Source organism: Callionymus lyra, chromosome 6 (assembly GCF_982586985.1).
Source record: "Callionymus lyra chromosome 6, fCalLyr1.hap1.1, whole genome shotgun sequence".
NCBI classification, from domain to species: Eukaryota; Metazoa; Chordata; class Actinopteri; order Syngnathiformes; family Callionymidae; genus Callionymus; species Callionymus lyra.
The window spans coordinates 21583411-21725865 of record NC_141823.1 but is presented as its reverse complement, the minus strand read 5'-3'; the positions used below and the strand labels follow the sequence as shown (position 1 = coordinate 21725865).

General features: G+C 39.1%; 11 protein-coding genes and 1 pseudogene across 24 annotated transcripts; 6 read left to right on the top strand and 6 right to left on the bottom strand.

Annotated features, from left to right (window-relative positions):
* Positions 1-783: 783 nt before the first annotated feature.
* Positions 784-4977, top strand: stub1 (STIP1 homology and U-Box containing protein 1). 2 transcript variants are annotated; one of them, XM_087794231.1, is made up of 8 exons: positions 784-902; positions 1431-1638; positions 1727-1925; positions 2579-2744; positions 2837-2912; positions 2984-3040; positions 3181-3297; positions 3873-4977. In XM_087794231.1, exons 2-8 carry the CDS (start codon positions 1525-1527, stop codon positions 3996-3998), a joined length of 855 nt encoding a protein of 284 aa, XP_087650357.1. In that variant the 5' UTR covers positions 784-902; positions 1431-1524; the 3' UTR covers positions 3999-4977. The 2 variants fall into 2 exon arrangements, with proteins under 2 accessions (XP_087650357.1, XP_087650356.1); XM_087794230.1 differs by having other exon boundaries at positions 1358-1638.
* Positions 4978-5930: 953 nt separating this feature from the next.
* Positions 5931-9626, top strand: LOC148077560 (C-reactive protein-like). The gene is made up of 3 exons (XM_087794232.1): positions 5931-5948; positions 6064-6121; positions 7731-9626. Exons 1-3 carry the CDS (start codon positions 5946-5948, stop codon positions 8339-8341), a joined length of 672 nt encoding a protein of 223 aa, XP_087650358.1. The 5' UTR covers positions 5931-5945; the 3' UTR covers positions 8342-9626.
* Positions 9627-30802: 21176 nt separating this feature from the next.
* On the top strand, positions 30803-32994 carry prr35 (proline rich 35). The gene is made up of 2 exons (XM_087793366.1): positions 30803-32151; positions 32226-32994. The coding sequence occupies exons 1-2, from the start codon at positions 30803-30805 to the stop codon at positions 32992-32994; spliced, it is 2118 nt and encodes a 705-aa protein (XP_087649492.1).
* A 2460-nt stretch (positions 32995-35454) lies between these two features.
* mpripa (myosin phosphatase Rho interacting protein a) lies at positions 35455-69447 on the bottom strand. Of its 11 annotated transcripts, none has more exons than XR_015711469.1 (26): positions 68737-69447; positions 66041-66118; positions 63215-63280; positions 54646-54797; positions 54168-54252; positions 52009-52306; positions 51392-51908; positions 50344-50485; positions 50152-50259; positions 49290-49346; positions 49151-49219; positions 48969-49058; positions 47161-47270; positions 46975-47013; positions 45627-46374; positions 45372-45488; positions 41208-44762; positions 40694-40841; positions 40518-40623; positions 39542-39701; positions 39359-39466; positions 39192-39278; positions 38258-38420; positions 37843-37928; positions 37570-37656; positions 35455-36630 (listed from the first exon to the last, which is right to left on the bottom strand). XR_015711469.1 is itself a non-coding variant. In XM_087794222.1 (25 exons), exons 1-25 carry the CDS (start codon positions 68854-68856, stop codon positions 36559-36561), a joined length of 7281 nt encoding a protein of 2426 aa, XP_087650348.1. In that variant the 5' UTR covers positions 68857-69447; the 3' UTR covers positions 35455-36558. The 11 variants fall into 11 exon arrangements, 7 of the variants coding, with proteins under 7 accessions (XP_087650348.1, XP_087650349.1, XP_087650353.1 ...); XR_015711468.1 differs by having other exon boundaries at positions 37574-37656; XR_015711470.1 differs by lacking the exon at positions 41208-44762 and having other exon boundaries at positions 37574-37656; positions 68737-69438.
* Positions 69448-71026: 1579 nt separating this feature from the next.
* LOC148077557 (actin-binding LIM protein 1-like) lies at positions 71027-87357 on the bottom strand. Its single transcript, XM_087794220.1, has 17 exons — positions 87028-87357; positions 82785-82928; positions 82236-82419; positions 80596-80705; positions 80093-80219; positions 78585-78678; positions 78430-78517; positions 78305-78363; positions 76987-77064; positions 76112-76282; positions 75310-75339; positions 75007-75136; positions 73527-73571; positions 73389-73447; positions 72979-73038; positions 72734-72814; positions 71027-71958 (listed from the first exon to the last, which is right to left on the bottom strand). Exons 1-17 carry the CDS (start codon positions 87332-87334, stop codon positions 71845-71847), a joined length of 1881 nt encoding a protein of 626 aa, XP_087650346.1. The 5' UTR covers positions 87335-87357; the 3' UTR covers positions 71027-71844.
* Positions 87358-89254: 1897 nt separating this feature from the next.
* mfsd1l (major facilitator superfamily domain containing 1-like) lies at positions 89255-93853 on the bottom strand. The gene is made up of 13 exons (XM_087793250.1): positions 93655-93853; positions 93176-93276; positions 92880-92989; positions 92766-92821; positions 92552-92695; positions 92325-92483; positions 91277-91392; positions 91106-91206; positions 90929-91040; positions 90713-90850; positions 90450-90589; positions 90271-90382; positions 89255-89951 (listed from the first exon to the last, which is right to left on the bottom strand). The coding sequence occupies exons 1-13, from the start codon at positions 93674-93676 to the stop codon at positions 89808-89810; spliced, it is 1455 nt and encodes a 484-aa protein (XP_087649376.1). The 5' UTR covers positions 93677-93853; the 3' UTR covers positions 89255-89807.
* Positions 93854-94962: 1109 nt separating this feature from the next.
* eme2 (essential meiotic structure-specific endonuclease subunit 2) lies at positions 94963-98235 on the top strand. Of its 2 annotated transcripts, none has more exons than XM_087794219.1 (8): positions 94963-95371; positions 95587-95708; positions 95768-95863; positions 95924-96048; positions 96113-96191; positions 96255-96370; positions 96450-96642; positions 97962-98235. In XM_087794219.1, the coding sequence occupies exons 1-8, from the start codon at positions 94987-94989 to the stop codon at positions 98115-98117; spliced, it is 1272 nt and encodes a 423-aa protein (XP_087650345.1). In that variant the 5' UTR covers positions 94963-94986; the 3' UTR covers positions 98118-98235. The 2 variants fall into 2 exon arrangements, with proteins under 2 accessions (XP_087650345.1, XP_087650344.1); XM_087794218.1 differs by having other exon boundaries at positions 95765-95863.
* An 88-nt stretch (positions 98236-98323) lies between these two features.
* On the bottom strand, positions 98324-103308 carry LOC148077554 (SPRY domain-containing SOCS box protein 3-like). Its single transcript, XM_087794217.1, has 7 exons — positions 103154-103308; positions 102047-102164; positions 101618-101777; positions 100264-100451; positions 100089-100191; positions 99901-100026; positions 98324-99159 (listed from the first exon to the last, which is right to left on the bottom strand). Exons 1-7 carry the CDS (start codon positions 103192-103194, stop codon positions 98666-98668), a joined length of 1230 nt encoding a protein of 409 aa, XP_087650343.1. The 5' UTR covers positions 103195-103308; the 3' UTR covers positions 98324-98665.
* A 1269-nt stretch (positions 103309-104577) lies between these two features.
* nubp2 (nucleotide binding protein 2 (MinD homolog, E. coli)) lies at positions 104578-107042 on the top strand. Its single transcript, XM_087794215.1, has 7 exons — positions 104578-104651; positions 105027-105142; positions 105494-105692; positions 106166-106320; positions 106392-106502; positions 106574-106643; positions 106857-107042. Exons 1-7 carry the CDS (start codon positions 104636-104638, stop codon positions 106991-106993), a joined length of 804 nt encoding a protein of 267 aa, XP_087650341.1. The 5' UTR covers positions 104578-104635; the 3' UTR covers positions 106994-107042.
* Positions 107043-107247: 205 nt separating this feature from the next.
* atp6v0cb (ATPase H+ transporting V0 subunit cb) lies at positions 107248-112871 on the bottom strand. The gene is made up of 3 exons (XM_087794216.1): positions 112636-112871; positions 109211-109394; positions 107248-108770 (listed from the first exon to the last, which is right to left on the bottom strand). Exons 1-3 carry the CDS (start codon positions 112706-112708, stop codon positions 108566-108568), a joined length of 462 nt encoding a protein of 153 aa, XP_087650342.1. The 5' UTR covers positions 112709-112871; the 3' UTR covers positions 107248-108565.
* Positions 112872-116811: 3940 nt separating this feature from the next.
* tbc1d24 (TBC1 domain family, member 24) lies at positions 116812-134349 on the bottom strand. 2 transcript variants are annotated; one of them, XM_087794214.1, is made up of 7 exons: positions 134333-134349; positions 120491-121568; positions 119044-119202; positions 118889-118952; positions 118701-118796; positions 117850-118096; positions 116812-117669 (listed from the first exon to the last, which is right to left on the bottom strand). In XM_087794214.1, exons 2-7 carry the CDS (start codon positions 121477-121479, stop codon positions 117512-117514), a joined length of 1713 nt encoding a protein of 570 aa, XP_087650340.1. In that variant the 5' UTR covers positions 121480-121568; positions 134333-134349; the 3' UTR covers positions 116812-117511. The 2 variants fall into 2 exon arrangements, with proteins under 2 accessions (XP_087650340.1, XP_087650338.1); XM_087794212.1 differs by lacking the exon at positions 134333-134349 and adding an exon at positions 123580-123666.
* Positions 125433-139930, top strand: LOC148077550 (alpha-1,6-mannosylglycoprotein 6-beta-N-acetylglucosaminyltransferase B-like; annotated as a pseudogene).
* The last annotated feature ends 2525 nt before the right edge of the window (positions 139931-142455 follow it).

Sequence of the window (142455 nt, the reverse complement as noted above, 5' to 3'; positions counted from 1 at the left end):
TTTATTTACAGTTATTCTGTCTTATGCACGTTTAAAAAGTCAAAATGTTTTTTCTTTGTCAGCAAAATGTGCAAATTAAAGTCAAGAATATATGAGCAAAAATATGTTCCTTATACCGTCCTTAACCTTTCCTAAATGTTTTTCATAAAAACGTCATGACTTGTCCAGGAAAAAATACTGAAAAAGAATCATAACCACCTTGGCAGAAATAATAAATCATGTTTGTGATATTTAAACATTGCTATTGTTGTAAGCCTTCTTTACTGTACTAAATTACTATTCATAAAAGTTATATACGAGATTGTAAATGTAAGACAGTCTGCACGATGACAGCTTTAAGTTTGGTCTCTTGTGGCCTGAACTGGATCCATCCTCGCTAAGAGAACCACACTCTGGGTCTAACTACAGAGACTATTGTAGGTAGATTGGACCGCAACGCCACCTGCTGACTAAAGTTGAAACTGCGTTTATCAAAATGTGGAATCTTTCCACTTCGACTTAAAACATGTTGTGTTGACAGATCAAATGTCAACATCAAACCTTTGAAATTTTAAATCACACATACAGTGTTTAATTAATTAATTAATTAATTAATTGTCATTTGAATAGCCATTACACGTCCTACACTCAAACACTATTTGTTTTAGTCAAACTAATAAAATATACACACTTCTTGATATTAACTGGAGGAGAAGCTACGTTTGCGAAACTCTTATAACGATAATAATACAAATATTTGACAGGAAATAGTAGCCCGGCTTCCGGTGACGTCCTAACCAGTGACGTCAGCATAACAACAACCTGTCATGATAGCTCCTGCTGGGAAAAATATCGCACAAGGCTTGACAGACAAAAAATCAAATGAAATCCCAGCAGCTTTAATGTAACATTTATTAAATAAGGTAAGTGTTTGTAACGTCATGAGTCGACACGGAGTCAAAGATGAATTCAAGGCTGATGGCAGAGGTTAGAATGCTAGCGGGGAAGCTAATAGTCGTTAGCATCCGCTGCGGGGTTGAGTCGTACAGATGTGGAGGATTTTAAAGGCCTGTAGCGAGATTTAATACAAATGTCTGACGAGTTTATATAAAGACGAGTCAGCGTGAAGACTGACATCTTCTTAGCTTAGCATCGGAGGCTCGTAAATATATGCTATGTAGCTAGGCAGCTACCGTAATTACCTGAATCTTGGCGCATCGTGTGTTATAGATGTGAGACGCGACAGATTTTCTAAAACAATCCATATTGTTAAATATCAAAGTGTAAATGTTGCCACGTAAATAGCGTGGATCGTTTATTACATATCGTAGCGTGACGTGTTCGTCAAAGTGTTTCAAATCCAAATGACATGTTTCAGTGCGCGCACCGCAGTTTCATCGCAGAGGCTCGACCACCACCACCACCTAAAAGGGCCTGGTCTCGTCTGACAGGACTTTAAACGCACAGTCGGGGTGTCCGGTCGAGGAAACGGGGAACACGATAGGGAAGCAAGGCGAGGCGGGCGCCGCGGAGCCGGTGGAAAAGATGTCCGGCAGCCCGGAGAAGAGTTGCACCGCGCAGGAGCTGAAGGAGCAGGGGAACAGACTGTTCCTCTGCCGCAAGTACCAAGAAGCTGCCACATGCTACAGCAAAGCGATCGTGAGTATAGACGAGCGATGACACCCAGTACTGAATGCACTCTTGCAAAAATGTTTTGTGAACCATTTCTCTCCGTTTATTCGCCCAGAACCGCAACCCTTCCGTGGCAGTTTACTACACCAACCGGGCTCTGTGTCACGTGAAGCTGCAGCAGCATGACAAGGCTCTGGCCGACTGTAAACACGCTCTGGAGCTGGACAGTCAGTCGGTCAAGGCCTACTTCTTTCTGGGTCAGTGTCATCTGGAGCTGGAGAACTACGACGAGGCGATTGGGAACCTGCAGAAAGGTCAGAGGTCATTCTTTATTAAACACCCAATGACAACATAGGAATGGGCCTTTTTGTTATTTTGATATCTCTAGAATCCCCTTAGTAAGTAAGTAAGTAAGTCATTTTTATTTATATAGTGCTTTTCCAGACCAGGGTCACAAAGCGCTTTAACAATCAAAACAATATAAAATAAAGTATATACTTTAAAGTGCAAGATAAAACTGATGACACAACAGGAGTTCCAGAGAATCAAGGAAAAGCCTGAACAAATAAAAGTGTCTTAAGATGTTTCTTAAAGGAGTCAGTAGACTCTATCAAGCGCAAAGAGAGAGGAAGATCGTTCCAAAGCTTAGGAGCAACAGCCTGAAAGGATTTCTCTCCTCTGGTCCTTTAGTTTAGTTAGTGTTGCTTTATGTTGTTATCCAGAGATTCAAGGATATTATATTATATTATTATATTATATTATTGTCATTCAAGAACCGAGCAGAGGCTTGATGATGACAGCAAGATGATGCATCAAGAAAACTGCAGATTATAAACATTAAACAAATGAGAAATATGTTGAATATCATTTTATAACCTGTCTAATAACTCTTTGGAGGATTAGTCAAATCACAAGAGATGTTTTTGGCAACATATACAACTCTATTAAATATTCTGTTGGTCCGCAGCTTATAACCTGGCCAAAGAGCAAAGGTTAAACTTCGGAGACGACATTCCCAGTGCTTTACGGATCGCTAAGAAGAAACGCTGGAACAGTATTGAGGAGAAGCGCATCAATCAGGAGAACGAGCTGCATGCTTATCTGACCAAACTCATCCTGGCCGAGAAGGAACGGTGAGACCTTGACACGTCCGTGTTGTGAACCATCAAGTGTAGAAAGCGATCATGCAGCTGGAATAACGTGTCCTTCCCTGTCCATGTGTCAGGGAGATGGAAGAATACAAGGAGAAGCAGGACGACAATCAGAATGGAGGAGACACTGCTAAGATTTCTTCCAAACATGTCGGTTGATCAATTATCTGAACAAATCCCAGATGTGCTACAATAATTAAGTGTTTGTCTCTCAAATGTAGGACAAGTATCTCATGGACATGGACGAGTTGTTTTCTCAAGTGGACGAGAAGAGAAAAGTGAGTTTGTCGAGTCATAATCAGATTAGAGACCTTTATTTGATTAATCTTTATCCTTCGCTTTATTTATGAGCCAAAATCATGTTCTCTTATCATCTCTTAATAAAACAAATCCTGTAAACTTTTTGTTTCCTTTTCAGAAACGCGAGATTCCCGATTATCTCTGCGGTAAGATCAGCTTTGAGCTGATGAGGGAGCCGTGCATCACGCCCAGCGGCATCACCTACGATCGTAAAGACATCGAGGAGCATCTGCAGGTATTCTTGTTTTCATAAGAACTTTTGGAAGATAATGTCGTTCCTGCTTGTCAGCTGCCAGTGAAACTGTGCTTCTTTATACACAAGGATGTTAGATGTCCTGTTTGTTCAAAGACATTCAACTGTCCACGGCTAGACAGCCATTCTCTACTCGTGTCCACAAATGGATTGGATTATTTGAGTAATCTGTTCCTTTTTGGAAGAAATGTTGGTCCATACGACGCTGGCGATGAAAACTACTTTTCTTTTTCCAAAAAGACACACTTAAAGACATCTAAATAGCTTAAAGTAAAGACTTAATTTTTATGAACAATTGCTCTTGTTGGGTTGTGATAAAAAGAGGGACATTTTAGACGACAAACATTTCTGCCTATAACTCTAAAAATGAATTCAAATTTTACTCATTTTTAAGAGTAATATGTTTATTTTATTATATTTTTTGCAAAAATAAATAATGATTGCCATACAAGTTAAACCTATTTAATACGTCAAAAATGTTTAAGCTGATTGACTTTCCCGATTCTTTGACGTCGAAGATATTTCCATCACACATTCTTACCATGTTTCCCCGGCAGCGAGTGGGTCACTTCGATCCGGTCACCAGGAGCCCGTTGACCCAGGACCAGCTGATCCCCAACCTGGCCATGAAAGAAGTGATCGATGCCTTTATCCAGGAGAACGGATGGGTGGAGGACTACTGAACCTCCGACGTGACTTTGTATGTGAACTCTCAATATGCAGGGACGTGATTTATAGAAGGACGGGAGCCGAGCACCGCGTCCTGCGTCTCCTCCTCACATCATTGCTGTGAGACTTAAGAAAAACTTTAGTGGAGCCACGTCTGTGGCCTGCTGCTCCCTTTAAAATGGCTGTCCACACTTCTCCTGTCTTTTCCCCCAAAACAAGAGGCCACACTCTCGGGTGTCCTCTTGTTCTTTTCTATTTCTGAGTGCCACAGAACCAACAACCATTTCTCATCAGTTGTCTTGCTAAAGGTCAGCAACACACACCCGTTAAGAATATTTTAAGTCACTTCTATATACTCCCACAAAAAGGCCTAACTTGCTCACTTGATGCCAAAACTGTCACAGAGTTCACTGACGCCTCCTCTTCACCTGAGGGGGGCGCTCTAGACACACCCAGACACAACTGTAAGATTTCCATAATCTCTGCATGTCAATCACTTTCTAAATAACTGATATAAACTGAATGTAAACACAAGGTTTAATCTGGAGTCGAACCTCTGGCTCTTATCTGGACGTGATGAGGTTCACACAAGAAAGCCTTGAACTTCAAGCGGAGTGAATGGAAGGAGAAGCTCCGGTCCCACTGCTGGAGGTCCGTTGAGCACATGTTTGGGACCAGGCGTCAGTGCTGCTGTGAGTCCCGCACTTGTGTTTGACCAGAAGTCGCCTCCTTGTTAGATATGCTGGATGATGCCTGACCATCTTCTCTCGTCTGTTCCTCGGCGTCTCTCAACGCACTCATTCAGTTCAGTGCTCGTAGTTTACATGTTGAGCCGCTGAATTTGTGTGTTTTTTGTGTGCGTGACCTGGTGGTTGTGAACCGGCAGTGTATATACTGTTGTCTGTGTATCTATTCCATGACAAGATGGGGTTCTTTGTTTCTGGAGAAATCCTAGAGCTTGAGAAACTGTATTAAATGTAGATATGTTGATAATGTGTGTCCAGCTTCTCTGCCTCGTGTTATCAAGGTCATGAACTTTATTGAGGAACATCAGCAAGATGAGATAAATACACATGTGGATATTTGGAGTAAATTCTAATAAGGGGAAGTTAAATACTTATCTTTAAAGTAATTGGAAATGCAGCAACTTAATAATGCAAAATATATAGAGTTTACTCCTAATAGAACAAGATTTTCAATTTATTATTAGTTATGTTAACGTGTGCAAGTTATACTAAGACATGACTTGAGAATGATTAAAAAAATACACAAAAGAGGTTTTATTTAGATAACACTATCATTAAAGACACAATTAATTACCCTTTGTTAAAGCAATACTATGGAACATTTTGGACATTCTTTTGTCATATTTTATGTAATGATTGATGTTTAATTATGAACATCTCTCACTCATTTACTATTTTAAATATTTACTACATGACCAACCAAACAAACAATTCCATTTTTATACAAAAGCACATGCAATACAGTTACACTTCTCAGACACTAGGGAGAGCCAAAAACAATGTTTTCAATCTAACATATTGCATCCTTAAGTAAGTAAGTAATTTGTATTTGTATAGCGCCTTTCCAGACCAGGGTCACAAAGCACTTAAACAATCAAAACAATATTCAATAAAATATATACTTAAGTGTAAAAACTGCTCATCCAAACATTATTATAACCTCTGGATCAAACTTTTTAGAGATGTAAGCAAAAACACTCAAAGCTTATGAAAAACATGAGAAGTAAATGATCCAATCAAAAGTGAAAACATCTGGTCGTGTCTCTGAGCACATCCTTGGTTCAAGTCTGCTGGTCCGGAGTCACATGGAAGACAGTTGTCATCTGAAGCACACAGAGTCTGTTGTCTGAGGCCACGTCACGGTCAGTACCAGGAGGCTGAAGCACCGGCTTCTCTTCATGAGTTTGCAGCGCAGCAGAGAGCAACAGCATCATCATGGTAAGAGAACAATAATCTACTTTTTTTTTATGACTTTCTTGCAGGACAAACACTTGACCTTCTGCAACATCCAGACTTTGTTCAGAAGTAAAGTTACTATTCTTTGTTATTTTAGGGTTTCTCCCTGATCGTGGGGCTCAGTCTGTGTCTGGCTCTGTCGTCTGCGACACAAGGTTAGTTTCTGTCACGACTATCTTCTCTGAGCAGCTTCAACACTGACAACACTTCCATATGTTCTCGTGCAGACACGGGCACAGTGCAGCCTGAGGGCCACATGGGGCCTCTGACTGTATTTTCATGGCCCTGATTAAGAGTTGAACATGTAGAACAGACCCGGGCAACGTGGTTCCAATTATGCAGCCCACAAGATGTTAAGATAATACTGGTTATCTAACAATCATATTAGTTGTAAGTAAGTAAGTAAGTAAGTAATATTTATTTATATAGCGCTTTTCGAGACCAGGGTCACAAAGCGCTTAAACAATCAAAACAATACTCAAAAAAAGTACATACTTTAAAGATCAAGATAATACTGAGAACAACACAGGAGTTCCAGAAATTCAAGGAAAAGCCTGAACAAATAGAAACGTCTTAAGATGTTTCTTAAAGGAGTCAGTAGATCCATCAAGCGCAAAGAGAGAGGAAGATCTTTACATACTCTATATATTACCTGATAAATGTATTTATTTAAACCTGTATTCCCCACTTCTTTTATTGTCATGTGTATTTTTCAAGGGCTTTTAATTCGTAAAATTAATAAATGTATATTGAATTAAATATTACACAAATTATTATTAGCATAATAATGCTTTTTTTGTAGTGATGGTCTGATGAAGCTTCATGAAACAGTGTCATGTTGTTTAGAGGACAGTAGTTGGCGCCATCAGTTTAAAAATGATGTGATGTTTTAGTTGTTCAAAACACAGGAAAATAGTGCAGATGACGCCATCTAGTGACTCTGAAAATAATGACACTGCTTCATGAAGCTTCATCAAAACTACTTTTTTTGGAATTTATTCTAAATTTTCCAATTTAATAAATATGATTTTTCCCCCTTTTATAATATTTACAAATAAAATTAATTAAAAAAATGTAATATTATAAAATAGAATTAACACTAAAGCTATATTTTTAAAGTATTCCCATCTTATTTCATTCTTTATTTGTCCCTTCCTTCTTTCCGGCCTCTTATAACAGTCCCAGGATATAATGTGCCTTGATGTTGATGTTTCTGTGACTAAAAATTGTAAAATGTATTATTGCATCACTCTAAATACAAATTAGTTTTTAAGACCTTCCCCCTTATTTTTGTTGTTTTTTTGTGAAAATGTCCTGCACCTCGAGTTAATATTGAGATCATACTTAGAAGAAAAGTTATTTTATATTTATTTATATTTTTTATTATTTTTTACAAAATGTTTATAACATTTTATTGTCATATTTAGGTTTATGTTATGTTGATCTTTTTTTTCTTACTTGCATTTATTTAAAAAAAGGTCATACATCATATTTTGGCTCCTCGCTCATCTATGTGCCTGACGGCTAGTGATGGTCTGATGAAGCGTCATGAAGCATCGTCATTATTTTCAGAGTCCACTAGATGGCGGTCTCTGCATTATTATCCTTTGTTTTGACTGTTCTAATGAAACAACACGTAATTTTTAAAGTGATGGCGCCACCTACTGACCTCTAAACAACATGACTCTGCTTCATGAAGCTTCACAACAGTCTATGCCAGTATAAGTTGTGGCCCCTAAATGATATTGAATTGTCCTGTTCTAGTGGGTCTCGGCAACAAAGTGCTGATCTTCCCGTACGAGACGGACTTCAGCTTCGTGGCCCTGATCCCTCAGAAGGAGATGTCCCTGAAGGCCTTCACCCTCTGCATGCGGGTGGCGACGGAGCTGCCGGAAGAGCGGCAGATCATCCTGTTCGCCTACCGCACCGCCGACTACGACGAGCTCAACGTGTGGCGCGAGAAGGACGGGCGCGTGTCCTTCTACATGAGCGGCGACGGGACCTTCTTCCACCTGCCGCCCCTCACCACCTTCCGCACCAGCCTCTGTCTCACCTGGGAGTCTCTTACCGGCCTCGCTGCATTCTGGGTGGAGGGGAAGCGCAGCACCTACCAAGTGTACAAGCCGGGCCACAGCATCCAACCCCAGGGCTCCGTCATCTTGGGTCAGGACCCGGACAAGCACCTGGGAGGCTTGGAGGCCGTGCAGAGCTTCGTTGGCGAGGTCACCGACCTGAACATGTGGGACTACGTTCTGAGCAGGAGTCAGATCCAGGCCTGGCACTACGGCCACAAGGTCTCCAAAGGGAACATCTTCGACTGGGCCACCGTCCAGTACGAGCTGAACGGGAACGTGATGGTGGTGGACGAGGACTGACTGGAGGAGCAGCCTCAGCCGGCGGACACAGCTCTGGAGATCTGCGCTGGACTGATGCTCATGTGTGTCATGGTCCTTCTCAAATGTGGCATTTGTTAACACATACTTTGAGACGACAAACCTTAAAGTAATAGTTCACCCAAAACTTCACTCATTTTCTATTCACCCTCAAATGTTTGTTCATTTTAATGTAGCCACTGGAGCTCAGTTGTTGTCATCTTCGTTTTCATCTTCGTCCAAAAAGACACAATTAAGTAATTCCAAACTACTACCGTTTAAAAGTTTTTGTAGAGGTAGTTACAAGTCTGTCCTTTTTAAACACATTTCAAGTATCGCATGTGCAAGACTTGCACTGATGACCGAGCAGCTTCGATAAAAAACAAGCTAATACATAGACTTATTAGTCGCTACGTTAAAATGAACATACATTTTTGCCTTTAACTGTAAAAAGGAACAGATTAATCTAGAAATAATCTTAACCCTTAGTCGACATGAGGTTGAGTAGAAAACGAGTGAAGTTTGAATTTAGGTTGAACTAACAGAATTCACTTTAATATTGAAAACTAACTTTTCTGATGTTTGAATAGTTCTATGCTGATGTGTAAACTTTTTTCTATTTACTTTGAAGAATGACTGACTTGAACTGCTCTAATCTCACAGAGTGTAGAACTGCAAGTGAATCAAATTCAGTTTAAGAAGGTGAAAGAGAGTGAGACCTGCCACCATGTCTTCTCAGACACTGAGCTTCAACTAGAAGAGCAGTGGAGCTGACATAGAGCCTTGAGGGATCCCGGTGTAGTTGAGACACGGTCTATAGACAAACCTTCTCAACTTTACAGTGTCGGAATGATTTTTGAGGTACAATGTGATCGAGAAAGGTGAGTCGATCTTAAGTAAAATCTGGTTCAACACGTCAGAGTGTAGAAGTGAGCAGAAGATAAAGAAAGTAAAGATGTTTCATCAGTGCTCCTGGAGTAGAAACTCTAGAAGATGGTTTTAGGGCTTCATTGTACAGATGCAAACAAACCCACTGCACCGTTCACGCAGAATCTTTTTCACCAGCTGCCGGTTGGATTCTATAAAAGGATACTGATCCAACAACTTAACTTTGGGATAAATGTTCCACCAGCTTCTCAACGATCATATTTACATTGTGTTGCCTCAGGTTTAGCTGCTCGCTCATGAATCTTAATGTTTCCTCTGATGCAAAAACGCTTTCAGCTCTGAAATCTCTTCTTGCCTCAGTGTTTAAATAAAAAAATCTTTGAACTTTTGCAGCTTTACACTCAGACGATCTTGGTTCTTCTGTCAAGGTGTGTGTGTGACAATTCTAAGAGTGTAATTCTCGCTCAGAGGGGGACAACAGAGACACCCTGTGGTCAAGTTACAAACTGCAGTCAAAGGGAATCGGGGTCTAATCGAGCAAGTAGAAACAAATATTACGTTTAAAATATCAATTGAAGTCAGATATTTAAAAGTCTTGCGGTTTTGTTATCTGAATAATAGAAATATATTATACCTAATACATCATGTGTTAAATATAAACTAAAAATGGTGAATTAATAATTGAACTTCTGCCTTTGAGTTAATCATTTGATAAGAAAAACATTTTAAAATCTATAGCAGAACATTTTCATGCATTTATCAGTTGTTTTTTAAATTCATTTGACACAATCTCTTTTTCTTCTATATTATGATTTTACTTTCTACCAATGTATCTAAGTTTTTATTTTCTAACCATTACACATATTTCCTTACTTTGCTGCAAATAAATTATGGTCAACATTAACGTATTTAAAATGTTTGTTTGCATGGCTGTTTTTACATAGTTATAAAATGGACTAGACCTGTTATAAAATCTCATGACTCAAGTTGAGTTGTGTCTCCGGGTAAAGTTTGTAAAGTTTTCTTCCTACACCTGTGTCTGTCATTCTTCATGATATCAATGAAACACGCAATCACACAAGTTGTCTTCAAAACTAGGCTCTGAACTCTAGTTAATAATGTTATATATTATCCGCTTTAAAAATAAAATGATTGTTTATTTAATATTTGTGGGAATACAAACTGCAAACTGGTCAGTATCCTTAAAAAGGGATTCCAGTTTAATCATGATTCTTTTGAGGAAATAATTTCAAAATATTGCTTCTATAGGGGCTAAAACGTTCCTGCTCCTACAACACAATGGTGTCGACCGACTGGCTCTGTGTGGAGTGACCTCGACAACACAAACAGGGGGGTCTCGGTGCTCTTCAATGGTTGTGATACATTTGGAGATACGATGAGCAGGATGTGTCAGATGTTACTCGCAGAAATCCAGTCATATGGACTCACTTCTCTAACAAAGGCCTTTGGACGGAGCTCCGGGTCAGATGTTCTCCATCCAAGTGGAACACAGTAACCCCAAGTTGCAGTTGCGGGTCTGAGTCCGTGTCCATGGCTGCGTGCACTCATTATCTCTGCCTGCACCAGCATCCTCATGACCTCCTTCGCAGACGAGGGAGAAGTTTCCAGCGCGTGGCTCAGGCTTCCTTCAGGGTGGGAAAGTGCGTTCCGAGTGTCTGTTTATTTCCACCAAATCAGCCGTCGGCTCTGGCAGCAGCTAAATAAGGAGAAGACCCGGCCGATGAGTTCTGACTGCGGGTCAGCAGCCAAATGTTCCACCTTCTTGGATGTTGCAATGCATCAATCGTGGTGCCCACTCACTGTGTGGTAACACCTTTGTGGACCATCTGCCCCGGCCTCCTACGCCTTGTGGCAAACACACACACGTACACACACACGCATAAACCTTCTTTCTTTTTGTTTGCTTATTTGCCCAAAAGGCTTGCTAATGCTAATACACACACAATACCATCAGTTTCAGGCTCCTGAGAGACAAACATCCTTATATAAACACATCACTTCAGAGACCCATCGATGAACGTATGAACGACAGGATTGAAGGCAGCAGTTTTTTAACCATAGCTGAGTGATTTAGGCATTTATCATATGAAATCAATGCAATTTTTCAGAAAATTAATTTAATTTCTTTTTACTTAAAATAGAGATACTCAATTCAACTTCACTTGTCCCTTTAGTTTGTGTCTGTATAAAAGATACATCTGTGGGTTTTAAAAAAAGAAAATGTCACTTTTTCTACAACATAAAGTAAATTCAGTCGTCAGCACATAAAGTAAAGTGTAATTTATACATACACAGTTAAAAACTCAATAAGATATATTTATAGATATATTAGAATAAAGTTAAAGATTTATAAACACTTTTATTAATTTATTTTGATGTACTTTCTTTATGGAAGTATATCAATGCCATTAAAATATGTAATGTTTTACTTTAACATTTCAATTTTTTAAACTTTTGATTTTTCATTTTTTTTTAATGTTTTTTTTTATTTGTTTGTTTAAATTCGATCTAACTAATTCAATTTGACAAAATCGAATATTTTCATAGCAAATGCATTTTCTTTACACATTGAGTTCTAATTAATATTTTAATGAAAGTTATAATAATTTAAATTCAATTTAAAATTCTTTGCCCTATTATAGTAACATTTTTATATCACAAATGTAATTTGAAAAAAGGTTTAAACATTTGAAATGTTAAATTAAACCATTAAATATTGTGATGGCATTGATATACTTGTTCTTTATCATTTAAAACACATTTGCACAGTTAAAAATAAACATTTTAACAATAATTTATTTTTCATTTCATTTTATAGTGACATCATACTATAAAGTAAATTATGAACTAATGTACCTCCTTTGTTTAACAGAAAATACTCACATTAAGAGGATCAAACCGTTCTAAAATAAACACTTAATAGGAACAACAATAGACTAAAATACAATTATTAACTCTCAGAAAAGAATGTGTTTGTGATCAGTAGTTTAACTCAATCCTCAAGGCCCGGCTTAATGTAACTAAAGGGTCACATGAACATTGGAAAAGTGATAAGCATCCTTTGAAGGGAAGAGGATCAGCACCTCCGATTCCAGTCTGAGGTATTTTTCCTCTCACATGGATGAAAAGAGTATTTTCCGTGACATGGTTCTGCTGACACATATTTTGGGAGCACACACACACACACACACACACACACACACACACACACACACACACACACACACACACACACGCGTGCACAGCAGGACATCAGGACTGGCCAGGCTCCTCCACAGGCTGAGTAATTATTCCTTCTGTGCCGCTCACATTTTCTAACTGAGCAAACAGTCTGAGGGCTCGTGGTCCCGCTGGAGGACTTGGGCCGACAGGGCAGGGCCTGTGATATCTGCATATTGGCCCATGGTGGTCTAAGCTGTTTGAGTCAAGGTGGTGCCGCTGACTCCGTGTCCATGCGTGTGGAGCTGGTGAAATGTCTTCCACGCCAGAGCACAGGCGAGGCGAGAGGGCGGCGAGCGTGAGGGGAGACAGAAGGAGCGCCGTTCTGGATTCCTTCGAGCAACTTCAAATAGATTTCCAGGCAAAACATATTTGCATACGGGAGACGCTGCTACGAGCTATCGGAGTGAGCCATCGCATGTGTGCGCTGAACAGATGGATCTTTTTTTTTTTTTTTGCAGAAATTTTAGCCCATTAAATTAGGATCTCGGGTTTAATTCTGTCGGTTGTTCATCCGCAGCCTCGTCAGGACTCATCACTCTCGCATGGTTCAGACGTGGTAACCAGGTTAGTGGACGCCAGGTCGACTCATCCTTGGTTAACAACACAAACTCACTGAGTTTTCATGTGAACTTTTTCACAGACAAAATAAATATGCACTAGTATCACGATACAGAGCAACGATATTATATATTCTGATACTGTAGGAACAAGGATATATTCATGATATTGTCCAATTACTCTGGCATTGTATCATTTACAGACTACATAAGTTTTGCTGAAGTCGTTACTGCTTTTATTGAATTTGAAACCAAAATCAGCTTTAAAAACTGCTGTAGTTGACTGTATCCTCTCGCCCCCAGTCATCGCCAGGATCTCGCGGGATTTCATTGTTCCCTTAGCTCGGAAGGAATAATGTAATGACTGAAATAAGTTTATTTGTAACAAAAAAATGAACAAACGCTGTAAATATATGCATGTTCATTTAATGTATTGTTACTTTTCATCAAAATATTTTCATTGATACATACTTTATTGAAATGTAAATGGTTAAATAAACGTTTCTGATTCTGATAGAAGTCTTGTCAAAAAGTCTTGCACACATTAGCAATTACAAGAGTTTGTGTATGAAGCATGTACTTTTAGTTTTCTACTTTGAGTAGAGACGTACTTCTGTCACGTCCACATTTTTTTCACTTCTTATTTAGAGGCTTATTTTTAGTCAGAAACCTTTTCTGTTTATCGCCTAAATACATTTCAATAATCTGTTTATTTTTTATGATGATCTGCTGCTGCGGTTACACCACAATGTGAATTATTTATGGTTTTTCATTTTCTAAAAAGTTCCAGCCCTCAAGGAAATCTGCGATAAAGTTCACCAAAATCGGAAAGATGGCCTGGATGTTGCACCTTCCACTTTCCTCCCCCGTCATGGAGGACTAGGGGGTGAGTGCCTCCCCCCTCTGGGCTGAATGAAAAATTCAGCAGCACTTCCCATTACAGTCATCCTGAATCAGGCAGCGGCCGTGGCAAAGGGGCGCTCACACACTTTTATCACTACACACTTAGCAACGCAAATGTTGTGTTTATGCAACACAAAAATCACAGCTGTCGCAAAGACTCTCCCTGCAGGTCGGGTCAAAACTACACACACTTAGAAACGGAAAGACTTTTTACCCTTTTCAGAGCAGACTTTCACACTGATGGTGCCAGACCTGACCTTTCCCGTCGACGCACGGAGTGTGTGTGTGTTTGTGTGTGTGTGTGTGTGTTGGTACCTCGAGGCTTCACCAGAAAACACCTCCACCACCTTTGGTCACCACCATGGGCCCACTGTCAAGACAAGGACAGTAGTAGGTAAATTAAAGTAGTACTGTATATAAAACTTCAAAACAAATCGTTGGATTATTTCAGATATATTTACGTGAATTATGTTCAAATAAAGTGAAGCACAGACACACACAAAAGGAAGTTGTTTGAATCAGTTGTCATATATTTCATGTAATTTAAACCTTGTATTTTCAAATAATACTTTATATATGTTGTTTGTAATTCATATTCTATATAATGAGGAGGTTGGTGGAAAACCAATATTTGTCAATAAACCAACTTTCATAGCAACATGTGATGCTGAACCTTCCATTGTTTTTTTTAGATGTGAGATATTAATATTCCCGGGAAGACAGTTGTTAAAATAGAGGGTAAAAGGACAAAGTATTCTAAGAGGAAACAAGGAAGGAAGCACCTACACATACAGCATGGATGGAAACAGATTAATCACCCAGGGATTCAAAACTACGGACAAGAAAACATGCCAAAATGAATCGATAAAACAAAAAAGGAGAATAAGAAAATCCTAAAGTCTGTGATCTAAAGGCAGAATCCCTTAAATCATGCCAATATCAATTCAAGACATGCTGTAGACAAGTTTAAAATTATATATAAATAAAATTAGCCGCGCAACCATGAGGTAAAAAATCACAAAAGTCATTTTACTCAAATTGTCCTCTTAAATTAAGTATCTTCTTCTATGCACTTGAGCAGAACTCAATATTACCTAAACATTCTGTTTCAAACACAAAAAGTCATGTATGAACAAACAGAAATATACGTTATATCTAGTTTCATCCTGTGGATCTTAGACATCCGATCAGACAAAGATGACCAACTATCAGACCCAAGATTAAATGTAATTAAAAAACTATGAAAATGACTAAATAAGTTGCACACTTGCAAGTGAAAAAAACAACCTTTAGTTTCACCTTCATCACACATCAACAATATTTTAGGAAAAGTGTTTTTGTCGTACATTGTTGAAAAAGAGATATACAAAAAAACAAATAAATAAATAAACGTTCAATTTAAGCCATCTTAGACTTTTGAGATAAAAAGCAATTTAATTCTGACTCTTTATCTCGAAATATAACTAAACTCCTCATTGATTATTTATTAGTAATGTGGCAGTGAATAATTTATCAATTTAAATTGACTCATTTGATTTTCCATGTTTTTGTCTGTATAGTATGGACAGAATCTTTCTCTTTTTAAGTCACATAAAAAACAATGAAATAAACATCAAAACATTGTTATCTGTTGCAGCATCTCATTCAAATGTAGACAAATACATATTGGGGGCTGCTGTTGAGACGCTGATCTGAGGTCAGAGTGAGAGCTCTGTGGTAACAGTGAATCCCCGTCCGTCCCCTCTGGGCTGCCTCTCCTGCAACATATGAGCCGCGCCACAGCGTCTGAGCCGGAGACGCTCCACGGCGTCCTGATTAAATATTACAGCCCCCTAAATGGATGGAGATTAGCCTCTGTGGGAATGTTAGGGCTTAATTCAGCCTGCGGCCATGGATGTGTGTGTGTACGTGTGTGTCTGTGTGTGTTTAAAAGCAGGGGAATGGTGGGCTGTTGTACACGAGTGTGAGTGCATGGATTGAGTGAAGGTCACTGATGGATGTTCTGTGGTTTCTTCAGACACATGTTTGACAGAGACTTCTGGAATCGTTCTCTGTGAAGCTCAACCTTCCTGATAAAAAATGTAGAAACCTACCATCCATCCATGTATACATCCATCTATCATCTATGAATCCATCCATCCATCCATGTATACATCCATCTATCATCTATGAATCCATCCATCCATCCATGTATACATTCATCTATCATCTATGAATCCATCCATCCATCCATGTATACATCCATCTATCATCTATGAATCCATCCATCCATCCATGTATACATCCATCTATCATCTATGAATCCATCCATCCATCCATGTTTACATCCATCTATCATCTATGAATCCATCCATCCATCCAACAACGTAATCATCATCCATCCATCCATCATTGTATCCATCTATGAATCCATAAATCGATCAATGTAATCATCATCCATCCATCATTGTATCCATCTATGAATCCATAATTCTATCAATGTGATCACCATCCATCCATCCATCTATAAATCTATCAATGTAATCATCATCCATCCACCATTGTATCCATCTATTAATCCATAAATCTATCAATGTGATCATCCATCCATCCATCAATCTATAAATCTATCAATGTAATCATCATCCATCCATCCATCAATCCATATATCTATCAATGTAATCATCATCCATGTATCCATCCATGAATCCATCCATCATCCATGTAAACATCCATCCATGTATACATCCATCTATCTTCTATGAATCCATCCATCCATCCAACAACGTAATCATTTACATTGTAATCATAATCCATCTATCCATCCTCGTATCCATCCATCAGTCCATCAATCTATCAATGTAATCATCATCCATCCATCAATCCAGAAAAATATAAATGTAATCATCATCCATATATCCTCTTCTCAGTTAGATTTGCCTGGAGAGCCTTGTCACAGAGGCGTTCTAAAAGGTTTCTCCTGAATGACCAAGCTCTTCACCTTATTTACACAGGAAGGTCCAGACACCCTGCTGAGAAAACCTTTGACTTTCACTTTGAGCAAATCTTGTCCTTTCGGTTCAAAAAATGAGAGCTTTGCCTTTTGGTTCAGGTCTTCTTTTTCACCACAGCAGATGTGGAGACAGAAACAGCCTCCATATCAATTCTCCTGTTAAACCCATCTCTCTGTCACTCGTGAAACAAACACAACACCTTTACTTGTGGAAGGATCTTTTCCTGAGCTACTCTGAGAGTCTGAGTGCCATATGACCAGCAAACAGCTTTACAGCAGTGGGTCAGAGACAGAGTTTTAGATGAAGACCGGGCCTATTTAATTTGACCAGTAAGATAAAACCAAAAACTGACAAAACAAGAGTTAATAAATGTTTACAAATGAGCTAAGTATCCACAACATTGCAGTTGTAAAAGTTCAATCTTACGTGGATTGCCTTATCAAGATTATTCATGAAAGTTTACACTTACCTTCCAATAAATAGAGAATTAAAAGCCTAAACTTTTAATTACTTGTATTTCATCATCTCATTTTATATTCATCACTTTCTCTCCTAATTTTAAAGTGCCAGCAATAGTATTAAATTAGAAGAAAGGTTGTTAAAAGATAATCCTTCTTTTCAAGGCTCTGACTTGTGCGGCTGGTGTCGGTCACAGCGAGGTAATAACTCCTACACCCTGAACAAATTGCTGTCATTTTTAATTGCAGCCTGTTCCCTGTGTTCTGTTATGCCATCTTGACATTTTCCCTGAATTATTGACTAGTTGGTTTTGTAGTTCACCCCTTAAAAGTGCTTTTAAAGACGTAAGTGCGTGTTCTGAGGTCTTTGCATGAAAACCCTGGATCTTCATTATTTATAAACACACACGTGCGTCACGGGCGGGCAGATCTGTCGAATCATCTGTTCTACGACGTCGTTCCTAATGTGGATAAACATATGTTCTTCTCAGATGTATCACTGCTGGGCCTTGATTCTCTCCTTATTTTCCCCTCGTATCGGACAAACACATCCATCAAGTGCACGCCGCATGTGTGTCGGGCGTCCTCAGACAATAAGAGCTGAACAGCGACGCAGCGTCGCGCACACACACCAGCACCCTGTGCCACTGGGCAGGGACTAGCCTGAAAGATTGAAAGCAATTAAAACTATCATCTGCAGTGGCTCTGGGCAGGCCCGTGGCTGCGAGGGGGGAGCTGCCACTGTGCATCAGCCTCTCTGTCTCGGCAACGCACCGCAACATTAGAGGCTGAGTCGCAGCAAACACACGGATCCTTTGTCATACCTGATCATCTGCTTTCGTCGAACCGCAGAATAACCTTTTCATTTGAACTTGTGACGAGTTATTTGCTGTCTCCCGGTAAACTTAAAATAGTTAATGATGAAAATATTTCACAATCCTCCAACAGCAGGACAAACTTTTTTTCTTCTGCTGTTTAAATAAGTGTCTCCAGCCTTGGGTGTGCGGTGGGTCATTCTCCTTAAATGCTGTTTTGGGAGACTACAAAGAAGACTCATCATTCCGATTTCTGTCAGTCGTGTTTCCTCTGAGCAGTTTGGAACAACTTGGGAGCAGTTTACCTGCGTCCAGGTCCACAGGACCGGTGGCGGTCTGCCGCGTCTGGACTGGCCCTTAACAAGTCTCCCCAGGACAACCCTGATCAATTACTGTGTCTCTCCAACTTTCCCTCTCTCTCGTCCTTCCCTCCGATCGGCGCTCCACCTGTCACTCTCACTTAGCGTCGACATTAGCACCGGTGGATTCCTCATCCTGGTCCTCCCCCCCCCACAACCCTTCCCCGCCTCCATCTCCCCTTGGTGCGTTTGAATACATATCTCCGATATTCTGCCCCTTCTTAATTTGACAGGGCCCTGTTTTGTCAGTCTGACAGGCCCGTACTAGGACACTAATAGGCCACGGAGACCACCAGCAAAAGCACCAGCCGAGGAGGCCCCCGCGGTGCCAGTCCCCATCACACTGGATGTCTCTCAGGGCCATGGAGGCAGGCGAGAGAGGGTCAAGGGTGAGCTGGTCGGGCAGCAGTGCTGTCACAGTCGACCACAGTAGTCTGGATCAGGTCTCTGTACTGACAGCCGTCAGTTCCTCTACCGTCCTACATCACAGCACACACACACACACACACACTGAGGGACGTGAAAAGAGCAGCCACCGGGGACGTGTTGGTGTCTAATGACTTGCTGGAGCTGAAGTCTTCACCGAGAGAGGATTAACTCCCCCCCCCCACACCCACCGCCGTTGATGGACGTCCGCTAAAGCAGCTGTGATGGAGTCAAGTGTTTGTCCAAACGCATTTGCGTGTTTCCTCCGGGCCGTCCGTCTGACCTGCTCTGATTAAGATTAAATGTTTGCTGGTGGGGGTCAAACGGGGTCCTGGAAGGTTTCCGACGACTGACCTTATTTTAACCTGCAGGGTCAGAAAAATGATGGTGACAGAGAGAGGCAGGGCCAGAGGAGACAGGCTCGGTCTAGGTCCACTATTTTATCAAAAATAGGATTATTGTCTTTTGTTTTTTAAGATTTTAGCGAGGCAGAAACATTGAGCAGAGCCAGAATCAGATAAGTTAAAGCTTGTATACAAAGCATTAAGTTAATGTAAGCTTGACCTTTTCATTGATCTAAATAACACCTTTAATCTCTACAGGATTTAGTCCCTCTACATTGTTACAGTTGTAATGAAAACATTTGAAGCAGAATCCTCGACCAGAAGTGCTTTAAATATAGAGTAGATAAGAAACAAAAAAAAGGAAAGCAAGTGAAAGTAAAATGCTCTTAACTCTTGTTTGCGATGTATACTTGTGTGTGCAAATATACTTTATTATTAAACCTACTGTATATAATCATTCTTACTTCCAACAAAGAAATGGCTAAAAGACTGTTGGATCAGCAGCAGACCATATGTTAAATGAAAGACTTTAGTGAACTTGTTTTTAAACAGAATAAGTGTTTTTTTGTGACAGAAGCTACAATTGTTCGTACATTAACACACAAATTGAAGCGGAAAACATGCAGCTTCCCGGTTCTTCCAAAGGTTTTCTCAGGTAAATATTTGCTTGTCTCAGTTAATACAAAATATTTGGGTTCATTTGAGATTCATTGTGGACATGGTGACTACTTCATTTTTAGATTGTTCCAGATGAACAGTTACACAACCAAAACACAAACCACATGCAAGAGTTACAAGGGCTTCTTGGTACAATATTTCCTGAACAGAAGATAACAAATCTGAAATGTCAAAATGAGGATTGGTTAAGATTTTCCTCAATAAATAATCTGAAGGGTTGAAACATGTTGTTTATTTTCAGTCAAGTACCAGCATTAATAAGAGTGGTGTGCAGTAAATAGCGAATGAACAGACAGATGTGAGGTAGAGACAGGGGGTCTTCCGGGGGACTCCCGGGGTCTTTCATATTGTGAATTATTAAGGTTTACTAATACTTGATAAATCCCCTCTTTGTCCTGTCCATTACCGGCCTGTCACATCCTCTCGCCACTGCCAGACTGACTCACTTGCTTCATCTAAATGACAGAAGTTAAACTGTGTTCCAGAGGAGATGGGAGGTGGGGGTGAGGAGGGGGCCGCAGAGCACTGCAACCAGGCCCCAGGGCTGGAAAGGCTGGTGAGGGGTGCGTGTCATGGTGTGTTTTTCTTGTGTATCTTTGCGTTCAAAGTTTCAAATGTAGATGTTGACGGACAAACGGATCAAAAGAAAGTCAGAGCGGATCAGGTCTCGGATTCTTGCTTCCTCATTAGCTCCCCACGCATCGACACCACCAGCTCGCTCCCCGTGACCCTCCTCCCCTCCTCCATCCCCGTCCTCCTCCCAAAACAGCAAACCTTGCCTCAGTGCGTGCCTGGCGGACTCGCTCCGCGGTCTCGACAGCCGAGCTGGTCGTTGCCCCGAGCGCAGAGGAGCCGTCGCCTCGTATTAGTGTCACACAGGCGACCCGGAGTCCTGCGTGCTCCTTGATTAGAGAGTGAGGTGGATACCGAGGGAGGGAGAGTGTGCATGTTTATCAGAGGAAGGGGTGTCACTACTCACTCTCCCCCCTTCTCCTGCCCGCAGAGCTGCTTTTAAAGATCAGTGATTTGGTCAATTGGCCTGGCAACTCGGATCCCACGGAAGGTCACTGATGACTCAATGGACCAGTCACTGAAGACGGCTGTCATGCCGCGTCTGTGAGGGAAGTGTGTGTTTAAAAGGTTTACTTGAGTGTGTGTGTGTGTGTGTGTGAGTGTGTGAGCCAAACCAAACGTTTGTCGAGATCAATGAGCAGAGTTTGCAAGTGTGTGGAAGATCTTAAGACCTGCTGCTCCAGGAGTCAAACGTCCAGGATACATGAAGAAGACTCAAGTCCACACAGTAGACATGACACTTACACATTTGTCGACTTGCAGTGGTGGAAACCCAGACACAAATGTACCCCAAATATGATTCATCTGCTTGCTTTCATCAGCCTCTCGACAGTTTTAAGGTGCAAAGGTAAAACCAAATCAATTGCAGGACTTCCTCTGAGTTGTTCATCCATGAAGGTATAACAGTGCCATCTGTTTATTGAATATTTTTCAATTTATTTCAAATGTTGAAAATTTGATTTGATTTGTTTTTTATTCATTACATTTTATAATTTCTCTATCTCTATTTATTTTCTCAACTAAGGTTGAATTAGTTTTTATCGAATAATTGAATGGCTAGAGGTTGTTTTTTTTGTTTGTTTTTTATAATATATATAATTGAATTAAAACGTTTTCTAAATAATATATCTTTCGATTTGTTGTCTCTTCAATATCAATATGTTGGCAGGGTAGTGCAATCATTTTGAATTATAATTTTTATTTTTCATTAAAATTCAATTATCAAAAATAAATTCTAACAAATGCAACTTTTCAATATATTAACTATTGAATTACATTGAATTAATTGAATAAAAAAAAAAATCTTTGTGCTCAAATATTGCGGCAGAGCTGACTGTGGGACGTTGGTTGGTTGCGTGACCTTGTTCCAAACTTTGAAGCGCCGCTCTGGTCAGTGCATCTCTGCTCCCTCAGGGGGTCATAAATACTGTGTGTGATTTTACTTCCTCAACGCGCTGCCTTAGGCACCGCTGTCCATTTCTGGACAATTTCTCTGCCCAAAGGACTGACTGGCTCCCTGGACCTTGAACACTGTCCATCTGTCTGAGATCGAGATTTGCTCACCCTCAGGAAAAAATATATTTTGGGAAATTTAAATGGTAGATCACACAACTTTTTTAAAGATATTTTTTTTTATAAATGATCAGTATTTATTTTCGTTACAAACATTGTGCTATATTTTCAATAAATGCTGAACTATGTCCTTCAGGATCCTTGTTCAGAAGTACTGAAACTAACATAAATTAAAAACAAATCAACAGCATCCTGCACTTAAATTATGCTAAGATAAAGTTGTTTATTTTAAGGTGAAGCAGACCCAGGACCAGCTAAAAGGGTCGAGCAAGGGTGTCAAATTCAGTCACACAACATTTTTTGTTAGTCGGGGTCACAGGGCCAAACAAATGTATATTTACTAAAACAGGAAGTGTAAGTCATACGGACATTTTCATTCTTACAGGTTAATTCATCTTAACTATCTCGGCTTTTACCCTCCTTCATCAAACCTGACTTCCTTCCACGTCAGTTTCAAATGGGAAGTCTCTGTATTGTTGACATCAATAAACTTAGTTACCTATATTAACTTAAACACAACATTACTTTATAGGTCACCACTACAAGGAGTAGGGTGTAATCTCATCCATATTGGTTCATTTTAATTAAACAATAATTCAGGTGATGAAATGTTCAGATCTTTCTCGTTTGTACGAACTTTACTGAAACAATCTATACGATCTTGTCATCTTCAGGACGGTCTAGAAAAAGACACTTAAATGACTATTAAAAGGGGGTGATGAAAAATCACTTTTTCAAATATCTTGAAAAAAGTCTTAACCGCGATGATTCAAAAGAAAGCGTAGCATGTATGTAATGTAAATGCTCAAGAGTCCCTCAAGATTCCATACACACCAGCTCTGAATCCAGGGATGGCAGCAGTAGAGAGCCAGTGATCATACTTCAGGCTGACAGCCAGCGAGAAGGAAACAAGATTTCCCTCTAGCTATAGCTTCCTGACTTGTTTATTTGCTAACTGGGTAAGGGGGTTGCGAGGAAGGGGGGTGGGTTGGGGGGCGAACATATGGTTTGCTAAAACATGGACTTGTAGTTGCGAGGCCAAGGCACCCTAAGGGATGGTGCTGACGGGCTTTGGTCCCTGTCTCCCTCAATTCTTCCCGCTTGGACAGCCAGAGTGAAGCAGCCGTCCTCTAGTAGGAGTAGTGGGCGCAGGCGCCCCCCCCTACACCCATTTAGACCAAGACAGTCAATAGGGGGGGAGGCGAGAGGCCACTGGCTGTGGGGTGTAGATGGGGGGGGCCCTTGTTGCAGCTGGGAGATGGACCGACACCATGCTCTGGTGCTTCGTTCCCAAGAGTGTGTCCATGTGAGAAGTCATGTTGCTGAGGGACCCCCGGTGCTGGTGCGGCGGCGGCGGCTCCGACGCATATGGACGCGAGCCGCGGCCGAGGCTGTCGGGGAGTCGGTCGCATTTGTCGCGACATGGATCTCCCGCTCACTGGGAATTTGATATTGAACGTGTTTCCCGGGATCTTATACAGATCGATGCACTCCACATGGATACTCACGCTGAGATTAAGACTTGATCTTACATCTTGTGAGTGACACACACACACACACACACACACACACACACTCCCCATGGCTTAAATTACACACACAGTTTGTGTAGCGATAGATTCACCACACATACACCCTGAAGGTCAGCAGAGTGATTGACAGCCATCCTGATGCGCTCTGACGGAATCATCTGCTTCCTTTCAATCTCACTTGCATTTTACCCTATCAGGTGTCACCCAAAGGTGCCTGAGCGAAAAGACCCCGCCTCCCGCAGGGTGTTGGAGGGGCCGACACCGCGTCCAGGAGATAACCGGCAGCACCGGCAGCCATCAGTATAGCACATGTGCATCAGCGTGAAGCTCACCGCTCCTCACATACATCCAGAGTCTGGCATCGGCTGCTCTTCCGTCCAAGTGAGTCACGGATCTCGCGACGCTGCGCCTCCGATCATACGCTGGTGGTACGGCAGAGAAGGCCACTGATATCTGGAGAGCAAAACCAGTCACGACTGAACCTTGACATCTGTCCTTTTCAGACATCAACCCAGTGCACTTTGGAAAAGGCTGTGGTTTCAGCCTGGACCTCCGCCAGCTGTCGTCTCACCCTTATCCGTGTAATCGTGGATGTTCACTTGAGTCTGAAAATGTCTCATTGTCGCCTTCAGCGCTGTCCGCTGACATACTGAGGGGGCGAGTCACGTCGCAAGAAGGACACATGTCCGGCTTTTGGATGAGAAGCGGTGATTGATGAGGATACCTTCAGGTGCAAGATGTATTCCTAATTGCTGTCACACGAGTTGAAACCACGAAAATAGACTATATATTGTCAATAGATGCATGATTCCCACCATGATGTTTGGGTGTTACATCCGACTTCTATTGTCGTTCACAACTTCATTGAGGCTTATATTCAGTGAGTCAAACATCTGGCCTAAAAATTCAACTTCAGGCTAGTCCACTTTAAGAGCTGCAAATATGTTTTAAAACGTAATGAGAGAATCAAAACTGTAAGTGTAATTGTTGTGAATTACATAAAGCAAGTTTCAATGTCACCGTGAATATAAATCCTAGAATTTTGAGTCAAGTCTTTGACTCGTGGCCACAGATTCCAAACAAATAATAAACTGCCAACAAACAAAAACATTACATTTCCATTAATAAGATTAAGTCAATTTAAAAATATGTATTATTTGAATAATTTGATATTCAAAATCCATATTTAAGTCTTTCCTGAAGTTTTAAATACCAGTCCTTAACACTTAATAAAGTGATTATAGACCATCAAACCTTTGCAGGAGCCAAGGTCTCTATCACACAACAACAACATTTTATACGTTTGCTTTTTTGGGAGTTTGGTTCTGTCAAGCTCAACCTTACCACTCAGACAATACACAAGAGAAAGATGAAAAATAAATAAACTGTAATTTAAAAGGAATATGAATGACACACTTGCTAGCTTAGCTCATTCTGCTAACTTCGGTCCCTCTATATAACAATTTATATTGATGTGTATTTTGACGATTTGAATCAAAATTCTGTATATCTCCAATTACACAACAAACTATATTTTTTATATCAGATTTAGGAAATTACAACAGAAAAATGTTGATTGTTTTGAAATAAATGTGTACATTAAATCTCAAGTGAATGGAATATCTTTAAGTACGTGATGGTAAATGAATCTTCTTTATGGAAAATTATAGTTTTTATTATTATACCTATTATATTTTATTCTCTGTTACCTTGTTTAATCACCAAATGCACTTTGTTGTAAAGATTCAAAATGCCATACGTATAAACACTAGAGCTTTTGCAGTCCATACGTTTTTTTGATCTAATCTTTAGTTCATGGGCCTCTAGTTTGACTCGATGAATTAGGACAAAACTATTTTTTCTGCACACAGAACAGGATCGTCTGTTCATGGTCAGAGTACATTGAAAGTAGTTAACATCGGTTCTCTCTCTTCCTGGATCTACATTGAAATCTGACTTTTGCACAAAAATATTGACAAGAAACTCACATTGCAGGCGCGGAAGGAGGCCGACTGTAAGTAAAAGCTGGAAAATGGCTTTTGGAGTTTTTCCCTCTTGAAAGAGAAAGGGGTGAGGAGGCGAGGCTGAATAATTGATAGTGGCTGAGAGCGATATGAGTTTAGTTAATGTGCCCAGCAGCACAGGCTAAGAGAGGAGCTGTTAGCTATTCCACCTCAGGCCTCAAACTCAGCCAGTGGAAAGACTCTTCCTGTGATAGATGTAGAAACTCACTGATCTATTTTTCCATCTTTCTCTTCCAAACAAACAGACCGTCTTGTCAGATGGCCGCTGCTCCGCATGTGCACGGAGAATCTTTTTTTTAATTTAAATAGATTTACTGTATGTGTGTGTGTGTGTGTGTGTGTGTGTGTGTGAGAGAGAGAGGCAAGGAAGGCACAGCTGGATCTGCCTGGTAGCTCTGTTGTTCTCACCCTCAGGTTGCTTTCTCTGAGTCGTAATGGAGTGCTCCTGTCAGCCTCCCCAGATGCTGCTCCATAAGGACCCTCACCACACTCCACTCGCCAGAAGACTTCCTTCTTTTATCAGATTTTTGAATCCTTATAAACGCTAAAGCAGCAAGAGAGGAAACTTTTTAAATAACAATCCATGTAATGCACGGATCGAACACTTCACTTAAGACAGCAGAGAAATAAAATGTCAGATATTCAACTTCAACACGGATCAACGAAGCATCGATGAAAATGAATGAATACGTTAAACTAAATAACATTTTCTAAAGAGTAGCTGTCCAGAGATTAAAATCACTAACCCTAACCCTAACCCTAACGGTTGCAGTAGGTCTCACTTTCACATCTGTCATTTTTGGTCAATTGAAAATGAAAAATGTAATACATATATAACTTATATTCTGATAAAAAAGAAAAATCCAAAACGTTTATACTGACTTCTTCAAGAAACATCTAAAGACTTTCTCATTCGTGCAGACTTTTCCCTGATTTTCTGGGACACGTGTTTTTCTCTGTGTTATCTTAATCTTTTCTGTATATATTTTTTTGATTGTTTAAGCACTTTGTGACCCTGGTATAGAAAAGCGCTGTATAAATATATATCACTTACTTACTTACCTATATATTGCTTTTTTGGTTCAAATGCTGATGTAATAATGTACTTAAATTTAACCATTTATAAGGAAAATATAAAGAAATATTGTCTGTAAAATTTGAAGATCATATTTGACATTTAAATAAAGAACTTAACATTTTAATTGTCTGTATATAAAAGCACAAGAGAGGTGATAAAGAGAAGTTTGAGACAAAAACTTCACATTACCTGGACTATGATCAGATGGACTTCAGCACAAGAAACCTACGCTCAGAAGACTGATCTGATTGATAGAAGATATGCTGTCATCTGTTATACATTCATTGGTCAGTATATTGAAAGTGTCATGGAAAACAATAGACTTGTTATTATAGGACGTCATGTTGACATGACTTCCACTCTCCAACTGTCTGTGTAGTTTAGAGAAAGGAGTGTGTAACACACAGAAACATGTAGACCCATCATCCCCCGCATGTGAGGAGTCTCTCTCTTTCTCTCTCCCTCGGTTAGTCTCGTCCCCCTCGTAGTCCATGTCACAGTGGTCCTGTCATTCCTCCTGATTTACCAGACGTCCTCTTTCCCCTGCTGTCACGTTTGCTACAGATGGTTAGGCTCGATGGAGAGGCCTGTCACTCTCCATCTGACCGCGTCCGTCTGACAGCGGACCTGATGGCTCGCGACCGGCCCAGCACACGGCGGCTTGACATTTCTCCAAGGGGTCTCACTGGTACGCTCCCCACCGAGCAGGGGGGCGGGGGGGCAGAAACCAGGGTGCTGTAGTTGACCTGCAGGCCGCCATGGGCGAAGAGAGCGGACGGAAGGAAGCAATAAGTGGAAGGTGGTAAACAGAAGAGGTGGAGGAGAAAAGTAGTCTGAAGTCAAAAGTCTCACTACGCTAAGTAATTGTATTCATGCAGAAAAAGCTAATAACAAAAAAATGACTGTATAATGTAAAGATACCTTAAACGAAAGGTTAATAAATATGTGTTTTTGTTGTTGAAAATAGATACAGAACAAGTCAACAAGCCGATCTTTAAATCACCGAGAAAAAAGCGTGATTTTCTGATGATGTTAAAATAGAAAATTAAATGTATAATTTTGATTTATATTCTCTCAACATTTAAAAAATAAATACTTTCAATTTATAATTTACAAATTTAATATGCCCCAAAAAGACAAAAAATATCTGAATATTGAATTTTTACATGCTGTAACAATTATTCAGTTTGCTCAGTGTTCAGGTTAAAGATGGGCCATATAGTCCGATTGATATCAATCACAATGTTTTCAATTGTCTTGTTTAGGGGATTTTTTTATTGTTCTTTTGATTTTTTCCCTGATATATTTAACGTGAAAAGCACATGTTTTATTATGAGCATGATTCTTATTGTAATTATCATCATAAGTACGTGTTCATTTGTTTAAATCTTCTTAAATATGATAAATAGTAAATAATGAATTTATTAGGAACAGTTTAATTTTTTCAATTTTACATTCAATGTTCCTGCAAAAATGTTTTATAAGGGATTTTAAATCTGCTTTTTTTTTTTTAACTCATTCAAGGTTAAATTTTAGGAAGGAATCATAATTCAGACAATTATTTTACAAATAGGCAAAACAACATTTGATTTGTCTCTAACATTTCTCAATGCTCAAGATGATTATTCACATATTGAGGAGCTACAGGAGATTCTCCGTCACATATATTTTATATCATTTATAGGTTTTAAAATAAGGGAATTGGGATCAAATTTTGCCTGTAAAAAAAATTACCTTTTATTTTATAATTTTGCAAAAACAGGAAAAAATAAAAGATCTAATCTTATCAGTACTGAATCAACCACACTGAGTTCTTGTTTAGCTAAAAACTAAAATGTGTCTTGCAGTGGCATCGTCAAACTATTCATAATTCAACCTAAATGTCACTTTTCCTCTCGGCTGCCATCATCAGTAACCTTTTGCCAAAATGTTGTAAGTTGTTTCATTGCATCTTCGGTAGAGTGGGGGCAAAGGGGAAAGAAGAGGGTGGGGGGGGCTGTATTGTAGTGCCTCTGGGCAATGCTCCTAGTCAATATATATCTGCACACTCGCTCCTGCGCTCTCATTTGAGCGGGACGCCAGCCCTCAGTGCTGCTGCAGAGGAGTGACAGCCGGGACACTCACGAGGTACGAATCATTACATTTTTAGTTTTATTTTTATTCATCGGCGGCAGATTATTATTGTTGACCGTACAATTTCAACAGCCAAAAATAGGCCTTTAAAATGTGATGCTTGTGAAGTGCTTACCTAAACTTCACGTATAATTTATATATATATATATTATAATACATTTTAAACCACAAGAATATTTGTTGTTTATTTAGTGATAATATTTACAGGAAGAGACAAACTGCATGGATGCAGATTTAGAATGTGTTTTTAATGTTGTTTACATTAGCCAAATAAACAACAAATGCAGTAAATTAAATTAACTTACATTTAAATTACATATTTACTAAATGATGTAGTTACAAAATTCTCAATTTCAAAATGTAACAGCAATAGTATTTAAATGATTTAGATGATGTCATATTTAACAAATTGTTTTGTTCCTCAGGTTTTACGCTTCAGCACCAAGACAAAACAAATCTCAGCGCATTTCAGGTAACTTTTGTTTTTTTAACAGGTTCATATACTTTAAAATGAAATAGTGGGAACTATTTAACATCTAAGGCATGTCAGTTGATGTGTTTACAGGGAACCAATCAAAGCTTTTATTGTGTCGGTAGCTGCAAACGTACAGGTTCAAGTGGTTGACCAATGTTTGATCATCTGCCCTGAAAGCTTAAAACAAGACCGCAGGGTTGGGATATATCGGTGGGGCGGGGGGGCAAAGTGGTTTGGCGCCGCGACCGGGGGATCGCAATGGCAGCTATAGAGAAGGAAAACGTTCAGTTAAAAAATGTTTTTTATTGATTGGCTCGTAACGGCGGCTGTTAGGCTCCATTATGAGCTTGTGCTCTGGTCAGCGCCTCGGGGCGGACAAGTCTGTCGATGAAATGGTCGGTCACTAACGGGACTGTTCTAGAAGTCCACTTGCAGCGCCACGTTTACGGGTCGCTTAAGGTTGCTCCGGCTCGACTCCAACATCTATTGTATGTGGCTGGTACCGACTAGAATGTTTCGAGGGCCCGAGAAAAGCGAGAAAATCAAATGCCTGTCAGCTGAGTGTTTTATAGAGAACACAATCCTCTCATCTTCTAGGACCGTAGGCGTCAGCCTGTGGCGCGTCTTTGAGTAGAAATAAAGAAAGAATTTAAAAAAAAATTGGAGGAACATTTAGTGAATGTATTAAAATGGAAAGTTAAGTTTCAAATATTCAGGACACTCTTCAGTCAATTATTGAAATATTGAGTAATAGTTCCACTCATTATTTCTCAGACAGGATTCATCTGGTCATAGGATTCAAAACCTTGACCATTGCATGGTCCGTCAAAAATAAGATTAGACTTTTGTTATTCATATTTATCAACCCGTTTCATCTTAAGGAATATCTCGTCCTAATGAAAACATATTGATATAAGAGCAATTAAGCTAAGCACAGAGTCCTGACCCAGATCCCAGTCCTGGCTCCTAATGACGCCCCATAGGCATGACGCCAGGCTCTCATTAGGAACCAGGCATCCAAACCCCCACCTTTTCCTCCCTGCGGTCCCCTCTCGTCGCCCTCTCTAGCCCGATCGCACTGTGCCCTAAGCCCGCCTTCGAGGTGGTGGCCCCCCAAACCGAAGCACTGCGATGACTTCGCACAGGTGCTGGGGTCCCCTGCGACATCGGGCCCCGAGCCTGAGCTCGTGCCTGAAACTAACGAGCAGTGGCAGGTGGAGTGGATGCACGGTGACGTGGGCGGCCCGTGGAACCATATTTAATTTAAGCGTCATTTGAAACGAAAATGTAAAGAATAAAAACTGAATGTTTTCACTTTCTTTTTTTTTTTAGGTCTTGTGGCTTCGTCTCGCCGTCGAAATGAGAAAAATCTAAACGTTTTTCGGCTTGTTTTCTCATCGCTCTTTTAAAACCATGTCCAAGGACGACGCCTGCAAAGTCATGTCGGTCAGCAAACACAAGGAGCGCAAGCCCAAAAAGCCGCACTACATCCCGCGACCCTGGGGGAAACCCTACAACTACAAGTGCTTCCAGTGCCCGTTCACCTGCATGGAGAAGTCGCACCTGTACAATCACATGAAATACAGCCTGTGTAAAAACTCCCTGTCGCTGCTGATCGAGTCGGACTGGCCTTATAAGAAGGGGAACCTCCTGCATCCGGAGCAGCTGCGGCCCTTCCAGCAAGGAGGGGCCCTCCATCCGACCAGGAAGGACGAGCAGGTGACACAGAGCGAACAGAGAAGGAGTGAAGAGGGGGAAAGAGAGGACCAAGATGAGCAGGGAGCGGAGGACGAGGCCCTGGGAAAACAGGGGGATCAAGCGGAGAAGACCAGGGTGAGATCCGGGGGCGGCAGAGAGGAAGGGGCCGAGGGCGGCAAGAAGAAGTCTAAACAGCAGTCCGAGCTGCTGATGGCTGACATGCTCTCGCTGGAGGACCAGCTCCTGCGAGCTCGTAGCGTGGAGGTGGAGGCCCAGCTCAAGCAGTATAAATTCTCAAAGACTTGTCTCACAGCGCCGGGGCTTCTGTCGGAGCAGTGGAGGTTACTGGCCTCCAGTCACACCAAGACCAGAGCCGACAGTGCTCCGTCCAGAGTCAACAGTTCCATACCCTGCTACCCTCCGCCAGCTAGTGTGGTGGACTACCAGGACCCCACTAGTCTCAACCTGTCACTGCTCGGGGTGGGTTATCCCATCAGCCCCGGCATATTTTCCTACATGAATTCAGGCATTCCCGGAGCGGCTTCTGGTGTCGGCGCTCAGACCAACGCGCAGCTCGCGCAGTTTCCCTTCCTGGCATCTGCTGCGCAGCTGATGCACCCGACCTCCCACAGCCACTCCGATAGAACCCTCATGCCTCCGAGGTTCTATTACCCGTTTCTGTGCGAGCACACGTTCGGACCGGCCGCCAATCTGAACGACGCTAAAACAAGCAAGGCACCCGCGAGCAATATGGAAAGTCATCCCATGTCTGGATTCCAACCCAAAGTGAATCTGTGGAAGGTGCCCGCTCTCAGACCCGGTGGTTCCCAGGCAGGGTGGGCGTCACCTCAGGCCGATCCTCCAGAACAAATCTTCAGGCTGGAGGAGAAACCACCCAAGGACAGTAAATCAAGCTCAGGTCTCAAAAGAACAGGTGCCCCGATGGGAAAACAAGATGTGCCTTCAGAGAAGATCCCAAATATTGGATTCACTTTGGACATCCTTAAGAACATCCAGGGAGCCTCTAGTGTGAACTACCTACCTGAGAAACGCAATCCCAACAGGTAAGAATATATGTTTCGTTTCATAACTATAGAGGGACAAATATATGAATTCTCTAAAGTTATTTCTTCTTCAGTTTACAGGATTCTCAGTTGAAGACGCTCGGAATCTTGCAGGCCAGTCCTAAAAGTGAACCCTCCACTCCAAGTACGGCAGGGCAGAGCAACCAGGACTCGGCTGCAGTCCGGTCCGTGGGAGAAGGAGCCTCGGAATCAGTAGTCGCTCTTCTCAGTGATCTCTCCAAGGCTTTGCAGGAGTACCAGGAGGCCGAGTGCAAGATCTCTCACTTGGAGAAGGAAGATCTGCCCGCTCAGCACCACCTTTGGGAACACCTGAGTAAAATACGCAACGAACTTTCGCATATCCACCAAGCTCTAGAGCAGACGACCCGCCAAAGCGACGGCCCTCTCGATCTTTCGTTTAAGAGAGAGCCGTCGGTCACGGAGGAGAGCAGCCTGAGAGATAACATGACGGAGACGGAGGACGAGGAGGAGACCGAGGAGGACAAAAACGAGCAAGAAGATGAAAGGGAGAGAGAGGCCATGAGGGCATCGCTGGAAACTCGTAAGCAGTCTCTGGACATGCTGATAAAGATGAGTCAGGCTTCAGCGGTGAATGCAGAGATTGTCTCCCCCGCCGGTCTTGGCATAAGACCCAGCCCCTCTGAGGCTCTTTGGCCAAACAGAACCACCAAGTGTGAAGCAGACTCCAGCGTCCTGCTATGTCCTGACGGCAGATCCGTGGTCTTTACAGAGATCCCCAAAGTGCCCAAGAGACCCCCGTCTGTCCAGCGAGCAGAAGGACAGCAGAGCCCCGGCAGTCCGCTGACAGCTACAGAGAGCTGAACCTTCATTTCTGACATCCCACTAGAGCCAACACTGTGGCCTGGACAGACTTCTTAAAATGAAAGGTTTTTTGCACATCTTGAATAAGAGTAGTGAGAGCAAAATGCAATAGACGTTGATTGTTACTGGAATAATCGGCACTGATGGAGAACAACTTAAAAAGAGACAATCATTTGAATGCATTTGTGTATATAATGTATAAAGAAACGTTTTATATAGTTGATATTTGCTGTGGTTCACTGAGAGTAATATGTATCATACACAAAATATTTCTTGAAATAAACTCATTCATTCTATTGTGTCTTTTAACGACTGCATTTATGGACCACTGTAGTTAAGAAGTTTGCAATTACTTTACATTAAAATGTATTTATTTGGTTATTCAAGTCGTTTAGTAGTAGTTTTATTCTCATTAATGTATTACCATTTTTTTCTACGCAATATCGTCATTTAATTTTGTAGGAAGGACGCAAGAAAACATTGTAAAAGAAAATTGTTGGTATCAGAAATCCTGTGGTCAACACAAAACAAACTTGTTAAGTGAGGCCTCAAGGCCAAATGCTTTCATTCATTACCCTCATAAAGATGTTGTTTTCTTCAAGTGACAGTACAAAGACCAAACCTGGCAGCATGTCCAGCTCCTCAGTATCAGTCCTGACGTAGTTGGGGCGACTGTGTAAAAGGTGAAACAGTTCCTAAAGCTAGGACCCTATTGACGGGTTCACCCGCGTTTTACTCTTGAGTTTAGGAAGCGGCGTCCCACTGCAAAGGTCAAGGCCCCGCAGACAAACCCATCACAAAACGGACAGACGAGTACCTGTTTGCCTTGAGGACAGACAGCCAGCGTAGACTGGGTTTGCAGCTCCTTCGCGACCCTCACACTCGGCACACAGCAGCAAAGGTCATCTGCCACGAAAGAAGATCCTCAACAGTTGTCTGAAGAGGTCAAAATGTCTTAATATTTATTTATTTATGTTATATCGCGTATTATATGGCTGTATTCTACAACGCTGATGTACAAGATTTTAAAAAGCTTTAGATAGTTTTAAAAAGTATGAATGAATGAATTGCATTAATCATCTTAGAAGTTTTTCGTTAAGATGACAAACAAACAGTTTATAGTTTATACAAAAGGTTATCCATGACTCAGTTAAAAGATAAACTTGCAGCAAGTGGTGGAAAAGTCAACATTTTTTTCAGTATGATGATGCCGTTTCAGTTTCCCCATCATGATAGAGGAAAGGATCAAATAAATGCAGTGGATTCACTCATTCCAATAATGGTATTTTACATATATTCATATTCAGTCTTAAAATTATCTTCTAAAGATCACATGCTCTGGTTTTTTTTTTAAAGCTAGGAAACTGTTCATGCATGTATTTTTCTCCTAATAAATATGAGAGTATTGTACAATACCTCTACTTCACAGGAACACACACTGAAATGTAATCATTTTTGACAAAAGGTATAGTTATTAATGCATATATATATAACCATTAAATTGTCACAGATCGATATTTAATATGTATTTCGATTTATAGAACTAAACTGCAATTTGTTTCCATTTAAGTGTACACTCAGCTTAAACAAATGACATAACTACTGAGCGGAGATGTCGTTGTTTACCAACAAGAAAGATCACCAGATCACTGACATTTGACCAGGTTTGATAAAAGAAGTTGAGAGTTTAAAAAAACAACTACTACAAATATTTTCTAGACTAGTGGCAGTCGTTGAGTTAACACAAAGTTGGAACGACAGTTTGGCTCCAAAGAGAGTTCCGAGCCAATAGCGAGAAATAGGAAATGTAATAAAAGTGATGAAATGTTTCTCAATGAAATATTTCATCGTGATGTAGCAGCTAAAAAGAACGAAAACTCTCCATGCTCAGCTTACACGTGCGTAGAGCGCCCTCAAGTGGACGAACTTTTTATACCGTACAACATGAAGGTTTTACTCAAAAATGGATTCGATAAAGAGTAAGAACAAAGTCATATGGATACATTAAAAGTAAAACATATCAAGTACTACAACAAATTAGTTAAACAAATGTTTTAATAGATAACCTTTTTAAGTTTATAAAATTATGTATGTATATATATATATATATATATATATATATATATTTAAGAGCCAATTGAATTACTTTTAAGTATGTATAATAATGTTTAATACATGTACTATTAAGTTATTGTTTCAACTACCGGAGATATTATTGTTAAAACCTACCTGGCGTCGCTAGCTCGGTAAAGCTAGTAGCTCATTTAGCTGCTAGTCACATGACAAGTCACAATTACTTGACCTTTCAACTTCCGGACTTTTTTTAGTTTATTTATAAAAACTTTTTTTTTATTTTTTTAAATGCTACGCTGTTCAATAATGTTGAATTATAATCAATAATCTATTCTATCATTTGAATGTAGTGTGTGTCTAATAGTGTTAACACGGTGAAATGAACCCACAAACTTCCAAACATTTATTTGATGTTATACATTCAACCAAAATAAAAAATATTCAAATATATAGATTTTGTAATATTGAACCAATAAGCAAATACAGGTGTAAAACAAGCACATAATTCTTCCACGTGGCGTATTTATAAATGTCTATATACACAGTATGGTTTGAATACTATACAGTGTGTTTCCATAGCTGCACATGTTTCATGGGTGTATTCTTCGATCAAAGAGGCACAACTAGACTGCAAAAGGTCAAAGTTCAGGCCAAGTGCTCTGAGGCTGCCGGTAACAGTAAAACAACTCAAAACACCGAAACAGCAGGACTTGCAAAGCGAAAGCTCACGAGTGAGGAGAGTTGCACACTGAAGCATCGGAGGAGGCATATGAGGCGACAGGATCGCCGTGTAACAAAACTGTGGGTCACAACCATGCAGAGGCATAAACAACTTCTTTTTTTCTTCTTTTTTTTTAAAATTCTCTCACACAAACGTCAACACAAGAGCAGGAATAAAAACAACTTTAAAAAGTCTGTTCAACAAATGAGTCTGTGCCGTTTGGTTGCACAGCAAATCAACTATCTTACACTCCGCCGAGCCGTGACAAATAAACAAACTTAAATCTTCCGCAAGTAGTCAAGTGATCATAGACCTCCTTCTGTAGTGACCAGTACTCACTCTATCAATCACTCCACAGCTCTCACACACGTATCCAGTAGTTATGTACAAAATAAAAACACATTCTCATTCAGATATAGATGTTCTGACAAAATAAAATACAGCAGATACTTAATTCATAGTGGGAAATATATATATATATTATCTGTATATACCGTTTTTCTCATACATTTTGGCGTTCTGGAGGAAAATAAACATGCTGCACTAGTTCATTCCACAGCTTATCAAAAAAATTAACTGTATATACTTAGTTTCTTATATTCAACAAATGTAGTAACGCCATGTAATATTTGGAAAAATAAACATGATAATGTTGAGTGAGATGGAAGCAGCACGTCCAGGTAATTGACCATGAAGACTCGAACCATTTCTGAGCAAGTTGGCCCAACAAAAAAAAAAGAAAAAAGGGTCAGGAAGAGGTCAGTTTTTCCCTAAATCTTTTTGGAATCTTTTGCTTCAAAAAGCTTCATGCGTTCTTGTACGGTCAGTCCCTCTTTTAGGCTCTGTGGGAGACACGAGGGAAACATGATTAAAATACAACAAAGCTCCTCTGAAGAGCAGCGCTGGGAAACATGCGATTACGTCATCAGCAACTCTTGATCAGTCAGGTGTGTGTGGACATGCAGCCTTCGGCAGGTTCAGACGTTTGCCCGATTAAAGCTACAGGGCTGATCATCACAATAATTTGTTTGATTAGTAAAGACGATTCCATCAGGAACTTCAAACCAAGACACATCCCCCTGCGGGTCCAGAGTCTCCTTCCTCCTTCTCTGAATCATTATCAAAGGAAAATCTTACCATTGACACTAGTGCTAATTTAAACTAGTTAAATCACACATTATTATAATATATACATATATATATATATTTTATATTTGCCATATTATTTTTCACTTAAAAGGACAGTTAAGTTTCGTTAAGAATAGGTGAATAAATTCTACAATTTGAGCCACTTTAAAGGCAATTTATATTTTCTATTTCTAATGTAAAGTTCTATCATTTAAAAATGTTGTGTTTCTTTGTATTTTCTGTTCTTAAAGTAAAACCTTTTGAAGCAGCTCATGCTTATATCACATCATGACTACAACTTTACTAATATTATAAGATACAATTCAACTTTCAGAATGTAAGTATTGCACGACATCAGTGTTCTTGTCACAACAAACACCTCAACAACAGCTAAATGCTCACGTTAGACGACACAGGGAAGAGCTTGTTTGACAGAAAGTAGCTGGATGATGAGGTTAGTGGATTCTCGTCTGTGATTTTATTGTATTAGATGAAAGAAGTTTATTAAATGTGAGGTACAAACGAAAGGTGATGGGCAATCATCTTCAAGTCACAAATTAACTGGCAGCACTGCAATCAGGCGGTGAGGGAGAAAAAGGGGCTGATGAAGGTCAGAGGTCATGCGAGGAGGAACATGTGACACCATGCTATACCTACAGCACTTGGTGGGGCAGGATAGGGGGAGGGGTCACTCCACAATGGGAGTGTCAGCTATCCCATTCCACCTGTTCAATGATGGACTGATGGATAGAACAGACAGACGACAAACTTACAGGACTGACAGAGAGAGAACTTACTGAGCGACTCAACACATGTGTATGTGGTGGCGGCGCTGCAACAGTTAACGACACAAACCTTCAACGTCACACTTTATTTAAGAGAAGCCAGCATGTGAATTCGTGTGTGTGTGTGTATGCAACGCTCACCTTTGACCTCACGCCCCTCAACTGCCTTGAAGTCGACGACTGCTCCTTTTTCAGGAAGTCTGGGTTACTTTTTGATTTCATGATGTCTGTGGAATAAAAATATATGTATTCTGGTGATTTCTTGTCTGTTTTGATGTGTGAAACAAATGCTCATTTAACCTAAATTATCTCATTGCAAAAAAAATATCTTAAAATAATAAAACATTGCAATAAACTTTGTTTAAAATCATTTGAACTGGGAAGAAAAACCTCCAGGAAGCTTCTCAAACCAAGATTAGTTTGCATTTTTTATTACATTTTGGATACATTATAATTTTTTTTTAATAAATAGTAAGCAAATTGTAGGTAAAAGACATTGTGTTGTTATACAATTGTTGCTCATAGAACTGGATGTGTTTAGATTGCTGGTTGTTACCGTATCCAGATGAAGCGGATCCATCCACACTTCTTTCACCGAGTGCCTCTGTAGCGATGAGCAGCTTCTCCTTCAGTTTGCTGATGTCACAGTCAGCCTTGGCCTTCACAATACTTAGCTCTGTATAAATATCCTTGTATTTGTCCGCAGCATATTTCTTGTCCTGTCGAGGTGAGAACATTGTAATGAATTAAAAAGAGGCTCTAAATCCAAGAGCACATCAACAGACTTGCTGGTGTCTTCATACTGTCATGTCTGTTGTTTTACCTTCATCAAGGGAGACCAGATCTTATACTCCTGTCTAAGATTCCTGTCAGCTGTAGTTTCCTCCTCTATCCTCTTGACTTGTTCATCTTCCATCTTCCAACAGTCTTCCTACCTTTTACAAGGTGTTTTTGATGATGATCTCTACTTAACACTTTCACCATTTTCACTAAAAATGTAGTACTACTGTCTTGTGTTTCATGTACTAATCATACAATAACTCTCATACATGTAGTCGAGCCAGATGTATTCAGTGTAATTTAATCAAGTGCTTGGTGCTATGAAAAATTAAACAAGTGACTTTTTTTATTTAAGATAATTTATAAAATGTTTTAACAGCTGGAGTCGGCTTTGATCTGTTGAACAATCACCAGCTGAAACACTTTCACTGGAATTGCGACTCTTTATTTTTTGTTTTCAACAATAAATAGCAAAGCATGATCTAGTAAGACCGACTTTTAAACTTCTTAAACATGGCTTGATTCTTCTGTCTTGTTCAAATCTTCTCATCCCTCAATCTCTTGCTTGATCAATCAGTTCCATTTTTACTTTCCTGTCTGACTGGTCCTTTTTCTCAAGGCTGCAACTCCGACAGCATCTCCTCTAATTGCTAACTGACTGTGTTTCCTTCAGTCGAGCATTTCTGCTCTGAAGGCGGCACCTTGCTTACCCGCAGAGCAGACTGGATCTCATCTTTCAGGGAGTGAATTTCTTGTTTGAGACACTGGACTTCCGACTCTTTAATGAGGAGGAGGACCTAAAACAGACATTAATAATTGTGACGCACATTTAAAAAGCTCATGAAACTGTAATTTTCTATTTCAGTGAAACTCATACCTGCAGTTCATACACATCCTTTCCCTGCGTAGGTGGCAACATGGACGTTTCCCCGCTGAAGCAGGAGCGCATTCGGGTGATCTCGGTGGTGAGCCGGTTATTCAGTTCCTGTTGGAAAGTGATAGTTTGGTCATGAACTTGGCAGCGGTGTGTGTCCACGCGAATGCTTGAGTTGAGTCTGACCTGGTTGTGCGTGTTGAGCTCCTGGTTCTCTCTCTGACACTGCCTGAGGGCTTGCCTCTCCGCTTCCAGCGCTTGAGCCAGGTGAGCATTCTCCAGACATTTCTGAGAATACTGCTCCGACAAAACTTCCAGTTCCCTCTGGATGGACTGCAGCTCTTCCCTGGACAATTGAGCAACACACATTTCAGCATAATCACTTCCTGCTTCTTCCTAGCTTGAGGTATCACAACCTATTCAGTCATTTTCTGTAACATCACATTTTTCATCATGCAGTAGCAACTTCTTAAATGATTATCTACAGCTTTTGCATTTAACTTGAGGTGCAGGAGTCAAATTTGGCCTGCCAGGTACATCAATGTCTTGACCCATAAAGATCTCAGTGTTCATGCAAACAAGGCTAAGAAAAATAGATTGATGTCAACAATTGTAGAGGAATTTGATGGGAGTTCAAATAAATCAGAGACAAAAAAGATAATATCACATTTATATTTTCCTTTTGATGACACTTATGTAAATATGCATTTGGCCAGTGGCATTAACTACTCAAAGACTTTTTCCATTTTAAAGTTTTACTTCAAACTCATCATTTATTGCTATTATCCATCTTATCTTTAGTCCCTGAGCTAAGTTTTTTTGTCTGTGGTTTCAAACTCAACTCACACAAGGGGCCAACATATTTGTTATTTGAAGCTCAATTTATCTTGATTATCTCTGTATTTGTCCAAGTCATATTGTTGAAATCCATAATCTATTATCCTTATCTTATCTTAAACCCTGACATCTTTATATTTCTTCATATCAACATGAACATTAATCAACTTTGATTTTGAACCAAACTCATGAGCTTCTAGCTAAAATGATGAGCTCATTTTACTTAAATTATATTTTCCTTCTTGCCACTTTTACACAAAATGTTCACAGTAAACCAACATCTTATTTCAAGTGTGTCTGATGAAGGAAGAAAAAAAGAACATACTCGTATTGTAATCGAAGTTCATTGATGTCAGAGTTCACACCACTGAACTGAGACCGTTGGTTCTTCTCGAGCTCCTCCTTGTGGGCGTTCTTCATAGCCTCAATAGCTACACAAGAATAATTATATTAGAACGTCAAGTACATCAAACACTGCTGGCGTTGACTGACACGACATACCTGCGACGGTGGCGGCGGTCTCCTCTGCCAACAGTCGTTCTCGCTCTTCCAAAAGTTTGGAAATCTCTCTCTGATGCTGCTTTTTAAGATCTTCAATGAACTTCTGGTGAGTTTCTTCCATTGCAACAAAACCACGTTCATATGTGGCCTGAGAATATAACAATTATTACAATTACTTATTTTTACGACTAGTCTGTCTAATGCTAATGGCTTATCTAGTTAAAATCATGCAAAATCAATGACAGAAGTGTTGGATGTCCAGCAGCTTGTTAGTTAGCCAGGAAGAGAAGAAGGAACAACGTTTCAAACCATATATAAAAATAAGACATAACAGGCCGTTAGAGCAAACACGGAGGCAACTGATGATTAGGATTACAAGGAGGTTATCAATAATGGTTATTTTAAATATAAAGAACTGTACATGTCGTAAGTGAAGTTAACTAACCATGTGATGTCTAGCAAGATTCCATATAGGATACCAAGTGAAATTTAAAATCAAATAAATTGCAAAAACCTTTAGACTCTCAATGTCTCTCTGGTACTTCTCTCCCAGGCTGGCCATGGCTGTGCCGAGACGTTTGTTCTCCAGGCCGTCCCTAATGATGTCCATTGGACTCTCCAGCTCTTGGTTCTTGTCTTGTGCCATGTTTTCATCTCCCTCCACTGATGCGCTCTCTTCACGTGAGGACAGCTGGTGCTCTTTGATGAGTCTAATGGTTTCCAAATAATCCACCTGCAGTTTTTCAATCTCGTCCTTGTGCGTTTGGTGAATGTCACAGACCTTCACTTCGAACTGCTCCTCTAGGTTTCTCACGTGGCTGTGGTGCTGTTCCTCCATAGAACCCATGCTCACCAACAGATCTTGAAACTTTTGTTTTCCGTCGGCTGTGGTTTCCATCAGGGCCATCTCTGTTGAAGAGCAGCGCTGCGCTGCTTGACTCATCTCGTGGTCGTGTCGATGTTTCAGTTCTTCCATCTCCCTCTGGAACTTCTCTTCCAGTAAAGACAGCTGTTGCTGCTGCTGGAAAAGTAGATTTTCATGAGCGGATATCTCCGTCTTTAGAGATTTGTTCTCAGTCTGCATGGCTTCCAAGGTTTGAGCAAAGTTCTGGTGCTGTTCTTGCAGCGATGCTTCATATTTTTCTTGGATCGCAATTAAACTGCAGGCATGCTGCTGGACTAGTATGTCCATTTTCTGGCCTGTGTCTTTGCACCATTGGAGGTCTTGTTCGTGCTTAGACCGCAACCTACATGCCACGTAGGCCACTTGAGCCTGGATGAGAGCCTCTCGCAAGCAAAGAGACGTAGGAGTCATGCTGCTGCACGTCTGGTTGGTAAAGAGAGTGTGGATCATTTTGGTCGTTTCAGGTTGAGTTTTGCTCGATTCAAGCTCCTGGGCATACGTGTGAAGGATCTCCGCTTGTCTTTGAAGTTCACAGGCTAAGATGTTATGAGTTTTCTGAAAGGTCACGATTGAGTCAATGTCACAGGTTTCTTCCAACAAGTGTTTGTCAACCATTTCCTCCGCCATGTTGCGGGCTTCGTCCGATTGAATCTGCTCCATGAAAAGAGCCAGTTCTGGTGGATGACCAGATAAAGCATTGGTTCCAAAGTCACAACTGCTCCTGATTTCTTTAACTACATCCTTCAAATCACACCCTGTGGGGGCTTCAAAGATGGCCTTCAAAGCCATTTCCCTCTGGTGTAGGTTGTGATGCGCTTCTGCCAACTCCCTTCTTATGGTCTTGAACTTCTCGTCGTAGCTGATCCGAAGATTTTGGAAAGAATACGCCAATTCAGCTTTAATGAAATTGTTGAAGATGACTGAAGCATCGATATCTAAATCATCTGTTGTACTACCGTCAGTTTGTTTACACTGTCCTTTTATTATATCCAACTCCTTCCAGAATCGACTCTCCAACATCAACTTTCTAGTCAAGACGCCAGCATAAACTACTGCTAAGCAGTCTTTGTCGTCCTTCCTGATGGTCTCCATATCTTCCCAAATGTCCACCAAGGCTTGCAGGAGGTCAGAATTACAAGTCTGGATTAATAAAGCCATTTTGTTTAATACCATGGCTTCAAAAGATAGAGTTTTGGCAAACAAATGTACAGAGTTTGTATCGACCACATCCGTAGCTTGTGTATTGAAAACAGCTGGTAAGTCATCATTGGCCTTTTGCCCTTGTTGGATTAACACTGATGCATTGACTAAATTGCTTTCTATCGCGGACAAACAATTAAGCTGTGAATCCGCATCTTGTGGATTGGTCAGAATAGCTCTTACTCTCTCTCTGCTCTGTTCTACACACACCAAAGCCCTAGCAAAGATATTACTGCTACTGCCCGGTGTAACCTCTGGCGTTGAGTCTATAACCAAGGAAAGGTTTGGATTTTCTTGAGTGGATTGCTGCTCCTCCAGAGTCTGTGTCAGCTTTTTTAACTTCTCCTCAGTGCTTAACAGTTTTGTTTCCAAGTCATGTATAATGGAGACAAATTTTTCAGGGTCACTGGTGTGTTGTGATAAAGCGAAGGATTCATCACGTTCTGAAAGATCGTTTGTCTCGACCTTCTTATTTTCTGCACACAAGACATGGATTCGGTCAATGTCCTCTAAATTGTTGTATTTTTGGCACTGAATACTGGAAAACCGGATTCTTGGTCTCCTATCTTTGGGCTCATTATAGGAGGAATTGTCTGAACTTGATGTATTGTCAGATAAATCTTCTGTCTCAATCAATTCTTTCTTCGATTTTCCTTTCGTCTGTTGCCTCTTGGATTGAAGATCCGTGTATCCCAACTGAAAGTCACTAAGGTGCTGCTCTAATTCTGCAATGCGATCTTCTGCCATTGTTAGTTTAGCTTTCAGGTCTTTCTCGGCGTTGCAAGTTGCAACCTTTTCCGAGAGACTCTGACTCATCTGACACAAGAGGTCCTCTTTAACCAACAACTTCTGCTCAGTTTCCTCCAAGCTGTTGCCAAGTGCGCTCATTTTAATAAGTGCTTCTTTCAAGTCATCTTCTTTGCGTTCCATTAGCCTTTCATACATTTCCTTAGTTTGTCTGATTTCTTCCTCTTTCTCTCTGAGGAACTGACTCATCTTCTGAAATTCCTGGGTGGCCCTTTCATACGACTGTTCCAAGGTGTAATAATCATCCTCTTCCATTTCCAAGCGCTTCTGAAGCTTGCTCACCTCGCGGTCCGCCTCTGAGATTTGGTTGATCAGCTCCTGACAGCGACAGGTAAGATGACTTTTCTCTGCTTCCAAGCGTTGTACGCTCTCTCTTAGCGAGTCAACAACACAGTTCTTCTGAGCTAACTCTTCTTGGAGCTTCAGTATTTCATCACTGTGTTCCTTTTCTCCGCCCGCCATTTGTCCACGCAACAGTGCCGTCACCTGTTTTTCTGTTTCCAGTAGTCTCTCTTCCATTTCTTTTTGTGCATCCGCAGCCTCCGCCAACTTCCTGCAAAGACTTTGTCGCTCCTTCTCATGGCTCTCTTTAATGAAGTGCTGCTCTTTTCTGAGACACTCTTCCCTCACTGCCTGACTTTCTTCTGTAGAAGCTAGTCTTGAGGTCACCTCGTGCAGCCTTTCCTGTAACCTCTGGACCTCTTTAAGGTGATCCCGTTGTAGGGCCTGCTGATGCTCTAAGTGCCGAAGTGCCTGGTTCCTCTCCAGCAAGTTGGCCTCTACTTCACGGAGTCTATCTTCACTGTCTTTGAGCTGTGCACGCAAAGTAGCTTCGCTTTTTGCATTATCCTCTTCTTGCTCCTTTGAACGCTCTTGCTCCATCTTAAGCTCGTTGCGCATACGGGCCAGAGTGTGCTCACTGGCTAGAATCTCAGCCATTGCCGACGCAAGCTTAGCCTGCAGGGCCTGGATATCAGTTTCATGGCGTTCAACAGCTTCCTGTGCTTCAGTGTAGCTTCGTTTTAGTGTTCGGATCTGTTCGTGAGTTCGATCCTGCTTGTGCTTTTGGGATTCCAATTCTCCTTGCAGATCTTGGTTGAGCTTGTGCAAGTTTTTCCACGGCCCTCGGTTAGGTGAAGAGGGCGGAGATGTTGTACTCTTTAAAGAGATTAATGGAATAGGTTTGATTAATTTTAACATTTGAAAGTCATTTTATATGGAGAACCACATCTCCGGGGGAAACCGTTCTCTTTTGGGTCATTTCGATCCCATAAGATATGGCCTGACCCTAACTTTTCTTCCACTGTGCTTTTTCAGAGGTGACTTGAAAATTGTGAAGTTTTAAAACAAAGACGATGATTTGTGAATAGAATATGACGAAGAGATGTTCTAGGTGAACATGATCAAATCATTTGAACAATGGAATGTTTTAAACAAACAGGTGGAAATGTGGAAAGTCTAAAATGCAAGAACATGCAGACAAAAAACAAAAGGAAAAAGACAGGAAGAAGAACACAGAAAAAGCACAGCACAAGGCTTATATAGTAATAGCCTCACCTTATTTTAATTGGTGCAAATAACCGTTAATTGTTTTCCCAAGAGATGTGAGACTCCACAACAAAAGTTAGTAACGACTCATGCCAAGACCATCACCATGCATATCAGTCAAGAAGAGAAGTTCCCACAATATTCAGTCATTTTTAATGCAAAGTTTGATTTTGTTTAAAAAAGCATCGTTTCCACTTTAAAAATGAATGTAGTTCCTACCTGCAGTACATAGCCTTCTCTGGCATTTTGTTCTCTTCCCAGGGCGTCCTCCAGCTGCTCTTTTAGAATATTGTTCTGTTTCTGCAGCAGATCCAGTTCCCGTTGCTTCTGTCCCAACTGCAAAAAAAATTAATTCAGATCATTTTAACTTTCTTAACAGTTAATCAATTGTTTGACACCTGCACTTGCCAAATGGCACTTGCTATCAAACAATAAACCATTTTTGTTAGCATATGATCTTCCTGCATGACATACCTCTTTGTCAAGAATTGCAGCGAACTCATGTGCAGGTAGTCTGGTTTCAGACTCCCCAGAGTTTCCAGTCGAGATGGGCACCTGCTTCTCTTCTCTCATGGGTGTGGTCTCCACCTGATGCCATCGCTGTTCAATCTCTTTCCTGACACCTGAGGTTCTGTTGACATTAGTGTCACTGGCGGTGTGCAGGGCCGTAGGGTGGTCCACTTCCATCCTTCCTTGCTCTTGGCAACCCGGCGCTGATGGCTGCACTGGTGTTGTTGTGTTCAGAGTGGAAGTCATGGTGACTGAAACTGTATTTGGCGTATGGGTGGGACCATCACCATGATCAGAGAGGATCCCTCTCCTCACACCTTCCTTTTCTGTGATAGAGGCCTTCAGGGAACAGGTAGAGGCAGGAGAGGATGCTAGGGAAGAGGTTGATGAAGAAGAGGGAGAACAGTAGGATGTAGATGTTGAAAGTGATGAACTGAGGTCAATCGTGTCTGCCCGCTGCTTGGAAGACTTTTCTAGATTATGGATCTTGAACTCAGTCCAGTCAAAGGTCTTTGATCGTCCCTCTCTTCGACGCTCTAGAGCTCGGCTTTTTCTGGGCTCTGGATGGGAGACGGACACACTGTTGCTAATCGGATGCCGCTGGATGCCACCGTTGGGTGATGGAACACCGGGGCTTGTTCTGTCAGGGGTTGACGCTTGACATGGTTCCAACATCACCGGAGAGATTATCTTCTCTTCTGGGTGGGATCTGCTGGAAATGAACACGAATATTTTAGTCTGGTATTCACAGCACATGACATGAACGACAAACTATCCAAAGCAGAACATGTAAAAATGTAACAACAGGACAACAGGATTTCTGGCCAAAACAAGGTGTCAATATTCTGTGCCAGTGACCAACAAAACAATTCTTATCACAATACGGTGTCCATAAATGCAAACATTTGACTAAACAGTGGTCTAGATTGAGAAGCATGTGTCTGATAGCTGCAGCATTTCTACATGCAGGCTTATAACATCAATCATTCTCCGGAGTAATCCGCCACCTTGGCAAAGCTCAGGATGAAAGCAGGTCAAGAGGATATGTGCAATATTACAACACACCTTCTGCACCTCTAACGTGCACATTAAGTGAATAATTATAACCTCCGTATTTATAGAGCAGCATAGCAGTTCATTATAGCTTGTTTATGTGATTGCCTCATGTGTCTTCTTTGGCATGACCGACGAGGAAACATTACTCAACAATCACATGACATGGGGTAGGAAGACAAACACGCCGGCTGACATTGCAGAGCAATGACATCACTGTACAAGGAGGGGGGATTAGTTAACACACAAGCGTTCCAACCTGGGCTTCAGAACGGATAGTTTCAGAGACAGGTTTTTCCTGGAAGCAGGTTGAAAAACACCAGAGAGGAGGAGGAGCGAGAGGGAATAAAGGGTGCAGAGGGAAGAGGGATTACGATCAAATAAGTGAGAAAAGCAGCAGTTGCATCCCGCCTGCAGTCAAATGTTGATCCTCTTTGGGTATTACCGAGTGACATCAGGGGCGATAATGGGTCGAGTGTTCTTCATGATGGCCTGAATCCAGTTGCGGCGGATTCCGGAGGTCATGGCTGAGAGGGTGCAGGCTCCATCTTTACACTGACCCAAGAGAGACATTAAATTAACACAATTGTGGAAAACGAAAGATGAAAGTGTGTTATGTTATCACTGTCACTATGATGGTTTTGATTATCGTTTTTTTTACATGATTACCCCGGAATTCTATTGCATCCTTAGAATTGACCTGCTTATTTTAAAATCTTTTTCATAATAACACAGTAACTGATGGGCTTTTCTTCCAACAAGGAACAATACAGACAATCCAAACACAAGTGTATACTATGATTAACTGTATACTATTGTTTTCACTTCATTTAAAAAAAAAAGTATACAGCAAAATAACCCTAATTCAGGATTTAACCAAGAATAAATCATCACAAAAAGAATACTGTTAAAGCAAAAACAGGCAACATTAAAATATATATATATATTTACGGAATGATGGTTTCATTCTGAAAAGTCATGGCTCATGTAATAAACTGTTATCTTAACAATGTTCTTCACTACTGAGAGAGACCGTGTGTGAGTGACCATCAAACTGCTTTACAGCAGTGGGTCAAAGATAGTGTTTTATATGAAGTACTGAGATACTTTTTCAAAGTACGGGGAAACCATTAACGGACACAACAAGAGACTTTCTCTCGTTTTGTAAACGGCAGCAATGGCAGAAATCTTACACATGAAGGCTTTAAAATAAAATGTTATATTTAAACAATTATAAAATGCTGGCCAAATGACACAACTCAAATATATAGGCACCCATATGATTAAATATATAAACCTTAATGGTGCCTGCCTTAATATGCAAAAGGTTAAACGGTAATTACATGGTGGTTTAAGAAGTGTTTACAGGGTTAACAGTCACTCACATTATCGATAATTCCACAAATTAGTCAATTTAAATATATACTATATGCAATACCTAGTAAATCACAATATATGTATATTATAAAGAATTCCAAACATGTGACACAAGTACTGCTGCAACAAGCTATGAATGGATATTTAGTGTAATTACATTTTGACTAACTTACCACGATCGTAATTTGTTAAAAGTTCACTTGTTTTATTTTGTGTTAAATGTAGATAGAATGCTCTTGTGTAATTGAAAAAAATCTATAAATCGGCTTGAGGCATAGTGTCTGTGGACAGAGTAATGAGTGTTAAGGGATCAGGTACTTCAGTCTGTTATCAGGATTAAGGATTGTGTTCACAGTAGTAGTTACAGTCCGACTGTAGATGTAAATCAGGACGTTTTTGACACCAGTATTGCTTTCTTGACCACCAGATCACATATCTTCTACTGATAATTAAATTATCACCACTAAAGATCATCCAAGAAGTACAACAAAATAAAATAATTAAAAAATAAATCTTAACAAATCTATTTGCAACACAGGTCAAAATGTGTGGATGTACAACGGTTGAACCATTGTTGACAAGGGCAGGTCAATGGGATGCAGAGGGGTCAGGTAAACAGATCATTCAACTTAGGGGGTATATCACATAAATAGCTGGTGGTAACAGATTTAGACCAAGATGATGTCAACACTTCCCAGAGAGATGACAAGGCCTTCCTGACACACAAAGAATGAACAGAGAAATGTCAAAACTGGACACCTAAAGTCAAAGCACATGTTTCGAAAGCCGTTTATAGACTGTGAGCAGACGTCTCGAAAAAAAGATCAAATTCTAACTTGTGGACAACAAAACGTCTTGACAACTGATGACACTGACCAGGATTTGGAATCCATAATTACGCTGGACTGGGAACTCTTTGACATCATAACATGTCGACAGATCAATCTCCCCATCAACTTGTGAGGCCTGGGAAGCAGAGGAATGGTCGATGTCACAGGGCTCAACATTGGGATGGATTACAAGATAGAAGATCAATCAGAGAACAGGTTGTAACTCACTTCCTCCGCTATTGAGTCCTTGTAGTACCTCAGACTCTGATCTGTGAGGACAAACCAATGTTTCTTCCACTGAAGTAAACAAAGGACAACAGGACAGTTTAAGTTACAAGTCAAAATAAGTCTGAACCATGTTATTTACCACTCCATCTTCATAGAGCTTGGTCATCCATCCTTTTTTGAAGTTCAGCAGGTCGGGCTGCAACGACAGAGAAAATCAATTAATACACATTATATAAATAAACATTTACTTAAGCCATTTTAACTGCACTTGTTAACAGCTCAGCACCTAATTGTAATGATGCCAGGACATGAGTCAACGCGAGAGACGGTCTGGCGGGAGAAGGGCTCTCCCAGTGAAACATTGCTCCGCACTCAAAGTGCTTTAACAGCGTTAAATTATTTGTGCAAAACTAAGTCTCCGATAGTTAACAATACCTTTTTTCTGCTGAACTTCACCAGGTTTGGAGTCACTGCCTGGCAGAGAGTCATCCTGACTAACTTGAGTTGACAAGCTGCTTTCCTATAGTCTCTGGGACATGAACACAGCTACGACTGCGTCGGTGCTATTTATATTGACCACTAGCAGTCGTGGCAGTAGAGTGTCTGCCTGTGGGTGTGTGGCTGTGTGGGTGGGGTTTCTGGCAGCTGCCGGACAGACCAACCACACTCTGACTGAGTAATCTCTAAGCAGACATATCAATAGCAGACAGGCAGGAGACAGTCACCATGAGAACCCTCAGCAACATCCGTAAATTAGATTTTGACATCAGTGAAAAACTGTAGGTTGACATTAGAACATGATCACAGGGTGACGCAACTTGAAAACATGGTAAAAAAAACAACAACTTTTGAATCAAATCATTTCAATTAAAAAGACCTACATCAGATCGGAAAGGGATTTATTTTCTGATAGAAGTTAGGACAGAGGAAGTGGAATGTACCATGTCACTAACACAAAAATACAGTGACAGCCCAAAGGAAGTCCAAATGTTGGTACGTACCGTCAATGACACATCTGTGCTCTTGCGATCTAGCGATTTGGCTCGTCTCATGTTGGCATAAGAAGAATAGGAGCCATCTTGACCTCTCCCAGCATCCAATGAGATCTCCTACAATAGCAGAGTCATGTTATGCTAATAATTCGGCCCTTCAAAATGTATTTGTCGATAAAAAAGTTGTTGTAAGTGACATACATGCTTGTTGGCAAGGTAGCGCCTCTCACTGCGTCCTTGTCTCTGGATGTTGTGGTTAGTTGAGGTCAGCTCATTGGGAGAGGTTATATCCATGCCTTCTGCAGGTGGACCTTCCTCGAACTGACCCATCACTTGAGGTCGTCTAGAAAACACAGTATTAATGACAAAGTCACTCAGAGATCATTTATAAAACTCAATATTTCTCTCATTGAAATACAGATCAGGGTTGAATCAGCAGACTTCTTTTTCATAAAGTCAAAACTTGTGCATTATTGAATGACAAATCTGGATAGATTTGACTTTTGAGCATGTACACATTTTTAATGAGAATCAGCAAAGTGGTTGATTATCAAAGGGATGATTTTAAACTATATGAATGACCAGCAATATACAGTCAAAAATGATTAGACCACCCTTGTTTGTAAAAATATATAGAATATAAAAAAAACTCTTATGATCATTTTTTTTATTATTTCCATCAAAACAAATACACCTTTAATCGTATCAGCCACTAAAGTGATATTCAAGAAAACAAGGGTGGTGTCATTTTGTCTTGCAGTTGCCGTACCCACTCAGGAGCAAATGATGCAGATATAGAATGAAAAAGTGAAGGATTGAGAAGTGACCACAAGGGCTCAGCAGTGGAACGGGTCGATCGGTGATACATGTTCAGAAGCCCATAGTACGTTAAAACCCAACTACCAGAAAGAATTATAAAGAGAAATGAAGACTAAAGGCATGCATGAAAATCAGCCTAATGGACAGACATAAGCAGCGAGGTGTAGTATGATTAGTTACCACCGGGTGGCACACTATAACCTTGAAAACCTCATCTCTAGTATGAAGATGATTTAAGTAAGCAAGGTAGTGTGGCTTAGACGACCAACTCCACTTGAATCGTCTTTGTTAATACAGCCAGACATTACTAAGCAGCAATGACTTTCATTGTCAAGTTAATTCGTATAAAGAGGAGAGCTAATGAATCAGGTGTAAAATTACATGGGAAAGCAGGCTTAAGCTCTATAAGCCGATCTCTATGGATTCTCACCTGCGCTCTTCTCCAAAGAGTCGAGCCACTTCCTCTCTACCAGGACTGCGTGTTCGTGCTCTGAGCATGTGATCCTTTCTTTCTGAACGAAAAGCTTCAGTGTGGGTCAGCCTTCGAGCCAGTGGCACGTTTGACAACAATGCATATTGCCGGTCTGACCGACCTGCCCTCTCACCAAAACCACTGACAGAACCAGGACTGCCCTCACGAGGGGGTGTACCACAGTGGTCCGAGTCCAGTGAGCTCTGCGAAGAGCTGATGGTGGATTGACTTGCGGATAGTGCACGTGGTGAGGGGTGGTGATATTGGGAAGCCCGACCGGGGGTCATGTGGGGTTCGGACTCAGAGAAGTACCTGGGACTAGCTGCTCCTATGAGGGACGAGGATGCTGAAGATGACAATGGGAGAGACTGGGGCGTCTGTGGAAGCTGCGACTGCGGCTCAGACTTCGTCTTCTCCAGGGAAAAATATCCACTTTCCACTCGTACCTTTCGTCCAGAACTCACACTGCCAGCATCTGAATATGGAAAGGAAACATCAACAGTTAGAGTGCCAAATAAATTCAGAATAAACACTGAGATCCATATTGTTGTTTTTTATGAATCCTGGTTACAAACCATCCTTCGTAGTGATGCTAGAAGAAGACTGGCTCTGGCTCAGCTGGCTGAGGCAGGAGGCGCTGCGACTGCACGGGATGGCGGTCTGGCTCCAGTGGCTCTCGTCCTGCCACAGTGTGGCACCACTCGTCGGGACATGCTCGACGCTGCCAATGCTGCTGGGGAGCGACGGACTGCTGCCTCCACTGCTTCTGGTGACCGTCACCTTGGCAGGACCGGGCTCCTGAGCGGGGATTCGAGTGGGAAGGAGTGGAAGGGAGGAGGAAAGGTCACAAATGGAGGCAAGGTCACAAAGGGTCTACACAAAATACATAAAAGTTACTTTCAAGTTATTAATGCACACAGATATATTTACAAGTTTGCTAGCGTGTAAACAGTGCTTCAAAGAATGATTTGGCACAGTTGTCAACAAATAGTTTACGATAATTTCCTTCAATCCTGTCGACACCATCTCATGTAACACTGCCTTAATCACATTTTAATTTAATCTTTTAATTACTGTGTAGTGCCTTCACTGGGTGAGTGAATAAATATCAAACCTTGTTTTTCTTTTTAATCAGCCACTTAAGGGGCCCCCGAACATTTACAACTACCAAAATGTAAGTGCTTGAGGCCAGCGAACCACACTAACCCCCCTCAGGTGAGTGCCTAGGAGACAAGCATTAAACAGCTCCTTCATAGTCATGTATAGAAACAGCTCTATATGTCACATCACTGTTGTTTACAGTGACTCTGTTAAGTGAGCTCAATATGCAAACGCCATAGTTACCCTCACCAGTACACCGTAAACTTAAGGACAATACAACAAATCTTCAGATATTGAGCTAGCTTTGAATTGGTCAACTAATTTAATGAATGATAAAATAAACCAATTTTATATTAAAAATAATCAACCTAATCTATACTTTGGAATATTTCCCTGAGACCGACAAATGGTTGTTGCTCAAGAGTTGGCAACGATCCATAGAGGTAAGACCTTGCATCATATTCTTCGTGCGCAAATGTTTGTCATAGTTTCTTGTCAAACATTTCTTCCTTTGTATTGAAGTCAGGTTCTGTGGCTCTACCCAGAAGATAAACAAATGTGGGAAGATATTATTAACCAGGGTTTCTGCAAGATCTTGGTGGTTGTAAAAATAAAACCAGCTGTAAAACAGAAGAGACTCAGTAACATTCAAGTGCCAATCTGTCATAAAAAAAACGCCCACATCTTTGATTTTAGTTTCCTCATGATATGAGCAAAAGCAGCTACCAGAAACTTGATTTTCTTGTTTGTTTGTTTTTAATGCATTTTAAGGTTTGACACAATTTGCTGCAAAACAGCACGACAACCAACTTGTGTCCAAACAATCAACTAAATAAAGACATTTGCCGGAAAACGTCAACCATCTGCCGTGTTTTTAATTGACATTTGCTAGATAGAAAGTGTCCTACTGAAGGTCATGGAAGTGTCACCACTGCCTCTCTGCAAATGAGTGGTTCAAACCCAACAAGGTCAGCGTGGTTGAGGTCGATGTTGTTAGAGAAGTCAGACAATGAACCTCAGAGGAAGTTTTGAGCACAAACTACCACAGCACTTGGCCACACATCAAAAATGAGGCATGGGTAGAGGGGATAACTATCCCTTTGTAGGTGGTCCCAACAATAACACATGACATGGCTATTATTAATCTTGTCACTGAAACTATTATCACAGTGATGCAATATTACACATTCTTGTTGTTTGACTTCAATTCTACCCACCAGGAGGAACCCAGACCGCCGCATGCAAACATTAATCTTGTAGAGACATGACAGGTTTTGGCCCCAACAGACATTTGATGCCAAATGGAAGCCACATGAATAGCTTGAGAGACATAGCCTCTTTCAATTACTCTTGAATGGAGCGGTGTTTTGGTTTCCTAATTGCTCTATTAGTGCAAATATACTTGTGTCCGTTTGTTAATATCCAGACACTCTTCTGTTTTTGAAACAGAGGATCCTTTTGAGAGCTCACGACGGGGGGCCAAACAGTACAATCAGCATTTACAGTATTTCTGTCATTCCCACGTCTTAGCAAATAATTGAGTGGCTTACAATAAAGATCATAGAATCCTAGAAATGGCTTGAAAAAGATAAAAATAGAATACTATATACATATTTTTCTATAGGTGTTTTACCTGCTGAGTAGGTGTGTCAACCTTGCGTTTCTTCTTTTGGATCTGTTTGTTGGTTCTGGGGTAAACGATAAGAGCCTCATGCCAACTGAAAAAAAAGATGAAAATATATAAAGAAATGTTGCATTAATGACTCACAGCTTCAGTAAAAACATGTAGCCTTAAGAGAGATAACTTGGGTAACTGTTGCCACTTTAAATGAGGCCTGGTGACGTCCAACAAAGCGCCACATGGGAGCCCGATAGGAGAGTAGGAGGTGTGCAATACCAGAAAATAACAAGAAGTGGGTGTAATGAGTCATCGTTTCCCTGCTCATGGAGATGACATGGTCGAGGCAACAGTGAATCCTGAATGTTTTACCAAAGAACGTTTCACATAATAACATTATTTAAAGAAAAGAAACATATTTTTAGCAGTTTAAATTTGCATATGTCAGAGGCAGGGGAACAAAACATTCAGATTAATCCTAAAAAATACCCACCCATTGATAATTTCTCTGCATTCAGCCCGAACATAGTGCTCCTTCTCAGGGGTCAGGATGCAGAGAGAGTTCTTTAGACCGGTTCTGGACTCTCCATCCATGATGTCGGAACACTGGTTCATGTTGATGATACCTTGTGGTAGAGTACTGGACTGCAAGAAACAAGCACGGAGAGAAAGGGTTAAATGTGGTACTCAGACTTCCAGATGGTCCTTGCTCACAATCTGCCTCGACATAGATTTCATGCCAGCAGTTGCAAACCAAACACTCCATTGCAATCAATGTTTTTTTTCATCCATTATCAATCATTTATTTGATAAAGAAAATGTAAGGTTTTAATGCAAAGATATGAACTAAACCATTTTTGTTGAATTTCTTCTTTTTTTTTTTTTACAACTGCCTTCTTAACAGAAAAAAATGGGGAAATTATGTGCAAGGTTAACAAGTGACATGTCCAGTGTCAGCTGATAGACTTCCATAGTAAATACAAATGAAAAAAATTGTGAATCTGAGTGATATTTCAGTATGCATGTGTTAAGGATGTTGGAACTGTATACAAGAATGATCAGAGAGTTTTACAGCTGTACTGCTATGAACCCTACAGTATCAAGATAAGAATCTGGATGAGAAACGTCCGACAACAGCTACCAAACATGTTTGACAAAGGAGTCAAACTGCTTATTCAGTTCCTCGAACTACACTATGCCCTGAGGCAACATAAAAACCTGATTGAAACGGTTATTCCCAGGATATATGAATTTGCGAAATATGGCATTTTAATTAAAATGCAGTCCATTGAGAGAGTTGCTTTAACCTGTGACGCACGATATTCGCTTTTTCTAAACAAGAATCTCACCAATTCTTTTTACAATAAAATATATTATGCTACAATTAAGAGTTTATTGATTTATTTTTAACATAAACCCAACACTTATGGTTATATTCGTAACCATGGTTCTATGAATGAGTGCTCTGCAGTTGCTATGGGTTTCCTTTGGAGGTTACCCATAGCGTGATGTAATACAGTTGAACCGTTTTCATTATTGAAGGGCAGATTCTGATTCAATTAAAATAGATTTTGTAAACTGGCGATGACACCCAGCCCTATAAAAGAGCAGTATGGAATAGTAAGCACATACTTGAAAGACACAGTTAGATCTCTTTAAATACAGAGTGAAGTTTAGTGTACTTTTCAAACTGCTGAGTCTTACTTTTATTTGCTCTTGGTCTGTATTTTTTATACACCATTGATATTATTAACATGCAGAATACTATTATACATGCTGATAACAAATGTAAGACATTCCCTGAAAAGAAAGATGAACATTAATTTAAAACAGTGGAATAGTAATCAAACCAGAAATAATCATCCCTGGTGTTTCACACACTTAACGAAGTATATATATATAATATGAAGACAGTGAATAGATGAATATCTGACTTGTACATTTTGAATAAAATTAATTTTTGCAGAGTTAATTGTTATACATCCGTCATCTGTCATGTCGTTAGCAAATATAGAACAAAACAGCAAAAAAACAAACCAACACACCTAGGTATGTGTAAAAGCTTAACTAAAGCTGTATCACAGGTAAATGACTGCGTCTCCCGCATCCTTCTGTATCCTTCAAGATAAACTACATGAAACATGAAACAGCTGAGATGAGGCACAATGTTTCTGACTTATGTCAGTGTGAAAAATACGGAGCAGTGGTGGTTTTTAGCCAGAGGGATTCTCGATACCTTCATACGTCGATAGTCCCATTCAAATAAAGGTCTCAACCAAATAAATGTTGATGGCATTAAACAGATAGGAGTCCCAGCAGCGTGAAACCCTACGTCTGCTTAACTGGTGAAGGTTTTTTAGGACATCTAAAGAGCAATGTTTCAAGTACATTTTATGATAACTGTCTCATTTGCCTGACGCCTGGAGGCCCGGTTAAGAATGAGGGACCTCTTCAACTCATGCGTCGTCTGTGCCCAATTAGAGCCCTTTTGCCTCAGTAAGTTACTTTATTTTGGTTTGAGATTTTTGTGTCCATGGTTTTTAATTCCACAAAGGGCTCTTCACACTAAGATGAGGGGTCAAGGCAACAGCCGGGAATGACAGAGATGGACCTTGGGACAGCTGGGCGAGGGCCTGGGCCTGCTTCAAACTGGACAGAGAGACAGGTGTCAGCTTGACCTGAGAGCTCTGTCATTCTCAGACTGGGTGCAAGGATGGAGTTATGGTGATTGAAAAGAAGAGCTTCTGAGGGTTGTACGGGGGATTAAGGGTCTCAAGTAGAATACCAGCAAGAAAAATACGTTTTTCGCAGACTATGACTTCGGATTGCTCAACCATCTGTCTGTGTAAACAGATCCAGAGTGCACTGCCCATGTGGGCTTGTCCTTGAGCTGCAGTCAGAATAGGATAAACATCAAACAATTTCAGATTCAGGGAGCAGTTGTGCAAGCAGATTAAGACTCCAGTTTCATAAGCGCACAAGATCTCCTTTGAATTGAAAATCTGATTCACACAGTCTGGAAACTGAAGCAAAATGACTTCACACACAGGACGCCGTGTCTTTACAGTTTAAAAGCAAGACGACAGATCGATTAAGATCAATCAATGTGTGAATGAAACTCTTAGATGTTCAACTAACCATAAAGACAGTAGTCAAGAGACAGGACCATATTATGGTACCTACATGCATATATAATTATAGTACATACATGTAGATGACATTGAAGTTCTACACCAAAAACATTCACCATTGCAAGAGTGGAAAGTTAAATCCTGTAGAAAAACCTCATGAGAACCAGATTTACCATCAAGAGGTGGAGTTAAGGAATGCAGTGTAAATATTTAGTACGAGTCGATGTGATGTTCACACAGTCATATCAGGTAAAAAGAGCTTGCCAATTCAACAGCATTTTCAAATCAGCACCTGTCCACATACCTACATTGGTCATGCAACTATTGTTATTGCCCCCAGACCAAGGCCCCATGAACCTGCAACCCTCCTGTCACCTAGCCTAGACAGAATCCTTCTCCATGGGCCACCATTCCTCACAATAGCCTCTTTGTGATACACCACCAGTTCACACAATGTAGGATTGTCAGCCAGCACAGTCTATCGAGACACTACTCTCCCAGCCCTGTTTAACCCGCTACAAGAAAATGTCCAGGAGACGAGAGACCAAAACAAGTGCCTTATTGTGATCACTACAGTTGGGATTATAGAGCTAGCATAATCGTATTCTATTCTGAAGTTGTTGACAAAATGACACGTACTTTTCTCAATGAAAGCAATTGCACTACAGGAGCGGGCAATTAATAATCATAAAAGCCATGTGACTGAAGTCTGACAAGTACTGGCCATCACCTTGATCATTGTTTTTAAGTCATTTCAAACCTCTAATCTCCACATAATGAGACAATATATTCATAACATGATGTTTTAATTTATCTTTCAGATCATCAAAGGCATTCTACATCAGTTGGGTTAGCCAGGTATAGTATTACTTAATTTAAATGAATAATTAATAAATAGAAGAACAAGTAACTTAAACTTAGCTTTTGGAAAAACACTACAATATAAAGCCTCTTGATGTGATTCTATTATGGATGTGCACAGAGTCAGGTAAACATTCAGAATAAACAGTCATTTATGTGTCTATTTTAGTAGAAAGTTTAAGGAATATTGACTAGTCTAAAAAATCCCAAATAGTCTGTGTTTTGCACTTTGCAAACACACAGGGAGTTCACGACCTGAAAAACTGGCACTAGGTCATATACGCTCACAAAAATGGAAAGCACGCTCTAGCCTTTCAAGTCAAACATCTTCTCCTCATTACTGATAACAGCTATTACACAATAAATCTGCCCAACAACGCGGGAAAACAGACATAAACATATGAATTCCGATGAAATGCCAACAACCAGCTGTGGGTAAAGGACCTTTGGCGCCAGTTGGATTGTTATCACCTGCAAGTAGTTCATTCAAAATCACGCATGCCATCTCATTCTCCGACTCAAAATAACACATGTATTTTGAGATTCTAACCTTCCACACAAAGCATAAAAACAATTGCAACCCTCTGTACAAAAATGTCAACTACTATGTTAAGCAAATCCAGCTACAACTTCAAAACTATATTCAAATAACATCATTAGAGTCTATATTATGTCTCTGTTTGAGTTCTATTCTACAGTCAGCTGACCATGAATTCACTGGCGGCCATGACAATAGTCTCATAGCAACAGGAGTAAAATCACTTCAAACGGTAGATGACCGCATTTCAGGAAAATTGACGTTGATTTTAGGAGGCCACCTTTCTGACACCTTTTTTTGAACAGATACTTAAGAGAAGATAGTGGGCGGTGAGAGAACTGCCTCTCTTATGGAGAGGTGAGAAGATGTGGGTGGTTTGAGCTGCATAATGAGACCAACACTCCACAAAGCATGGAATGCAGAGGAGGAGGAAGAGGAGGACGAGTCGGAGGATGAAGAGTATTTTGTGAGTCTACTATTACAGTATTGCTAACTTGGTGGACATAATATTACTTCCAGAAATGGTTGTAGATGTAGATCATAAAGTAGTTAGGAGAGGAAATGCCCATCACTCTAAAACTGTATATCCTAGATCCAATAATCAGTCAGAAAAAACCCTCAATGAACCAAATGTGAGATTAGTCTTGAAGTTGACTCACATGCTACAATGTCAGGTTGCAGATATGAGATGTGATACTTAAATAAAATTGGCTATATGAACCCTTTCTCATTGCATCAACATATAATTACCAAATTTAAAACACAGGCAGATGCAAAAGAGTTTGCACAGCATCGTGAATGAACGAGAATCAATTCAGTTGAAATGCAGGAACAGTTTGTGTCAATTGCACCTTCCCCACGAGGATCAATGGACATATCTGGGCCAACTGCATTTACGTAATGGGTCCTGTACACCAACACACGTTCAGAAATACATCACAAAGACAAGTAAAATGCCCCGAGCTGTGCTGAATTCAGACCCGGCAGTGAACACAATTATTCTAATTGACCAGGAAGATTATGTAGACTAATCGCCTATTGCATGTATGTAGGGGTTTGTGGAAAAACACAACTGTGGAGTAGCTGACATTCTGTGATCAAACACAGAGGAGAAAATTAAGACTGTGTTCAAATGTGTGTTTAGACGAGCACAACCTACAGTTCACAGCAACATCCGGGACTGTGTTTGAAACAAACAGCAGAGAAAACTATTGCATTACAAAGATCTGAACTGAGTTGTGTCAAGGCTGAAAACATACCATCACTTGCATCACTGAAAAATTTGTTTTAGGTCCCAAACGGGAATTGTCTTGTATACTGATGAATAAAAGCTGTATGAATTCTTCCCATGGTTGTGTGGCATTGTGTAATGGGAACAGTGACCCCACTGTAAATCTATTGCCGTTTACATTCCAGCAGATCAGTTCCGACTGAATCATTGGGAAAGGAAGGGCAAGGGTTAAACGAGAGAATCACATACCATATCTCTGCAGCACATGGCTCACCCACGACACACACTTGGTAAACAAGCAATATTTCAAGGCTTGCTTTGTCTTGACATGTGACCGCCATCACATAAAATGAAATATAAAACATAAATAGAAATCAGTCAACTGACCAAACTCGTGCAAGCATTAAAAATAAATCTGTGTATAGTAGTAGTAAAAAGGCCAATACAGGTTATCCAATATGTTATTACATAGAAGGACTTTGGTGGAGCATTGCCATCAAGAAATGATGTATTGTTTGTATCCCACATGAGAACACCACTGCCACAAACCTGGGGTTTCTGTACTGCCACCAAAAACAAATCCTATGTTGTGTTATAAAAGTGTCTGATTCTGATTCTGGCAGGGGTAGCCTAAACTTGATGGGGGAGCAAAGAAGCTGCTCTGGAGATCCAACACAGCTGCTGGGAGTCAGCAAAAAAAGGACCACTCACAGCTGTTAAAAGAGAAGTTCCAGAGAGCAAGGACTCTAAAAGGCCAACAATTAAAGAAAAGCTGACTCAGTAAGCAAGAGTGTAACAACAAAAGGTGAGCGCCATGGAGAAGCAGTTATTAGAGTGTGGGTGTTGATGGCGGGATCTAACACTGATGTCATGAATGTGTTGCTGTGAGTAACGGGGTCATTTACACCTACGTGACTGACCCGTGGGCTTTGGAAATTGTTGGTTTAGACACTTTTGATCAAAACATCTTGTACATGTACCATAAAAAGTATTAAAGATGAATTTACGAATAATCACTCCTAAATTAGAGTTTGTTTTAACAGTGTTTTGCAACTGCAGATACTTTTTAAATGACATCAGCATCCAAGTGCCATTTGTCATCGGCCCAAACACAGAAACATGAGTGCATATCCGCGCAAGCTTAGACAATCGTGCTGCACTTAAAAATAAGCTTCAGTACCAAACAAACGTAAAAGAGGGAAACGGACAGCTGAGTCTCAACCCATGCACCCCATGTCGTTTTATAGACAGTATACTGTCCGATTCTGGACTTGCTATTGCGAACTGTTGCTGAACAAAGGGACAAAACATGTTGCCTTAGCAACGCTGATTTAACTGTGTTAGGTCATTCAGGAAGAATCTAGCCCGTAGAACCAACTGCAAGAGAAGACTGGCAGTTTTCTAAGTAAATAGACAAAAACGCTGTCAATCCAGCTGTGAAACTATCTTGTATTTGAATTTTTAGTAATTGGAATACAAGCCTCTAAACCTCTTACACAGTATAAAATGTAATGAATAATGCAGATTAAATAATTCAGTGATTGTATTTAAAAAAAACATTCAGGAGAAAATAGCTTTGAAAACATACAATTCCTATTTAATATAGCTATTCAACTGTTAATAAAATGTTAAATTATGTAAACTGACTCGGTTGCCCACAACTCCTTGATAAACAAAATAGGAAGTCAATAAAACATGCTAGAATCATCAGTTATCTTTTGTCAAACAATGTGTTAAACAACAACTGATAGTTGTGTCTGCACTTTAAGGAATCGTATCACAGCAGATGCCAAATTTGAAAGATTTCAACTTGTCATGTTGGTGATTCCAGTCCAAAAACGTATTTTTCCTTCATCAAATATATATATATTTTTTTACAAGTGCAGATGAAAGACCACGCGCTGACTACATATGCACTGCTTCTTGGTAACAACTAGTATACCTAGCACAGTTAAACCGGCCAGCAATCTGGTCTCACAATTCACTTTTTTAAGACGGTGGGAAAAAAAGTTTCTGATTTGAATACACACATTCTGGACCAATTGTGCCTGGTTGACTAAAAATAACATTCTCAAACTACCTTGAGAGCAGCAGGAAAACACAAAGAATTATCTATCTAGTAACTCTATATCATAACTAACAAAAGGATTTAAACCCAATCTTATTGTAAAATGTTTTTTTTTGCACACAGCTCTCCAAACCACCCTTTCTTTGACCATAAAAGACATTTCACACAAATGTGGTGTCATGATTGTGATAACTCACATGAGGTGGGCAATTCCAACTTAATACCCTAGACATTCGGGATAACCGAGGCAATAGCCAAACTAAATAATTTTCCCCAAGCGCCAGTCCACATCCTGCTGGTTTGGACCGCAGCCCATCTGTGTTTGGTTTAAGTAAAGACACAAAAACCATAAAAATAGACACAGAGAAAAACAAAGGAGAACCACATCTCCTACGACCAGCATCCTAAGACCGAAACTATGATGTGGTTTGGAGCAACATTATAGTGACTCTACTGACGTTTCTGTGAGATACAACCGACTCTAATAGATATAGATTCAGCAGGGGAAAAACAGGCAAGTGAGTGAAGAGCTATATTTAGTGTTACTTGATATTTCCAGACACACAATTCACCCTGCCTGTTCGTTTTGATGCTTCACCTAAGGAGTAAGATGAAACAATAATGATGGACAGAGAAGAGGATATAATTAGGCTCTTTGTAACCGTTTCTTCTCACACTCAAAACACTGCAAAATCATATTTCCACATTTTATAAAAAAAAGTGTGTTTGAAATGGTCCAAGCAGGCCGATCAATAGTCGCCAAGCACATGAACTAGGCCACATTCAGAGCGGCCCATCAATTCACACAAGTGACCTAATATCTGATGTCAACAACAGAACAGATGCCTGGATTTCACAGGACAAGAAGTAGCTCTGGGTCCGCTCCACAACATGCGTCAAACCTTAAGCACAAAGTCAGCACATGACTCATAGTATCAACATCATGTGATGATTCCTTTTCACACCACCGTGATGGATTAACTTAAGGCACCTTAACTAGGCTGTGCCTAAGGCGGTCGTCCTGAAATAACAATCAAGACAATCATTTGAATTATTACTATAAAAAACATGGATATATTTAGATTGATACTTCTTGTTATATAATTAACAGTCTCTTATTTAGAATATTATAATGAAAAAATAAAAAGTTTTGTGAAATATACAATGGAGGATCAAGCAGAAGTGATGCATAAAGAGTGAACCACAAAATTATAAACATGCACATTGACTCACCATATCGTCCAGAGCGTAGCGAAGTAAGCCATGTTCGTATAATATGAAGAATCGTCTTTGCCATTTCTATATGAAAAATAAAATTGTGACTCATTAGAGTAGGTGACAAATAAAAAGAAAACATTTTTTCTCAAATTTCCAAGCCTTAAACAGCAAGTCTTAAGCGGCTCCCCTTAGATTAACCAGTCCCTTGATTACATTTGGATTACAGCCTGCTTGGCTTACAGTAGACAAACAGTTAATTCACATGTCGATGCTTACACCATAATATAAAAATGAACTCATGCATAAATGAGTGATGGTGCACTTTATTTGAGCTTTCAGCCAAGTGTTAAACAGAAGAAGTAGTTTGATCCTCTAAGGATCCAGTATGACTAGTTCTGTGAGGGGATAATAAAATAATACCTGGAGCTGAATGACAAGTTACATCATGCGTTTGATTATTTTGTGTAGAAAAGATTGCTAAGGTCCATGCAACACACCAGTGTTGTCACCAGTCATCAGTTCTACTACTACTACTTATTATATTCCATTTTCATTAGAGTAGAACTCAAAGAACATATTCCATTACAGTTTCAACCATTTAGTAAGACTACCTTTGCCTTAGTATATTATTGTTCGAAATCTGATTAAAAATAATCAAAATACAAAATAAAATAAGGTGGTAGTTGGTCTGGAAACAATTTAAATTATACTTTAAAACATAAAACTCCTTGCCTACCATAAAATTGCTGGGTTTTTAAGAGAAGATGCGACATGTTTTAAAGTGACTAGTGAAGTGCCCCAGTTAGTTTAATGCACTGTTGTTGTCAGTGTCAAACTGCTGCGATCTAATTCATAAAATATTACGATCACGTAATGTTTCCTAAAAACCATAAGGTGTGAACAGGGAAGAAAATGCTTTGGCTTTCATAAGCAACTATTCATTTTATGTTTTAACTAAAATGGCAAAACAAGCTTTCTAAGTAACCAAACCAAAAATATATCTCATTAAACAATGAATTACAGCTCTCTAGTGAAAACGAAATATCCATTTAAGAAAAATACCCTCAAATTCTAATGTGTTTTCCTGTTATTTGCGTGTTGGCCTGTGCGAGTCTGAGCAACCTGCACACCTCAGCACCATGTGCAGACCAACAATTACGCCCTCGCTGTGAAAAGCTAAAATGCCAGAATAGACGAATGATTGTGTCAAAGCAGCAGCAGACTGTCAACAACAGTTGAGGTGAAGAATCCAGAGGTGCTTTTCCCTAAAACCCATATGGAAACCATCAGTGCTGCTGTGAGAACTGGACTTTTCCTTCTCCTCCCCCACATTCTCCTGACTCCTCTTTGGGATGCACCGCCACAGTGTAATCTCAGCGCTGATAAAGGAAGTGGTGCAACAGAGCATGGCTCGCATTACATGATGCTAAGTGAGCAGGATTTTCGGAATAAAGTCAATATTGGGCTCATTATTGCCCGAGAACAAGGCTCCTACTGATAGACGTCAAAGACTCCCACAGGAAACTGCCGATTCCATGAAAAATCTACAGGAGCCAGATTACCCAGACCTCCTTTTGTCAGATGTCAAAAGTTGTTGTTTTAAGTGGTAAGACGACCTTGGCCTTCTCTCCCCATAACACAGCAGTCAAAGATGGGAATTATAACAAAACTCATCCGAACAAATTGTTAGATTTATTATTTTCAATTAGATGTTTAAACATGTGAATAAGTGGATTAGAATAGATATTTATTTTCAAAAGGAAAGGAGAAATCTGTAGTGTACATTAGTAGGGGTGAGAGTTACAAGAACAATATATCATACAAACAACAATACATTTGTATTATTGCCAAGTACTCTGGCGTTGGATAATTTACAGACAGGATTTTAATGGTTTTTAAGCCAAAATATGTCCAAAGATCAGCCGATGTATCCGCTCATCCTCAGTCATCGCCGAGATATTTCATAATTTCATTACTACTTTAGCTGGATTTGGATAATTTGGAGATTAAGTTAGATTGCAACACAAATATAAACAGGTTAATGTTTGCATGATTATTGTAAATGAAAAAATATATTAAATCATTTATTTTAAAGACACTTTCTATAAATATAAACCAAGGAAGAATTATGACAAAAACATCATAATCAAATAAAAAATCAATACAGTGCTGTTGATATCGATATTTTATCGATACATCATTACACAGATCAAATGGAGCATTATAGGGTTTTTCTATGTAATAAAATTAATTGTTTCTCTGGGGACAGCCTGTTTCAAATCACTAATAATGATATAAAATTCAATAATATCAGGACACAAAATATTAAATAGGAGGTATGCTGCAAGATATGTTTATTAACTTAGAGATCTATTCTCCTGCAAGTATTGTGTAGAAATATTGTGTAAAAATAAGAGGGTAAGTTGAAATTACGCTGCTTCAATAATTACCAATTAATTACCAATTTATAGTAAATTGCAGTAACTGTCAACATCTCTGAAAACAAATACTTTAGTTATCACTATTTCAACTTCAAAGATGTCGAATGAAAGCACTAGATAGATAGATAGATAAAACTTTATTGATCCCTCTGTATGTTATCTAGAGAATAACAGTGGTTAACCAAAAGTCGGACATTTTGTTTTTGTACATTTATCTGAACCCATTACATATGCAACAATGTATTGGAACTCATGTTCAACTACATAGACATAAAAAGTAACAATTAAAACAGATCATCAGTGTTTTATATAATTGAATTAATGCAGGAGGGGAAAAACCTAAAACCAAGCATATTTTTTTTTTTTTAATTTTTAACCTGGACCTTAAGAAACCACTTACCCGGGATTTGTGTAAAGGATTATCAAAATTCATTCCCTCGGGAGAAAGAAGCAGCCATCCTCCATAAACAGGCTTTGCCTGGTAAGAAGAAAATACAATTAGGATGTTTATAGAAGAGACCAAACAGAGATGTCAACATGTCAACACACAGTCCTATGCATATATTCAGTGGAGTTATGACCGCAGGATAGATCGCAACCTTTGCCAAAGACTGTGACGCAAAAACAAAAAAAAAAAAAACAAGAGGGGGAAAAAGCCACAACACACACTAAACCCATACAAACAGTTAAGATTAACTTCAGAGGTGTGTCACAATCACAAGCTGCCTCGAGTTGACTGCAGGCTACAATCTCCAGCTGGCCTCGTTCCACAAAACCATGCTGCCCTGGAAAAAAAAGTCCAACACTCTTGATTTTCACTGTGATCCAGTGAGTGGGTGGACTGTTGTGTGGACGGAGCAGCTTCAAGCAGAAATAAGCAGGAACACTGAGAGATAAGCGAATGAAAAGAGGTTATAAAAAGTCTGGCTGCCTCTGTAGCAAAAGAATAATCAAGTTACTGGGGGGAAAAAAAGTTGATAAATTGGGCTGTCATTTAGTCCTCAAAACTAAGCCCCTCTGACATACCTGATCTAGGGTCACGCTCACGGTCAGCTGTTATTATGTCACATTATATTCACGTGTTTGACCTTTAAATTCTCATTTTCTGAATCATTATGTACCTCCCTTTCAATGCAAGAAACTCATACAAAACGATGTCCCAGCCTAATCTAAAATGTATTTTAATTCACTTTTAGCACCAAGGAACATTACAGTGTTAAGAGGTTTGAAGATTAAATGTCTTGTCAGCTCCCTGACATCATTCGTTTTCATGGCAGTAGCACCACAGTGCATGAAATCTTGTGTGTGAGGTTAAAAATAAAGAACGTCTAATCAATACTAGCCACTGCGGTTTTAAAATAGCTTCATCATGGTTTTGTTCTCAGTCATGACTTCATCGCATGTGAAACCATCAATCTTAACATTTTATAAAGACAACTATAGGACCGAGTATTTCTTGGCCAAATTAATCCACCTCTAAAATAACACCTTCACCTCTCCATTAAGTCGTGGAGCTCTGAGGGACTATTTAGTCTAAAAGCCATTTAAAAAGCAAGCATTTAACTTTTAAATGGGACTTAAGTAACTATTTGACAGCGAGATAGCCAAAGGGGAAAGTGTCCGTTGAGGCAAAATCTTACTGACAGAGTCGAGACAAGTGCAAGAAAAACAAGGACAGGGACTTGAGATCTATCATTGTTAAGAAGAAAATCACCTCATCTCCCCTCACATGACCTGACAGGGGCATGAGCAGCAAGTTCATCTGATAGAGACCTGGACCATATGAAAGTAGGTCAATGTTCACCCTTCAGTTGTTCACTGGTTAGACAGAGTCTAAGTGTGAGATAAATGATAAGGTCACATCCTTACATGACTGGATATTCACTTCGATAGATATCGAATACATTAGATATTGTAATTTAATATAAAGATATAAATTTGTTTATTGTTTAGATTTTGTTTATACTCAATAATATCTTGCTAGCACTTAAATAAAATGTACTAATTTTTCTGACCATTGGTACCGACTCACTTAAGTCGATAATGTTGACTCACACACAGTCAGACCCTTAACTTTCATTACTCGATAACCTAGGTAAGTTAGGTTACAGATTTTAGAGCTAATTAAGATTGGAGTTTAAAACGTGGGTGACTTTAAAGTACTGTTGTGTCTCTCCTTATGAAACTACTAACAACAAGGGAATTCAAGTAACCTAGTTTCCATTAGAATGGAGGTATAAAACAATTCTAGGAATATATACATTGAATCTGGTGACGGATTATACAAAATGTTCATTCTTTAAATAAATCTTAAATGTTGTTAAGTGGTATTAACCTAAACTAAAAGTGGTCTCAACCTAAACTTGCCATCAGTTTGATAAGCATATCATTGGAAGTGTAGCTTCAATATTACGAAAGGTCAGCGGTGGTAGTATCGCACTCTGCATTATCGCCAACTTTTACTGCTTATAATCCGAGTACATAAAGATAACCTCAAGATGGAGATTGCTCCTGTGATGTTGCAAACACCTCCACATAAACAAAACAGTTACAAATGAACTAGAATGCATGTTTGGAAACAGTGAAGGATCTAACCTACATATGAGCCACTTCAAATAGGGGGTTCAGAACTGGAGTCTATTGCTGCAGCGTGGTCAATACAAATCTCTAAAATATCATACGATATAATAATCATTTAATAAACTAAATAAATTGGATATGAAAACACTGGTAACTAAACTAAAACTGAACAAAAAGGAAAGTCGCTTTCTGAAGACAACCTAAAGCAAAAGTGATTCTTTTTTGTCTGTTTTAATGAAGTGTTGAGTGAAGATAAAAAGGTAAGAGTGACCCCCGTCCACAGAGACTGAAGAATGGGTGGAGACCAGAATCTCTGTGTGAATAAAGACCACATCTTGCCTTGAGGACAGGAAAACAATTATGACCAATTAAGCAAACACTCGCACTTCATGCTCCATTGACAGTGTGAACATCAAACATGGAAGGCGTCATTTCCCTTCCCATGATATACAGTTCGAGATGAGGATCAAACAATTATAATAATAATAATAATAATAATAAAAGACAAGTCCTCACCTGGCTCAGATCTTCGTCGTTGAGACTGTGGGACTCTCTGGGCTTGAAACAGTTTTGACATTTACTTTTGTTGAAAATGTTTGCTTGGAATTTGCGACAGGGATTGTCTTTGAGTGACATGGTGGATAAAAAAATAAATAAATAAGATACTTATAAAAAAAAAGTTGTGTTCTTGTTGTGTTGTTTAAGTGATGTCTGCGGCGGTCATCTTCTGGTCAACTTTGAACTCCACGACGCTCGGAAGTTGAGTCTCTGACTTGACTGACAGGTGCCACTTTTGTTTTTCCCTCAACTACGCTCCTCGAACCAAAAAAAGGTGTCCCGAGTCTCACAGCTGACATTCCAGGCCTCCAGATGACTGCAACGGGTCCCGTCCGCCTCCATAGGCGGAACGACAGTGCGAGCTCCTCGGTGTGCCCCCCCTTTATCCCTCCGCCCGCCTCACCACTGACACCATAACCGTTAAATATGTCGCGCTTTGCAACGTCACCCGCTCACGGCAGCACGCTATCCGAGTCCAGAAAACACGCCATGGTGGTGGGGTCACGTTGTCGTCGCGTCCATGTCGTGGGGGTTCCGCTCGCTGGCTCCTGGGGGGGTCGCAGAAGAGACTGCGGTCGATGTTTTTTTTTTTTCGTTGAAAATCCTCGCTGTGCCCGGACATCCAGTCCGGGGAGAAGTGGGAGGAGCTTTTTGCTTTGAGTGACAACTGTTCCCGCCGATCAGATGCTCGCGGTCGCACGGACCAATAGGAGGGCTTATATAAGTGAAAATGTGTGAGGGGGCGGGCTTTGAAGCGAAGTAACTCTTTTCTTCATCATAAGGAGGAAGAATTAAGGTGCTTTGGAAATGATAATAAATAAACGGACAGACTTTATGACGACTCTCTAGTCGATATAAACATAGTGAGGTCGTCATGTATTTTTAATAATTAATTTAAGGAACAAAGTTCTACCTTACCTTAAATTAATTATTAAAAATACATGACGACCTCAATATAAACACGTCGTCAATGTGTTTATATTGAGGTCGTCATGTATTTTTAATAATTAATTTAAGGTAAGGTAAAGTAGAATAAAGTTCTACCTTACCTTACCTTAAATGTGTTACATTTTTTAAATGACAAATCGATTTTAAAAAGAAGTGTTTCATTAGGAATAGGGTAAAACAAAAGGTTGTCTTTAAAAAAAACACATCAATTTGAAAAAAAAAGAAGAATTATGCCTACGGTGCAATAGTTTCAGTATAGATCCTCCCAATTTAACTTTGTTAAAAGTATTACATTACTTTTTAAAATGCATAATTCTGTTTCTGGAGACTGCTGTAGATGCTATAGACTAATTAAAATACATTTTATGAGGATCACATGTAAAGCTCCTGTCTTAAACATCTGGTAATAAATGTTTTCTGATCCTGATTTATGTGAGACAATTAGAGCATTTTGTTTTAGGAAGAATTTTCAGTATTAGTCAGATATAAGAATATATTCTCCAGTGTAACATGTTTTCCTGATGTAAAGTCTTAAACCTTTTAAGTAAACATTAACATTTAATAAATTGTTACTATGGCACAATTAAAATCAAGCTCTTTAGCTTTCTGGAATTTATTAACAGATTTTTTCTTTAGGACTTTTTTGCATTTGTAGCAATAAAAGTTAAACACACACATCTATGGCCAATTTTGAGTCAACAACTTGCCTCTATATCATCTACAGATTAATACTTATTGTTCCATTTACTGTCATGAGCTGCTGATCTTCTCCATGAAAACCTCTGTCGAAAAAATGTTTGTCATATGAAACAATATCCCGATTGTTTGAGATCTCTTTGAATGGAAATAAACGTATATAAAGAGATGCCTCGTGTCGTCCGATAAACTTCTGTCACTGTGACTTCCCACATGTGCGGCCCTCTCATCCCTCATCGTACCATAATCACAAAAGATTCCATCAGCAAAACATCCTCTCCAACTGTGTAAACATCATGTATCCTGAGATAAGACAGTCGGTGGGCTCTGTTTATTCAGCTGGTTTATTAGTTATAGGTGTTTATTTAGATGGATATTTGTTTAAACGCATGTGCTCATCTTCAAAAACATGAAGCTGTACATTGAACAAGCATTTTGTTCAGTGACCCATAACAATTAACTGGTGTGTTCTGGAAAATAAAGTTAAGTCAAATTTAAAACATTAGGAAAAAACGTTGGTTTAAAGTCATTTATTAACTATACATATGCATTTTGTAGATTAGAACAGAACATGTGCAACACTGGCTTGGAAGGAAAGGAAAATCATATTTTTTAAATCATAATAATTCCATTCACCTAAAAGCCACATACAGGAAATTCTCAAAGAGCAGATTTGAGCTGAATATTTGACGTTTATTGTTACAAGAAGGCAATGAACAGAGATTCTCACTGAGGCTTGAGAGTGATGGAGTCTGAGCCTGAAACGAAGGTCACTGGTGTGTTGATGCACCAAAGGAATCACAGACTGAACTGCAGGATAAAAACACCAAAACACAGACACCATGTTTTATCAAACAAGTCTGGGATTTGAATGAAATATTTTCGTAGCTCCAAGAATAATAAAAAAAAGAAGAAATAAAAAACAGGAGCAGATCTCTCTATTCAGATGGAGGTTTTCAATGAGTTTCAAGAGGCAGAAAGACCACATGAAAATCACATCTCCACTCTGACTTGGGGGTGTTTTTGGATTCACTGGATCATGTCAGGAAACTCTATTAAACTCCAATGCTCGGGTTCGAAATCCATTTTAAAAAAGAGCATAGACTCAAAACTAAAACCTATGTGCTCTACCGCCCTCTTGTGTCATAATAATTAAGTGTTTTTTTGACACGTTCAGAGCTTGTAGAATAATTAAGTGTTTAAACTTTGTTAGTCATTAAAAAAAACTATTCATTGATAAACAATAAGCCTTAAAGTCCATGACCAGAAGATTGTGTGGGTATAGAAGAAAATAAAGTAAATCGTGGAAAAATGAAGGAAGTATCTGAATCAGAGGCATGTGTTGGTGCACAAAAAAAAGAGAGAAAAGTAAGTGCTTTCAAGAGTGTGTGAATAATTGATATAACATGACTCGACCAGTTTTCAGAACAGACTTGCTTTCTTCTTCATGTCGTTACGTTTCCACAGAGGAAGAGTATTAAATGCTTTTATGTCCATGCCGAAAATTGTAAAGAAGGATTCTGGTGATAGGTGGCGCTGCAACAGATGAAGAGAGAGAGTATTAGCGCATATATTTCACAAATCTCCGATCTTGATTTCAAAGAGGATCCGTTAAATTGAGCGTCCAAAGGGTCAAAATATTTTACTCGCACTCGCCAGAAATCATTTATATTTTGATAGTTGATAAAGCAATTAGCTATTGAAAGTCATTATTTATAGTGCTTTGAAAAAAAATAAAAAAATAAATGAGGCCCAGGGGCCACATGCGACCCTCATAGTGAATTTATGAGGACCTCAGGAGGTTAGAGTAAGGTTGTGTATAAATGGATCTGATAGCTAACTAACAACATGTATTACTTTTAATTATTGATTTTAACATATAAATCCACCATAGCATGTTTCTTCATTTTCCTTTTTGGAATATTTTCCTCAATATAATTTGAAAGTAAATAGAAAAATATGTTTTTTTTTAAATGCCAATTATTAAATCTTATATTTTATTTTATAAAGGTTTTTAAATATAAAATCATGGCATATTTACATATTTTATCTCTCTTTATAGACCTTCTCCTTTGTTCCCGTTGGTTTGACGACCCCTTACAACAGTCGCAGTTCATAAATGAAATGTAATTGCCTTCCTCTGCTCTAGACCCAATTGATATAGCAAGTCACCAAAACATAGTAGGTGATCTAGTTTTTTGGCGAATGTTAAACAAGTATTAAATACTGTAGGTGTGTAGTACTCTTGTGGGCCACAAAAAATACCTGGACATTGGTTTGACACATGTTTTTCATAGTGCAGTAAAAGTACCTCCAGTCTTGTTTTGTCAACATCTCTCGGAAGCTTCACTTGTCGCCGGTTGTTGGTGGCGAGTACCTCATAGGGATACATCTGGACGTGAGAAGAAGAAGTTTTCAATAAGACAATGAATCCACAAACTCTTTAGAACATCGTTTAAATTAATAACTAAAAGAAAGAATCTTCCACCAAGCTTTGATTCTGTGAGTAGACTTCACACGAGAGCACAATATTAAAGGTGATAATTTAGTACTTGCTTTTGGCTCCAATAAATTAGGCAAAGAAACTCCTCTGTCCATTCCACGACCATGGTTGAACTACAGGATGAAGCAAACATGCAGCATGAAACATCATTCCACCACTTCAACACTTGTCTAGCAGCGAACCGTGTTAGTTTAACTCGTTGCACAGATCAGTGGTTGAGTCGAGCTGAATGAATGTAACATGAAAGTAGCTGAAAAGTCTCACCTTGAAATCTTGAAATGCGTGAAGAAGAAGAAAAAACATTTCAGAAATGAACTGAAAATGAACAACAGAGATGTCCTCGTCTACCTCTGTAGGCGTCGCTGCCACACCGGAACAGATCCATCGAGTGTTGCTTGAGGAGAGCCAGGAGGAAGAACATGTTAGGAACATACTGAGGTGGATCGAGGGAAGGGTTCCTTACAGGGTTGAGACCGTTGCATGTGTATCCAGGTAGGGAGGCGGTCTGAGCGCTGCTGCCGTCTGTTTCAAGAGGAAACGGAAAGAAGATGGGATTACAAAAAAAATCAATCCTACTGGATGAACTTTCAATGGAATGTACCTTGTTTGTAGATGGGAGGCTTGTTGTACATGTTGAATCCTTGGTCTGTGGAGAGATGAAGGTGCTGCTTGAGGAGGTTTTAATCAATACAACGTGTGCTAGTATGAGTTGCTCGCTGCATCATTGAAACTTGCTTCAGTTAGTAGTTGTATTACTAGTTGCATTAGTGGTAGAAACAAAAAGTTAGTTTTGCAGCTGTAGCGGTGCAGTTGTTGGTTCTATTCTTTTGTCTATTAGCTGTAATGAAGCAGCACTGGGAGTGGGTCAGTATTTTAAATCACGCATAGCATCATGTAACATTCTTTCTTTTTTCCTTATATTTTCGATAATGGATTCATTTAAAACAGTCATGACTCTTGTCGAAACAATGTTTTTAAACTTGCTTATAGCTGCTGGCACAAGAACATCTTGTGTTTTTTGATATGTTGGTTTGTTGTTTATTGCACATAGATGTGTATAATTAGAGTAGATGTAATAGTGTAGTAGATGTAGAAGTTTTAATAATACATTAATGGTGGTGTAAGTGTGGGTGGTAGGGAAAGTTGAGGTTGTAGTGTAATTTATTTCAGTCTTGGCTGTATTATATAGATGAAAAACTGATGAAATTAAAACACTAAGGAACACAAAAACTACGGTGATTTAACTCTTTGAAAATAAGAATAAAAAGAGAAGGCCCATAAAGGAATGAACAAGTGCATGTAAACTTAACAAGTCATTCATCCACCTTGGGTCATGTCCAAATTTGCCAACAAATTAGAAAGTAAGTAATTATTATCTGTAAAGTGCCTTTCTAGACCAGGGTCACAACACACCTTAACAATCAAAACAATATACAGTTAAAATATAAACTTTAAAAGGCCAAGACACATAAGACAAACACAGCAGCCCAAAGAAAATCAGGGAAAAGCCTGAACAAATAAAAAATATGTTTCTTGAAGGAGTCAGTAGATCATCAAACGCAGAGGGAGAGGAATTAAAATGAAAGTTTGTGTTTTTAAGATACCACACAGATCGACAGAAACAGAGGAAATGTCTTCGCATTGACCATCAAAACAACACTAGACTATTGCGACATCCAAAATAAAAAGAGTGTATCTGAGCAAAAACTCATGATGGGAGCCGAGGGTTTATTTAAAAAACTAAAAACCAATTTAAAAATAGATACTTTTAGATTGTGTAAATAATTCAAGAACATAAATTCAAACATATATATTTAATGATCCTTTAAAAATAAACTCCTTTGACAGTTGAAGAGTCACTGAGAGTCTCAGTGCAGTGCGAGCTTACCTTTGCTAAGAGGGAGGAGATGGTGACTGAAGGAAGAAGTGGGGCAGGTGTGGGTGTCAGAGGACAGGAGAGGAGGAGGAGGAGAAACTACTGACCCTGCGTGTTATTTCAGGAAAGAAGTGAACACACAGGGAAGTGGGGTGTGAAAGTAGGGAAGAGTGCTGTTGGATGTCCTTGTTGTGGTTCCTCTTACCAGGCCGATGGAAGTGTTGAGGTGATCTGGACGGTGGTGGGATGTAAGAATGTCGAGTGTACAGCCCGGGAAATCCGAAAGTGCCGTGGCTTGCAGATTTTGGGATGATTTTCTGTAGGTCACAACTTTCCTTTAAAGTTAAGGGCAGATAAAAAAAACAAACATTTCAACTTTGACCTCACAGTACCAACTCATTCCACTGGGTGTCACTATAGTGAAGTATAGTTATTATGTTTACGCTACTGTTTACATTTTACAAAAATAAACTAACAAGCTTTATTAAGTTTCCATTCAAAAAGTTACCTCAGTATTTTCCGAAAGACTTCCTGACGACTAAAGAACAGAAGAAAAGGACATTTGTCAGGAACATAGCAAAAAGACAGAAACATCATGATGTTTAAAATAAATAATTGTCAAAAATGTCAAAAATTAAATTATTTATTTATAAATAATCGACATTTTAAAGCATGAATCTTCACAGAAAGTATGTCCATGAATATAGAATATTTGTTTGCTTAAACACAATGATAAACTACAATAAATAGAGCACAAGAAACTGTCAGGATTGTGTCCGTTTCAGTCAAAGGCAAAGAAATTGTAACTGTGTCAACAACAAGCAGGATGTCCATCTGTTTAACACATAATTACATTAATCCAATAATTGGAACAAAGACATTTTTACAGTATTTTACTTTTTAACTTACAAAAAGCAGGATAAATTATAAGGAAATTAAAGTTATAATGGAAATATATTGCAACACCTCTAGGATAAGACGAGGTATTTTCCACAGCTATTACTGTGACGACTTCTACTGCTACTACTATTAAGAAAACTACTGTTTAATGAATAGTTTAAATGATCAACATGGAGAAAGGAGGTTTTTTCACTCAAGGACAATATATGATCGTAAGGCAACACATTTTTAAATGAATATGCCTTCAATCTCTGTATTATTACAAATATATATCCATGTTTTTATTTGTATTAATTGATCAATAAATGTTGGCCCAAACACAATAAACACAGTCCTTGGTTTGACCAGAGAGTGAAACCAAGAAGAGAAGTGACACACAAACATGTCAGTGAATCCCATGGATTCATTACCTCTGCAGAGATTTGCCTCTCCTGCCTGCTGTCTTTCTTGTCCGGGGCAGAAGCGTTGCCGCTCTCACTCTTATACGATATCATATCCGGATGCTCTATATCATATATAGCCTTGACTCTGGGAATGGCTGCTAAGTCTCGGTAGTCAATGACCTCATTATCTACTTTTGCCTGGGAGCAGGGATGGAGAGGAGGAAGAGGAGAAGAGAAGGGTGAGAACACACGGATGGCGGTTCAGGTGGAGGAATTCATCTTTAATCCAACAACATCCCGCTGTTTTAGACAGAAATGTGAACGGATCGTCCGCTCGTCTAAGATTGACGGTTGTATCCAAACGTGAACGACCGTTATTTGAGATGTTTTCTTTGGGTTAAAGTGTATTCCCGACAAATGCACAGGTGACGATCAGGTTCTTTGAGCTCAATCTGAAGTGCTGAGCATTCAAATTGACACAATGAAAGATCAAAGCCTCCATTCAATCTGTGGTTGAGCATCAATATTCAACTGTGAGTTTATTATTTTAGGTGTTCGGTGGAGGGCAGGGGGTGTGGGCACCTTGCTCAAAGGTCAAGGCACATGTAGAAAAATAAGCAATAAAAATAAAGCAAGATAAATATGTAACCACTTCTGATTAATCAACCACAATTGAATTATTATTATTTAAAAATATTTTTTATAAGCAAGATAAAACTATTTCCGACCAGTCAAGGGGAGTCGCATCGTATTTGTTACAGATTTTTGAGCTCAGTTTGTTAATCTGCAGTCAAAATCAAACACCCGACCCATGTCACTTCCGTCCTGTGTAAATAAAATGTAAATATAAAACAGGACTACACATCGACCTGCTGGTGATGCTTTAAATGGTGCAAACTTACACAGATGATGTGACCAGGACTCCCCGGAGTACAGGACCCTGGTCTGGAGCAGGAGCTCTCCGAGGAGGATCTAATGGGCTGAGAAACAAAGATGATGTCATCATCAATGGACATAAACATACAGTAGCTGATAGTAGTTGATTTCTCTAGTTAGACAAACCAGTCTCTCTCAAAACAGCTAGAAACATTGATATTATTAACAAGTCTGAGGTTAGTCTAGTGGTTAATGTGGAGACGGATCGATAAAACAGACCTGGACAGAGTGCAGACATGTGGTTCCTACATGTGGCCCTTAGACTATATTTATGTGGCCTCACTATAAATGGGATTGTGTCTAAAAACGACTAACAATTTGAATTGTACTTATTTTTCTTTATTTAGTATTAGTTCAATTCTAATAGTAACTTGTTAAAGTTCTTAGTTCAGGACTTTTCTCAATTTCTTTTTCATTTATCTTTTTTTGTAAGTAGTTCCTCTCCCTCGAAAACAATTACTGTATAGTAAAGAAAAAAATAAAAACAATGAAAAAGATGCTTGTCCATAGTGCTTGTGCCATTATTTTTCAATAAAATGTATAAAAAATAAAATTATATACAATAAAATCCTAATTGTACTTATTTTTTGCAACATTTTACACACTTTTTAAACATCCTCCTTACTAATTATTTACTATAAACTTATTATTAATATTTGTAATTGGTATCCATTGTTACTTTAGTATTGTTTTTGTAATTCATATTATGGCTCTTTTGTGAATTCCTTTTTAGTTTTAGCTTAACTTTTGTCTTATCTCAGGGTCAAGGCGACCCGGAGGCCTGAAAACAAATGTGTTTGTGGTATCCCTTGTGTTATCTCAGGGTCAAGGTGACCCGGACGCCCAAAGAACAAATGTGTTTGTGGTATCCTTGTTCACCTTGACCAAGAGACAACACAAGGGGTACTGCAAACGTTTGTTTTCGGGCCTTCGGGTCACCTTGACCCTGAGATAACACAAGGGTTACAAAAGCCAGGGTTTTCCCTAAAACTTGAATGGCAGTGAAAGCATCATCATGACCCTCACAAGACACCAATTGGGTTTGAATGATTAGTCCAAACAACAAAGTGCATCACAGCATTCCAGTGGTCAGTCCAGTTCACGGTGAAACAAGCAAGTTTAACTACCGACTAATGATAGAATCACTCGAACCACGGTCCTGCTTATTAACCTTCAGTTGTTCTGGAGGGAAAAAGAAGTCAAGCGGTGTTTTGGTCCTTGAGCTCTAAGGAGGAGAGAAGGTGGGAACAGAAGATTTACAAGGAGCTTTTCAGTCGGTCTTACTCTGTCTTCACTCCTGCTGCTGCTGCTGTCCCTGCAGTCTGGATGCCACACGGTCGACCCTGCAGAGACCAGTGACGCGTCAGCAAAAACATCAGAGGTTTACAAAGAGCATGGGTCAAACTGACCCTGCAGGTACATTTCATCTCCCTCCGCGAAAACCTTCCCACAGCGACTGCATCTCGCACAGCTGGGATGATAATGTTTGGATCCGGCCTGCAGGTCGATAAGTCGGTCATACATGGTTTTAGATGATATAGAAGAGAAGAAAGTCACTTCTCACCTCAAGGACTTTCCCCATTATGAACCTCTGACACATGTCGCACTGTATCCCGAACTGAATCTGATAGTCCCGCTCACAGTAGGGGGCGCCGTCCCTGAGGACAGACCAGCATTCACGTCTTCATTTGGTTCAATTTATCAACAAACAGTATATAAGATCGTATGAAAGAGATAATCAGGTCTTTTATATAATTAACATATGTTTTTTTATTCATTTTAATGTGGACTTGATTGACACACAATAATAAATGATCATTTAGATGATAGAGAAAGCCAGGAATAGAATAGAAAGACTATCTAATTTTATAAATATATCATATAAATATAGAATTAAAGAGAAAGCCAGGAATAGAATAGAAAGACTATCTAATTTTAAAAATATATCATATAAATATAGAATTAAAGAGAAAGCCAGGAAATAGAATAGAAACACTATCTAATTTTATAAATATATCATATAAATATAGAATTAAAGAGCATAGTTTCAATGATCATTTAGATGATAGAGAAAGCCAGGAAATAGAATAGAAACACTATCTAATTTTATAAATATATCATATAAATATAGAATTAAAGAGAAAGCCAGGAATAGAATAGAAAGACTATCTAATTTTATAAATATATCATATAAATATAGAATTAAAGAGAAAGCCAGGAATAGAATAGAAAGACTATCTAATTTTATAAATATATCATATAAATATAGAATTAAAGAGAAAGCCAGGAAATAGAATAGAAACACTATCTAATTTTATAAATATATCATATAAATATAGAATTAAAGAGAAAGCCAGGAAATAGAATAGAAACACTATCTAATTTTATAAATATATCATATAAATATAGAATTAAAGAGAAAGCCAGGAATAGAATAGAAAGACTATCTAATTTTATAAATATATCATATAAATATAGAATTAAAGAGAAAGCCAGGAATAGAATAGAAACACTATCTAATTTTATAAATATATCATATAAATATAGAATTAAAGAGAAAGCCAGGAATAGAATAGAAAGACTATCTAATTTTATAAATATATCATATAAATATAGAATTAAAGAGAAAGCCAGGAATAGAATAGAAAGACTATCTAATTTTATAAATATATCATATAAATATAGAATTAAAGAGAAAGCCAGGAAATAGAATAGAAACACTATCTAATTTTATAAATATACCATATAAATATAGAATTAAAGAGCATAGTTTCAATGAGATACTCATATTCACGATGATTATTAATCATTAATTAGTATTAAAATATAAAATACAAATAAAATGATTGCCTTTTTTTCTGAACTAAGGTTTTACTAACTTTCCTTTGTGATTCCGTTTCTCACAATTATGAAGATAATACAATCTTTATTTAAAATCTAAAAATCTAAAAATTTCACTTTTTAAAAAATTTCAAATCAGTTGAATTTTCCAGCTGACTAAAGTTGTGTCGTTGTTGAAATCATGTGATTCTACTGTGTGATTATGAACAAGAGAAGAGTGTAAGAACTGACTTGCTGATGTATTCTCCGCTCAGCATGGTTTTGCAGACTTTACACTTGAAGCAGCCGAGATGCCAGTGACCGCCGAGCGCCAGCAGAGCCTGACCGTTCTTGATGTCTCTGCCACAAGCACTGCAGCCTGAAAACATCAAAATCATCCGTCAATAACATCCATCATTTTACATACAACAATGATTCAGACATATTTCATTATTATATGAATTATATATTTATTGATGTATTTATTTATGTATTTATTGATGTATTTACTGATGTATTTATTGATTAAAAAGTACATTTTGTGTCATGGTTTGGGAAGAATAATGGTGATAAAAGAATCAAATGTAGTTTTGTTCTTAAAAAAAACTCTTTCAGAACACAAAGATTTAAGGAAACACACCTAATGTCTATATAACACATCTAAAGTTGTACTATTCTATCACAGCATCACTTTAAGAGTATGTTTTGTGTTCTCTAACAATGAATCGGATGATTTGACGAAAGGATGAACACACTTGTTGAAAGTCTGGTGCATTGTGGAGGAGTGGACATGGGTTTATTGCAGTTCTGACAGATGCACTCTTTCCCACTGAAGGTGACACAATCCCCGGCAGGAAACGGTTGTCTGGCAGGAAGAGAAGCAGGAGAAACTTTCTGTTATATGTGTGTCACCTTAAAAAAAAAAAAAAAGTTGTTAAGTTTTTGTAGCTCAGGAGGAAACATAATCTTGTACAAGTCATTGAATAAAAGCTTTTTTCTGTACCATAGTTTGTGTTTATCAGTATGTATCTTTTGTGTTGTCTCTGGGTGACCGAGAAGCAACACAAGGGATACCTCAAACACTTATGGTTTTTCGGCCTTCGGGTCACCAAGACACAGAGGCAACACAAGGTATACCACAAACAGATTTGTCTTTTCGGGCTCCGATTATCCTGATCGTCCAAAATGACTGCCTCTGAACATTCAAATTATCTTTCTAACAGTTAATATAACATTTTTAATTGTTTTCATATTTAAATTTAACTTTTCAACAACTCAGAGCTTATTATCATAATTTAATAAAAAGTTTTTAGAATTTATTAGCACATTTAACTTAAATCCTATATTATTGCACACATTATTATTATTTATTTTATTAGAAAATGTATTTTTTTTCAAATTTAGATATTAATTATAAAACATCTTAAAATCCAGGCAAATGATCAGCACGTCCAAAAAAAAGAGAAGAATTCTTTATAAAAAGCGACCCACTAATGTAGTTGAGTTGGATGTCTTACTATCACTACTTCAATATTTTCTGACACATGATGTCAATACAAAAAACTACCTTCCACTTCTAATGCATGTACTTTTCTAGAATCACTTCAAGACGATGAGATCTACTTGAAAAAAGTGTTTTTATTTTGACCACTGACTAAATATAATCACCTATTTTAAAGTTTACCGTATCCTATTTAGATTTAATATTCCCTCTTAAACCTCCATTTACATCACCTTAAAAATACATTATTAACTATACCGTACAATCATAAAAATCATAATTATGGAAATGAATTCATCTAAATTTGTAACATTGTTTTTTCTTACATCATTAACATCATTTTTTCATTCAATTATTTTCTATCAGACAGAATTTGAACTGTTATTTATCACTGTTGTTATCTATCGTCTATTTTTCATGCACAAATGAAATCAGAGTAAAATACAATGTATAAAAATGTGTATGTATATAAAAATATTCTGTGTAACGAATAAGTTAAAACAAATAAATACATAAATAAAAACAAATCAATTTAAAAACAATATTCAATGTAAATAAATACAGTGTAAAAATTTAAATGTTAAAGAATGTAATGTAAATAAGGTCAGTTTATGAAACTTTGTGTGTAAAAAAAAAACAGTGTTAAGATCCGGGGAACCAAATATGGAAGTAAATGTGTGCCATTATACTTTGAATATGAATTTCTTTGAGTTTTTTCCCCCCCGTCTATGCATGTTAAAAAAATGTATGTCAAATTCAAATTGTGTTTTTGATGCTGTAAAAATCCATTCTTATAATTCATATTCAAAGCCTGATGGAAAACATTTACCCTCTGACTTCACTATTCTCAGCTCAGTCTGAGCTCCAGCTTCAAAACATTACAGGGTAAATTACTTGCAAATGGTGCACACGAAGCAGGCCGGGTGGTAGTTCTTCCCCAGGACCGTGACCACGTCCCCCTCCACGAATCCTCCACAGTTGGCGCAGGGCGTCCCATGAAGCCTCTGGAAGTCCAGCGGGCAGAGATAACTACCGTTCGCGGCAAAGAAGCCCGACTGAGCCAAGTCGCAGCCACACACTGAGACCAGAGAAGACATTAGCTCTTATAGGATCAATTCAAGTTGAGGTGCTTGTTCTGGATCCAAAATGAAAAGTAACCCCCCCCCCTCCCTGAAAAACCACAACCCCTCTGCTGTGAAAGCTCTTTTCTCTGACCAGTAAACATCACTGCAGAGTGATTGAAAGGAACGAGAGGCTTGTTAGAAGCAATTACAGAGAACAAAGGCCTTCTGGGAAAAGTACGTGTCCCTCTGCAGAACGATCCTCCCGTTCTCACAGCATGGGACATATCTCCTGGAGCCAATGTAACTTATTCTGATGCCAGTATTCCAACACACACCGTGAGACAACTCAACATAATATTGGTGACTTCTGATGACTGACCTTTGCAGGTGAAGCACTTGATGTGGAAGTGGTTGCTTTGGACTCGCAGGACTTCCCCCTTGCACTGCTTGCCGCACCTGAAGCAGGCTATGACTGGCTTCACCGAGGAAGGAGACGGGTGGCGTCCCTCCTGCGTCTGCAGCACTGGTGGAGATAAAAAACTATAAAAACAAAGATCTCGTCCAAGTCGCTCATTTACAGTCGATTTGCTCAAACTCCCGACATTCAGACAGATTTAAAGACTTGGAATTGAAAGAAGCTGGAATTCTGGAAATCATCTTAATTTAATATTTATTAAACATGGTACTATTTTAATCAAAACTATTTTCATTTTCCTCAGGGTCTGTTGCCCCCCCCATGCCCTCTCACCATTTAATTCAATTGTGTGACAGAATGCATCCGGGTCACCTTGCATGACATTTTTTATTTAAAAATTTGATTATTTTTTTTAATTTACTAATTTATTTATTTACTGTTTGTACACTGTTGCTGATATTTTGTCCCATTCTTTAGACGAGCACAGACTTTCAACTTCCTTCACAGATTCTCAATTGGATTGAAGTCATAGTCACTCCTTCTTTGCTTGTGCGGGGAGTTTGGGATTATTGTCGTGCAGGAAGATGCAGCCACGTTTCCTCCTCAAATGATGGAAGGAGATGTTTCCCCAAATCTCACGATACATGACCACGTCCATTCTTATCTTAATAGGGATCAGTCGTCCTGTCATCTTTGCAAAAAAGCAGCTCCAAAACATAATGTTTCCACTACAAAGCCTCACATTGGGTGGAAACAATTTGCAGCAAATGGCGTTTATACCAAAGATTTCCATTTAAGCAGGGGTTGTTTTATAACTTATAGTAACCTTTTTCACTGTGGTCTTCAGTTCATTGACCAGTCCCCCCCTCAACCCCATGAATTTGTCACCAGTCTCAAGATTATTTGTTCCATGAGGTGGGATCTTGTGTCAAGCTCCAGGTAAAGATTGTCAGGGATCTTGTATTTATACTATTTCCTAGTAACTGCTCCAACAGTTGAGCTCCTCTCACCAGGCTTCTGGACTGTTTTAGACCAGCTGATCCTGGTCTTGTGCAGGTGAACAAACTTGACCCTGGTGTCCTTGGACGGCCTCTTCGGCCTGAGTCATGGTGTCTTCGGTCTGACTCTTTAAGGACATGTGTGCTTCAGGACAGATAACCAGTTCTGATGGTGAGTTAATACGGTGAGTGAGTAGAGGATAGAATATCTTGGCAATGAAGAAGTAACACGTCAGTGAGGGCCAGAATTCTTGAGAGAGGTGTTAAATATCCATACGGTGATGTGTATATATATATATTGTGATATCTTTTTTCACGATACTATTAGATGGCAATGTGTTATTAAAAAAGTGTGTTATGGTTTAAATTTCAATCCAAAACAAATATATATATATATATATATATATATATGTATCTTTTTTTTTTACAATTTACTTGGTAATATTCGCAGCATTTGTTCATTTTTGTGTTGCAATTAAAATACAAGCCGCTAGATGGCAGCAGTCATTACATCCTCCACAGCTAAAGCTACAATACAATCCCGGCGATGACTGAGAACGAGAGGATACAGTCCCTTTAGCAGCTTTTAAAGCTGTTGTTTGGACATATTTTGGTTTCAAAACGGGACGAAGAGTCATTCGGAGAATTCTGTTGCACCAGAGTCAAGTACTCGGACAATAATAATAATAATTCATTTTATTTATAAAGACACCATACAAACACTTCAACTATATCCTTGATCCTACAGTATCACAATATTATATTTGTACCGTATCGTGATGCGTATCGTATCCACAGATTCTCGCAAATACACACCCTTATATATATATATATATATATATATATATATATATATAATAATCACGATATCCATCTGGATCCATTCATCTTTTGAAGGACATATATATACTATATACAGTATATTCTTCAAAAGATGAATGGATCCAGATGGTCATTTGTCCAATCATTCCATGAGCATTTGATTGTGCTTTAGTTGTTATGTTGACAATGACACCGTCATATTGATAATTATACTTACATCAATAAATGACTCGAGTGAAATAAACTTTTTATCTGAGAAGAGACTGTCGACAAACAAGAGGAGAGCATAACCACGCCAGGCAATAAATCCGTGAATTAGATTTGGACAACCTTGCTGCAGTTAAGTACGCGCTCTAACTAGTTCTAAAAATAATTAACACTGTGATGTCACTTTAAACTGGTCATCACGGTCCTCTGCCAGGACCAGATCTGACCTCCAGGAATTCTCCGTCTACCTTAGAATGCAAAGCCGATACCGTGTCGAGTATTAGCGAATGATAGATTTAGAAAGATGGCGAGCGGGCAGAGAAACCTGAGCCGCGCAGCTAATCACCTAACTCGCTATCTGAGGCGGTGACAATCCCTGTTGTGCGCCTGCACTCGGTCGTGGAGCACCAGACATATTGAGCTGCTTACAAGCTGTATCGATGCTGGTTCAACACTGGAGAGAGCTGGTGTGGGAGGTCACGACCAGCAAATTACATTTTCTGAGTCCAAATAGCTTCACTTAGGAGAAGTACAAAAAAACATCAGTGATGGTAAACTAGATTTCAGAGGTATTTCTAGAATCACATGCTCACTGTCCAACAGCTGCTCTTTTTTTTTCAACAAAAACTTGAAAACGACACTAGTTACGGAGAAAAAACTCAAATCCTGGTCTGAGGGTGATTTATAAAAACATCCGACAGGATAAACTTTATCATAACTAGTGACAACTATTATCAGTGTTGATTGAACAAAACGAATCAATCTAATAAACTCCCCTTTAAATATAAACTTAATCAACAATAACACAAACCAAAAAACTCTACCTTTGTCCTTCATGCTCGAGGAACGTGACATCAGCATCAGAGTGGGAACCAACTATCAACCCGCTGGTGGCTGCCAGTAAAGGGGGTGGTCCCGAAAACAAAGTGGCGTGTGGAATGTGTGTGTGTGTGTGTGTGTTGCTGCCACATTTATCTGTTGTCTTTCTCTTGGCCAGGGACACACAAACCTCAGTGTCCAACGCCGACTAAAATTGATCGTGTTAAGACTGAATAAAAAGATCTTTGTGTAACGAATGCGTCAGATAAGTCTCTCACGATCTGCCCTTCCCCTTAAAAACACACATGGTTACACACACACATGTGGTTATACACACTTATATTGGGCTTCAATTCATTTTATCTCTTGTACTTTTTATATCTGGCTTGTTTTAAAATAACTAGTCATTTTGTTCATGCCAAGAAAAAACATCCATGACAGAGAGGATCTACTCTGAGGCTCAGAAGACTCAGCTCAGCAAACATTTCTTCTTCTTCCCCTCAAGATCATAAGGAACTTGATAACGACAGTGTGTTTAAAGTTTGTAAGACATCTTCTGCAGATGCATTCTTAATGCATTAAAATAAAAATAAAATTATTTTGTATTGCATTTTTTCAAAAATATACACATCAAAATTGATTTATTTTTTTTAAATGTATCCTTTTTATCTAGTTTTGAATGCGAAAGTTGAGGGTTCTACTCAGGTCTGTGGCCTTAAATCACCACCTGAAGGATTTTTGATTCTCTATCCATCTGCAGCCAGTGTTGCTGCTAAAGGACGGGAGGACAGTCTAATGAGGAGGACGGTGGGACACATCCAAGGCTGGGAGGACGAAAATGGAGAGTGATCCAGAATAGGCTGCCACATTGAAGTCATTAGTGAGACTCTGAACAAAAGTTAAACTGGGGGAAAATAGCCACTTTGGGTGAGAAAAAAAACTACATTTAATATAATTTAAAATGAATTTCAACACTATTAATAAAAACGGATATACTGTCCTGTCGAGCATCTGTTTTAACACCTCAAGATATGAAGATATTGGCAAGAACATCAATGAATTTCAATCATTTCACGTTTAAATTAAAGTAAACGGATTTTCGATTGGCTGATTAAAATACAGACAAATCCGTTTAGCGAAATCCTTCGCCGAGTAATCAAGTCTGTCTCAAGAGTAAGAGTGGCAGAATTAATGTCTATATGTTGAAAATGTAAACATCATAAATGATTGACATGAAAAAGCTGTTAAATCAATATTGAAATCAAATGTTTTGGGTCAATTCAATAATATCTATTAATTTGTTTTTGTGTTTTTTAAGTGACAAAAGAGGGGAAATAACAAGAAGCAGAATGTTTCCACACCTGCAGGGATGCCGGCCAGCTTCTCACACAGGATGTAGTCGTTGGGGTCCAGGAACGGCAGCTGCTCCATCATCGACTGCTTGGGAATGAGATACAAAACCTCGGCGACCTGTCCGTCTTCTATGATGGACATCCTCCGGACAGAGTTCTTCCTCTTGACCCGGTCCAGGACCACCATTTCACTGCTGTTGCTGGACCCGCAGATCCTACCCAGGCTGTTGAGGTTGAGGCGACTCGACATGCTCGTGTTGTCCACACCTTCAGCCAGACAGTTCAGGCTGCAGAGTGACGCCAGGCACGAAACCATAAAGCTATGCTAGAAGTCAAAAGCCGTCTCTCTAAGACAGTGTTTATGACTTGTGTGTGAGCGAGAGAGAGAGAGAGAGAGAGAGAGAGGGAGAGAGAGAGAGAGAGAGAGGTCCAACAGGCAGTCAAAGACTACCTTTGACTCACAACCTGTAAGTAGATTAAGGGAGGTATATTTTTAGGATTTATCTTCACAGTAAAGGATTTGGTCTCAGCTCACCTTTTTCACCTCTTCAGAAGGACTTTGACTTGATTTAAAATATTCCATTATACTTAGTAATTCAAGAGGATTATCATCCATGTCCACTTGCATTGTTTCAGGTCTCCAATCCTCTGGAACAAGTTGACCTTTTAGTTCCGAGCATTTGTTTTACGAACAAAACTGTGCTGTGATGAATCCATGAAAACGTTTAAAACCGTCGCAAGATTACGAAACAGCAATCCACTTTAGTCCTACCAACAGTGCCGTTGAAGATTAAGTGGCCCTGGTACAGGAAACACATTAAACCTGGCTCGGAGTCAGGGTCAAAGGTCCACACACGGGGACACAGAGTCTAGCATAATCGTGGAATTAAAGTATTTAGGCAGCAGAGGATCACTCAACGGTAAACAAGCTTGTTCAACATAATCATGTCCTTTCTTTTGGTGAAATACACCATAATAACAGTCCACGGATTAAAACTGGGATATTTTATACAGGTATTCTGAGGACAAACAACCTAATGTTGCTGTTTATTCACTGACATTGGGTCCAAAGAATATTCATCGCTTTAGAACTCAAAGCATATTAAAGAAAATATAGAAGTCATTTTTGACTGATTGTGTCATTTTACCAACTTATTTGCATTTAACCTACAACTGGCTACATCTTCTGGTTTGTTCCTAAAATTAGAACTAAGAGTACGGTGAGGTATTATTGGCTTATTAAGGCATGTACGTGGAAGTCTATTTCAGAATACTAGATGACCTCAGAGAATCAAGGTGAAGGTTTATTATTATTATTATATATAATATATATATGAAACCTTGACTCTTCTTATATATATATATACTGTATGTATATATATATATATATATATATATATATATATATATATATATATATAATAAAGAAGAATGAATAATAAAGAAGGCACGTAGGGCTGGATTTGTTCGTATATATCAAGTCACAGTGACATTTATGGTTCACATTCGTCATGATTTGGGAACTTTAAATGTTAAATTTTAACTATTTACTAAAATGTCCATCTATTTTAGATACATTACAAGATACATCAGTACAATTCCAGACTTCTCTACTTCATGTTCGGCTGTGTCTGGCTATGAATGCGCAAATGCATGAAAGTAAATTAGAGTTTAATATCTCAGTGTAAGGTCTTTAATACAAACTTTATTGAATGAAGGTCTAATAAACGATATGTTGTAGAATGAGTCTAGACTTCTTCCAAAATACGGCACTAATGTAAAGAAAACCTTTGAACTACCAGCAAAATATGGGAAAACTAAATACTGGCCCTAACCTGATGTAGAAGTTGCTCAAGTGAGTTCTGCTTCGAGCTTTACCAAATCTGGCTCAGTGTCGCTCCCTGCTGGTTAATAGGAGTAAAACCTTTTTATTGTTAAATAATTAAAAATAAATACATTTATAATGGAAAATGAAATCTGTATTTATTCTTTGGTATCTTTATAAACAGGATTTTGTCGTGATGTTATGTAAAGTAAATCAAATAAGATAATCAGACAATTAAAGATTTTCAACATATTCAATAGCGCGACTTCGATGAAATCACCGTTATAGAAGAGTAAAGCTTTAACCTCTTTTGACTTGTATATAAAGAAGCTGTTCAAAAAACCAACAATGGTAACATGAGAATCTCCTGTCACTAAATCCTACAACTACCATTCCCATAAAAACAAATACTCTCATTTATATTCTTTATTTAATAAAAGAGGAGTCGAAACAACAATAAAATGTTCTCCTGTGCAACCAGGTATAAAATAATTCTGCAAAAATGTTATCAGAGAACGACAAATTCTTATCCAGTTAAAGTAATTTGCATCAGCCAGACGTAATAAAACTAGAGTAAAACAGACGTACACACATCAGGAGACAATAAACTGACCGATTTAGAAATATCATTTCTTAAAACTTGATCATAAAACGTTTATAACGTAATAAAAGGCACCAACACAGGTTGAATCAGAATATTCCTCACAGTGAAATACAGTCACTGTGTTTGTTTAGTTTTAGGTGTCAGAATGTAACAAATAAAAAGGTAGTCATAGATTGATGTAACAATTTAGAGTCTTCGTCCACATCATCAAGTATCAAACCAACATAAATGTCATCAACGTCATCAATCATTCCTTTCAAATCATTCCCTTAAAATCAGTCTTGATACAATTCTGTAACAGAATAAAATCTGTTTCTGCTCAGTAATAGTGTTGTGTTAAGGTGTAATTAAAAAAAATCCCTATGAATTAATGGGACGTGGCCCTACTGTCACACCATCATCCTCATCCTCATTCTCTTCTACCTCTGCAGGGTTTAAAGGCTCTCTGTCAGCGTCGGCCTCCGCTTGTTGAGAGCGTTTGGTGGTCTTGTTCAAGGTCCCGCCCTGAAATACAGCAAAAATGTGGCTTTACTAACACTAATAAACCATTTGTATAACTTAAAAAATGGCTTTTTAACCAGCTTTAATCCACAAGCTCTACCAGGATTTTAAACTTTGCTATATTAATAATTTGCAGAAATTAATCGAATTATCTTGTCATAATACATTATCAATTCTTGTTTTTCTAACCAGGTATGGGTTTTATAATTGTGTTTGTTAGCTTTTCAAAGTTTGAATTCTGAGTAAAACACATACAAAGACATTTCCTTCTTCTTCTAATGATGAATCCCAATCATAATACAGAAGATGAACAATCTCTCACCTGTCTGTGGTCCACAATGTTGAGCACGATGGAGACGACGATGCAGCAGATGGTGTTGGCCAACATGAAGATCATCATCCTCTGCCACCGCCAGAGTGGAATCTTACTCTCGCTAGAACAGAACCAACGGAAAAATCAGTGGAATGTTGGAGCGTCACATGTATGGAAGAGGCGCTCACTCATTTTTAGTTCCCAGAATCTGACCCACTACCAGATTGGACACCCCGATGCCGATCATCTGGACAGAGGTAGCGAGACCCATGGCAGTTCCAATGGTCGCTTGAGATACCACCAGAGGAATGGACGGCCACATGCTTGCCTGAAGACACGTTCAGAGAAGAGAGAGAAGATCTTAACCATCAGTAATCTCAATCTCTTTCTACTGTCTAAAGGTTTTTGATGAATTTGTGACATTTGTTTAGCACGTGGAGCCATCACTCACAGCAGCAAAGGAGTAGGTTATCCCCAGCCAAAGTGTTGAGACCAGAGGAGGGACGAAAGTGAAGGCCAGGAGACCGAAGACAGGCAGCGTCAGGACAGCACAGGCCACAGCGAACACGCCTCGCATGCCCACATTATCCTGAAACAAACAAGCAAACAGTTGACTTTTGACGTTTGTTTTTTATTCTTTGTAAGCTCTTGCATGTTAAGAACTCACAATGAGAATACCGATGATGGCAGAAAGAACAAGTGAGCAGTCGTAGACCGCCCCCGTGATGTAGGACGCCTCCTTCTGAGAGTAACCCTCGTACTTGTCTTGAATAAACTTGCTGTAGAGAAACATCATCACCTGGTCATTATCGACTAGGTCGAGTTAGTGAAGTGTCTTCCTAACCTGGCGTCAGCGATGAAGGGGAAGATGCCGTTATAAAAGAACATGATGGTGAAAACCAGCAGCCAGTATCTTGTGGAGAGCAGCTTCACATCCTGAATCCTCTGCACGGACACACGAGTGAGTCACGGGTCAGTCTGGAGGAACACGTCGAAAGACAGAACCGAAACATACAACTTTGCGAGATCCCTCTTGAATGGCACCGTCGAGCCCCAGTTGCTTCATTCCAACTTTGTCCAACGAACTGACGATTATTGCAGAAGTGAAGCTGATCACACACAAAATCACACCTGGAGAAAAAAAACAACACAATGATTTGGTTTAAGAATGACACAAAGACCTGCAAGTAAAGTACTGCATACTTAATACAAAAAGAAAAGAAAATGAGTTAATATTTAAGTTAGGAGCTCTTGTAAGTTGTAGATGTTTAATTTTAGGAGAATAGATATGGTTTTGTTTGTAAAATATAAATCGAAGGAATATCAAACTGAAATAATTTCACCATACATCATAGTTAGCAGTCAGTTTATTCTTAATCACTTCATAGGCAAACTCCATATTTTCTACATTTGATCGAATACGTTTAACTGCAACAAGAACTATTTCTACTAGACTAGAAGATTTTAAGATTTGTTAAACCGAATAGGACTTCTTGACTGATTATACATTAGTCATTTAAGCCTTTTTTTTAAAACATAATTTAATATATGTGCAGCAATATTTTACTTGTGTTGTAATTTCATAGGGACTAAAATATATTATTTTATAGACTTTACTGCCACCACAAAAACATCCTATGATGCGTTTACAACACTGGCAATAAAACTTTTCGATTCAGATTTAACCGTTGAGTTATTCCTTTATTGTCTTTTATTGTCTTTCACTGATTCAAGTGTCCATTGAAAATGACTGTTTAATCCTCTGTTTGAATTCCGATTCGATTTTGACCTCTTTAACAACCACTCAAATAGGAATCAGTTCAAAAGAAGATAAGAGCGAGGGGGTCAAACACAAACAGTAAGTTGAAGGGTCATGACAGCATCACATAAAGTGAATAAAGAATTATTTTTATTTTTATTGTAAGAGTTTACACAATATGAAATGTCAAATAACCAAAAAACAATAGATTGTTTCGATCTCAACAAATTAATTTAATTATTTCGATTCTACAAAAAAATATTGTTTTTTAAGGAGAGAAACCTGAATGTGTTTCCGCACTTACCGCCCCAAAGTGTCCACTGCATACCGAATCTTTCTTCAAACTTCTGCGTGAGGAAGAAGTTCAGGACTGAGCCCAGGCGGGAGAACGCCAGGGTGACACCGAAGGCTAGAGCAAGCTCCTTCCCTTTAAACCAGAAGGATGTGATTCTGTTCTGAACAACTAAAGTGGAAAAAAGAGAGGATCACCAGCAGCTCTCATCGATAAAAGATGTTCGTCTTGAATCTCACTGGTGAGAGAGCCGTTGCCTGATCCAAACAGAAGTCGCCCTGTGAGCATGAGAGGCAGCAGGTAGGGGGTTCCTCTGAAGTGCGAGCCCAGTGCAAACAGGGACGACCCCAAAACGCACAAGAAGGAGAACAGAAAGACCCCAACTGTACAGAGAAGGAAAGAAATATCAGTCACACTTTTTCAAGATTGTGTTGGAAAAACAAAAAAACTTACATCGATTTCCTAACTTGTCAATCAGGAATCCGGCTAGAATCACCACGACTGCATTCCTGCGGTGACAGAACCATCAGGACATCAGCTGATGTTTGAACATCAACATATACTTACGTCCAAGCGTAGATGGCGTAGAGTAGATTGTACTCCTGAGGAGTCATTCCCAAGCCCTCCACACAGTCCGCTGTCCCATTGATCACCGTCTTGTTGGAACAAGTCAGATTCTGAAACGATTACCAGAAGAAAATCAGACTTTGAATGAGAAACAATTATGACATGCACTAGTTGTGACCCTAAAAAACAAGGAATAAGTCGAACATAGAAAGTATGCAACTATATAATATCAATAACCGACTCCAAGACAAAACATCACCACTGGAGAAAGAACTTTGTGACATTTTACTTCTCACCCCTTGGAACTGATCTTGCAAAACACTTGGGATGTCAAAGCAGAAATAGGAGCCAAACGTCAGGAGGCAGTTGAAAAACAGCACCAAGAAGCGATAATAATCTGGAACAGGAGAAAAATAACAATTATTTAGACACTGAGTAGAAGTGAGCTATTTATAAACAAAGACTTGGAAATAAATTAAATCAGTTTTGAGACACTGGTTAACTTAAAAGTGTGTGTTTTCCCATTCATCACATACCGTTTGTGTTATCTATCAAACCGATATATTACATTATAATGGCGAACAAGATATTTTTCATTTAACATTAGCTGATACTTTAGCTATTGAGCAACAGTGCAAATGCTCAGTCAGCTGTAAGCCACTTCCCCACTTGTCAACAAGACTGGACGGATTCTACAATTTCAATTTCAGTTACAAATAGATTTTAGTAGTCGGAGAAGAGAATAAAAAAAAAAGAAACACAAATATGAACTGACCTTTCTCTGCAGGCTGAGCCATGTTCGCTGTGGAGAATAATAATAGTATGAAGAAGGATTTATCTCATTCTACCAGAGAGCTACACAAACCGAGCTAACTGTGACATGACACTTCTTTAACTTCAGTCATCGATGTGACGATGAGAAACATCCGCTGAAGCTGCGAACACAGCAGTTCAGACACTGAAGTCTGTTTCACTGCGATTGTTTGTGTGGCGACACAAGGCAGCTCCGCACTGCCGCTCAGCGGCCGGAGGTGTATACTACAAGAAAATAGTTGTTTACTAATGTTCATTTTAGGATTGTTTAAAATATACTTGTCGAAAGGTTATCCAACACAAACGTAAAAAATACAAAAAAATATATAGTGAATATATGATAATTATATAGTTAACGCCCTGTTGTAGCTGTGGTACAGTATCAGCATAATCAAATATTATTTTTCATAGGAGTCTAAACCTATGCATTTTTCAACTTTTTCATCTCTTTATTTCAAGTCTTACAACATTATTGGTAGATCTTTGAAAAGTCCCTTTGAAATTCCTGAAAAAACAATATATCTACACTGATAAATACGATATTCCAAAACATTACATTAAGTATATGATTTTCATTTTGATTTCTAATACGCTTCCTTAGATTTGTGTGCCTTATAATTTCTATTTAATTTTTAAGTAACGCTCTACATGGCGAAAATTTGGAGTATTATACTCGTGTTCACATTTAAAGTGTGTTACCTTATGAAGCTGTTTCAGAATATACCTTATTTTGAAGTTATTTAACGTAATAATGAAATTGTAAACTTAAAAAAATGTCACTGTAACCACTTCTGGATATAAGCTTTTATTTAAAAACTTTTAAACAACAGGCCTTACACTAGCTAAATGCTTGTTAACAATAAGAAATATCAAACCAATAATAACAAATAAACACAAATAGACTTCCGTTTATCTTGTTCACAATAAAGTGTTAGAGTGTGTTTTTTACGTTACAATTTCGATATACAAGTCGCAAAAATCGTTAATAGTAAATCATCTTTGGATTTAATTTAACATTATCTATTTGCTTATAAATATTTGTAATTTATATTTAAATGTCAAATAAACAATTTAAATTGTTCTTTGCGATATATAAATATGTTCGTCCTCAATCCCCCTTTTTTTTGTCAATATTATATATGTAAACATTATTAATAACAGGCTAGTTTTGATGTTTATTCATTTGTCCATAAAATCATTTTAGGTAACGCGTTTGTCCCTCGGCGGACACCGTCACGTAAACACAACAACGTCACATGTCTCTTTGTATTCTGGTCTGTACGTTCTTTAAATCATGTCTGCAGTCACTGTCCGTCAGATAAAGACGTGGGAGGTTTCTGACTCTGAGGGTGAGGCTGACAAAACCTCACATTTAGCGGAGGAAGAGAAGCTCGAGGACTCGAACACAAGCAGCCAAACATCGAGTCTCTGCGCCCCGACACCCGCCGGGTCACGGACCCCCAGCCCGGCTAAGAAACGACGGACGAAGGAGGAGATCGAGGAGGACCGAGAGCGAGCCAGACACAGGAGGGAGGCCCGGGAGAAGCAGCGAGACGCCAAAGCCAAGCAGAAGGAGGAGAGAAGACAGGAGGTCCAGAGGAGGAAGCGAGCAGCAGATGCAGTGAAGAGCCTGAAGCCTGAGAACCTCCTCAAGAGTCTGACTGTCTGCGTGGATCCAGGTGCGTCAACAAGGACCTGGTCCAACTCCTGATAAAGAAACAGACTGTGAGCTCTGGGTTTAAAGAGAGATTGTTCAGGAGAGAGGAATTATCAGTAGCTGACCCAGATCCTGGCCCGCCACCTGTCAGTGCATGTGTGCTCTCTGACCTCTGACCCTCGCTCTAGCGACACACCTTGACCGCTCTTATGAATTAAATGTTTTTTTTGTTTTTAGCTCTTTTGCAATACGAGGGCTCAGATCTTCTCCTGGACACCCTCGGCAGTCTGGACTGGAGATGTTGCATCGACGGTCAGCAGATCCCTCACAGCATCACCTGGACCAGAGAGTTACTTCAGGTAACCTCACGCCCACATCTACGGTTCCTTCTCTTCACCGAGCTTTCTTCCAAGAGCAGGTGGACGGTGGTGAGGAGGGGAGGGTTGAGGAGGAGCAGGTGCTGCAGGTGCTGATGCTCACGGACTTCTTGGACGTGGTGGTGTCGGTCAAGAAGGTGAGTGACACGGCTTTGTGTTCGAGTCGGCGGTGAAGATGGAGGTTTCTGCCGCTGCAGATGTTGGACAGAGAAGAGGACGAGATGGAGGGAGGTGCCTTCCTCGGGCCTCTGCTGGAGGTGTTGAACCGTGACGCCGAGAAGGAGGTGACCTTGTTGGTGATGGATTCTCAGGCCGGTTATTGGTAAGAGTTATTAGTTATACTTCCTAATATCTGGTGAGTAGCAGTTCCTCTGTGTGACCACCAGGGTGAAAGCTTTTGGTGGATATGGACGAAATAAATCCCTACAGTCATCCCTGGGAATTAAGCATCTGGACATTGAGGAGGTTCATTCTTTGGGTTTTTTCTCACCTTCATTTAACCTTTTTAAACCACTTGCTTTCTTCCAGGTTCTTGTGTACCTGCAGCTCAACAAAAACATATCCATGGTGTTCCTGGAGGACTGGCAGGAAGTGACTGACCATGTGTGCTCCGTCACTAAGGCCTTGTCAAAACGCCCCATGAAGTAGGCCGCTAGTAACACCCACACCTTCAGAACCTCCCGGTCTCTTGTCTTAGTCACGGCTCGTTTCAACGCCCTTCAGAATGATGACCTCGGAGAACTCGGAGCTCCCTTTCTGTGTGGACGGGTCGTGGGCGAGTGGAGCTCGGGTCGAGAAGGACGGCTCCGGACTCATCCAGGTGTGGAGCAGACAGATCCAGCAGCTGAACCGGGTCAGTCCGGCTGTGGCCGCCACAGTGAGCGAGGCGTACCCCTCGCCTCAGCTGCTGCTGCAGGTACAGTCGCTTCTTCGTTTTTAATTATTTTCTTTGTAATAACATATTGTTTTGTTAGATAATAGTAAGAATTTATGATGATTCATATTATTGTCATTTTCTTGCCACACACTATCATGTGTCTGTAAAGACAAGATGTGTTATTGTTGTACTTGCATAGATTATCCATGACAAGTGCAATTCTGCACAGTAAGGTTGTGTATTCTGGCAATACCATATGTATCATAATATACTGCAATACTGTAGAAACAAGGATATATTTGTAGTATTGTAACCGCTTTCATTTGTTTTCAAACCAACATTTTAACTAAATATCAGCTTTAAAAAGCTTCCGGAGTCCACTGTATCTGCTCGTCCTCAGTCCCCGCTGGAATCTCGTGTGATTTCATTGCTCGCTTAGCTGCGGAGAACATAATGGCTGCTCACATCTAGCAGCCGGAAGTTTAATCGCAACAAAAATGAATAAACTCCCTGAATAATTGCATATTATTGTAAATACAAAAGTTTTAATTTTTTTATTTGGAACATGCTTTATTGAAATATAAACCATAAAATAAAGATGATTTAAATAAAATGTGATTTAAAAGCCAAAAATAAATTTAAAAAAATCAAGAAGTCAAGAAGTGTGATCATAGATCCACTGCTGTTGAATATTGATAAAGTATTGCTGGAAGAAAATGACAATATATCAGTGTATCACTATTTTTCATTTCATATCAATTTGTTTTTTGTAGAGAGCGAGGAAACACACTTCTTGACTCATGGATGTAGTTTATTTCATTCATTAGTTTGTTGTCATTTGAAATAAGCTCCTTGGCAGAGGTATGCCGATTCTCAGTGCTTTTCTATTTCGTTAGTATCCACCAACCCTAAATAGTTCACCCTACAGATAAACAAATATTGAGTTATTTTATTACAGCGGAAATTCAAAACCATGTATGAAGCTAATGTGCTAATGCAATAACATTGAAAGTAACGTTTTCTTTTTTTTTAAAGATAAGCAACAGATAAAACTTGATTTAGTGAAATTGTTCTGGGGGAAAAGAAAAAGAAAGATGGATACATATTTTGGTTATCTTGTTAAATTATATCACAGGATCCTTCAGGAAATGTTTAAAGATTTTAAGATAAATACTTGAATTTCTGCTATGCTGTTGTTTCACAGCTAGATAATAAAAGGTATTAAATAAAATCCACCTGTATCTATATTTCTATACAGAATAATTCATCCATATGAGACAGATTTCATGTGTTTTGATGCAGACCTTAGTTAGACTGTAAGTAATAATAAAATAGTGACTTCCTGTTCACACCTGCAGGCGTACCAGAGTTTGCAGTTGGAGGCGGAGAAGAGGGGTTTGTTGGCTTCCCTGACGGTGAAGAGCGAAGGCAGAGAGAGAAGAATTGGACCTGAAATATCCTCCAGGGTTTACCGATGCTTCACAGCACAGAACCCACAGCTGGTTCTGGACTAAAGAAGATATTTGACGACTAATATTTAGCCAGGAAAGAACATCAGGTCCGTGCAAGAATCACAAAATGAAAAAAAAAATCATGACAATATTTAAAAAATATAATAAAGTTTATTTTTTTATGAAACATGTCTCATTGATGTGAAAATATTACAAATTAATGGAAACACAGAGCCCATGCATTTATTCATATTTTTATTTATAAAGATTTAAAGTTTATAAAATACAAAAAAGCTTTTGTGCAAAAATATTGCCAGTAAAGGTTAAAAAAAGGAGGAGAAAGCTGAGTTTAGCGTTAAAAACCTTGAGTTATAACCACCGTATGATACTAGACTCCTTTTTCTCTATAGTCGCAAATAGTTGTTTTGTTTTTGCTTTCATTCGATGGCCACGTGCCCTGAAGAAGATCCCATTTCCTGACCTAAACAAGAGTCCGATGGAGTCTCCTTCATTTGGTATCATGAGTGACTTCAGCTCTGCCTCAAATAAATCCCACAGCAGCTTAGTGGCAGCAGTCCAGGAGTGTGATCGCTCAAAGACGTCCCTGTGAGTCAAGCCCAGCGGCCTCTCTTGCATTGATGGTCATCCGACTCAGAGGACCAGCCATCGTAGTCGGTGTTGGGAGGAGTGGGGGGGCGGTGGATGGTGCAGGGTAGCGACTGGGTCGACGGTTCGCAGGTACACTCAGAATCAGGGACGGGACTCTGGTGGGGACTTGGGGAAATGCAGGCACTGGTGGGGGTCACGTCATCACCCTGACCTTCCACAACGCAATCCACCGGCTGGTCCTCGCCTTCAGGCTCACTCTTGAGAGAGAAGAACCAGCTGAGTTCCAAGCGAAGGCGAGAGTGCAGGCCAGGCGGCAGGTCCAGGGCCGACAGCAGGTCTGGACAGCGTGGCAGCGTTTGCCGGAGCTTAGCGGCGCACAGGTACTGGAGGGAGGTGGCCGTGTAGCAGGAGCGGATCACCTTCATGCTGCTCTTAGCGGCTGTCGAGCAAATCATGGGGTAGAACTTCTTGTTCCTCGGCTGGATTAGAGCGACACCTGGAACACAAGCGTGTTGTTCTTAATATCGACAGACAGACAGACAGACAGACAGACAGACAGACAGACAGACAGATAGGTTGGAATGGAACAGATTTGAGTTTAAATCCCCTTCAAAGTGAGTCTGGATAATCTGATTTATGATTTGATGGGTTTATAAGGTTTCATGATCTTCAATAAAACCTCAAATCATTTTGAAACTAAGAGTGCCACCTACTGATATCTGAAAATGATGACACTAGCATGAACCACTACAGTTGACCTATTTTGGGTTTTTGTACTCAGTGAATTAAAAAAAAAAGATCATCTTTTACATCATAGTTCAGTATGAATGTGTATTTTTTTAAGTTGCCGGTTCGCTTCCAGGTCAGGAGGGAGTCAACCTTTTGACCTTTCTGTGTGGAGATTGAAAAAACATACTTAGGTTTATTGGGAATGAGTGAGTGTATGAGTGAGTGAATGGTTGTATGTCTTTGTGTGTCTAGCGTCCTGTCCAGAGTGTCCCCCGCCTCTCACCCGAAGAAACTGGGATAGGCTCCAGCCCCCCCCCCCCCCCAAAAATGTAAAATGTAATTATTATTGTGATTCAGTGGTGTTTTTGTGATGTTTTTTTGCTCCGTCATAAATATTTTTTTATCTGCATTCGATAACAAAAAGACAGCAACAATGTAGGAGCAGTAGCAACAGCTACAAATTATACTTTGTTTATCCAACACAACATGGCCGTCAGAGGGAACATACCTAAGAAGTGCTGGTTCTTGTAGAAGGTCAAAGTTCCACGCCAGGTGTCAAAGTGCAGTCCTATGATCGAGCCCTGACCAAACCGTGAGGACAATTTGATCTTGTCTCCTTTGTGTTGAAGAAAACCTGGAAAAAAAGACGTTTAATTGTAAAGTGTGGAAAAAACGGGGGTTCCGGTCTGAACAAACCTGTGTATGAGAGCCCCCAACTCTCCTCATCCAGGCCCAGCAGGCTGCCAAAGCTGTACTTGAGCTTCTCCAGGTTCACATCAGACGTTCCCATCCCGATCATCTGGACAAACAGCAGCCATCATTGGTTGGAGGAGACCACAGCTTCAGTTTGGTCTATGTGATTTCAACCCACCATGTCGGTTCCGTAGACGGGCGAGGTCATCTTCACCTCCCAGAAATGTTGGCCCTCTGTGAGCTCCTTGGTTCCTCGGACGGCCGCTGTGCCACAGCTGTAGTCGGAGTGGAAACTGACCTTCTGGTCTCCACTGCTGAGGAACGCTCCAGGGGACATGTTGCCTTCGTCCCACACCCAGTCCAAACCTGAACACATCATTCCTTCAGATTCAAGACAACAAAACTCAAGTACCTTAGATTTTTTTTGTTCATATTCAGTGGACTTTTACTCTTTGGTAAATGCCACGTCACCTTTGTCTGTCCATGTTAAAATAAAATATATAAATTGCTGCTTTTGACATTTTAACCTTTTTGGTACATGTTTCATGAGAAAGTTTGAAAGCATGAAAATGTGTTAATAGGTTTAAAAAAACAGAAACAGTTAAGTTGTTACATTTTTTAAATCATGTTCAATGCCATTATATATTATAATCATTATAATAATAATCATTATATATTATAAATCTGAACTTTTAAGTAATTTATTTTTACCAATAATGTGGAAAGGGTCCTTCAAACCTATTTATTTTAAACTATATCTTTTGAAGCCATTTCTTTTGTTAATTTTGGTTAATTATTTTAATATTCATGCTATATACAGTATTTTTATCAGGTTTTTTGCACTCTAACAACTCACAATCCCTTGCGGGAGCTCCCACAACGTTTTATACGATAGTTTTTATTGGTTTAACCATGTTGCTCTTGTCTTGATCAACGTGTTATGGCTTGTTTTCATTTCTGTTTTTTAAGTACGTTTTGGCTATCAAGCATTTGTTAAAGTATTTCAGCTAATTTTGGGACAAATAGTGTTTAAATTGTGCTGTTGCTATTGTTAATCATTCTGTTATTAGTGTGTAATTAGTGCTGTGACTAATGTTTTGTGTTTCTTTGAGGTATATTCTTCACCTTTTTCAAGAGTGTTGGCATTTAAAGTTAGAAGGTAAGATTATGTTTTACTTCTATTGTAGTTAAGGGTTGAGGATTTTCATAGAAATAATGCTATGATTCCGCTGAACTCTGATAAATAACTCTACAATTATCCTTTTTATACTTTAAATTAGAATATGTATATTAACCTCAATCAATAAATAAATTCATTCCTTATTTATTGTAATTAAATTTATCGTATTAATGCTGAGCAAAAGGACAATGAGTGCCTAATGAAAACTAACTAAGTAATACACACGTAAATAAATAGTTTATTAAAGGTGATATTTGTTCTCTGTTTTAAAGAGTTTCCTGTTTATTTGTTCACCAGTAACGTTAAGAAGATTTACTTAATTCACTTAATTTTCTAAAGTAATAAATGTTACCATTATCGTCCTCTCGACCATGACCGAGGACCTGGACAAGAGATCTGTGGTCTTCAAGTGACATGGCCTCCGGTGTCAGGGGCTCTGTATCGGGCGACGCCACCAATTCGGGAAGCCAATCGGAATTCAAGGAGCATTCTTCAGATCCGTGCTTATCACTCTGGCGGAGACAAACGTCATCACTTCATGGTCAGCGTAACTGATATTCGGAGGATACATAGTTTCTGTGGCTGGCCGAGGTCACACGTGAACACGAGCACCTTCAATTCCAAAAATACTAGACCTACTTCCCTTAACAACCTGCTCGTCAGCGTCTTTCCTGACGCAGCAGGATCACTTACACATGCCTGATCCGAGGCGCCCTCACGTGCTTGTGCAGACTTCACTCACGATGAATTCATGATCAAGATTCCTCTCATCTGATCTCACCTGCGCTGGGATCGTGCCGTCCCACTCCTCTGTGTCGGAGTTCTGGACCGGTTCTTCCTCCTCCAGCGTCTCGGGCCACGCCAGAAAGCGAGCTCGGCCTCCTCTCTTCATGACAGCTCTGCGAACAGATACACCTGCTGACCTTCTTGGCTTAGACGCACGAGACCATGTGCTCGCTTATCCTGCCAAGTCAGGCAAGTATTGCACCTTATGCCTCTTACATCGGCATCGCTTTGAGATTCAATACATGCCCGAAAGCTCTTTCTTTGATACTGTTCAAGGTTACCAACACAACTTTACCAAAGGTTACCAAATCTTTCTAATTTTCTTGAATTCCACATCTATATTTAGGTCAAACAACATCTTCAAGCATCTCCTTACCAGTGGTTGATGAATTGCTCTTGGAAACCTACCTCTACTTGCCCTAAAAGTCACACATGCAACCTTTTACACAATCAATCAGCCACACAACAACATTAGTCACTCTGTGTGTGTGACAAGCCTGCACTTTATTTTTCTTAAAACAAGAAGCTGATGACCTCACAACCCTCACTGTTTACTTTATCTCTAGTTAAATCCAGTTTTTCTCACATGAGAATAATCCTCACACTGGTTATTGCTTTTTCAGTTTCAGTAAATAGGAAAACTCTGGAAAGGACTTTGCCCTTTTGCCCGGAATGTATTGAAAAGTGAAGGAACGTTCTGTGTTTGTTTTGTTTTTCTGCATTGACAGAATCATTTCTGGGTCACTCTTGTTCATAGCATGTTTAACTTAATAGAACTCATGGAAACAGCAGCTGGTGGCTTCTTTACAAGCAGGTGCAGTAGATGACTGCCAATAACTAGATAGTTTAGTCTCGCTTTAAGTGGGCCTTACCCCAATTACTGTATCATCTGGACACTTCTGTCAAGACTAGCCGTCTGTCACTCAATACATAGCAGCAACATCCACCATTTAAACGTTTGATAAATTAAAACACATTTGCAATAACAAGTATGTTCGACTACAGATCTACAGGAAAATATTTGTATTTAAAATATCCTTGTGTTTCTTCTGTTGTATTAAAAAAAAAAAAGCTTCAAATCAAACAGAGGTTTTTGACTCACCTTTCCGGAGAATCATACAGGTTCGTCTCGCAGTGGCTCATCGGAACACCAGAGTGCTGGAATATATGTGCCGGTGTGACAGGTGCTCGGTGCACTCTGTCCCACTTCTGCCCCGACAGACTGTAAACACGTCTTCGACATGCCTTCAGCGGAGCTTATTGGATCCGGCCTGTGCTGGAGGAGGGTTTATGATAATGTACTCTGTTACCTGGAGCCAAGTAAGGCAGCTCTGCAGAGTAGTTACTTTCATATGTGTATATTTAAATACTCTTTTTGGATCTTCTTGTAAATGTAGTAAATGTTTTTCACATGTCATAATCATAAGCCTTTTAACCTTTGTTAACATACTCTATCTTTAAGGAGACAACACCTTTGTTTTCTACATGTTTGTACTTTTCATTGTAATACTTTTAAGTGTCCATTCCAGTTTGTCCCTCTTGAAGAAAAGGCCATATTTCTGGTTAATCTTGCTTAAGTAGGGAAAGGTTAAACTTGCAACACTTGAGGCAGTTTGTGGTGGATGTTAAATGACCTCAGGTCCTAAAATGTTTCCTCTTATAGCGTCATTCAAGTAAGATTATTTTTTAATTATTTTTCTTCAGGTATAACTGCAGCGAGTTATTTTTGTTATATATTAATTACAATGAAGCTGTTTTGTCACAGGAACCTCTGTTTATGTAACAGAAAAATAATAAAATCTGCACCCTTGGATTTGCAAAAGATTTTGATGCATATTTTTGGGGTGTTATGATGGTTAAAAATATCTTTTTAATGCTTCTTAAAATGGTCATTTTCGTTTTAGAAGGAACAAAGCACTTCATTCACAAACCTCTTATCCAAAACACCCTCTGTTTTTGTTTGTTTTTCATCTCACTTTCCTGAGAGACAGATGTTTCGCAATCCAAATGAGGACATTCTTGCAATTTCTTTGGCACAAGTGTTACTGGGGTCATGTTGAAGTCAAAGACAGACCAGAGCTGCATGTTTTGTTTCCAACCGTCTCTGCTTTTGTTTATCTTCATGTATTGTAGTGATCTATTCATCCTCCTTGTCCTCAATACGCCTCAATCTAGTTTATGGTCTCTGGCATAGTTCTATGTGAAACAACACCTCCAGAGAAAGGAGTAGTCTGTTTTGAAAACTCGTGTCTTATCTCTGGCGCCAACTAGTGTTTAACATTTGGGATTACACTTAAAATTTTCCCTTTTTTTTTTTTAAACATATTCAGTCATTCTTCCTGCTGAAACCATTGTATCCAGATTAAGGTTTTTTTTTTTTTTTTAAATGAAAAATGAAAACGTGTAACCATTAATGTTATTTTATCAACCCGCCGCGACATGTATAACTTCATTGGTTACTTCAGAAAGTAGGCGGTACTTGTGTTCTATTTCGAGTACGTGATTGGCCACTGTTTGTTGCCACATCCCGGAAGTATCTGACGAATAACTGCGTGCCTGAACGTAGCTTCAAGATTCAAGAAGTATGGACCAAAACAATGGTATGTGTGAACAAATGTGCTTTTTTTAAAATGACGTTATTTTAGTTTAATGCTACAAAAAGAGAAACATCCTGAATGCACTCTTATCGATGAACAAGAAACCAAGTGACTCTCAGAAGTATATTGTTGTTTTAAAAATAGATATATTTACATCACTTCACCACAGTCAGTGTTTGAACGATCTGTTATTTTATTGTATAACTACGTCTAGAAACAGTTGCATTTCATCAGCTCGTTGTTGCTCTGCCACACATGTTTCTTGATCTACTTGTGAAGTTGATAAAACAAGTAGGACTGAGTGACGTCAGAAGGTTTTTATTATTCTATATCACTTTTGGTTTGAAGAAGTAATTGATCTTGTTTGTGTGTTTGCAGAAGGCAGTCTTGCCCTCGTGCGACATGTAGTGCTGGTTCTGTCCGGGAAAGGTGGAGTGGGCAAGAGCACCATCACCACTGAGCTGGCTCTGGCCCTCAAGCATGCTGGCAAGAAGGTGAGAAGGACCAACGTGATTTAAGTTTGAAATATAACTACTCAACTGAATTGTATTAAAAGTCAAAGAACATTTTCAAGTAAAAATAAAGTGACTTTTTTGCCTTTTCTACTTTATTTTTGCTTAGTCATCATGAGTATTTTTTTTTTACTTTTAAGTGTTTGCTACTCCATGACAGCAAACAAGTTCAACCCCAGATGTAGGTTAAAATGTTGCATTCTCTCGCAGTATAAAATGGGGTAACTTTAAAAAAAATCGAGTGTATATACAGTATATATAAAATTGCTGCTATATGTGTTCATCATTTGGGAAGAATAAAGCCAATAATAATAATAATGTTCTATTTCTCAGGTTGGCATCCTGGACGTAGACCTGTGTGGTCCAAGTATTCCCAGAATGCTGAACGTGGGACGGCCGGATGTGCACCAGTGTGACTCGGGTTGGGTTCCGGTGTACACAGACGCGGAGAAACGTCTCGCTCTGATGTCCATCGGTTTCCTATTGGATGATCCAGACGAAGCTGTGGTGTGGAGAGGCCCCAAAAAAACAGGTAGAGAGTGCAACGCTTTAATGGAATATGGAGTATTATTTCTTGGCCTTGGCTGGGACTAGAATATGCTTTAAATCTTGCGTATTAGGTTTGACAGCCCTGATCTCCCAATGTCCACTAGGTGGCAGATAAAGAACACCATTATTTTTAAGTGTCACAAACTAGGACCCAAAAAAATATATAGGTAGAACGTGCATCAATTGAACTTCATAATTGGTGAACACACTTGGCTAACCATGCTGCATCTCGCACTAATAGTACCAGACGGGTATTTGGCCATCATTGACATTGTACAGTGTTTTTGCTTTATTTGTATGTGATGTATTATGTAAACTGTCTGCATCTTTGTTGAGGACTAGAGATGGAAAGTAGCCTTGTGCTAAATCTGGTGCAGCCATCTTTTTAATTTAACTGCCCATTGTCCTTTAAAATAAACTGAACTGAACTGTGTGTTTTACCCTCTCTTTCCACAGCCATGATCAGCCAGTTCGTGTCAGACGTGGCCTGGGGGGAGCTGGACGTGCTGCTGGTGGACACTCCACCGGGAACATCTGACGAGCATTTGGCTGTTGTGGAGAACCTCAAGAAACAGAAAGTAGATGGAGCTGTTTTGGTCACCACGCCTCAGGTTATATACACTCGGCTTATCTCCAAAACCGGTGGATAACTCTTAAAGCAAACGCGCCTCTGTGACTTCAGGCCGTGTCGACAGGGGATGTGAGGAGAGAGATCACTTTCTGCAAGAAGACGGGAGTGAAGATTCTGGGTATCATCGAGAACATGAGTGGCTTTGTGTGCCCACATTGCTCAGTGAGTTCATCATTTATTTAATTTCATTAAAGTAAACGTGTTTAATAAAAGTCCCTTCCTTTTTTTTTTAGGAGTGCAGCAACATATTCTCCAAAGGCGGCGGTGAAGAGTTGGCCAAACTCACAGGATCCCCTTTCCTCGGTGAGCGTTCACTTGCAGTGTCAGCCTTCAGACGCTAGGTGTCGTAGTACACCTCATAAGCAAGTACACCAAAAGGACAAACAGTGGAGCGTGAGAGATGCGCAGTGTTTTATTTGGTGTCAACGAATTTAAACGTATCCTATTTGTGTCATCTCTCGCTGAATCATTACTTTTGGCATTTTTCTTTAATTTGCGTCTTTTCTGTTATTTCAGGCTCTGTGCCCTTGGATCCTCTACTCACCGCCAGCATAGAAGAAGGCAAAGACTTTTTACAATCATTCCCAGACAGCGCCACATACGGCTCCATCAGCAGTATTACCCAGAGTCTAATGGAGAAATTATCTATATAACATTAATCATGTACCTTCCATTTTTTAAATATTAAATGGTGAACTATAATCTACACGTGTTTTCATTCATCACTACAAACCATTTGATTTGAATGTTCTGAGTGTGAAAATGTTGGAGACTGTGTTAATTTGATTGAATATGGTCAAATCAAATCTTTAATTACGTAGTATTAAATGTGACAAACTGGCTGTAATAAGAACCCCTTGTTCAAGTGTAGAGGAAATCGATCAAGTAAAGAATGAATGTGGGCTACTACAGGTCACTGGTTTAGTTTATTATGACATTAGTTTAAGATAATCACTTTGTTGGATACTCTTAGTTAAAAGTCAACTGAACACGCAACAATTGCAATCGAACACCAACTCCGTTCAAAAGGTCTCTAAATTGAGTTTGTCTGATCATTTGAACCATCTAACAGAGGTTGAAGTGCTCCTACTCATGCATGCGTTAGTTCAAATACATCAACTTAATGTTGAGACTTTAACATGTATGCAAACATAGGCCAAGATTTCTTCTAAAATATGAAATCTTAAAACATGAGTTCAGCCTTAAATCAGATAGGAGGGTGGTGTAAATCTTGAAATGATCTTGAGGATACATTTCTGTTCACCAAGTCGTCACATGTTTAATAAATCTAATAGTCAGGAAAAATGTGAAGTTCTCAATTCAAGTGAAAAGTCTTACACATTTGTTCCACTGTAACCTTCTGGATGACCTTGATACTCGTAAGCTTAAGGAATGGAGTATGACAACAGCACAGATGAGATGAGCATGAGATGATTTTTTGGGAAATTACACATGTGAGACCCAACACTGGGCACACACACCTTTAATGCAAACAGCAGTACTACAGGAAAAAACACTGAAGTTTGAGAATGTTCGCGTTATGATTAGAATACAGCTACACACACGCACACACGCACACACAACTCCCACTCCACCAGAAACGCACTAAAGGCAAATCTTAATTATTAAACCAAGAATTACATCCAGAGGAATTCCAACCACTTATCACAACGACCCCACGGTGCATTTAATCTATATAGATATCTATGTCTGTATATATGCATAATATATCCTGGGTAATTAAACTCTGCATGTCAACAGTTCAATGAACATTTTTCTGATATAAATAAAATGAAAAAAAGCCATAGTCCATAGACATGTGTTTACAAAGAGATCATCAAGATTAATGCAGACATTTTGTGAACTCCCAAACGCGTTTGAGAAAAAGCTGTGTGGCCCTTTGGTCAGCTCTCCTCGACCAGAGGCCCAGCTGCCTCAGCCGGCCTCAAGGCCCCAAATAAGTGGAGGGAGGAAGGAATCTTCATCATACGATTGAAACACACATACACGTCAGACAAATCACTACATTTACAAGATGACTATCAATTAGGACGACTGTACACATTAAGACCATATAATGGCGCCATTTTAAAGATTTTTTTTTTTTTCCTCCTGGTCTTTACTTTCTTTCATCTTGTGTTGCAGATTCTTCAATCATTTTCCATGTTACACCTTTTCCTCCAGCAGCAACATGATAGATCTCGTAGTGGAGCCGGTCTGGGCGTCTACTTTGTGGATAAAATGAGGGCAACGATGAGACCGTAGAGACCCAGGACTTCAGCGAAGATCAAGATGAGGATCATTCCCACAAAAAGCCTGGGCTGCTGCGCTGTGCCCCTGACACCAGCGTCTCCCACAATGCCGATAGCGAAGCCAGCTGCCAGCCCACTTAGGCCCACACTGAGCCCAGCTCCCAGGTGGAGGAAACTCCTGCACACAAAAACAAATGGAGACATGAGTCAGAAGTGAACCTGCATCCACATTTTTTACTTGCAATCATGCGCCCAGAAAGAAAACATTTAAGTTCTAAAGTAAAATAATCCAATATTCTTCTTAACGGTGATATACATTTTAAAGAGGTCCTTTCATTCTTAAAACTTATAAAAGCAAAAAAGTTTCTGAATAGGGAAAAGAGGGCATAGAAGGTAATCATTAATGAAAACAAACTGCATTTAATGTCAAACACAACAATGCTGGAAAGTGATTTACAATTATTTTTTTTTACTGAATGTTGAATGTGCAACATAAAAGCATTGTGGATGAAAGGGAAAAGCAATTTAGATCAGTGGAAGACACCATTACTTAAAAGACAGATCATGAGAGGGGCCAAAAGTTCAATAAAACATCAGCCAAGACAACACAGAACTCACTTGTAGAGAGTGACGGTCGGCGAAATGCTGTTGGCGATCAACACTGCTACTACCAGGCCGTAGATGGCGATAATACCCGCCATGACCACGGGGATGATTGACTTCATGATGAGTTCCGGCCTCATCACAGACATGGCAGCGATACCCGTCCCACTCTTAGCAGTGCCATAGGCTGCTCCCAGGGCTGTTAGGGGATGAAAAGGGTAGTTGAATGAGAACACAACAGAAGAATATGCACAAGCACACCATTGCAAAAGTGTGACCAAAGAGGAACCAGAAAGTAAGTTTTACTTCCTCATAAAAACCAGAATAACGCCAGTTGGGAATTTCTTATACATCATTTTCCACACTTCAATCACATGATCGTCTCATATGTTCAAAACCGCTCGTCTGCAAGTTTGTCCTTTTAGAGAAAATATTTCAGCTAATTGAACAAGCGGGTAAAGAATACAAAATCATTCTGCTACATCATTCTGAAGCAGAATGAGTGCACGAATGCTCCTACCCAGGTGCAAAACAAATAGACTCAGGGACTCATTCATCCCTCGGGCTATTAAATTGTACAATTCTGAGTTCGGGGGCAGGAGTGGAGTGAAAGTATCTGGATGTTCTGTTCCATGTTAGTCTTTGTATCTTTGTCTTTGTTGTTTTTTTTTTCCTTGACCTATGTCCTTTGTCTTTGTCTTTAGACTTAGATTGTGTCATCTTGTTCTTCCTCTTTATGTTCTTCTTATTTTATTTTTTATGTATTATTTTTTATTGTTTATGAAAAATTGCTGGCTATTGGTAAAAAACAATTTCCCAAAGGAGACCTCCTGAGGGATCAATAAAGTTTTACCTTACCTTACATCTGCTGTGGGCTTATCTGATAGTGACAAATAATACACTCGTCTAAATATAGAAACCAAATCCCTAATTACAGAGCAGAGTTTTAGATAAATCATGGACAGTCGTTTCATTCTTTATTGCAAGAAGATAAAAAAAGAGCCAGAAAAAATGTCATAGAACTGCCAACACTTTTCCGCATGTATAACTGGACCACATGACCTTCCAAAAGATTAAGTACATTGTTTAAACGAAAAGAGGGTCCAAACAAAGCCATGTGTTGTTCAATTACCAAGGGTCAACAGTTACAAACAAAGGGCATTTGTTCTTTTATCTTAGAAGATGCTGTTGACAGGATGTTGTTAATCCTGATTCTTTAAAGTCAACAAGTGAAAATGAAAAATTACTAATCATGTTTGTACAAAATCTAACCTATTGGAGTTATGTTAATTAAAAGCAGAATACCAAAAACGAACATTTTATCAACACTTTGATGATTGTTAAGTTGACAATTCTCTGCAGGCGGCTGGTGAAATCTAACATTTTTTTTTAAATACACAAGTCATTTGATGAAAAATTATATAGTAACATTAGTCTTCCAAGTAACAGTGTGTCATGAGAGAATGCCATTCAGTAAACTAAACACCATGACAGACTTGTGATTAAGAAAATAGGAACTTGATCTACAAAAAATGGTGTAAATATTTAATTGTCAGCTTTAAAGTATTGAGGCATCAGAGGAATAAGGCAAGATGCCAATTTTTCGGGACATTGGTAAGTTACTTTTAATGGTTTAATATTTGATGTGATGCGCTATGCAGCAGCAATGGTGATCAACCTCTCGGTATTAATCTTAATCCAGCAGATTAAAGAGAGCTTTTGCCGATTTCCTTCCCCCCTGTTCTTGTCGAAAATGGAATACATGGAATGTCCTTATGACGTCAAAGGAAGACAGTTCCAGCACCTGCTGATGATCTTGTCTGCAGCAAGTGTATTGCAATTTTGCCTAATGGATTGTGGGTAGATGAAGAAACAGTCAATGAATTTACACAACCCTGTTACTGTTAAAATATTACCACATTCAAGTTTTGATTTATCAATCCGTCAACAGCATGAATACCTGATGGCTGTCTGGAGCTCCAGGAACATTTGAGGAAAGAAGTGAACAATATGGCCAATGACACAGTAGTGGATTAAAAAATTACTTCATGGGAATATATTGATTTAAAGAACAGGAAACAAGAACAAAAGAAAATACAGCTTCCAATTTAGACCTAAAATTTAGACTCCATGCAAGAGAAAAACGAGTAAATAACTATATTCCTAGTAGAAACAAAATTACACTATATTATATTAAGGATAATTACATAAAAACTTCTTCTTTTTTTTAAAATAAGCTTTACCTTTATCTTTTTCTTAGTTAACACCGCCAATTCATAATTGATTAAGTGTATCAAGTCTAATTCACATAATGTTCAGCAAGTATTATTCATGTAGTACATTAAATAATAATCCATGACACATTCCCAAATATGTGGGAATAATAACTTATTTGTATATAAGTATATTTGAGTGTCAAATGTGTTGACTTGGCCATTTCAGAAGCCACATTTTTATACCATATAAAATACCGGTAAATCATAAGTACAGACTGCAGGACCAAGTCAGACGCTCATCATGTGATAATCATGTGACTTGCTGTCATCCCCTGGTACAATGAGGAAGTAAACCAGCTGACCACGAATTCCCATGGTTTGTAAAGTCAAAGATAAGCCAATTATACCTACAGAAATGATCAATTTAACCATGATTAATTTACAAAACTGAATTAGGAAAAGGCAGCAATCAATAATCTTCACCATCGGTTTCAACTCCACCGTCGTATTACGACGTATTACAAGTACATCTCGAGGATACTAAAACGCCATTATCACGACGTGATACAGAGATTTTAGTGAGGCTTTAATGACATCAATACATTCTTACGCCCTTACAGAAGCTAGTACACATACTCAACGCCCTGGCATGAAGTAGAAAAAAAAGCTGTTTTAAGCCATATTGAATAATTGAAAGGTGAACAATTAGCTGAAGTAAAACGACACGTCACTTAAGTAAGGTGGTTTCAAACCAATAACCATCCCAGCGATGGTCGCTCCATTACCCTCGCCTCCGGTTAAGTTAGCTTAAATGCAGCTAGTGCTAACAAGGGTATCAATAAAGCTTCATACAATACTTCCGCCATTCAGAAATGTTAAGGCAATTTAATACACATAGCTTAGCTAGGCTAGTCGCCCAGTTATGTAATGTTAACCGCCCTGTGTATACTTTAATACATGCCCTTTGAAATGTACTGATAAATACTAAATGCGCATTATTATTTTACTTGGTCAAGAAAACAGTTGATGACGCAATTGTATTAATGTCATACAACAAGGTCTTCGCTAACGCAGCTAAAGGTTAGCATTTAACCAAGCAACCGTCAACGTTTAGAAGCGTGTGGCGTTTGGTTAAAAAAGAAAACAATAACGTCAAAGATACTAAGTAAAACAAATAAAATACATTTCAAATCGTCTTAGTGAAAACAAATGCATCATATTTACCGCTGAACACCATGGCAGCGGAGGCACCCATCACTGCGAAGAATGGAGAGTATTCGGGGCTTTCGGACGACATTCTGCTTCGAGTAATATAAAAAATAAGCTAAATATACAAAATGAGTGTCAAAAAGTCGACCCGGAAAGAGCACTTCGCTACCTAGTGCTACCTAACTAGCAGTATAGTGGCGGAGTCACGACTCAACTGATAAATACCCGGCGCAGCAGCTCAAAATGGCGCAGCGGAAAATATCACCTGACTGGCCACACGGATGAAACCTATCAGGACTTGGTGTGGGGGTGGACACTATAAACCAAAGTTCATACATTCTATATTGCACCACTTAAAACGCGGGAACAAAACAATATCAATATTTTCTAAATGTATCGATTCAGGTTTGTTTAAATGTATCGTTTTTTGATTGAGGAATGCTTTCATTTTTTTGAAGGTCACCCCTATTATGGCGTCGTTTTGGAACGGTCCGCTGCAGGCTTCCCTTTGAAAGGAACTCATCCTTCTGATGGTGTATGGAATACGTTGAGTTTCCAGTTAGGTGAGGAAACATATCAAATATTAGGGAACAGTGGAGCAATGTTAGGAGGTTTGGAATTAAAGTGTAATTTGTTGATTTAGTAGTTTGGAGATTAAAAAGTAAAAAAATAAAATAAAATAAAATAAATCCTTGTGTGTTGTTTAAGAAGATACTGTTATCATATTAATGTGTGACATTTTATTAATTGTTCCTAATTCAGGATGATATATCGCATTAAGATTATTTTAGAGTCAAACATCTTATGCAAGCACAAAATGAGATGTGACTGTAAAATGGTTCCTTCCTCATTTGACCCCTTCTGTAAATACGAAGATAACCAAACAAAGTGCTAATGAGTTTTTTCCAGTCCTGTTAAATCAGACTTTACTGATCGTGGATGGAGCCCAGGACACATTTTATGAAGGTCAAAGTATTTTCACATTTGCCCATTAATGAGTTTTTTTTTTTTTTTTTAGTTAAGAGTCTTTCCTAATAAACACAGATCAGATTAATAATAACACCAAGAGACATCTTGAACGTACTTATATTTAAAAAATAACTATGTCTTACAGGGAGTTCTGATGGATATTCAATTAAAGTCTAGGGTATTACATTCAGTATTGACTTTAAGTTCCTCTTTACACAGGGCCTCCACCATCCTGCAGTAGTTTGCAGTGTGCTGTGACATGCAGCAGCGGTGGAGCATGCAAGTGACAGAATTTGTGCATGAGGGGGGGGGGCGAACTGAGAATCCCCTACTTCCACAGTTTTGCTTCTAGCAAGTGCAGCCACAGAGGAGGGGTCCGGAGCTGTAGAAAACCATTGGAGAGAGGAAGCGTGAGCAAGTGTGAGTCAGAGCCTGTGCAGCCTCCTCCTCCTTTTTCATCTTCCTGTCCCTCCATCCATCCTTCCACCCTTCCCCTGCATCACATGGTCCAGTCAGCAAAGTCCCCCTCCCCCTCGTACGGTTGTACACCGTATCACTCATGATGCATTTCTACAACAGCATCGCAGGCCTTGTGGTTTTTGGTTAGCTTGCCATGCTAAACACACAAGCATCTTAAATACTTTGGTCTTATCCAAGAAAAAACAGAAATCTATAATTGCAGATTCACGTCTTGTGTCAATAACCATTTCCACGGTGTCGCTTTATAGTGTAGCTGTAGCGTGTCCCCGAGTGCCTGATCATTTAATCGTGACCTCACAAGGTCACGTCTCATTCACGGCGTTTGAAATGTTCCATTGAAGAAATAGGAACTGTGAGACGTTCTCACGGGTGCATGATTCAGTATCTATTCTTGAACCGCAGTCTAACTCTACTGTATGGCAGGACTGTAGATGGACTTTAATATGGCAAAGACATGAACAAATTATTATATTAAATTCAATATAGATTAATGGATCTGAACCATTTTGATTAAATTTTAATCCATATGAAAATGTATGGCCAACAATATCTAAGAACGTGAATGATAAATACAAGTGGAAATATAGTTAAAAAGAATAACATTATTTTGAAGAAGCTTTTATTGTACTGTTCCCCGTCTTGCAATGAGGGGGGGTCGGGGGCTGGTCAAGGAGTTACCCATCTCAATGCAGTGTTAAAGACTTAAGCGTCTTACTCCTCGGGCTTGAAACCATGTTTTTCAAGAGATGCGCCAGACCAACACCCAAAGGAGCGGCTAAAAATAGAGCTGCATGTGCGATTATCTGAGTGTGAATCCTGAATGAAGAGCACACGCCTGGCAAGACGGAGTCACTGTAGCTTACTGTAAAGCAGGAATTACTCGCCCACTTAGCCAATGAAGTCGTCTTTCCTCCTCTGATGCATTAGATTATGATTCCCGCCGCAGACAGGATTCATTACTGGGTGCTTTATTTCAATCTGAAATCTAAACGGACATCAGCTGTGTGTCAGTGTGTTGTATACGCACCGCAAATATGTACATAGCTATGTTCACAGAACAAATGGCAGCAGTATTAAGTGATGCTCATCTTTCCATCATACAACTCAGATTAAATGTAAATATAAATGATAAGAGGTTGGAGTATTAAGGATGATAGATTGAATATTTTCAGTCTATATTTAAACTTGTTCTGCTCCATAATAATAATCAATAATAATGAATTATGTATTTTTAAGTCCCTTTGGCACTTGAAGTAACAATCAAAATACATTTGCTTTTTCCATATTAACTCTTAATAAAGCTTATTTAAACATCACGTTTTTAGTGCAATTATTTATTCACATCTATCTGTCTGTCTGTCTGTCTGTCTGTCTGTCTGTCTGTCTGTCTGTCTATCTATCTATCTATCTATCTATCTATCTATCTATCTATTTATCTATCTATCTATCAATCAGACCTGGCCAGATGCCTCAATGTAAACGCAGCATTATATTAAATTATGTTACAAAAATCATTAATATTTGCATGTTTTTATTGTATTATTTTTTAAATTAAACCTTTTTTGAAAATTAATAGTTATCACAACTCTCTACCTGGTCAAAGTCTCACATCAGACTGAAAGATTTATTAAGATCCTAAAAACGTCTGCCATCAAGCTTTTCCTAAGGTGAAACACAATCCATATCATTTCAGCCATTCTTTGTTGTCCTAGAAAAATATGCAAAGCAACATTATATTTTCTTCACTCACTTTCCACACTCAATAATAATCGAGGACCCACCACAGCTGTGGGTCTCAGAATGGCTTAGAATCATGGGGTTCCCCAGGGGTCAATCCTGGGTCATCTTCTGGTCAATCAGTACATGCTAGCATCAGGCTAATGTGCAGCTATGATGTGTCCGACCGACGACACATGAGAACGACACTAGTGTGTAAGCAAAACATTATTCCCATAAGAAAAGTTATGAAAGTTGTATTCTGCAGACTCAAAGTGGACCTTTAATAAATCAATACAATTAGCTTCTCCCCCAACTAAAAAGTGAAAATAATTGCATAAATTTGTGTGTATGATGCTGGTTAGAGAACTTTAAGGACTCATTAAAAAGGCTCACTTAAATGCTGCTGTTGGATTCCAGACTGGAACCAGGAAATACAAGCTTCTGCTGCTTAAACCCGGAACAGTCACCCATTAGAGGCAAGAAAGTCTGACAAACTTTGTTTCCTTTTTTAAACCTTCATCCCTCCGCCCATAAAGCTAACATGCTTCTCGTAATGTGTCCTTTGCTCTCGCAGACCCTTTAATACAGATTTGGGTCTGCAGACAATTCTCTTATATCAGAATAATTATTAATTGTATATATATATATATATATATTTACTTATATATATACACACACACACACACACATTATTTAGGCATTACGTTTTCCTGTGTATCTTACCCGGCTCAAAGTAGTATTCAATTGTAATTCTATGTCAATAGTAAGTAACTGATAAAACTACAGGTTAACACAAACTTTTTATATCACACAATTTCAATTTCATTTGATACCCAACACACATTTACTATCTAATTGAAAAACACACATTTGCAGTTGAAGGAAACCATAACAGAAAACTAGAAATAAATGTTTTTTATATGAAATAGTCTGAATTAGCAGATTCAGGGAAATCTGAACAAATCTGTGAAATGTTCTTGTGTAGACAAATGAAGAACAAAAAACACAAGTGAGAGACGAAAGTGAAGCTGCTGTATATTTGTATATTTTCTACATAGAACAGACCTTAAGGTACTGCAGGACATTTCATCAGATCACATGATTGAACAATTATTCACCATCATCAAGGTTGTAAACACACAAACTTCACATGACAACTTCTGGCTTATTATGTGACATTCTTAAAGATTAGGACGGAAACTTAACCGATAAGAGGAGAATATCTATGAGGGGACTGCACTTCTCTTTACTGCCACAATTCAAAGGAGAAGTTTTAATGAACCACTGGTGCAAAAAAAAAAGAAGCAAAAATTCATTTACACTATTGACTGTGACTGACACATTTACAAAAACAATGACCAATGAAAGCAGTAGCTTGAGTGTAATTTCACCATACATTTACAATGTCATCAGGATATTTGAAACACAAACTCATCACTTTTTCATTTTTCACGACATTTTCAACCACTAAATGTTACCATATGTACAGGAAGTAGTAAAATATAAACAGAATATGCATTAGGTTAGTTCACACTGGTTGACATTTTGTTCACTAACGCTCATTCATAAGAAACAAATCTATGCTGAATTTAGAGTGACAGACCACTTCATCATTGAATTTATAATCCATATCCTACTTCTTTTTTTTTTACACAGTTGATAATTGACGGTGAACAATACACGACAATGTTTTGATCTACTGTTGACACATGAAGACCTGATATTATGATGAGGCCATGGCGTCCTGGAAGCCCCAAACTTCAAGCAAAGCCACCTGGAAGCTTTCCGAACACAGCGGAGGGTTGTCGAAAGTCGTGCACCGCCCTGTTCGCCCGTGGTTCAGCTCAGAGTCAATGTAGAGAGCGTTGCCTTCTCCACCACCTGATCCAACACAAGGATATTGTTTGAACAAGTGACTCATCAAGAGAGCCAGTAATTCTGTAAACACTTCTGAATTGGATTTAAGGATAGCCTTTAAAGTTCATTTGTTGCATAATCCTTTGTTGAGCACACACAAGCGCACACATAATTAAGCTTCCATTGAGCCGAGCAGCAACTTACCAACGATGATGGAGTCGAAGTTTCCTGCCATGAACATGGAGGTGTTCTTTGAGTTGAGGTTGAAGTGTCGGGCGGAGAGGAAAGGCGACAAGTCGCCGGCAGGTTTCTCTGGCTGCTGCAAGCCATTGGAGTTAGCATTCTGGGCCTCAGTGGAGTCAGCATCCTCTTGGATCTGATCCTTGACACTTGAGGCTAATTCAGGGTGGCGGATTACCACCCACTCATAGCGTTCCATCTCCGGCTTCATCTGAAAAAGTTAAAGGAACCATTCAAAGAACAATGTATATGTGAAAAAGACATGACAAGAAACAAGCAGATATTTGATGCTCTGCTATCTGGCTTCATACATCTTAGCTTATTCTCTCAAACCATTCTCTGGTGTCAGGTTAGGGCCTCGGAGAGATACTACCAGATAGGGTTACAGGAGTTTCCGATCTCTAAGCTTGTCTTAACATAAGCATCAGAGTCATTTGTTTTCTGGAGTTTAAGCCCCAATCCTGTGGACAAACATTGCACTCTGTCCACAAAATCCTCTTTATTGAGTCTCAAGTTTAGAGTTAAAAGAAAGACGAAAGGAAAAGGAGAAGAAAAAGAAAAAAAAGAGAAGGTAGGAGTTTTTTTTTTAAAGGCAAGCACCACGTCCCAAACTAGCTGCAAAAGAACAATTTCGTTGCCACACATTCAACTGAAAGAAGGCCGCAGGAGTAACGTGTCGAACATGTCAGGGTAGATACTACCATCTAGTGGTCGTTGTGCGGTATCGCCCTTAAAAAGCATCGCACTTACTATCAGATGAAACGGTTGTCATGTCATGGATGCAGATGTAGGGAGGACGATATAAATACACCTACCTTAAAGACAAAGCACTCCCCTGTTCCAAAAAAGCTTAATTTGTTGCCTCCTCGTTTACGCTCCTCCCACATTGTGGACAGGAACGCTCCACACACCTTTGAAATATGAAATATATACACATTACTCAACGTTTTAAATGAAGAATAATCCACAAAAGCCAGGTGGAGCCGCTGGAACAGCTGCTTACCTCTCCTTCTGTGGTACGGAGGAGGAGAAGCGTTGGCTCGCTATTTTCACAATGGGAGTAAAATCTGTGGACAATGACGGAAATTAAATATGATTTTCAAAAAGACTCTCCCTGATACTTGCAATCAGTTAAAAAATAATCATAATAAAATGTACCTATTCAGACTGCAACCATGAGTGGAGGTGGTGAAGAGGAGTTCCGGTTGACACAGAGCAAAGCGCTCGGGGATCCATGACCAGATGTCACGGATCTCCTTGGCACTAACTATCTCTGATGAGAACGTTTCTGCATTAACTGCCAGCTGCATGTTCATCCTGAGGACAACCACAGATGAAGAATGTGAGCATGAATTGATTCTATTTCGCGTTGTCATCATCACACAGATGCAGATGAAGAGAAGGGAAAAATAAATAAAGTAATGAATGAGGACATGGCGTGAACCCACCTAGACCTGTAAAAGTCCCGTGTAGGAAACAGATGAGAGCACAAAACGATGGTAGGAACCAAGAAAGAAAACAACGATGGAATGTTACAAAGAAGAAATAAAGAAAAACAAATTAAAAATATAAAATCAACTTTTTATGAGTTCAATTTACAAGTAGCTTTAACTTACTGCTCAGCAAATGTATTTAACAGGGGTGATATATTGCAATATTATTTTTCACAATACTGTATCAACAGGACTTTTTTGATTTAAAATATATATATATATATATAAACTAATTAAAGAAAGAATTTAAAATAAGCATACATTATTTTTTGATAATTTGAAGTGTGTTTTAAATAACATAATTCGATTTCTAACTTACAATTAACACTTCATATTTGTGTTGCAATTAAATTTCCGCTAGATGGCAGCACTCATTATGTCCTCCACAGCTAAAAGAATAATAAAATCTTGTGAGATCCCAGCGATGACCAAGGACGAGAGGATACAGTAGAGTCCAGCGGCTTTAAAAAGCTGATGTTTGGACATATTCCGTAAATTCTGCAACACGATTCGGAGTGAAATACTCGGACAATACTACACACATATCCTTGTTCCAATAGTATCGCAATATATCGTTTGGTTACCCCTCTAACATGATACTTATTATATTGCTAATAGGTTATTATCTTTCATTATAGCCGCAAACAAGTTAATTTTATTCACTGCATACATCAGGGAAACGTTCAGGAAATGTCGATAATATAATATTTTGGTGTTGGGGTGAGCCAAGCAACCATCTGGATCCACAACTGTCAAAAGCGAGTTCTACGATACAACTGCTACTTGCTGCAGGCTTAGCAACTAAAGGTCAATTATTTGCCTTGATTAAATAAGATTAGTGTAAAGAAAAGAAAGGAAAGGCAGGTTGGTAGAGATCTGTGCTCTCTTCTATTTCATGAATTAGGTTTAATAACTAGTCTTTTAATCTGGAACATCATAATTATTGACATTTTTCACTCATGGATATTATTCTAGTGCGAAAGGTATTTGTGTTAAAGTTTTCAAACTGCTCATTTATTTCCATTATTCAGTATTAATGAGTTTCATATTTAATTCAGACATAAAAACCTACATTTGCATGAATAAAAAGGGAAATAAAGTGGCGACCATACCTCTTCTGTCTGACTGTGATGCCCTTCTGTTGCAGCGACTTCTCGTTGGTGAGCTGCAGCAGTGTGATCTCCTTGCGGCTGAACAGGCGGATGGAGAAGGCTTTTTCCAGTAGCTTTTCAGGTGTGACAGTGGAGGCGATGCCTTTGACGAAAGCCTGTATGTCGGCTCGGACCACGTCAGATTCTTGCACCTCCGGAGTAGCCGGACCACTCTGGGCTCCCGTTTTGTGCTTGCGGTAGAACCTGAGCAGAGCTATCGCCACACGGTACAGAACCTTGTATCCCTCGACAAGGTAGACGTCAAACACCCGGACGACATGGCTAAAAGGAAGGTCGCCCAGCACCCAGCGCTGCCAGTCTGAATAGACCTCCAGTACATCCTTGGCTGTGGCCACTAGAAGTTTGTGAGCAGGCGCGCAGTATTTGTTGGCCAGGTCACCAAAGGTCATGCAGCCAGACTCATAGGCCTGAAAAGTTTGATCCAGCAGTCGTTTCCCCGGCTCGTTGCAGGCGAGGATACGACTGACGTGCTCAAAACACTGGGCTTCATCTTTGCTGAAGTGGAGAAGCAGAGATGTTACGGCTGGAAGGGACGGGCAGTGGGAAATGTCTGGAAACTGACCGGCCAGGCAGTTGATAATCTGGTGGGCGGACGAAACCCCCTCTTTCTTCAAGCTGTAATGAGGCACAGGATTCCCATCCACGAAATCTGGCAGCGGTAGGTCAGAGGAGGGCTTCTTGGCGGCAGCGGTTCCCATAATATCACGGTACACTTCTGCGTCTGGGGTCACCGTGCGGCAGGGTATGGCCTTGATTAGCTGCTGGTAGACCTGGGCACGGAGCTTGTGGTTCTTGGCCCAATAACCCTGGCGCGCCATCTGTTTGAACTCTTTAAGATCCTTGCAGTCCACTTTGGTGGGTCCACTGCTCTTGGACAGGTCACCCATCTGGTTCCAGTCCACAAAGCTGCCATATTCCTCCTCTGCCATGGTGGTTTTTGTCGTTTCCTGGATGTCAGAACAGGCGGGAACTCAAGGGATAACTTTGGCCTATTTTATATAACTGCCCATGTCGCAGACTGAAAAACAAACAGACTATAATGAGAACAATAATGAGAAATAACACTTACATGTCAGAAACACATTATTATAATGAACAAAGTTAATGTACTGTGTGAGGGTTCACGCCAGCTAAGAAAAATAACTTGCCAGCATTTTTATTTTATTCATTTAACTCATTATGAATGTTCATAGTTAGAGTGTAAAAGGTCAAAACTTGAAAAAAATAAACTTAAACTGAATAGGGAAAGATTATTTTCTTTCATCAAACCATTCTAAAATTATTTTAAGGGTTTGTTTTTTCTTTCGAAAACTACCCTTTTAAGTCAAAATTTTATAGCAGATATGTTTGAAAACAAAAATCTTCAGAATAAGAATACATTTATTACCAGTGTTGTAAAAAATATAAACGATTTTAAAAAACAGTTAGTAATTTGTGTGAGGACTTGTGTTAGCTAAGAAATTTTTTTTTTTAAATGATGGTAGGATTTATATTCTAAAAAAGTCATCAGAATTGTTAAGACTTTGAGTGTAAGAGGTCAAAAAAAAATGGAAATGATTATTTTGAATATCATTAAGGTTTGAGTGGAAACCATTTTTAATCATCTTAAAAGGTAAACCTTTTTTTTTATTTTATTTTTTTAAGTTTTTCATTTAAAGGTTTCTTTCTTTTTTTGCTTGTTTTAGCTGATAAAGATAGATATATAAATAAACATTATCTATATATGTAACCTTCAGAATATAAATCAGAAAACATGTATTACCAGTTAATTAAAATGAACAAACACATTTTTGTGGCGTTTGTGATGAAGCATAAATTGAATAAAGAAGTATCTAACTTTTTATTTATAGAACAAACCGGTTTAACAATGGCCTCTTGGATACCATCATAAAATCCATAAGCACAGGTTGAGAAGAATAAAATACATGTCCAAAGATCACTTGAAACTCTCATAAAAAAAAAAGAGTCACATGGTTATAACATCCAAATAAAAAATGACTGAAAAGTAGAATTCTTTGACATCTAGAGTCACATTTTTTAAAATTGTGTTGTCCTTTAATGTCTTACAGAATGAAAAAAAGAGCTTTAATTGCAGAGCGTATAATGAAATAAGTCCACTTATCTAATGAAGTCAGCTTAAGTTGGGATTCTGAAGGGAAATTCTTGGCGTGAGTTACCAGGTTAGAGAGCAACGTCCAGGAGGTGGACCGTGTACAGATGAGGTCAGTTAAAGAAAACATGGTTGACCCTTTCAATGCCTTAAGACCAGACGCTTTTAGTTGATACAACAAATGACTTAAGCAATGGTTCATGGTTCTCTTGTTTGCATTAAAAGGTGTGTATGAATGTCATGAATAATGTTGTGTGTCTTGTCCTACAAAACAAGACAAAGAAGAGGAAACAGGATTGCTTAACCTTTGCCCTATAACTTCCTTGAGATGACAACACGTTTTAAGTGAATGTCAATTCAAAAAATAAAAGCACAAGACAGTAAAACTACTGTCAGAAAACGCCATTAGACATAAATCCTTAAACTTGATCTACACCTTTATGCTATAACAACACAGGTGCGTCTATAGAAAGGACACGCTTAGCACGAACGAATCACACATACATATCCACAGAAATGATGAAGTACACGAGAATAAATACGAGGTAAAAACGAGGGACAAATGTGTAACAAGCTGAAGGAAACACAAGCACTGACACAGTTAGCATGCTAACGTTAGCTAGCGACGGACCGCTGTCAAACACCGCCTCTGCTAAGACACGAGCGCTGAGGCGGTGAAGACATGACGATAAATAAAACGATAAACACAATAAAAAAAACAGTTACACGCGCCATTGTGATCCATGGAAATGAATGGGATTTGCTGTCAAGTCTTGGAGCTTAAAGATGCAGATTTTTTAAAGGTGAAACGAAAAAGGGGACAGAGGGAATAGTTCGGAATAACAATAGTACAAAAGGGGAAATATGTCAGGTTTATGTCAAATTCAAGGTGAAAAAGGCAAAACAGTGTCACTCCTACCTGCATGTGTGAGATGTCTTGAGACGTGAAGCTGTTCCTAGGTTCTTGCCGCGCGCATGCGCAACTCATCCTCCAGATCGCCTGAGTGCGCAGCTGTAGTGTTTCAATTTTTTTTTTTTTTTTAAACGTGGCTTTCAATGGCTAAACATGTCATATAATACCGTAATTACCCACCAAATAATCAGGTTATTATTCACTTCAGTTAGATGAGTTTTTGTAAAGTCAGTAAATTGAATTGGAAATCATGAAAGTACATTCCTGGTGGAGGAGAAGTTACCGTTTAAATAAGGTCCTATTTTTAAGAATCCTTTGGCCTTTGAATGCTAGACTGTTTTTTTCTCCCAGACATGCCTCAAGATCCCACATAAACAAGGTCTGAAATTCTTCAAACAATCCCAATTGGATTTGATGCCAGGTGGGCATGATAGGAGTTATTTTAGTTTGAAAGAATAGCTTTAAACCTCGATCAAGATTGTTCAAGAGCAAGAACATCATACTCATGTGACAAAAGTGGATTTTAAAACGGCTATACAAATCGATTGAATAATCTTAATATTAAATGATTTTTATTGGTGCTTTGTAAATATTGACACAAGCAAAATACACAATATTTGAATAACTGTCAAAAAGGGGTCAATACATTTTACATTTTTGAGCAAATACCATCCATTAGAACAACAACAATTACGCAACACATATTTACCAAGGTATATTTTAAACAACAAAATGTAACTTTAAACAAAAAAGAACATTGCTGACAACTGTGTTATTTACCAACCCTGTAGGCATGAGCGCACATTTGTTTCAATTAAAAATGGTTATTAACAACTTTTTGGGCGGGGCTGACATTTCAAGATAGGCTGTTTCTCAAGGGCAACTTGTTTACTTCTTAACTTTCACCATCAATTGGCTTAATTTGAGTGCATGGCACCATGGGACAAGAAGTATCCCGGCGGAGACCACAACAAGCCACGTCTTTGTGTTTCACTCAAAGCTGCCGACAAAAACACGACCGGCAGACACATGATTGGAATTAGAGATGATTGAATTGTTGAAGAGTCACTGCACTGTAAGAGTCATATCAGAATATATGTCTTTCCCTCAAAAGTATCCCTCATTACTACAGTAAAAGAGCAGGTCATTAACTAACAAATTATAAATTGGAAATAAGGGGAAAAAAAGCAGTTTTCAGTCAATCACTTTGCTACCATAAATAAGGTTAACTAGGTAACAGTGTAAACAAGATTAGAATAGCATTTTAATACATGTTAATTGTAAATATTAGACTTGTTTCAGAGGATAACATCTTAATCTGTACTCAAGATATGTTGACTATTTTCAAATACAGACGTAAAAAACTCTCCACGCTCTCCTGCTATAACAGGGGTTTCCAAATGCTTTTTCAAGAGGGCAGGACCTGGTGAGAAGAAAATGCATTACAAATTTGGAATCTCCTTCAAGTGAAAGGTTCCATTATTCAGGAGTGAGAACTGCCTCCTGGGAAAAGAAAAGATCTGATGTGACATGTAAAAAGCGTTTTTTTGCCATTAGGAATTATCTGATTGAAAATCCTGACCTTATAAAATGTGAATCAAAGAAAACACAAATTATAAATACACTCTTAAATGCATTTATAGTAATTCCATTGTAAAAATGTCAAGAGAGTATTTTAGTTTGTTGACTGATCTACTTGGCACATTCTAAGAAGAATAAGGACAACATACTACATTAGCAGGAACATTATAATCCACCAGGATAGTAATCCAGTCACTGTGAGAACAAATGTGTGTATTTGCTGTTTGCACAACGGGCCAAAGTTTGTGTGTGGCTAAAACCTGAGAGAGAGAACTAGCATGACAGAGAAAGAGCCAGATGGGTCTAAAGCTGCTAAGCCTTTAGGTCCTGCTAGCTTATGGAGGTTTACGCTCATCAAATGCTCCGCTCTCACACAACCAGTGACATCACAGACTGAACTCCTCCCCTTCTTTCTGCATCCTCACAATCCCAAGCATCTCTCGAGCAGACACTTTAAAGGTGCACCGATCAGTCACAACATTAAAATTCCTTTGTAAATATGATCTGGCAACATCAGTGAAACGATCCGTCTTCATGCGACCCTAATTGACCCTGTAATCGTGTCAGCCAATCAAAAAGCTCAACTGAAGTAAGAGAAATTCCACTGCTAACTGCATTTGTAGCTTTGAAAATTCTTTTAGATTTGGACTTTCCCAAATGATGTAATTCCATCTTAATTATTTCAATCAAAAGCACATTCTGGAAAAAAAACAACAGATAACTTTTAAATCATTTTGGTCAATCTCAGTAGCTTTTAGAACATGTTACAAAACTTTACTTTGGTCAGACTTCAACCGAAAAAAATGTGAAACACACATAATTTGAAGCTTTACAATTTTTTTTACATTTATTAAATTTCCAATGATTTATATCAATATATATATTTTTTATTTAATCTTCCTTTTATAATCGATTACACATTTCTTCTGCTGATACCAGCCTTTTGTTCGTTGTATTGTGATGAAGTCTCACATGAAGTAAATAAATTGAATGATCCAACTGGCATCAATTTAAAAACGAGGCTTAAGTCTATCCTGCAGACTGAATAAAAGCACTGTCACCCTATAGCGTGGGTTCCATTGTGCCCGTGAAAGGCCCGAGCGGCAGTCTGGGTATTGTTTTCTTTAAAGGGGAGTCAGGTTACCTTGACAACCACAAGATGCCTACCCAACGACCCTTAGAAAGAGAAAAGGCACCGAAAGAGAAGGAGGGAAAAAGAAGCGAAACAGACAAATAAACATTCAGGATACTTTTTTAGTCTCTATTTTCCTTTTTTTTTTAGTATTGTCTTCCAACACTAACAGGGCTGATGGCAGCAGTTGGCACTGGACTTAAAGAGGTGAGGATTAGTTAACAAGGTTTGATAAACACAGCGTGTGAACTGTTGTTTTGGTTATGAGCTTATGAAACGTGCACATATGAAAACCTTCTTTTAATAAATGACCAGCGTTGACTACTACTTATTGTAAACATTTTCAATTAATTGACTTCATAATTGCAGGTTCAATATATTAAAATATGTAAACAACAGAATAGAATCGTATTATTTTTGGTCTTTCAAAACAGTTATTATTGTAATTATAAATACAATTGTTGCATTCTTACGCTGAATTTGACACATTAGTGTTTCAAGTGTATATTTTTTGTTATCCCCTTTTTTAAGCAGTAAGAGTCTACATCCAACCCAAGGTCATGCATGTGGCTCTGCGCCTGCGCAGGTAAGAACTGTAATCTTTTAGCGTCATCTTATGATAAAATACCATATATGTATAATAAAATAAAATCATGTAAAGTTTAAAATATCTCGAACTTGCACCATACAGAAGCAGCATTCCTGTTCAATTGTTTAACGTAAAGTATTATAAACATGTTATAAGAGTAAAAAAAAAGGAAATTGCTAATTTATTAATGTATTACTTTGTGTGTTACGTTCTCTAGTGGTTGCCTGCTGACATGTCTGGGATTGTCGATGCTCACCCTCGTTCTACAGACTCTCTGGGTCCCTCTAGAGGACACCAGTGTAGAGCACGTTGGAAGATCCCCGGAAGCCCATGGTAAACATATTTAAACACTTGTATTTGACCAGGAATTATTTGATTTTGAAGACAAAACATGGAATTAATCTACTAAAAAATACACCAACATAACATGAATAAATGGTTGGTTATTCGTATACTGTAATTATAATAGTGTATACCCTTTCTATTCCTGCTTTAATCACATTTAGTTAAAAAGTTGCAAAGTCTTAATAAAATTGTTTCATAGTTTTTTGTTGTTATTATTAAATTTTGGCAGAATTAGTTGAATCGTTTGAGGAATTATTCTGTTTAAATAAACAAATATGTCACCTTCCTACAAAATTCATTAATTTATATGCAACAGAATGTGAAAAACAACTATGATCAAAAATAGAATCAGGTTTTTATTTTTCTTTGTCATGCTTCTATTGGTTTATATTATATAAAATAAAGTGCAGGTTATTTATGTGATGACTAGAATCATGTAATTAAAGTAAAAATATCGTGGCAAGTGTTTCACATCTTGCATGCAACATTAGGTAAGAGGTTAAATAGATTATTTTTCTTTCAAACATATACACATAAATCATCGTTTACTCAGGCAACATTGTTTTATTACACATTTATCATTACGTTCAGAAACCCCTCGACATTAAGTATTATGCTCTGAACGTTCTTTGAAAACTCCGTCTGGAAAATGTACAGACACCACTTTTAATAGGGTTTTATGACATGACGCTGACATACCTTAATATGCAGCATGCACACTCTTTCTAGCACGCAAGTCACATAATAAAAGTTCTGCTGCAGGCCCTGTCCCCCTCCATCTATCTGTCATTGCCTCTTTGCTCAGACGAACTCGGGTCACATTCATGTGGTGATATACTGACAGTCAGCTGAGCAAACAGAGATGGAGTGACATCATCTGTCTGTGCTTTTTAACTTCAGGTTAAATCAAAACGTGGATCATTACTCCATCCTCAGACCTCATAGGAAATGTCTCGGTGGTTCAGTGAGGAGCTCCAATATTGCCAAACCCCCGACCTTTTATTACCTCTTATTACACACATTAATCATTTTAATACAGTAATAGAACCAATGCGACAACATAACCATAGATGTACTACTTTGAAGAGTTGTTGGGCAAAATCTAAAAAGGTTTGTCACGACAAATCAAGGCCTAGGGGCCAAATACGGCCAGGCAAGTGATTTTATGTGGCCTCCCCAAGCTTTAAACACCTGTTTAATACTAGTTTAACAATTCTAAAAACAAACATATTGTTTAGATAAGATAAGATAAGATACTTTTATTTATCTTCATACAGAAATTCACAATTCTAGCAGCACCAATTACAGATAAACACGTCTTAAAATAACCAAATTCAAAAATACAATGTTCTGCAAACTTCTCGGAATATACAGAGAAAAATACAATAATATATAACAATAAACAGGCAGGATTAAGACTGAAAATATACCAGTATTAGGATATATAAAATAAACTAATAAAAAAATGTAAATTTACAGAAGGAAAAAATGAATGAGGAGAGGTTTTATTCAACATATGTGAAGAAAGACTTTTTTAACGTTGACATTTTCACAAGTTTAATTATCTTTTCTGGTTTCACTGTTTATTGTTAGTCAAAGAGTTGCCATGGTAATTTTAAACCTGTTTATTGAATGACAAACCATAAACAAAGAGAAAGTTATAACCACAATGAAAACACAAAGATAGGCTTAGGTGTAAAATTTTGGGGGCCAGGGGCCAAATCCGGCGTATCAAGTTATTTTATGTAGGGACCTAAAGATGCTAGTGTTCATTGATACAATCGGGAATAAAGATGAGAAATTATTAGAATACTTACAAAATCCGAACAAAAGATCTTGGAAATCAGAAAAAAGGGAATTTGATGGAATTCAGTTGCTTGTATATTTTGTTATAAGGCAGTGCGCTTTCTTACTAACAAACACATGCATCATTATGATAGATTTAATCAACTTCAGACCCCGATTAATTCCTGGCACACATTAGTTTTGGCAAAAATAGCTTAGACACTCACTTTGATTGAGTTTAAAACTGCTTGTCCAAAACATTTTCTTTCAATATTCAATAAGAATTCATGTTGAATAACAACATCTCATTGAACTACCTTAACCTTTCATTTAAAAAAAAGAATGAATTGAGAAGATAATCTTAACATAAACAGCAGGAATAGGAAGAAGTCTGTTTAAAACTTCGTCTTCAAAGTTGTATACAGACTTCAAAGTATAGTAGGTGTACACAATCTCTCAATGCTGAGTGATTGACGTTGTTGCTTAGACTGTGATCAATGTTTATTTGTCGCTTGAAAGCCCGACTTGATGACACACACCGTCATTCCGAGCAGGAATAATACACTTGGCTCTTTCAACAACATACCAAGCTGGCAATTTGAGCCAAGCGACCTGTCGGGCTTCACAAAAATGTGAGCAGTACAGCGTGTGCCTCCGTGAGTGTGAGCTTGTGACCGCACGTGTTCTGGCTTTAACCTGCAGGCAAGATGAGACCACTTTCACTTAGGCTGTCAGAAATATTTTGGTTGTAACATAAGTGTATGTAATTCTCATACATTTTGATGAAGAACTATTCTAGACAATGTATCTGAAAACATATATACAGAAAGTGTTGTTTCTAATCTATTGATTAATAAAATAAATGACTGTATGTCAGATCTGAGTATGGTTCCTAACACCCTGAAGTGTGTGTTCTGTAGGTCAGAACAACGTTGAAGTCCAGCGCCTGGCTCTCAGCTTGCAGACGTTGAACTCTCAGGTTCAAAAACTGGGCCGGGAAAGAGGCACGAAGATGACCAGAGAGGATCTGAGTCTCCTCCTGCAGAGGTAACCCATCACTCACAGATGAAAGAGCTCACACTCTTACCAACACTCTATGTTTATGCCTGCAGTTTTAAACGAGACCACCAAGGCCTGGCGCACATGATGGAAAGAGAGCTCAAGAGAGTTTCACTGAAGCTCGACCTGCTCAGTCGCAAAAACCTACAGCAGGACCAGACGCCACCCCTGAACAAACCAGTACCTTTAGGTAAGGCCTATAAAAGAATGTTCAAAAAAGCACTAATTGGTAATAGAAACAAGGGCCTTATGACACATGCAGCAAATACAAATACAACACTTTCAGTCAACATCGGTCTGTGAAGGTCCATCATTCAACAAGGTCATGGTTTTACAAGTCATTCAAAGGCAAATCTCAGAACTCTTCATAGTCCAGTTGAACCAGTTATTACTTATGATAGTATAGTCATATTCAGCTAAGCTAACATCTGGATGCAGGGGTTCAGTTTGAAAACCTATCCTATAAAAAAAAAAATCGATGTCTGTATCCCTTCGATGAACCCATCGTAACAAATGGTGTCAGAAGTGGGATGGTCATTGGAAGTAATCAACCTTTTGAAACTACTTATTGGGTTCTGAGTGACCCGGAGGGCTTCTACTAGTTCTATACTCACTTTGGAAGCAGCCAAAGTTCAGTGCTTGGAACACCATTATGAATGTTAAATAGTAGTCATCTAAAGCTTTGATCAGGTAATTGGTTATTTATGATAATTAACAATGATTTCGACAAATCGGCCCATTCTCAGCTCTTGATGTTGAGGTCGGTGAGCAGTTTTCATGCTTTTAGTGCTTTTGCACAAGTTTTAACCTGTGTTTGTTGCAAATTGGAACATCAATATAATTTGGCAAGTATTGGAATTTGTATGAGTCAAAAATAGTGTGGTTATAGTTGCAACTTTAATTTTTATTTGTTGAATATTTCCTCCAATACTAATAATATTAGACTTTGATGAAGTTTTAGGTGTAAAATAATATGTCCCTGTGACTAAAGTCAAGTCAAGTCAAGTCAAGTCAGGGTCTATTTACAGCGCACATTTAAAAACAACCAAGGTTGACCTAGGTGCTGTACAGAGTGACGTCAAATACCAACACTAATAAACAATAAAAGTAGAAAGCCCAAAAACAACAACATAAAACATTAAAACATAAAGACATTTAGGGAATGATATAGAGCAAAACAAGCAAACACAAAACAAACAAAAAGCAACGGTTAAGTGGAAGAAAATAAGCCACGTTACGGCATTTATTGTTTGTATATTTAGTTAATGTGCAAAAACAGGTGATCCAACCAAGTTCTGTTCGACCTCCCACTGGACCTTCACTGTATTTTCTGGCTACTGAAATGGTGTGTTGCTCAGCTGAGCTGTTATTGTGCACCTCCCGTAAGCTGGTCACTTTCACGACTTTAATGAAAGACTTTGGGTTCGTTTCCAATTATAACATGCTTTGATACTCAGCAGCAGCAAATAAATATGTTATCCCTCCCTGCTTCTTGGCAGTCGGAGTGATCACGAGAGAAAAAAGTCCTCTGTGAGTGATCTCTCATATTTGAGCCAAATTCACGGTTCATAGCCTGCACAGAGGTTAACCACAATGTGAAATTAACAAGCTGTTATAATGAAAGGTGTGAATTGGTGGTGGAAGGGGAGCGGGTGCAAGTGGTCGTAGGTGATGGAGTGCATGAATAGAAGTCTGAACAAGTCTCACAGTCAGCAGTTATCCATCGTTTCGACTCTCCTGAGAGGTGTCAGGTGAGAATCAGGTTGCGCACCGCAGTGTGTGTCAGTGAATATGTGTGTTGGCATGAGAATGAGTTTGTGGCTATTTGCGCTTGATTTGACAAGAGGAGTCATGAGGGCCGCACAGGTTACCGTGAATAAGTGATGACTTGTCAACATGCCCATACGTACCACCCTCTCACACACACACACACAAACACACCGCTCCTTGTCCATCACATCACACACTCGTAAAGTATGACTCAGGTCGCCCCAATCTTTTTTATCCTCAAATGTTTTCGCAGTCTGTGTTGCTCTTTTGCAGATATTATGTTCATTCTTTCTCTGTACCAGTCTCGTGTTTTTATTTCTTTGACCATGTGTTTTGGCAAAGTTTGGTATTTAAGAAATGCTCAGCTCATTAGCGGGAAGACGGTTTTGAAAACTGCTCCTGAACCTCATACACATCCAGCTCTAGACATCAAACAGTGGTGGAGCTGAAAGATAATGACCCGTTTTAAATGTCTTATCCACAGAGGCCACTGAGGAGTGTGATGTACCGATAGATCCTGCGTATCCACTGTGTTCAGAGAAGGTCAAGGTAAGAACCATTACCTTGAAAAATAATTGCCTGTGCGAATCTCTTGGTTAATGCCGGTCTTGTGATGCTGTTGGCGGTAATGTTGAATGTCATGAAAAGTTGATATAACAGGTCCACCAGGAGATGTGTAGCTCGGTGAGATGGTTAGAGCGCATTACACATACCCATGAAACTGTAGTCCACTTCCAGCTTAATATGTATTTACATGTCTCTCTGCCCTTTAACGTCACTTTTCTATCGCTTTAGAAAAGTTTCAATGTCTGCCTTATCTAAATCCTCATCCAAAAGTTATTGGAGAATCTTGGGGGGTTCGGGGTGAGCACCTCACACTGGGATTTTGACCTATAGTACACAAATAACCTGTTAGACTGCCTGAGCAGAACAGCGCCTGAAGAAACACACCAGGGTTCTTTTCACTAGAATCAGATTCAGAAAACTTTTATTGCCAGCTAAAATAAAAAGGGGTTGATTAAAAAAACAACATAAATAACAAATGTTCTTTCTATTTATTCCTTTTTGTTCTTGTTCTTATTTTATTTTTAATTATTTTTATGAAAAATTGCTGTATTTACTGTGGCTATTTGGAAAAACAAAACAATTTCCCGAAGGAGACTTCCTGAGGGATCAATAAAGATCTACCTAACCTAACCTAAAAAGATAACGAATAATGAATGAATCATTAAAAAAAAGGAATTTCATAATACATCAGTACATTAGTACATTTACCAGTTAGTACCCCCAAAGTGATCGTGTCAAACCGCTATTGCCTAAAAGAATCCTTTCTGGGTCCAACTACCAATTCAAAAGTGAAGATGCAGATGAACATACAGCCCATTCTATAGACTTTGTTGTGACAGTGAGTTCCCTCGATGCGTGTTTTTCATCCGCCTGTATGATCATGGTGGCCGATGTCAATGCATGCAGCACTTTGACTGTATTTATGTGGCCCTCAGGAGGTCACAGGAAAACTCATTGGACAGAAAATGTAGAAAGAAACAATTTTACTTTGCATTTATTTTAATTATCCATTTGTAGTTTAACTCTAAATATGTTTGATCTATTTGTTTCAGGAGTTTTGTTCTTCGTTTCCGTCATTTTTGCTGTTATTTATTTTCCCTTAGAAATAATTGAGTGAAAGTTAAACAAATATTTTAAAAACGGCTTTTACATATTTTATTTTAATTTCAGCCTATCAGGTTTCGATTTTATTTAATTTGTTTTCCGTTTCTCTTTTATTTTTTCAAGCATAACCATTACGTTTAGGCTTTTTACTGCTTTATATTTTTCTTAATGGCCCCTCACAACAGTCGCTGTACAAAATAAGGTCCCTAAGGAAATTTAATTTCCCACCATTGGGATAGAGAATGTATGAAATGTGACTCTTATATCATTTGACAAATTGTGTGGCAATAAAGTGACGTGTCAGCAATAAATGAAATATAGAAAAAGTTTTTGAAAAACCGCATCCTTCCCAGTTTTTACAGGCACGTTGGCAGTCGGACCCTTGCTATGCTTTCTACGGAATAGATGGGACGACATGCTCCATATTATCATACCTGCGGCAAATAGAAGACTTTTGTCCTCCCCAAACTGGACAGAACTCGTCTGTACCACGGTGGCAGCAGACTCCACCGCCCGTCACAAAGAAGGTGTTTATCAGTTTTAATAACACGTGAGTCAATTTGACTGTTTCGACTCTGTCATGAACATAGGCTGAAATACGAGCATCACTCAAGCCTCTCTTTGAGGTCATCGCAAACAAAACCAGTCCTGCCCTGGAGTTCGTACGAAGTAGAGTTGAGAGGATGTCTGGACGGTGGATAAGGGCCGGGCTGACCGTGAAAAGAAGCAGTAACAGGACAGATGTAAACCAGATGAAGGTACAGGCCGAGTGAACCATACATTTATATTCTCAATGATATTTACTGTAAGGTCCAAATCTGAATTACCTTTCGTCCTCCAGGTGCTGCTGTATCCAGGAGCCTTGGCCGGGGCTGTTGGTCAGCAGTTTGAATCCATGGTTGAGAGAGGGGGTCCTTTAGGTGAACTTGTCCAATGGGCTGATCTTGGTGCCAGTCTGACCATACTGGGTCACAATGTCACACTCGGCACTTCACTTCAACACCTGCACAGGTTTGATTTCAAAAATCATGAAAACCACACGATAGATTCTCAAATGTTCATCTTTTAAAACATTTTTAGTTTGATAGCTGCTGCTCCAGGTCAAGGAAGTTGTCCGATCCAAGCACCCCTGACCTTTGACCTCATCTACACAGACTACCATGGGCTCGCACACCTTCAAGGAGGCATGGGCTTGTCTTTCCTGCATTACAAGTGTGTTTTTTACCTTTTGAAAAAATATTTGATGTATTACAACCTAAAAAATGATTTTTGATTCAACATGTTGTTACGCTCCAGGTGCCGCTTCAGAATCTTGGACTCGTTTGGCACAGAACCGGCCTTCAACTTGGAGAGTTATGCCCACAAACATGGATATACAACACTGTGGGGCAGCTGGGACCTCCAACCGTTGCAGTACATGACCATGTTTCGTAAGTTATACACTATACCAGTTCCATTTTCAAGATACCAAAGCAGAAAAATTACATGGAAGCTACTAACGGCTAGAAAAAAGGGGAAAATGTTGCTTAATAATTGAGCTATAGAGCTCTTATTGAGTTAAAAAAATTCACTGGAACAAGATGAAGAACATGATCTAACAATTAAGGGAGTAGTTAGTGCAACATATGTAAATGTATAGAGCCAAAAACTAAAAAATCTGGCTTAGTCCAGACAATTCAATTAAATATATTTAGTGCCCAAGAAGAGCTCTGTAGGACTCCTGTAGTACTTTGAAAAGGATAACCAATCTGACCCAAGCACCCTTTATAGACATAGATTGATTGGTGCTTAATTGGTGGAAATTGAATCTTCATTATATTGTTACAGATTCAGTTTCAAATTTAATAGAGAAAACCCCAATAATACGTAAGTAATATATGACAATTAGACCGCAATCTACTCGCTATTTCAATGGAAAATGGTTTCATCATTATTCTGCAATGGAAACCTCAAACAATTACAGAGCAGATATGTAACATTATATCAACACATACATGCAGTTATTTATGCAGCAGTGGCACAACACCGGCGCTCCACATTCCCCAAGCGTTTTCATAGCGAGAAGATTAATAGCTGAGGTTAAATAAACCTGCTGCCCAGACCAAGTCTTCATTCCAACACCTCTGGATGTCATCTTCCCACCCTGCTTGGAGACGTGGACAAGCTGGACGCACCAGGAGGAGAGACGCTCTTCATCCCTCAGTCTGCAGCATGTTTATTTGTCTTGGTGAGGAAGCGAAAGAGAGAGCAATGGCTTTTGGCCTGTGGCGTCAAGTGAGACGAGGACAGAGTGAGGAGAAGAATAGAAAGAAGCATGAAGTTTCTAATGGGGATTCTTTGTGGTTAGCAAGACTATGATATATCCTGAAAGCGGCTGGACGGAAATCAATGCAGCTGCGATGATCAACGGAATCATATGATCATCTAATGATCTTGAATTCAAACCAAGGATCACACACACTTCCTCAGCATGGCACATTCCATCATGGCTGAGGTGAATACTCATCGCCAACACCTTCAACGGTGTGTTCAAGGGCAGCAGGCTGGCAGCTCACCAAAGAGGCCGTATCTGTGCGTTTACCAAGAGTTTTCATTTCCTAAAGCATGTGATTTATACGTTAGCATGGTTCTTCTCTTTCACACGATTGTCATTTTCAGGGTTTCTGCCAAAAAGTGGTCAGGCTTTTCAAGAATATTCCCCCGCATTTTGACTCATTTTTACAAGGAACTCAATGAGGCGGAGCCTGCAACTTCACCCGTTAAACATTCCCATCAGACCAGAGGGGGCGGTTAAAAAATACATCCTTTAAAGGGGTTACTTCACCCAAAATTCAAAATTCACTCATTTCTACTCACCATCACCTGTTCCTTTTTAGAGTAAAAGGCAAAAAGAAATGTATGTCCATTTTAATGAAGCGAATGACGCTCAGTTGTCTTCATCTTCGCCCAAAATGACGCACATAAATCATCCAAATACTTTCATGGTGCTCGTCTGTAATGTCCATCTTGTATTGAAGCATCGAGGAAGAGAATTGTTTAGGAAAAAAAACGAAACAAGTCTATATTTTAAGCTGGTTTCTAGCATATGTTTGAATAATAACAAGCAATATGAACCTGAAGTATCCCGGGGAAAATATCGTGAGCGCTTCCAGTGTAGACAGCAGACTGTAAGCACTCTGTTAGTGCTTGTGATATTTGCCTTGAGCACTACTTACAAAGATAAAGAAGAAGACCATTGAGTGTCATCGATTTCATTCAAATGAAACATTTTTGCTTATGTAACCATGAGCTGCTTTGCAAAAACTGGCTTGTCCAGATACTGGTTGAACTCTACGTTTTGTTTACTTTATTGAAGACACCGGAGGTTCTTTGGAACATTCTTTTTATATCTGCATTAGGAAATAAACTTTCAGGACAGGAAAGTAGTTCCTCCACAGTGCACCTCTACACATTCTTTGGCACGCCACCTGTCGACATTACACAGTAATCTACACAGAAAATACATACATACATATAACATAAAACACTAAAAGTAATATAAGTAATAAATGACATAGATTATAAACACAAAAATGAAAATTTACCTGCACAAGGAAATAAGCATTCAGGACAGGAAAGTAGTTCCTCCGCAGCGCACCTCTAAACATGCTATAAAACAATAATAATATGTGAATATGTGTTTTATGTGTTTAAGCCAAATTTGTCAACCCTACCTTTGACACGCCACCTGTCGTTTCATGAAACTGTGTGCCCTTGTTACATTTCCTTACTTTATTATATTTGTTTAGAATACTCATTGTATTTGCTGCATTTATAACTCTTAAAGGGGGCAGATAACTCTGAAATAATCCCAACCCAATTTTTTTAAATCCCCAAAATTTAAATGTAACGTAAATTTCCACAGAAACCACCCAGAACTATATTAAATCATTTTTTACACAGTAAATTATCCCCAAATCACTTCACCCACACTTTAAGTCCAGTATTGTGCACAAAATGTTTTTGCAAATATTACAGTCACCAATACATACATAAATGCGTCTGTAATACCAGACGTGATTATCAGTGGATTTAATTTAAAAACATATCCTTGTTATTCATTATGTTTTCTTCCACATGCAGCTCATACACCTGATAATTCCTTCCTGGGATTTGTAACTGAAGAGCCCGAGAGCTCGGAGGTCAGGGAGGAGGAGCTTGACCCCTTCAAGAAAGACAAAATTGCGGTGGTCTATGGGAAACGAGACTATATGTGGAAGGTACTGACTATTATCTCATTATTAATGGTGATGAAGCTTCATTGCAGCAGTTACAGTGGACCTTGTTTTGTGTTGTCTCCAGGGGAAAAGCGAGTATGTGAAGTGGATCAGTGAGGAGCTGGAGACTCACGCCACAGTCTACCAGTCTGCAGGACACGCAGCAGCTCTGCCCGACCACATCACAAACCACGGCTTGTTGAACCAAAAGGAATTCCTGCGACTCCTCCGCAGAGCCAAAGTAAGGGCTCTTCGAGAGCCTTCTGTAGTCTGGTTGACCATCAAACCAAATTCTGCCTCTTATCTTTCTGTCAGGTCTTTGTGGGTCTTGGTTTTCCTTTTGAGGGCCCAGCTCCCATCGAAGCAATAGCTCTCGGCTGCATTTTTCTCCAGCCCCGACTGGACCCGCCACAGTCCTCTGACAACAACGACTTCTACAGAGGGAAACCCACCACTCGTCAGGTGGAAAACCATTTATAACAAATCAAGTTTAAGGACATTCCTTGATAAAGAACGTTTTGGTTTTTCAGATTTCATCTCAACACCCGTACACCGAATTATTTATTGGAAAACCTCATGTATGGACTGTGGATTTGAACAACAGGACTGAAGTTCTACAGGCAATGAAAGATATTTTACACGCTGAGGTGAAGACCTGAATGACAAGTCCGTTGATTGTCCGTTCTCCTGATATTATTTCTGACTTCAGGTGAAGCCATTCACTCCCCGAGAGTTCACCTTTGAGGGAATGCTGGAGCGTCTTCATTATTATTTCTCTCACCAGGTAAATTGTGTATCCTACACCTAACCCAGGTTATTGGTAAAAAAAAAGTTGTATTTTTGAAATGTTGGTCAAAAGCAGAAGAAATTCTGCTGTGCTGTGTCGGTGAGAATAAGGCTCAAAACATTGGGCTCGGTATCGATCGAAAACCTTCGCTACTGATGCTGATAGTGAGACCTTCATTTCGATACCCATTGTGAAGTGTTACTAATTTGACAAATGTAATTCTAACCAAAAACAAAAAAGATGTTTCACACTGTACATGTAGTTAAAATGTTCAGCCTTTGTAAATTTTCAATCCAAGCGGTTTTCTTACGGAACAAACAACAATAATTTGCAATGCAAAAGAGCACTTGCTAAGTGACAAATGAATCTGATGTTCACTGACTTTGACACACAAGATCAAGTATTGATCATAGGTGGGTACTGAAATTAGTTAAAGTCAAAGTCAGTTTCAATACTCTTAGTACTACTGAAGTATTTTTTGTTCAGTGCCACAAAACAACCAAAGTTCGATACCCAGCCCCTCTCAAGAGTAAAGAACATTAAGAGTAAGAAAGGTAAAGAAGGAAGTGCAGGCAGGGTGGAAGAGTGGGAAGAAAAGGAGCAGACATAGTGAAAGAGAAGCTTTATAGGACAGTAGTGATACTTGAGATCTGAGGTTGGGGATTGAGATGTCCCCTGAGGCTGAGCTTGAAACTGTGGTACACCACGATGTATGGTTTAACCACAGTAACATTGACGCAAATACACAAGAGAGAAGATGATATTTTTGGAAGCGAGAAGCTTCTAAATTCTAACTTCAGACGTGACAGAAATGAATGCAACCTCGGTCTCCAAACTGCACCCTTAAAACAGTTTTTAAGTGATGACTACCTTTGAAAGTAAACAGGAAACGCTTCTGTATTTTTTCCACTCAATTATTCACAGAACTTCTGCAGTAAAGCTGACCCGGCGTGGCCTCCAGAAACGGCTATGCTGCTCCACTTGGGACCGCTCGGTCAATCCTGCGTGAGTGTGTGTCAACATTCTTCGCTCGTGTGCGAACCCAGTCTGTTTGACCACATCAACAGTCAGACAGCCTTCATCCGGTGAGTCGCAACCCTGATGACTTTTGCTGGACCAGATGGTTTCCTCACGTTCCTACAGTATAACTCTCAACACAATCCTTCACTTTTATGTTCTGTAGTCTTGGGCTCGGATGTTCCAGCACAGTGCAGGAGGTCACGCACTTGTTCCCCGCGTACAGCCCTTGGGGGCGACTCTGTGGTCTTCAGCAGGAACCTCTGCTGTTCAGCTGTGCAGGTTCTGACCCGACTTACAGAAGATTATGTCCCTGCAGGACTCATGTACACGGACAGGTAGCTCTGTGGTCTCAGAACCCCTGAAGAAAAGTATTACTGAACAGGAATGCAGGAGAAAGCCATTAATAATGTACATTTGTTTGACCAAACTGCCAATTCAAACGTTTGTTGTGTCAATGTAAATCAAACTTGAACAATAAATGACTTTTAAGTCTCTCTTGATTTACTTAATAGTAAAAGTCTGTATGTGACCCCTTAATAAATGACCATACAAATATGTTAAAATGTTCAACAAACAAACTTTATTATAAGTGTTGTGACTACACCGTGATGTTTTTCTGGCTATTGTAAAGACACTGATTTTTTAATCACAATATACATACTTATACCTTCGCAGGAGTGAAGGTCTAAAGCAGGCCAGTTCCTACAAAAGTGTGATATGAATCCTTTTTCAAAACCGTACCACCATGTTACACAAAATAGATGAATATTACCTCCATTTATTGATATAGATGTTATACAAAATGGTGTCGTCACCCTTGCTACTGTAAAGACTATGCAACAGTTTTAGTTTCTTTCTTTCATGTCCATGTGACTCATTACCCAAAGGTTTAGTCAAAGTTTCTCCATTATGAACAACTGATAATATATTCCTCATTGATCAAGTATTTGAAACTTTTAATATATAATCCATATCTATCTGAGGACATTTTATTGAGGAAAAAACTTTAATAATGAAGTGCGTCTTGTCTGTTACAGGGTTTCTACAGATTCATCTTTTTTTTAAATTAAAATTTAAATCTCGATAACAAAGAGAAGAATTAAAGGTTTATTATGAAGTCTAGTGTTTTTTGCAGATTAAATATGAGTAATATTAGGTACATTTCTTTAAGAAATGGCTTGATGTGCTTTTTTCATGAGGAAAAATCACTGGTTTGGTAGAATGGTCCATATATACTGTATTTACTAATCATTGTGTTCTTTTTGGTGGTTGAGTTCCAGCTACATCCTCATGTGTCACACCTTTAATAAATGTGTGACGGTGTTATACACAGTTTTTCAAGTCACATATTATTAACATGGCACGAAACTCATATTATAGGAGTGATCCCCCCCAGAAGAATTGATATGAATCCAAGTTATAAGGTCATCAGTCATTCAGCAACAACAATGGAAGTCGTGCACGAGTCCGGGCCGTACACTGCAGGCCGCCTTGCTTTGCTGGCTCTGACTATTAGCCCGGGCCTCTGAGGAGATAGAGTGACAGCCTAAGTGATGAGGATCATTATCTGGATGAATCATGGATAACCTTTGGATGCCTTTGGGAAGTCACAGCCATGCGCTCATGACTCCACTGTCATAAAACCCACTTGGTCCCAACAGAATTGGCCTTGAGAACCCGTCCCTCCCCAAAGGGTTTAAGTACACAACTCATAATAGCGACGATGGAGAAGCAGCGTTTCGATTCGTGACACATTATCTGCATCAGTAACAGCAGGATTTATTGTGTTTTCTTGACTTGCTGCATAAGAAATGACACTTCTAACTGATGTTGATCATAGTGAATGACTCAGTTTCCCCAAAGTTACTGCCCTACTCTTATTTTGTCATCGATGTACCCCCTCAAAGACACCTAATATGGAACTGGAGGACGGCGATATTTAGTGTGGAGAGACGAAAAGCACCTTCGTACTTTCCCCCGAAGAGCTCTCAGGGGGATCCAGCCTGACTCCATCACACGGCCGGCAGCGAAGATAACACCTCGAGATCAAACCTAGTCGATGGTTAGTTCAGGATGTGATGGGGTGCTGCTATTACACAGTGCAGCTGTTGAGACAGTGATGGCAAGGATCTGCTTTTACAAGCTGGATCAATGCGAGGTTTTGCTTGGAAATGACGCAGACATGGACGTGTTTCCACCGTGATACACTCTTCGTGACCTGAAAATATTGTCACTACGGGATCAGACTACAACTGGACCGGTCGACAGTCTGATCGACCAAATGGCAGAGGAAGGAAAATATTTGCGATCCATCCAGTAAACGTCAAGTCAGACTTCTCCTTAAATTGCTGGAAACTCTCAAGGTGACTGATACGACCTCGTGTCAAGGCTGTTTGGAGAAGCTTTAGAGATGGATGGTTTTTTTCTGGATGAGTCAGTATCGTATAAAAACCTTCACTTGGACTGTTAGTGAAAACCTAAAATCATTACAAAGTATTTTAAAAAACGATTTACAAATGTGGGTTTAATGCTTAATATGCTTGTCAAGTAATTCTAGTTAACCAGTGGTTAACCAGATCTGGTGAGATTACAGCTCTAGAGTCAGAAACCATCTCAAACCTTGAGCCCAGTGTTAGATTATATTCTGTGGTCCTCCATTTGATGCAGTATTGATTATATTGTTAAGATGTCTAAAAAACACACTACAAATAACCACATTATATTAGACAAAAATGGCCTAAAATCACAGTTAAACAACAATATATGAATCAAATATGGCCAAACAAACTCAAAGCAGGTAAGCACTGCTTTAATTGCGAATGTAGTTCTGTTATTATTGACTGGATTTGAATTATATTAAGTGATGTACCAATTTTGGAATAATCTG

Excerpts from the sequence above, each read along its gene's own strand:
- atp6v0cb (XM_087794216.1), bottom strand. The coding sequence starts at position 112,708 with ATGTCGTCCGAAAGCCCCGAATACTCTCCATTCTTCGCAGTGATGGGT. Across the intron at positions 109,395-112,635 it reads CGCTGCCATGGTGTTCAGCG|CCCTGGGAGCAGCCTATGGC; the intron begins GTAAATATGATG and ends ATCCCCTAACAG. Across the intron at positions 108,771-109,210 it reads CCGACCGTCACTCTCTACAA|GAGTTTCCTCCACCTGGGAG; the intron begins GTGAGTTCTGTG and ends TTTTGTGTGCAG.
- mfsd1l (XM_087793250.1), bottom strand. The coding sequence starts at position 93,676 with ATGGCTCAGCCTGCAGAGAAAG. Across the intron at positions 92,822-92,879 it reads TACGCCATCTACGCTTGGAC|GAATGCAGTCGTGGTGATTC; the intron begins GTAAGTATATGT and ends CTGTCACCGCAG. Across the intron at positions 92,696-92,765 it reads TGACAAGTTAGGAAATCGAT|TTGGGGTCTTTCTGTTCTCC; the intron begins GTAAGTTTTTTT and ends TTCTCTGTACAG.
- stub1 (XM_087794231.1), top strand. The coding sequence starts at position 1,525 with ATGTCCGGCAGCCCGGAGAAGAGTTGCACCGCGCAGGAGCTGAAGGAG. Across the intron at positions 1,639-1,726 it reads CATGCTACAGCAAAGCGATC|AACCGCAACCCTTCCGTGGC; the intron begins GTGAGTATAGAC and ends TTATTCGCCCAG. Across the intron at positions 2,745-2,836 it reads ATCCTGGCCGAGAAGGAACG|GGAGATGGAAGAATACAAGG; the intron begins GTGAGACCTTGA and ends TCCATGTGTCAG.
- tbc1d24 (XM_087794214.1), bottom strand. The coding sequence starts at position 121,479 with ATGGCAGAGGAGGAATATGGCAGCTTTGTGGACTGGAACCAGATGGGT. Across the intron at positions 118,097-118,700 it reads GGGAGTGCTTTGTCTTTAAG|ATGAAGCCGGAGATGGAACG; the intron begins GTAGGTGTATTT and ends TAACTTTTTCAG. Across the intron at positions 117,670-117,849 it reads CTTCGACTCCATCATCGTTG|GTGGTGGAGAAGGCAACGCT; the intron begins GTAAGTTGCTGC and ends GTGTTGGATCAG.
- LOC148077560 (XM_087794232.1), top strand. Across the intron at positions 6,122-7,730 it reads TCTGTCGTCTGCGACACAAG|TGGGTCTCGGCAACAAAGTG; the intron begins GTTAGTTTCTGT and ends GTCCTGTTCTAG.
- nubp2 (XM_087794215.1), top strand. Across the intron at positions 106,321-106,391 it reads TTTTGGTCACCACGCCTCAG|GCCGTGTCGACAGGGGATGT; the intron begins GTTATATACACT and ends CTGTGACTTCAG. Across the intron at positions 106,503-106,573 it reads TTGTGTGCCCACATTGCTCA|GAGTGCAGCAACATATTCTC; the intron begins GTGAGTTCATCA and ends TTTTTTTTTTAG.
- eme2 (XM_087794218.1), top strand. The coding sequence starts at position 94,987 with ATGTCTGCAGTCACTGTCCGTCAGATAAAGACGTGGGAGGTTTCTGAC. Across the intron at positions 95,372-95,586 it reads GACTGTCTGCGTGGATCCAG|CTCTTTTGCAATACGAGGGC; the intron begins GTGCGTCAACAA and ends TTTTGTTTTTAG. Across the intron at positions 96,371-96,449 it reads TTGTCAAAACGCCCCATGAA|AATGATGACCTCGGAGAACT; the intron begins GTAGGCCGCTAG and ends AACGCCCTTCAG.
- prr35 (XM_087793366.1), top strand. The coding sequence starts at position 30,803 with ATGTCCAAGGACGACGCCTGCAAAGTCATGTCGGTCAGCAAACACAAG. Across the intron at positions 32,152-32,225 it reads GAGAAACGCAATCCCAACAG|TTTACAGGATTCTCAGTTGA; the intron begins GTAAGAATATAT and ends TTTCTTCTTCAG.
- LOC148077557 (XM_087794220.1), bottom strand. The coding sequence starts at position 87,334 with ATGGTTTCGTGCCTGGCGTCACTCTGCAGCCTGAACTGTCTGGCTGAA. Across the intron at positions 72,815-72,978 it reads CTAATTTATTGGAGCCAAAA|ATGTATCCCTATGAGGTACT; the intron begins GCAAGTACTAAA and ends TCTCACGTCCAG. Across the intron at positions 71,959-72,733 it reads TTGACAAAACAAGACTGGAG|CGCCACCTATCACCAGAATC; the intron begins GTACTTTTACTG and ends CATCTGTTGCAG.
- LOC148077554 (XM_087794217.1), bottom strand. The coding sequence starts at position 103,194 with ATGAGCCACTGCGAGACGAACCTGTATGATTCTCCGGAAAG. Across the intron at positions 102,165-103,153 it reads CTGTATGATTCTCCGGAAAG|AGCTGTCATGAAGAGAGGAG; the intron begins GTGAGTCAAAAA and ends ATCTGTTCGCAG. Across the intron at positions 101,778-102,046 it reads ACGGCACGATCCCAGCGCAG|AGTGATAAGCACGGATCTGA; the intron begins GTGAGATCAGAT and ends TGTCTCCGCCAG.
- mpripa (XM_087794222.1), bottom strand. The coding sequence starts at position 68,856 with ATGTCACTCAAAGACAATCCCTGTCGCAAATTCCAAGCAAACATTTTC. Across the intron at positions 63,281-66,040 it reads ATCCTTTACACAAATCCCGG|AAATGGCAAAGACGATTCTT; the intron begins GTAAGTGGTTTC and ends TTTTTCATATAG. Across the intron at positions 40,624-40,693 it reads GACCGCCGCCACCGTCGCAG|CTATTGAGGCTATGAAGAAC; the intron begins GTATGTCGTGTC and ends ATTCTTGTGTAG.